The 122682-nt window shown below is 41.1% G+C and overlaps 4 protein-coding genes across 9 annotated transcripts in view; 2 read left to right on the top strand and 2 right to left on the bottom strand.

The window, feature by feature from the left end:
* The first annotated feature begins 17099 nt into the window (after window positions 1-17099).
* On the top strand, window positions 17100-30415 carry PMPCB (peptidase, mitochondrial processing subunit beta). Its single transcript, XM_035020413.1, has 13 exons — window positions 17100-17219; window positions 18227-18364; window positions 19115-19201; window positions 20230-20359; window positions 24037-24235; window positions 24609-24688; window positions 26753-26865; window positions 27648-27791; window positions 28619-28779; window positions 29655-29740; window positions 29821-29909; window positions 30068-30143; window positions 30229-30415. Exons 1-13 carry the CDS (start codon window positions 17124-17126, stop codon window positions 30291-30293), a joined length of 1464 nt encoding a protein of 487 aa, XP_034876304.1. The 5' UTR covers window positions 17100-17123; the 3' UTR covers window positions 30294-30415.
* Window positions 30416-30505: 90 nt separating this feature from the next.
* Window positions 30506-66152, bottom strand: DNAJC2 (DnaJ heat shock protein family (Hsp40) member C2). 2 transcript variants are annotated; one of them, XM_035020411.1, is made up of 17 exons: window positions 65811-66152; window positions 62832-63022; window positions 57772-57847; window positions 44878-44976; window positions 43673-43814; window positions 42251-42331; window positions 41092-41157; window positions 40530-40621; window positions 40330-40451; window positions 39420-39569; window positions 36122-36210; window positions 35979-36048; window positions 34310-34494; window positions 33332-33432; window positions 33115-33222; window positions 30859-31013; window positions 30506-30640 (listed from the first exon to the last, which is right to left on the bottom strand). In XM_035020411.1, exons 1-17 carry the CDS (start codon window positions 65872-65874, stop codon window positions 30566-30568), a joined length of 1866 nt encoding a protein of 621 aa, XP_034876302.1. In that variant the 5' UTR covers window positions 65875-66152; the 3' UTR covers window positions 30506-30565. The 2 variants fall into 2 exon arrangements, with proteins under 2 accessions (XP_034876302.1, XP_034876303.1); XM_035020412.1 differs by having other exon boundaries at window positions 62832-62933; window positions 65811-65895.
* A 1762-nt stretch (window positions 66153-67914) lies between these two features.
* PSMC2 (proteasome 26S subunit, ATPase 2) lies at window positions 67915-81987 on the top strand. Its single transcript, XM_035020410.1, has 12 exons — window positions 67915-68138; window positions 69955-69992; window positions 70566-70647; window positions 71652-71751; window positions 76230-76361; window positions 76749-76821; window positions 77205-77300; window positions 77887-78051; window positions 79091-79178; window positions 81175-81377; window positions 81482-81578; window positions 81664-81987. Exons 1-12 carry the CDS (start codon window positions 68069-68071, stop codon window positions 81819-81821), a joined length of 1302 nt encoding a protein of 433 aa, XP_034876301.1. The 5' UTR covers window positions 67915-68068; the 3' UTR covers window positions 81822-81987.
* A 6383-nt stretch (window positions 81988-88370) lies between these two features.
* Window positions 88371-122682, bottom strand: part of SLC26A5 (solute carrier family 26 member 5) — a 54882-nt gene continuing 20570 nt past the window's right edge. For 2 of the 5 annotated variants that reach the window (XM_035020406.1, XM_035020404.1), the window contains exons 3-20: window positions 118302-118506; window positions 115900-116039; window positions 110618-110728; window positions 109337-109503; window positions 108607-108771; window positions 106267-106419; window positions 104710-104792; window positions 99905-100052; window positions 98568-98681; window positions 97673-97750; window positions 96874-96969; window positions 96548-96654; window positions 95385-95454; window positions 93392-93484; window positions 92400-92507; window positions 91317-91517; window positions 90451-90505; window positions 88371-88852 (exon numbers count right to left, since the gene is read on the bottom strand). In XM_035020406.1, coding sequence (XP_034876297.1) covers window positions 88668-88852; window positions 90451-90505; window positions 91317-91517; window positions 92400-92507; window positions 93392-93484; window positions 95385-95454; window positions 96548-96654; window positions 96874-96969; window positions 97673-97750; window positions 98568-98681; window positions 99905-100052; window positions 104710-104792; window positions 106267-106419; window positions 108607-108771; window positions 109337-109503; window positions 110618-110728; window positions 115900-116039; window positions 118302-118453 — 2226 coding nt within the window. In that variant the 5' untranslated portion in view covers window positions 118454-118506 and the 3' untranslated portion in view covers window positions 88371-88667. Of the gene's footprint in view, window positions 88853-90450; window positions 90506-91316; window positions 91518-92399; window positions 92508-93391; window positions 93485-93754; window positions 93866-95384; window positions 95455-96547; window positions 96655-96873; window positions 96970-97672; window positions 97751-98567; window positions 98682-99904; window positions 100053-104709; window positions 104793-106266; window positions 106420-108606; window positions 108772-109336; window positions 109504-110617; window positions 110729-115899; window positions 116040-118301; window positions 118507-122682 lie in introns of those variants that run through there. The other 3 variants (XM_035020407.1, XM_035020408.1, XM_035020409.1) reach the window with 3 other exon arrangements.

Here is a 122682-nt window from a genome sequence, read left to right as displayed (position 1 = left end):
TCTGTGTGTCTGTGTCTCTGTGTGTCTGTGCCTGTCGGTCAGTCTGTGTGTGTCTCTGTGTGTCTCTGTGATCTGTGCATGTGTGTGCCTGTCAGTGTGCGTGTGCGTCTGTGTGCGTCTCTCTGTGTGTCTCTCTCTGTGTGTCTGTGTCTCTCTGTGTGTTTGTGCCTGTCGGTCAGTCTGTGTATGTGTCTGTGTGTGTCTGTGTCTGTGTCTCTGTGTGTCTCTGTGCATGTGTGTGCCTGTCAGTCTGTGTGTCTGTGCCTCTGTGTATCTCTGTGTGTGTCTCTGTGTGTGTGTCTCTGTGTGTGTTTGCGTGTGTGTCTGTGTGTGCGTGTGTCTGTGTGTGCGTGTGTCTGTGTGTGCGTGTCTGTGTGTGCGTGTGTGCGTGTGTCTGTGTGTGCGTGCATGTGTCTCTGTGTGCATGTGTGTGTGTGTGTCTCTGTGTGTGGGTGTCTCTGTCAATCAGTCTCTCTGTGCGTGTCTGTGTCTTTTCAGCATTATCATTATGGAGCTTAGGGAGTGGATCAGTGATGGTTTGACCACCTGTGTAGCCACACATTTTGTTATATTTCAAAAGCAGTTGGAAAATTCTCCATCAAGGCTTAGAACGGTTGAGTCTCAGGTCCAGAAGGGACTCTATCAGTGAGGGTCCTGGCAGAAAAACCGCATTCCATGCCAAAGATGTACCTGGAGATCATTTAACGCAAAATGATTTATAGGGATGTGGGCAGGGTTAAGAGATCCAGAAAGGGATGAGGAAGCACCCAGGGCTCAGAGCTGTAGTCCCCCCAGCAGAAGACACAACCACTGTTGGAACCATAGTGCCGAGGCAGGGAGGGAGAGGGAAAGGACTGCCATCTTCCCTTTCTTGCACTCTCCAGGGAAAGGACTGCCATCTTCCCTTTCTTGCACTCTCCAGGGAAAGGACTGCCATCTTCCCTTTCTTGCACTTTCCATCGCCTGGCAGTGCCTCCCCCTGGATGACCCCCATGGGAAGCCAAAGGCAGGGATGCTGTTGAGAAGGCTCAGCTCCTGCCTGGGTAAACAGGTCAGGGTAGAGAGGGACAGAGAATGGAAGAGGCGAGGGAGAGAGCAAACAGACTAACCCAACAGACCCTTAGAGGCCTGCATGCCCAGTGGTTCTCAGACTGGTGCAGGTGACAAAGCCCACGGAGACCCGCTTATTCCTTGTAAAATACCTTCGGCGCAATCAACTTGAACTACACGTGCTAGATCCTGCTAAAAGCAGGTAAATTCAGAGATGCTTTATGCATCATTCCCTGTCCCAGAGGAGCCTGTAGCCTAAGCCAGGACAGACTGGTAAGGAGATAAGGTCATGTGGCATAGACCTGTACAAACGGATGCCTACTTGCCATCACCTACGGTAGCGTTGTTTGTAACAGCAAGAAATTAGAAATAAATTTCTGTCCATTGGGGATTAGTTACATAGATGGGACATCGATTCTGTTGAATCCTCTGTAGTTGTATATTTAAAATGAAGATCTCTATATAGTGCTATAGAAAGGGCATGGAGTTCTATTGTTTAAGAAACATGGAGCTGAAGGGGCACCCGGCTGGCTCAGTTGGTAGAGCATGTGACTCTATGATCATCTTCACTTGCTGTTGGTCCATGCATTTTGACAAGTTTCAGAAGGGAGTTTCTGGAGAAAACTGGGAACAGAACATTCTATCAAACAGATTATCAGGGTCAGGGAAGACAAGGGGCAGAGCACCTTGTTCACACAGCACGCCTTTTCTGAGGGGCACGGGGGAGCCCACAGCTCCCATCCAACCCACAGTGCTTGTGCTGCCAAATCGGACCACCTGACCCTAGTGCAAACCTCCCACCCTCCACCCCGTCCACAGAGGAGTCAAGGATCCCTGCATTTAAACTTACAGCTTTAGTTTGTCACACAGTTCTTCCTCACTTGTTCTAGAAACTTGGGCAAGCACTCAGAACTCTGATTTCCACATCTATCAAATGGGGATATTGGGGCGCCTGGGTGGCTCAGTCGATTAAGCGACTGCCTTCGGCTCGGATCATGACCCTGGAGTCCCGGGATCGAGTCCCGCATCGGGGTCCCTGCTCCGCGGGGAGTCTGCTTCTCCCTCTGACCCTCCCCCCTCTCATGTGCTCTCTCTCTCTCATTCTCTCTGTCAAATAATAAATAAAATCTTTATTAAAAAATAATAATAAATAAATAAAGTTTCACTGTGCGCTTGGGTGGCTCAGTCGGTTAAGCAACTGCCTTCGGCTCGGGTCATGATCCTGGAGTCCCGGGATCGAGTCCCTCATTGGGCTCCCTGCTCAGCAGGGAGTCTGCCTCTCCCTCTCCCACTCCCCCCTCTCATGCTCTATCTCATTCTCTCTCTCAAATAAATAAATAAAATCTTTAAAAAATAAAAAATAAAATAAAATAGGGATATTTATTCCTTGCCTAGCTCACTGATACACAGGTATATTACAAGAAGAAACTCAGTGTACGTGAATGGGCTTTAATAAAAATAAATCATGAAAGGAGTTTATTATTAATAGAAGTCCACTGATCACCATCCCAGACACAAAACAGACTTGTCGAGCTCATCAGCCCTGACTCAATGGGCATTCACTAACAACCAAAAACAACAAAACAAAATCTCCAATTCATTTCCCTTTTAGTCATGATGAGATCAATGCTCAAAACAGTCTAGATTTCCAATAAAATAACAGATCAAAGGGTAGTTCACAAGACTAACAGGATTCTGAGTCTTCTATCTAGTTTTGACATTAACTCAAAGAAGTTTACTACAACTTTTTCTTAGATATAGTCCACGATCATTTAATCAGTAGCTTGAAAGGAAATAAGGTAGGTGTTAGAGTCCAAAAGCCCTGGATTCAGTTCACAGTTCAGACTTTCACTTGTTTTGTGTCCAGAGCAAGGGGCCTCATGCCCCCAAATGTCCATTTTCTCAACACTCTCTGGTGAAGAAACAAGCACCACCACTTGACTATACTATTTTCTCCTTTTCTTCCTCCTCATTCCTCACATGAGGCAAAAATCTAAGTTAACGGGAAGACTGGTTTTCTAAATGCTTCCTCTTAAAAACACAGAACTTGCAAGTCATGGTCCAAGACACCATGTAAGCATTACACCCACCACCAATGAAGTTCATCTTGAGGGAAAAACACCAAAGTCACACCTTCGTTCATCCATTCAACAACTTATTAGCTCCCCCATGGTACAGGGCGAGGTTCCCTTGCTGGGGATACAGAGGGGGAGGAAACACACATGGTCCCCACCCTCACAGAGCTCATGGCTAATAGAGAAACAAAATGAATAAACCCACAAATATAAAATTGCTATTTTTATATAGTCCAATGAAGGCAAAGAGTGTAAGTAAGGTGGTCATGGAGAAGGCCATTTCTACTGGGGGGAAAACAGAAGACCAACAGCGCTGGAGAATTGGGAGGGGGGGAAAAATGGATCAAGATTATTTGGAGGAGAGCCTACCTCATTTTGGATTTTGTCCTAAGGACAACAGGAAACTACGGAAGGGTTTTAAGAAGTGAAGGGACAGGGGCGCCTGGATGGCTCAGTCGGTTGAGCGTCTGACTCGTGATTTCAGCTCAGGTCATGATCTCAGGGTCATGAGATTGAGCCCCGAGTCGCTGGCTGAGGGTGGAACCTGCTTGAGATTCTCCCTCCCTCTGTGCCGCCCCCCAACATGTTCTCACTCTCAAAAAAAAAAAAAAAAGTGAAGAACCACAATCCTCCCCCCATGTTTTATTATCACTTTGGACTGGCAGAGAATGTGGCATGAGAGGGGAAGGGAAGATGCTGGGGACCACGCAAGAGGCTGGTTTGTAGTTGGGCTACAATGACGGCAGCTTAGGGGAAGGTGGAATGGGGATGGAAAGACAAAGATGGCTCAGAATAGATTTTGGAGGTAGAATCAACAGAATACGGTAATGAATGGCCTGTGATGAGGAAAGTTTTGTATCTTGATGGGGGGTTAGAGGTAAGAATTTTTACTTACACGATTTCCCCTCTTTTTATCTATTATATGCAAAACACAGGCTTAGGGCCTGGTGTTGAGGGTGTTTTTTTTTCTGTTTTTTCTGTGAAAAAAATGGACCATTGAAGTAAGGTCACAACACAGCCACTCTGAACAGCCAGCCAAGCCTCTGGAGATTAAATGACATACTCGTTTAATATTTCCGCATAACAAAGACACAAACTCAGTGACTTACTTCAAGCTCATACTATCCCAGCTGCCGTGGGTGAGGAGCCTGAGCGTGGCTTACCTGGGTTCTCTACTCCAGGGTCTGACAAGGCTATAACCACAGTGTCAATCAGTGCTGGAGTCTCACATGAGGCTTGGGGTCTTCTTCCAGGTTCACATGGCTGTTGGAAGACTTCACTTCCGTGGGGCTAAAGAACTTTTAGGGGCGTAGCTGCTTCAGGGCCAGCAAGAGAATCTCCGACTTCTAGACCCTTTTAAAGGGCTCACCTGACTAGGTAAAGTCCACCCAGGACTATTTGATTCACTTAAACTCAACTGATTAGGTACTTTAATTCCACGTGAAAGATTCCTTCACCGTGGCCATCTGATAAGACCTAATCACAGGAATGAGATTCCATGGGGAAGGGATTATACCAGGGTATGGGGTCGTTGGGGGTCATCTTAGAATTCCGCCTACCACAAACTGAACCTAAAAAACAATCAATTACAGAAGAACGTTTCATGCCAGCTCATGGATTTGTAGGAATTTTTAAAAATACCTTTATCATTAAATTTCTACTTCAGGATCTCTACCTAAATTTGGCGAAACCAGCCAGGGGTAAGAAGAGGGGGTGCATACAGGAGATTTGGGTAAGTAGGTAATCAAACTGACTTGGCTACCTTGTCTCCCTGGAAATCTGACTTAACTGGCAAATCACCATTCCTACAGCTTCTGAATCTATTCTTTTCTCGGATACCAGAAAAACGAGCAAATGTAAATAGGTCCAATCTACTTTTGCATGAATCTTACACCCAGATCTGAAGAAGAGCATCTTGGGACCCAGGTGCTTTTGATATTTGGTATTCTTGCCAATTTGTTTTGAGATCTTTATTGAAGTTCTTCCCACATTAAGTTAGAATCTAGACTCTGTCTTCCCTTTGTCCTTTTGCCGAACCTCTTGGAGTCTTCTCTCAAAGATTTAGTGAGTTTTTTGTTTTTGTTTTTTTATATTTATTTACTTAGAGCAAGCGAGAGCGTGCATGAGCAGGGGGAGGGACAGAGGGAGGAGAAGCAGACTCCCTGCTGAGCAGGGAGCCTGACATGGGGCTCAATCCCAGGACCCTGAGATCATGACCTGAGCTGAAGGCAGACGCTTAACCGACTGAACCACCCAGGCACCCCGAAGATTTAGTGAGTTTAAGCCTATCCTAAGGGTGCCACTGGAGACATCTAGAGCAAAACATTTGTCTAGAAGGCACTGTCTGTCTCCACTACAGGAAACGCAGCATCTCCGGGAAGGTTTGTAGAATGATTAGAAACCAGGGGCAGAAATGTTCAGTATACATCAATCTGGTGTGAATCAAGAGACAAAATGGATGAACAGAGAGAAAAACAAAATGTGGAGGCAATTCATGATTTTAAGGATTCCAGGAGACCTCTGGGTGTGGAAAAATCCTCATGATTTGGGGTCATCTAGGCCAAGAGGAAATGAAGGTGAGGAAGATAGAAAATCAGATTTTTCGGGGCACCTGGGTGGCTCAGTCGTTAAGCGTCTGCCTTCGGCTCGGGTCATGAGCCCAGGGTCCTGGGATCGAGCCCCACATCGGGCTCCCTGCTCCACGGGCAGCCTGCTTCTCCCTCTTCCACTCCCCCTGCTTGTGTTCCCTCTCTCGCTGTGTCTCTCTCTGTCAAATAAATACATAAAATCTTAAAAAAAAAAAAAAAGAAAATCAGATTTTTCTAGTGTTATAACTTCTGGACTTAGTTCCCGTGGCAGAGATACGGGGGCCTGCGTGGGGGTAAGTGGGGAGTTCAGATTTTTCAGAAACGATTTTTCTTTTCGTATCCTTGGTTCTAATTGATTCCCAGCTAACAAGCACTAACCAGAAGTCTGAAGGAGGTAAAGGTGTTTGTATAAAGTGTATCCGTTTTCTCTGCCTCTGCTCAAGGACTAATCAGCTCACCTTGGGCATCACATGCACAGGCCTACAGACCTACGCTCGCTCACACTCAGAAACCTTCAGAACGCAGGAGAGTGCACAAGCCGGACTTTGACGGTAGACATGTGGGGGCTGTGAGCCACATTCCCAGGGACCTCAGTTCCCATGGTGATTACACATTCAACCCAGGGCCTACTTCCACTCAGTAGAGCCTCATTAAAAGGCAAGAAACAAAAGGAAATAAAGCCGAAACACTTCAATGAGTCCAGCCTGGGCACAAAGGCGGCCAGCCCCACAGCCAGATGCAGGGAGCTTCTCACACTGTCCCATCACACATCTCACGGCACACTCCTCGCTCCCTCATCACGGAGCCGGGGGCCTTGTAGGAAAAGCCAGATCAGGAAAGCTTTGTGAAACATGCAAAGATTTTTTTTTTTTTTTGCTCCAGTTAATTCACAGTTCCTTTTATTACTTAATTAGTTATGGCCAGATGAACAATTCTGAATTTGCCTTCCTGTTTCAATTTGTATAAGAAATTGTGTGGCTGGCATCAAAAGGAATGAAATCTTGCCATTTGCAACGACGTGGATGGAACTGGAGGGTATTATGTTGAGCGAAATAAGTCAAACAGAGAAAGACATGTATCCTATGATCTCACTGATATGAGGACTTCTTAATCGCAGGAAACAAACTGAGGGTTGCTGGAGTGGGGGGTTGGGTGGGAGGGATGGGGTGACTGGGTGATAGACACTGGGGAGGGTATGTGCTCTGGTAAGCGCTGTGAATTGTGCAAGACTGTTGACTCTCAGATCTGTACCTCTGAAACAAATGCAATATATGTTAAGAAAGAAAAAAAGAAGAATGTAGCAGGAGGGGAAGAACGAAGGGGGGGAAATCGGAGCGGTAGACGAACCATGAGAGACGATGGACTCTGAAAAACTAACAGGGTTCTAGAGGGGAGGGGGGTGGGAGCATGGGTTAGCCTGGTGGTGGGTATTGAGGAGGGCACATTCTGCATGGAGCACTGGGTGTTATGCACAAACAATGAATCATGGAACACTTCATCTAAAACTAATGATGTAATGTATGGGGATTAACATAAGAATTAAAAAGAAAAAATAAAAAAAAAGAAACTGTGTGGCTGGTGTGTGTGTGCGTGTGCGTGCAAGCAGGTGACCATGTGACTGATACATGATGACCGATAAATAGAAAGCACTGTTCCTCTCTCATAATAAAAACATTTCTTTTGGAAATGTTACTTCATTTTTCCTTTTAATTCAACTTTTTATTTTGAGGTCATTGTAGATTCACGTGCAGTTGTAAGAAATAATACAGGGATCTCATGTACCCTTCATCTAGTTTGCCCCAATGCTAACATCTTGCCTAACTATAACAAGACCAGGAAAGCGACTTTGCCGTAATTCACTGACCTTCTCACTGGCCAGTTTACATGCATTCATTTGCGTGTATTGAATTCTGTGAAATTTTATCGCATGTGGAGATTCGTGCCACCATCACCATGTTCAAGGTGGAGAGTAATTCCAGCACCTCAAGGATCTCTCCCGCTACCCTTTTTAGCCATGCTCACCTCACTCTTGTCTCTTTGCTCCTCCTCTCCCTACCTCAACCCCTGGCAATCACTAATGTCTTCTCCGTCTCTATAATTTTGTCTGTTCAAGAATGTTATATAAATGGAATCAAATAGTATATAACTTTTAAGATTGGCTTAATTCTTTGGAGGTCTATGAATGTTGTTGCATTTATCAAGAGTTCATTTCTTTTTAATGCTGAGTAATATTCCATAGTCTGGATGTATTTTTTAAAAATCATTTAATTATTTAACCATTTATCTGTTGAAGGATATCTGGGTTCTTTCCAGGTTTTTGGTGATCATGAATCAATCTGTTATTAATAACCATGTAGATGTTGTCATCTCTCTGGGATAAATGCCCAAGACTGCAATTGCTGAGTCGTTGGGTAAGCATATATTTAATTTTTTTTTAAGATTTTTAAAATTTATTTGACAGTGAGAGACACACAGTGAGAGAGGGAACACAAGCAGGGGGAGTGGCAGAGGGAGAAGCAGGCTCCCCGCTGAGCAGGGAGCTGGATGTGGGGCTGGATCCCAGCACCCTGGGCTCATGATCTGAGCCGAAGGCAGACGCTTAACGACTGAGCCACCCAGGCGCCCCAAGCATATATTTACTTTTATTATTTTTTTTAAACTTGGAGCTATTTTCCACAGTGACTGTACCACTCTGGAATTTTACATTTTCACCAGGATTGTAGGAGAAATCTTGTTTCTCTGCATCCTCACCAACAATATGGTGTTAGGGCTATTTTTTACTTGAGCCTTTCTGCTACAGGTGTAGTGATCTCTCATGATTTTAATTCACATTTCTCTAATGGCTAATGATGTTGATCTTTTCATGTGCTTATTTGCCATCTGTATTTCTTCAGTGAAGTATCTGTTCATGTCTCCTGCCCATTTTTTAATTGGGTTGTTTTTCGTTTGGGAGTATTTTTTTTTTTTTTTTTTTTTACTGTTTTGAGACTTATACATTGTAGACACCAGTCGTTCATTGCATGCATGGCTTGCAATTATTTTCTCTGTCTATAGCTTGTCTTTCCATCCTCTAGCAGTGTCTTTTGCAGAGCAAAAGTTTTTAGTTTTGATGAAGTTCAGTTTATCAGGTTTTCCTTTTATGGATTATGCTTTTGGTATCAAGCTTAAAATCTCTTTCTCTAGCCTTCCCTCCCAAAGAGGTTTTATCTTATGTGCTTTTCTAAAAATTTTATAGTTTTATATTTAAGTCTCTGAGTCATTTTGAATTAATTTTTATAGAGCGTGTGAGGCTTAGGTTGATGTTCATTTTTGGAAAGAAGGGGGCCTAGGAATATCCGATTGTTCCAGCACTATCCTTTGACCATCGAATTACTTATGGGTCTTTGCAAAAAATTAGCTGGGCAGATGTGTGTGGGTCTACTTCTGGTTTGAGATAATAAAAAAAAGATAAAGATAAAAAGGCCAAAGCGTCAGGAAATTAGAGAGATGCCAACAAATATGGAAGATGGATAAAGTAATTCAGCATAAGGATAACTGCTACCCCTGAATAAAGAACACCCTGAATGGAATGCCAGATATATTGAAAGAGAATTTTCCTAAAATGAGGGAAGAAGTGGATCTGCAGATTGTAAGAACATATTGTGTTTCTTGGAATTTTGATAAAAATTGCTCAGTACAAAAATTACTCAACACCAAGACATAGACTAGTTCAGCTGTTAAACTTCGGGAATAAAGTAATTTTTTAGGAATTCGAACAGATAAGGCAAGCCATACTTAAGGGTGGGAAAAATTCTGGTTAGCCTCAGGCTTTTCCAAGGCAATATTCCTTCTACTTTAATAATTTATCTGGGCCTGATATTCTTGGGTCACATTTTCATTTTCTCAGAATTATTATTCAAGTATAAAGGCAAAAGCAGACATGTTCAAATGTGAAAGAATGAAAAGAATATGACAAACTTTCAAAACAACAAAAATAGCAACAACTGTTGGACAATGAAATGCAGTCCACTAAAATGTTGATCCCTACAAAGAACTCAGGAATAGAAAAGCCACATAAAGGGATTGGTGATGAACATTGATCTACTTAAATATTATGACCAGTACAAAACAATCATGGGAATGCTGATTACAGAACAGAGTATGAATGGGATACATCTGAGTAATGCAAAAATAGTAATAACACAACAAAAATCAGGAGGTAGAGGAATGAGGTCGGAGGAAATGTATGATTTCAAATGCTTTTCTCTTTCAAAGCTGGGAGTCAAGAGCTACTGTTGCTATTCAAACATGTATTTTTAAATCTTTGGAGAGGATTTTATTTATTTATTTTTAAAGATTTATTTATTTATCTTAGAGAGAAAGAGAGAGTGAGAGAGCATGCGTGCGAGCGGGGAGAGGGGTAGAGGGAGAGGGAGAGAAAGAATCCAAAGCAGAAACTGCGCTGAGCACAGAGACCAATGCAGGGCTTGAACTCACAACCCTGAGATCAAGACCTGAGCTGAGATTGAGAGTTGGAGTCTTAACCAACTGAGCCACCCTGGTGCCCTGTTTTAGAGAGGATTTTAAAACAATACATATTTCAGTTTATTTTGTATTTATTGATTTATTTTTATTTTTAAAGATTTTCTTTTTAAGTAACCTCTATACCCAACGTGGGGCCTGAACTCACAAACCCAAGATCAAGAGTCGCATACTCTACTGACTGAGCCAGCCAGGTGCCCCCGTATTTCAATTTAAACAATAGCTCCTGACCTCTAAAGAAGTAGCTTTTGGGGAATAATATCTCTTGTGGTGAAGAGATCTTTGAAGTTCAACGATTCCTTCACTTTCATTTTAGTTTTTGTTTTCTTCTATTAAATTAAAATTAAATACTGACAAATAATACTATGAAATCAGTTGTCATCCTAATACAATATAATACATACTATACATCTCATTCATATTAATACTGATTAACACAAATTTTAAACTTTCTATCAGTCTAGTTTCCAGCTTATTCAAATGGGGTAATTTGAAGAGAGTTTAATAAGGGGCCTTTTTACAATGGTAGGGACGGGGTTTAGAGAAACCAACAAGGGGAAGTGCGATATTCTAGAACTAGCAATAGCAGAGACCTGCTCTACTTAGCCTCAAAGGTAGAAGAAGGAAAGGCTGCTAGAATGCAGAGGATAGCTGGAGAAGAGGCTGTGTCCTTGGCCTCAGGTCCTGGGGATGAAGCTGAGGGATGAAGGCACCTACCTCACTTCTCCAGGCTTTTGTATCCTGCTGTGATTTTCACTGGCTAAATCCAACTAAAAACCTGATGAATCAAGCAATCTGCAGGTCGGCTCCCTAAAGAATAGAATGGGAAAGGGTGGGGAGTGGGAACGAAAGGCAGATATCCAGATACTGTTAATAAACATAGCATTTGTTCTATTATCCCATTCTTTTAAAGACAACTCATAGAGTTGTGCCATCATCACCACTAATTCCAGGATTTTAAAAAAAGATTTATTTACTTATTCTGAGAGAGAGAGAGAGAGAGAGCATGAGTGGGAGTGGCAGAGAGAGAGAGAGAGAGGGAGAGAGAGTCCCAAGCAGACTCCGTGCCAAACCCAGAGCTGACATGGGGCTCAATCTCATGACCCTGAGATCATGACCTGAGCTGAAACCAAGAGTTGAACACTTAACTGACTGTGCCACCCATGTGCCCCTAATTCCGGGATATTTTAATCACCTCAAAAAAGAAACCCCATACCCATTAACTGCCAACCTCCAATCCTCCCATGAACCCCAACCCTAGATAACTACTAATGTACTCTGTTTCTCTATATAATTTGCCTATTCTAGACATTTCAGGTAGAAGCAATCATAGAATATGTGGTCTTTCATATAATCGTTGAATATACCGGCTTCTTTCACTTAACACAATGCTTTCGAGATTCATCCATGTGGTAGTGTGTGTGAGTCCTTCATTCATTTTACTGTAAATGATATTCTGTTGTATAGATATACCAAATGTTACTTAATAATTCATCAATGGATGGACATGGGGGTTGTTTCCACCTTTCCACCTGCTATAGATATTAGTATAAAAGTGGACATGCTTTCATTTCGCTTGGGTATGTGAACCTTGGAGTAGAATTGCTGGGTTAACTGGGAACTCTATGTTTAATTTTTTGAGAAACCACCAAATTGTTTTCCAAATTAGCTGTACCATTTTTCATTCCCGTTAGCAGTGCATGAGGGTCCCAGTTTCTCCACATCTTCATCAACATTTTTTACTGTCTTTTATTTTAGCCATCCTGGTGGAGGTAAAATGGTATCTCCTTCAGATTTTGATTCTGACTTTGATTTTTGAGGGAGAGTAGGGATAGTGAGGGGAAAATGTACAGCAGAAGTGGCCACTGGAGAGTCTAAGAATATTGGAAGCACCAAGCTCCCAGTGACGGCAGTGCCTTTGATATCCTGGCCTTCTTTGGTTCCTACTCATTTTCAGAGCTTGCTTCTCCAGTCACTTCATTAATTCTGTGAAGCACAAAAGTTTTTAATTTGATGAAGTCCAATTTATGGTTTTTTCTTGGCAGCCTGTGTTTTAGGTGTCATGTCTGAAAAAAACAATATCAAATCTAAGGTTGTTAAGATTTATACTTATGTTTTCCTCTAAGAGTTTTGTAGTTTTGGCTCTTTGATTTACATCTTTGATCTATTTCGAGTTAGTTTTTATATATGGTATGAGGTAGGAGGTCCAACTTTATTCTTCTGCATGTGGGTGTCTAATTGTCTTAGCCCACTCTTTGTTGAAAGGACTATTCTTTCTTCATTGAACTATTTTGGCATCCTTGTCAAAAATAAATTGCCCATAAACATGAGGGTTTATTTCTAGATTCCCAATTCTATTCCATTGATTGTCTATTCTTGGCACAACTCTATGACTGTCTATTCTTACATTCTTACTCTTGCCACACTGCTTGATTACTGTTGCTTTGTAGTACGTTTTGAAACCAGAACATGTGAATCCTTTATTTCAAGATTGTTTTGACTATCCAGGGTCCTTTGAGTTTCCATATGAATTTAAGGGTCAGCTTGTAAAGTTACACTAAGAATCTAGCTGAGATTCTGATAAGGATTGTATTGAATCTGTTGATCCATCTGGGGAATACTGCCATCTTAACAATATTAAGTCTTCCGATACATGAACATAAGGTGTCTTTTCATTTATATAGAACCTCTTTAATTTCTTTAAATAATGTTTTATAACCATTCTCTAACACCATTCACAAAGATAAACTCAAAGTGGATGAAAGACCTCAATGTGAGACAGGAATCCATCAAAATCCTAGAGGAGAACATAGGCAGTAACCTCTTTGACATCGCCCACAGCAACTTCTTTCAAGATACATCTCCAAAGGCTAGTGAAACAAAAGCAAAAATGAACTTTGGGGACTTCATCAAGATAAAAAGCTTCTGCACAGCAAAGGAAACAGTCAACAAAACAAAGAGGCAACCCACAGAATGGGAGAAGATATTTGCAAATGACACTACAGATAAAGGGCTGGTATCCAAAATCTATAAAGAACTTCTCAAACTCAACACCCAAAAAACAAATAATCAAGTCAAAAAGTGGGCAGAAGAGATGAACAGACACTTCTCTGAAGAAGACATACAAATGGCTAACAGACACATGAAAAAATGTTCATCATCATTAGCCATCAGGGAAATCCAAATCAAAACCACACTGAGATACCACCTTACACCGGTTAGAATGGCAAAAATGGACAGGGAAAGAAACAACAAATGTTGGAGAGGTTGTGGAGAAAGGGGAATCCTCTTACACTGTTGGTGGGGATGCAAGTTGGTACAGCCACTTTGGAAAACAGTGTGGAGGTTCCTCTAAAATTTAAAAATAGAGCTACCCTATGACCCAGCAATTGCACTACTGGGTATTTACCCCAAAGACACAGATGTAGTGAAAAGAAGGGCCATATGCACCCCAATGTTCATAGCAGCAATGTCCGCAATAGCCAAACTGTGGAAAGAGCCGAGATGCCCTTCAACAGATGAATGGATAAAGAAGATGTGGTCCATATATACAATGGAATATTACTCAGCCATCAGAAAAGATGAATACCCAACTTTTACATCAACATGGATGGGACTGGAGGAGATTATGCTAAGTGAAATAAATCAGGCAGAGAAAGTCAATTATCATATGGTTTCACTTATTTGTGGAACATAAGGAATAACATGGAGGACATTAGGAGAAGGAAGGGAAAAATGGGGGGGGGGAATTGGAGGGAGAGATGAACCATGAGAGACTATGGACCTGAGAAACAGGGTTTTAGAGGGGAGGGGGGACGGGGGATTGGTTAGCCCGGTGATGGGTATTAAGGAGGGCACGTACTGCATGGAGCACTGGGTGTTATACGAAAACAATGGATCGTGGATCACTACATCAAAAACTAATGATGTATTGTATGGTGACTAACATAATAAAATTAAAAAAATAATAATGTTTTATAGTTTTCAGAGTGTAAGTTTGTACTCCTTTGCTAACTTTTTAAAAAAAGATTTTATTTATTTATCTGTCAGAGAAAGAGAGAGCACGAGCAGGGGGAGCGGCAGGTAGAGGCAGAGGGAGAAGCAGGCTCCCTGCTGAGCAAGGAGCCCTATGCAGGGCTTGATCCCAGGACCCTGGGATCATGACCTGAGCCGAAGGCAGACACCCAACCAACTGAGCCACCCAGGTGTTTCTCCTTTGTTAACTTATTTTCTAAGTATTACATTTCTTGTTGCTATTAAAAATGGAATTGTCTTAATTTTATTTTCAGATTGTTTTCCTCTATTTTTGAAAGATCATTTCATGAGATATAGAATTTTTGGCCTACAGTCTTTTCCTTTCAGCACTTTGAGCATGTTATGTCACTGCCTTCTGGCCTCTGTGGCCTCTGATGGGAAATCAGCTACTAAGCTTATTGAGGATCAAGTATATATGATAAATTGCTTTTGAGATTTTCTTTGTCTTTCTAGGTATGGATCTCTTTGAGTTTATCCTATTTGGAATTTATTGAGCTGTTCGGTGTAATGTAGATTACTGTTTTTCATCAAATTTGGGTGTTTTGGGTCATGATTTCTTCAAAGGTTCTTTGTGCCCTTTTCTGTCCTCTCCTTCTGGGACTCTTGGTATGTGTGTGTTGGTAGACTTGAGGATTATCCCACAGCATTCTGAAACTTTGTTCATTTTGCCTCATTCTTCTTTAATTCTTTAGACTGATAATCTCAGTTGACCTATCCTCAATTTGATTCTTTCTTCCACAGTTCACGCCTGCTCTTGGACCACTCTAGTGAATTTTTCATTTCAGTTACTGTATTTTTCAATTCCAGAACTGTGACTTTTTAAAAATAACAACTCTCTTTATTGATATTTTATATATGGTAAGCCATCATCCTCATACTTCCGTTTAGTTTTTGTTTTTTTAGACATTGTTTCTTTTAGTTCTATGAACATTTTTAAATAGCTTATTTTGTTTTATTTTTTAAAAGATTCTATTTATTTATTTGAGCAAGCAAGCAAGAGCTAGGGAGAGAGAGAGCGAGAGCACACAAGCAGGGGGAGAGGCGGAGGAAGAGGGAGAAGCAGACTCCCTGCTGAGCAAGGAGCCTGACGGGGAGGAGGGCTGGATCTGAAGACTCTCTCGATTGCAGGACCCTGGGATCATGACCTGAGCTGAAGGCAGACCCTTAACTGACTGAGTCACGCAGGCGCCCCAGCTTCTGGTCATTTTTTTTAAACCAGTTTTTTCATTTCTTTTATGAGAAAAAGAACTTTAGGAGGTCTTTATTCTGTCATTTTCTCTGACATTCCAAATTAATTTTGAGTTAAAATGTGCTAAAATTTCCCAGGAGCTTCCTGTGATTATACCTAAATATTTTTGTATATATGTATGCATATTTGTATTTCTTTTTTAACGTTAACACACATTTGTTTTGGAAATATGAAGGAATAACCTTGGCTGTCCTTATTATGTAATTGCGTGTGTGGGCTAAACCTGTGAATCATAGCAGAGAGGGTAGGTGGAGAGACATGAATCCAGAAAGATACGTGGGAGTCAGATCATGAAGGGCCCTATCTCCCATACTAAGGAGCCTTCACTTTATCCTGACCATGGAGTTATTGGAGGATTTTTCATAATGGGACTGTTGTGCTAAAAGTTGCATTCTAAAAAGATCCCATGGACAACAAGGTGGAAAACTGTGACAACTGGAACAGATTCAAGAGGCAGGAGCAGGGTGTATCAATTGGATGTGGAGGGTGGAAAAAAGAGAGGAGATAAGGATGAGATCCAGGTTTTTGGTTTGGATGTCTGGGTGAACAGAAATCTCCTTGGCTGTTTTGCACTGCATATACAGGAAGAGACTTAGGGCCAGACAGTGAATTGCATTTTGGACAAGTTGATACTGAGATGCCAAAAGCATAGTCAGTTGCAGCTTTCTAGTCATTGAAGGTGTAAGTGGGCCTGGAGCTCAGGAAAAAGGCCTTTGGGCAGACAGGGAAGTCTTTATGTGGAAATGGAAACTGTTAGGGAGAGTGCAGTAGAAGAGGCCCAGGTCCCTAACGCTGGGGAACACCAACTTTTAGTGCAAAATGGTACAGTGTTTGCGAGCACAGGCTTTGGATCCACACAGCCTCTTGTTAGCATGGTGACCTCAGGCAATATATTTTACCTCAATTTCTACATCTGTAAAATGAGCCTAAGAATAGCACAGTTAGAACAGTGCTTATATTTTTAGCTTCATTAAGAGATCTGTGAATAAAGAGTTGCCCAATAAAGTAAAGAAGAAGGTACTATAAAAAGGAGGAGGGGCTCTAAGATACAACAAGAAATTTTCAGAGATCTACGATGTCAAATTCTGCCATTAGGACCGTAAGATAACGACCGTGAAGCCTCCGTCTTTAAGCAATTAGTGGCCTCACCAAGAGCAATTTCGATGGAATTAAAGGAACCAGACTGTAAAGGGTGGAAGAGCGACTAGGGGTCAACAATGACACATCCTTCCCTCCTCTCTCCACGCTTGTCTCTCCCAATAGATGCTTCCTGAAGGACAGTGAATTCTGGATCGTATTCTACTTTGTCCAATCAATTCCAGCCACCAATGGGATAACAGGTCGCCCCAGGTTACCCTTAACTCCTCCACATTTGAGCCGTACACGCCACAGGCGATCTAAGTAACTGGTAATACAGGACCTCCTACAGACTCCCTAATTCGTATTATTTGGGACCAACCGCTCCGCACCAAGCCCAAATCCATGCTCTCTGGGACCGCTTCAGAGTGTTATTTCCATCGTGGCCACAAGGTGGAGCCCGCCTCCTTCCGCGGACCCTTGGGTCACGACCCCGGAAGCACATCCTCCTCCCGGTCCCGAGCGGAGATGGCGGCGGCCGCCCGGGGGGTGTTGTTACCCGCGGCGCGACGGCGGCTTTGGGGTTTCGCGGAGAGGCTTCTGGCTGGAGGAGCAGCGGGGAGGGTGAGCGTCTCTCCACTTGTCTGGGTGCCGCCCGAGACCCGGCCGGGGCTTCCCCCCGGACCCCGCGCGGGACGCCTGAGTCATGGGCGCCAGCCCAGCCGTGGAGTCGGCGCCCCGCACCCCCACGGCGGGTCGGCGCCGGCGGCCTGGGAGGGGGATGCTCGGGTCCCGCCGGGGATGAGCTGACCTTGGCCCCCCGCCGCGCGTGACCTGCTAGAAAAGTGTGGGATGACACTGCTTACCGGCCGCTTCCCCCAGTTGCCCAGGGGTCATACTGAGTGCGTGTTGGTTGCTCGAGACGCAGCGGTGGCAAATTGGGGGAAATTAAAAAGGGCGATCAGAGTTCTCTGTCAGCCTAAGACTGAGCTTCCTCCTCAGCTGTGCTTTCTGCGAACCCCGGGGAAGCGAAAAGAAAGTTTTGTCAGGATGTAGGTTTTTCTCATGAGAACCTCAGGAATGTGGGACTTGGGACGTGTCTGAAGGAAAAGAAAAACTGCAGGCAGGCGAGTGGTCCACAGTCAACGATCAGTCAGAGTGTATCTTGGGCATCTGCCCTTCTTCCTCTCTTCTCTTTCTGCCCTTTCCAAAACCTTCTGTTTTCCTTGAACAGTGAGAACCTAAATCTCAGTCCTGTGTTGTGTATAGGGGTCTTTACATTTTTCTCTCCCTTTCTTGTCTCCCCCCGACCCCCCAGCTTGTTGCCTCTGTGATGAGTATTAAACCTGTCTAGGAGAGGTACTGAAATAAAAGCAGTTTCTCTCTGGATAATGGTAATAACTGCTTGTTTTCCCGAAGGGAAGGGCATGTTTGTGGGCATGTTGTTGGCTTTAGGAGTGGTTAAGCAAGGTTCCTAAGCCGGCAAAGGGGTGGGTCCCAGTGGCACAGAAATTGAGGAGGAAAGAGTACTTTACAGAGTCTCTGGGACAGATTTGGTTTTCTGACCAACATTTAATATCAGAATGGTGATGTGTTTTCTTCCTCTCTGCCACCCCTTCACCCCCGACCAGTCGTATTTTGGAGGGAACAGATTGAGAAGTACACGGGCTGCTACACAGGTGGTTCTGAATGTTCCTGAAACACGAGTAACGCGTTTGGACAACGGACTCAGAGTGGCCTCTGAAGACTCTGGCCTCTCAACATGCACGGTAAGTGATTCCAGCAACCACTGTTTAGGTGACCCCCTCATTAGGAGAGAGCGGATTGTTGATTTAAATCTCAGCTTTTTATTGGCCGGTGGTGGTTGAAAAACAGTGACAGTTATTTTGCCTGACAGATGACTCTTACTTGCGAATCTTTCACTTTCATAGCAAGTGCATGTGTACCTTGTTCAGGGTCTGCGTCTGGTTCTTACAGCCTGTTACTGTGTTATTGTTAGTGGTGTTGATAATAGTGAAGTAAGTACTTTCTCTAGGCTACTCTGTGCCGGCTGTTCTTACATATATTGTCTTATTTCATCTTTAAAATAATTCTTTGTAGGAGGCACCATCACACCCAGTTGAGGGGCAAGTTCAGAAAAGTTAAATGGTTTTGTCCAAGGTCACACAGCTAATACGTGACAGAGCCAGGATCTGAACCTAGATTTTCTGATAATCTCTAGTGTTCTTTATACTGTAGTTGTTAGTTGGCTGTACTAACAAGTTGGGCTAAAAATCTCGGTCCTCTGTGAAACTGGCAAGTAGATACTTTACCACCCGGCAATAGCTCGATGACCAAAATTTTTAAGTCTCATAGTTGACAGGTATGTGTTGTCAATTCACTGAAGTCAAGAAAACTTTAGTGTTAGGATTGGAAAGCGTTTGTCAAAAAAAAAGGAAGAAGGTTGCCCCTCTCTCCACTTCCATTCCCCCAAAAGAGAAAATGAGGTTTCATTTAATTTTTCCTTGATTTACATTAAGGTTGGGCTCTGGATTGATGCTGGAAGTCGATATGAAAATGAGAAGAATAACGGCACAGCTCACTTTTTGGAGCATATGGCTTTCAAGGCAAGTTGTAAGACTTTATAAAAATACATTTCCTTTAAATTTCTTTACATCTCACTCTCAGGGCACCTGGGTGGCTCAGTTGGTTAAGCGTCTGCCTTTGGCTCAGGTCATGGTCCCAGGGTCCTGGGATCAAGCTCCACATCAGGCTCCCTGCTCAGCGGGAAGCCTGCTTCTCCCTCGCCCTGCCACCCCCCCCCCCCCCTTCCTCCCCCCCCCCCCCCCCCTGTTGCCAAAAAAAAAAAAAAATTAAAAAAAAAAATCTCAATCTCAGGCAAGGAGAACTATTTCAGTAGTAGGTGTATATATATATTTTAAAGATTTTATTTGAGAGAGAGCATGCACATGTGCATGTGCATGTGGGTTGGGGAGGGGTAGAGGGAAAGGGAGAGAGAATCTCCAGCAGACTCCCCCTGCTGAGTGCAGAGCCCCACTCAGGGCTCGATTCATGACCCTAAGATCATGACCTGAGCTGAAACCAAGTCAGATGCTCAACTGACTGAGCCACCCAAGTGCCCCAGTAGTATAGTCTATTTTATTTATTTAATCTTTTCTTCTTTTCCACGGTAATTATCTGAAATAATTACTGAAAGTTGCTTTTGTAGAGTTGAAACAAGGATTTTCTCTTGGGATGTAAGGGTCATATGTAAGTACACCACTGTTTTTGAGGCCCGATGCACTTTATTTTTAGTTTTTAGCTTTTTTAAAGATTTTGTTTATTTGTTTGACAGAGAGAGCCCAAGCAGGGGGAGTGGCAGGCAGAGGGAGAGGGAGAAGCGGGCTCTCCGTTGAGTAGGGAGCCCAAAATGGGGCTCGATCTCAGGATCCTGGGATCATGACCTGAACTGAAGGCAGATGCTTAATGGACTAAGCCACCCAGGCGCCCCCCCGGATGCACTTTAGAAATCATATTTGGTCCTTGCATGAAACTGACATTGCTTATGTCCTCATATTTGTTGTCTGAAGTGTTTAGAATAGATGAGAGATAAAGGAAGGTACCGTAATTTTCTTTTTCTTCTTTTTTGTTTCAGGGCACCAAAAAGAGATCCCAATTAGATCTGGAACTTGAGATTGAAAACATGGGTGCTCATCTCAATGCCTATACCTCCAGAGAGCAGACTGTATATTATGCCAAAGCATTCTCTAAAGATTTGCCAAGAGGTATTGTTATTATGTATGGTGCAGATAGGTAATTTTCACAAGTTCAAAAATAATCTAATACTGTTTTTGCTATGTCTGTTGTGAAAGAGTAACCCTCAGAAATGTGAAAAAAATGAATCAAACTCTGGGTGAGGGGGCCCCTATTTTTATTTTTTTCTGTAAATATGACAGATGGTATCAAATAGTTGTAAGCTGCAAGACTTGTACAAACCAGGCCCTAACACTTGATTCAAAAATACTTTCTCCAGAGCCATATGTGTAGTAGTGAAACATTTTTAATGCCTTAGCAGTCTGTTGATGATTTCCTTTGCTGTGCAGAAGCTTTTTAGTGTAATGTAGTCCCACTTGTTTTTTATTTTGTTGCTTTTGGTGTCAGTTCAAAGAAAAAATCATCACTTAAGACCTATGTCAAGGTACTTTACTGCCTATGTTTTCTTCTAGGAGTTGCATGGTTTCAGATCTTATGTTCAAGTCTTTAACCCATTTTTAGTTAATTTTTGTATATTGTGTAAGATAGTGGTAGTTTCTCTTCTTTTTTTTTTTAAAGATTTTTAAAATTTATTTGACAGAGCGAGTGAGCACACAAGCAGGGGGAGTAGCAGGCAGAGGGAGAGGGAGAAGCAGGCTCCCCACTGAGCAAGGGGATACGGTATGGGGCTATGGGGCTCAGGGCTCTATCTCAGGACCCTGGGATCATGACCTGAGCTGAAGGCAGAACTTAACCGACTGAGCCACCCAGGTGCCCCAAGATAGTGACAGTTTGATTCTTTTGCATGTGGCTGCCCAGATTTCCCAACAGCATTTATTGAAGAGACTGTCCTTTCCCATTGCATATTCTTGGTTCTTCTGTTGTAAATTAATTGACCATATATGTGTGGGTTTGTTTCTGGGTTCTCTGTTCTGTTATATTCATCTAGTTATCTCTTTTTATGCCAGTACCATACTGTTTTGACTACTGTAGCTTTGTAATACAGTTCGAAGTGAGGGAGTGTGATGTCTCCAGCTTTGTTCTTTCTCAAGATTGCTTTGGCTATTTGGGATTTTTTGTCGTTTCGTACAAATTTTAGGATTCTTTGTTCTAATTCTGTGAAAAATGCCGTTGGAATTTTGATAGGGATTGCATTGAATCTGTAGATTGCTTTGGATAGTAATGGACATTTTAATATTCTTCTAATCCATGAGGATGGAAGAGCTTTCCATTTACTTGTGTCATCTTCAATTTCTTTCCTTAATGTCTTGCAGTTTTCAGAGTTTGTCTTTTAACCTCCTTATAAGTTTAATCCTAGATATTTAATTCTTTTTGATGCAGTTGTAAATGGGATTGTTTTCTTAGTTTCTGCTAGTTCATTATTAGTGTATAGAAATGCAACAGATTTTTGTGTTGATTTTGTATCCTGCAACTTTACTGGATTTATTAATTCTAAAGGTTTTAGATGGAGTCTCTTTAGGGTTTTCTGTGTATAATGTGTTATCTGCAAATAATGACAGTTTGGGTTGTTTCTAAATCGGATACCTTTTATTTCGTTTTCTTGTGTAATTGCTCTGGTTATTAGGAGCAAATTTTTTTTTTTTTTAATTCCCTGTTCTATACAAAAACAACTACCACCTGCAAGTAAATAAAATAAAATTTTATAACATGGTAATCTGACTTGCATTACAACCAATTAAAATGACAACAGTGGGGAGGGTGTGTTGGTTTGAATTGCAAAAAACGTTTGTAAGGTTCTTAATGATTTCCTTGAAACATGTTACCCCAGGACTAGTAACAGAGGGTAGGCCAGGCTACTTTAGAGAGTTGTGCCTTCTAGCTCCTCCCTCTCCTTTTTCTACACAGGAAACAGCAGGGAAAGCAAACAAAGAGGACTAGAGAAAGGACAAGACAAGGTTGAAGACCGTTTTTTCCCTCCTGGCTTTTGGTTGGGAAGGACAGAGGCCCTGCCAGTGGAGGGGAGCCCGGGAGCTCCTTGAGGAATCCACAGTGGAAGTGCTCTCTGAAGCAGCTGTCTTTTGGGGGGTTTGCTTGAGGTTTTTGTCCCCTCAGTTGGGTGAAGTCTGGTGTATGAGGTAATAACGTGATGTTCAGACTAGCAGTCTCCACATGTTTATGATCACCCAGCCTTATTGTACGAGATGTGATTATACATCAGTATGGGTATATTTACAAATTAAATACATGTACTACTACAGAATATTACATATACATTAAAAAGAAAGATTCTGATTTTTTTTTTTTAAGATGTTATTTATTTATTTGACAGACACAGCGAGAGAAGGAACACAAGCAGGGGGAGTAGGAGAGGGAGAAGCAGGCTCTCCGCTGAGCAGGGAGCCCGATGCGGGGCTCTATCCCAGGATCCTGGGATCATGACCTGAGCCGAAGGCAGACGCGTAACAACTGAGCTACCCAGGCGCCCCGAAAGATTCTGATTAAAACATAAATTCCAGGAAGTATGAACTCCCACTTGAGCGAACCCCAGTCTAGACTACCAATCCCATATAAGGAGAGTCTTCACACAGGATTCCTTGTCCTCCCCTGTGTCTTTGGACCCTTCATCAGCCATCATGGCCTCTGGTTCTCGTCTGGACAGATGGTTTTTATTTGGTCTTACAGATAATTTTTTCCCTTTGGTCATGATCTCTGCCCCAGTTTACTTTGGTCTAGCAATCTTTTTCGTCATGTTGGGCAGTCTAGAGGTAACTACAGTTGGAATGTAACATAATTGCTTCTGAGACAATGACTCTTAAAGTGAACCTAAAAGGAGGAACAAGTTTGCAGTAGAGTAAAAAAAAAGAAACTAAAGATTATGTTTCATATTTACTAAAATTTAGATTGTGATTGCAACTATGTACTAATTCTTGAAGAATAGATAAGGTTTTTCCTTTTTGGAGAAGTATATAATTTTTCTGATAAAATTGTTTAACAGCATAGTAGGATATCTTTGAGTTCACTTTTGGTTTTTGCAAATTAGGGTCATTCTTGTCTAAATATTTGAGGGCTTCATCAGTTTTTCCCAAGGGTCACTTTTAATCTTTTGGAATACCTATCCTTTTCTTCATGTTAACTCTCCATCTCTGTTAGATCATCATTTATCAGTGATTTTGCTAATGGTGAGACTATAGCCAACATGGATCCAATGGGTGGACACAGGCACTGGGATTAAGTTAATTGGGGAAGGATATTTGAGAAGACCCTAATTCTGTAAGTGGTTCATTGGGGGCGTATTTTAGATTATGCTGTTTCTTGCCTTCTTTATGGGGCAGCCTCATTGCTGTGGGAACCAGGGTAGCAAATACCTGGGTGCTGTGGATCCTATGTAGGTACCTAGATGTTCTAACGCAGATAATTTTCTACTTTGTAATCTTCCTACAGAACAGTATACACTCGTGTGCAGACTCTGGGGCATGTCTGAAGTGGTGGAGTCATTACAAGTGTTGTGGGGACCTTTGACAAATGTAGGAATTTTCCTCAAGTTCTTCTGTAGCACAGGGTTTATATTTTATGTTTTCAATTTTAATATTGTCCTTTTAGATATATTGACTGTATGGAAAAGACTGTATGGAAAAGCATCATCAAAATTGAATGATGCTCAGGGTCATGGTTTCTGATGCTAGTTTAATAGAGCTTAATACTGACAATTAAGATTCTTAGTGCTTCTTCTTGCTGTATTTTCAATTAGCCGTAGAAATTCTTGCTGATATAATACAAAACAGCACGCTGGGAGAAGCAGAGATCGAACGTGAGCGTGGAGTCATCCTTAGAGAGATGCAGGAAGTTGAAACCAATTTGCAGGAAGTTGTTTTTGATTATCTTCATGCTACAGCTTATCAAAATACTGCACTTGGACGGACAATTTTGGGACCAACTGAAAATATCAAGTAGGTATAATTCGCAAGGTTGTTTTTTTTTTTTTTTGGAGAAAAATTTGGAGTTTTGAAAATGAGCATTCAGAAACATTCAAACAGTGTGTTTCAAAACGTCGTTTTTTCCTGCCGGATGCTCCCCATGAAATTGTGCGCGGCTACGCCTGAGCCCCACCGGACTCCCAGGTGTCTGCACTCGTGGGTATAACAAGTAATGGCATCAGCTCGATAAAAAGAGGTGAAATTGTTCTCATACTTGTTGCCCGTATCCCTTTTCTGACTGCATCTAACTTAGAGCCTTTAAGGTCCAGTTTCATGTCAGGTATAGTATATGAAGATCTGTGCTTTTCAGTTTCCATTTATATTGCTTTTCCTACTCCGTTTACAGATCTATAAACCGTAAGGATTTGGTGGATTATATAACCACACATTATAAGGGGCCAAGAATAGTACTTGCTGCTGCTGGAGGTTAGTCGATTGACATTTCTGTACCTGTTTTAAACACAGTCATAAAGTGTTGTGCTTATTAGTTTGATCCTGTTAGGACATGTCCTGGCATTTATTATTTACTGAGCACATGGTTTCATATGCTGGTTAAGGGGAATGGACAGCCCTGGAAATAGACTTTTCCCGTCTTTAGTAGAGGTTTTTTTAATAGAAGAACTTACATAAGTGTTTACACATAATGGAATTGACTTGCAAGGAAATGGGCAAATGAACAGACTGGGTGATAATGACATTTGGGGGAAAGTACACTAGAGCTTGGGAATCTCTTGAGATTTTAAATTACTTTTTGAGAACCAACTTCATCCTTGGTCAGGCATGAAATGGGTATGTAATGTTGCTCATTTTTTGATTTGTTTATTCATTCAGTAGAGCTAATTACTGGAAGGGGAAGTATATAGGGAACTATTGAGAGTGTTTAATGAGAATCCAGACGTGTAGGTGGCATCAGGACAAGGCTTCCTTGGGGACACACTTGAAGCCAGTGAATGAAAGAAAATTCCCATTAGATACTGCTGGATTTCCTGAATTTAGGCAAACAGTACACTTTACTGGTTTCCAGGTTTGTTTTCTCTTTGACTTTCTAGGGTCAAGCAAAGATAGATGGGTGTTCTTTTGTGTAGATTTATTTTTTCTCTCTCTAGAAATGACAATAAATTAAAATTCTAGTTGCCCTGGATAAGACTTGTGAGCTAATTACTTGGCAATAACGGAGAAAATGAAAATGAGGGTTAAGTCTAACATGTTACTCATTGGCCTCTGAAACTAAATCATGTTACCTTTGTAGAGTGCACTCCGAGATTCTGTTGGGCAACATCGTTTCTAAGATGGCTGGTGCTGACTGGGGGTCCATATTTGAAACTGCCTGGGAAACAGGAAGACCTAGTGAGACAGAGGCCTCAACCACCACGCTGTCTGGGATGTCTCTGCCCTTGGTGGTGGCATATGGACACAGTGGGTTTAATCGTAGTTCATAGGTTCATTTTGACATTGCTGAAGTTGGGATATCTTACAGTTAAGGGCCTCTCCTATATTAGCATTTTGTCTTTTTGAGCCTTATAAACAATGGCTTCTTAAATTCAATGAAAAAGACCAGATCTAGCTTCATAAAAAACATTTTTTTGGCTCCCTGCCTTTTGGATAAGGATATGCAGAGGTTTTGGAGCAGGAACTGAGTATCTGGAATATCCAATCAATTGGAAGGGCTATAGGTGAAGTTAATGAAACACTGGAAGTTGGTGGTGTCAGGTGCTGAGAACTGTGTGCACGTCCATGGTTTTTCACTCTGCTTGTCATTCGTGGAACATCAGGCTCTTCCTGTTGTATCGTCACCCTCTGGATTGATAGCCAAGGCAGCTCTCCTACACGGTGCTTCTGAAAACATGCATTCATACATGGTCTTGTTTTATATCACAGATTGGTTTGGGAAATATGGGTGTAAGTTGTGCTTTTATGTTTTAAAGGAAGGCTTCATATAAAGAACCTTCATGGCAGTATTTTAAAGCACTTGCCACATGCTTAAATTTGTTTTCTAAGTTTGTCTTTGTGTTTATCCTTCACCGAATCTGTTTGGGTCATGAGTTTGAATGGATTTATTCAGAAATTTAGATGACATTATTTTGTTCCTGAATTCTGGTAGCAGAGCTCAGAGAACAAAGCTCATATTCATATTTATATTCTTTTCTACTTAAAATGTACTACTGAAAAGTGATTTTGCTAATTTGCATTCTAGGACTTTTAGTAATGTAACATGATTCTGTATAGAATGTGGTATTTTCAAGCTGTCTTATTATCCTTAGCTGTGAATTTGTTCATGAAAACTGTGCAAGCTGTGAAAGCTGAGACTGAGAAAGCTGTGCACCTCCAAGCTTTTTAAAGCAGGAAGGTGTGTGCTGCGTGAGCTTATTCTCTAAAGGCTTTTACCACATTATACCACCTGGAGTTTATTGTAAAACAAAGTTTGGCAGGTAGTTGTCTGCTTTAGACCGTGCTGCTACTAGATATATGAAATGTTTTCCTTCAATTTAGGAGTTTCCCATGATGAACTGCTTGAGTTAGCAAAGTTTCATTTTGGTGACTCTTTGTCCACACACAAAGGAGAAATACCAGCTCTGCCTCCCTGCAAATTCACGGGAAGTGAGGTAGGGCAAGCCTCCTTAGCTAGTATTTAGCCCTTTGGGTTTCTTGTGTTGTATTTATGAATGAGTGTACAAAATGTGCTTATTTCTAACAGGAGTAAAATGGAAGAAACCAGAGGCTTAAATTGAAAGAAAAAGGGAAGGGGATGGATTTATGCACTTATATTCCATATTACTTAACCACCTCTCTCTTAAGGAAGCAAGGTTTTGAGGGGAATGTCATAATTTGCTCTTTCTGTGTCTTTTCTTTGACACTATGCCCATTTATATATTTTGAGGTATGAAATTATATTTTTAAAACACCCCAAATTTTGACTTTCACGTCCGGTTAAGTTCTGCCCACAGTACATTTCTGGGAGTAGCTGTTAGAGACAGAACTTGCAGAGAACTGGCTCCTTGTCAGCTGTAGCCTTCAGCTCATCAGCAGCCTCCTTTGCCGCATTAGGGATGACGTTCAAGGGACTACCTGGAGAGAGGGGTCTGCTGTCGGCTGACGCAGAACTGTGTTGCATTGGTGGTACAAGAATAAGCCTGTTATGTCAGTATTAGAATACTAGCTGATCTCTACCAGTGAAATAACCTAATCCGCTTTGACCAGGTCATCATCTGGTGGCTATGTCTGCAGTAGTTCAATTGGAGATCTTTTGGTGTTCTTTCCAGAACTCAAGAGATTTTTCCAGATTAGACTGTTCAGTGTAGTGTGGCATGATTAAACCTTCTTTCTTATTAAGCCTGTTACGCGGTGGCAGTCTTAACCAGAGTTGGGTTTCCTTGGTCTTAACTAGATACGAGTGAGGGATGACAAGATGCCTTTGGCGCATCTCGCAGTAGCTGTTGAGGCCGTTGGTTGGGCACATCCAGATACAATCTGTCTCATGGTTGCAAATACACTGATTGGCAATTGGGATCGCTCCTTTGGAGGAGGAATGGTAAGTGATTTTAAAAATAATTTTCCATAATAAATGACAGGGTGGAACTCTGTACTGTGAATTGATAAGATATAAACTGATCCTGGATTGCATCCTGGGCCAGAAAAAAATTTTTTGTGTGGGTGCCATAAAATTTATAAGTTGGATAGGTAGCAAAATTTGAATAAGAATAGAATTCACTGATAGTATCATATCAGTGTTAATCTAGTTTTAATGACTGTATGGAGGTTAATTTCCTGGTTTTTCAGAAGTGTACACAAAGCATTTAATTAAGGGTAAAAAAGCATCAGATCTTTCAGTGTACTCTCAAACAGCTGAAAAATTTTGTTAAAGAGAATGATAAAAGAAACATGGTAAAGTAACGGTTCTTAGGGAATTTGGATAAAGGGAATTCCTTGTACTATTTTTGTAACTTTTCTGTCTGAAATTACTTCAGAATACAAAGTATGTACTCAAAGATTTCAACATAATACACTTCATATAAATATCTTAGGCTGCACGTGCAATAAAATTTCCAATGTTTAAGCATACACAGCCAAGAGCCCTACAGATTGGGCTGATGACAGCAGTGAATTACTCTAGAAGTGCTGTAGCTACTGTGTTAATTACAAGGTTTCATTGCTTTTACATTGTGCGTTTCTCTGGGGATACACTGGGCTGGGGAGAAGTATGGTTCTTAGTCTCGTTGAATTTTAACTTCTTGAGATGTTGCTAGATAGAAACTTCACACGTTGGGGCATTCGCTGTTTGCCACAGAATTAATTTTTCTTTCTGGTAAGTTAGGCACATACACCTGCAGTTCTCTTGGACAGTGTTTTTCCTTACAGAATCTCTCTAGCAAGCTGGCCCAGCTCACCTGTCACGGCAACCTCTGTCATAGCTTCCAGTCCTTCAACACTTCCTACACAGATACGGGATTGTGGGGGATCTACATGGTCTGTGAACTGGCCACCATTGCAGACATGCTGCGTGTTGTTCAAAACGAATGGTGAGAAAGTAAATCTTGCTTAGAATTCACATTTTAAACTAGTTTCCTCCTCACACGTTGGTGATTGGTTTTGATGGGGATGTTAGCATTTAATCAAGAAAACAAGACTGAAGAGTAGCAGTTGTTGCCATGTTTTTAAAGATCACAGAGGTTTCTTCTAAGTCTCATGTGAAGCTGACTTTATCCTGTAGGAAATTCTTAATCTTTATGAAGCGGATTACTTCAGAAAGAAGATCCTAAAAGTTTGCTTGGAAAGTATCTCCACAAGTTACCTGGTTTGGAAAGGTGGTATTATGCCAATGAATCTGAAGTTGCCATTGCTAAAAGAAAAATGTGTCGTTTTACTCCGAACTGGTGCCTTGAGACAGAGGCAGAAAGGCCCATGCTGTTTGGACAACTTTCTTAGCTCTGGTTCCTCTCCTCCACCATTCTTAAATGGCTTATAGGTCTCTAAATCTCGTCAACTGGGGGGGTGTAATTGTTAATTAGTAGGCTTAAGTTAGACTCCGCTGGATTCTTTTGAGAAACCAGTGGTCTCCAGACCTATTCTCTAGCGTATCAGATCCTAACATGGGGACTGGCGAAGTGTTTCTCAAAATGTGGTCAGCCTACTTTCATGTTGGATTGAACCTCTATCTGTAATCATACTACTTTTAAGAAATTAACGATACCAAGAAAATAATCAGTAACATTTTAGCTTTTGTGTAGCTACTGGGATCATGAAAACTTCAGCTTTTCATTAATTTGAAGTCCTAATCACTTGTATGTTGTGGTACAGTTCATAGATTATAGGATCATATCTTTAAGTCACTGACTCAAAAAGCACGTAAGCTTTTCAAACTACTTGACATTTTGATTTTTCCCAATGGTTTTAGGATGCGACTCTGTACAAGTGTAACTGAAAGTGAAGTTGCTCGAGCCAAAAATCTTCTGAAAACAAACATGTTGTTGCAACTTGACGGTAAGAATAAAGACCGACATTCTATTTTCCTAGGTTTGATCTGTATTCCATTACCTAGTTTCTCCTTCTCTTTTAAACAGGTTCTACCCCAATCTGTGAAGATATTGGCAGACAAATGTTATGCTATAACAGAAGGATTCCCATCCCGGAGCTTGAGGCAAGAATTGATGTAAGCTGTCTTTAGACACTATAGGCGCTTGTTAGTTCCTTATTACAAAAGCTGAAAGTATGTATCGTAAATCCCTGCTTTAGTTCTAAAAAGTTCTAGGTGTAGACTCTTGTCTTTCCTACACAAAGCTCCGAATGCTGGGATCTTCTGTCTTTCAGGCTGTAAATGCTGAGACAGTTCAAGAAGTATGCACCAAATATATTTATGATAAGAGCCCAGCTCTCGCTGCTGTCGGTAAGCCCGGCTCCTTTTCTCTCACGCACTAAGTGACTAATACTTGTCCTTTATTCACTTTTAACTGTCTTCTTTGAATCCGTAGGTCCCATTGAACAACTGCCAGAGTTTAACCAGATTCGCAGGAACATGTGCTGGCTTCGTGATTAAAATGCTCCTACTCAGAATATTTTGAACAGATGTATTTATAAGGCTAACAGATCTGCAAGTTTTAAGCTACCAGTCCCTAAAGAAAAAAATAAAAACATGTATACTTAGAAATTTGAATGAAACACTGTGTCCGACTTTGAAAGGATAAGACCACCACAGTGAACGGTAGATCAGCACACTTTCAAATTATCACTGTAATTTTAAGAATGAAAATTTGTACAATATTTTCAGTTTTATTATAAAAATGCACACACAACAAAGATTGTCATAAGTCATTTCTTGGCTCTACTTGCATTCAGCACTTGCTCTTGAGCAGCTTTCTTTGCTTTTACCATCTCGACAAGTTCCTAGGAAGGGAGAAAGGGGTTAGTGAAGACGTTGTTGGAACTGGCATACTTTCCTAGTACCGACTGGCTTTGGTACAAGTGGGGAAATCTGTAATGAAGACACCAGTGACAAGGCTGAGTTGTACTAACTGCCAGAGCTAGAGAGCTGCTAAGGTTTGCCATTTCTTTGTAATATAGTCGAAATGGTAATGGAGTCTAAGTTCTATAACATCGATCACCTTGTATCGCTTCATGCAGTCCTTCTTTGTGCGGCCAGGCACTGCTTCGGCTATTTTTTCCCATCTTTCAGGTGTATTTACTGGGTACGTTTTTAAAGCTTGTTCCAAAAGCTTCTGTTCTTCTGTTGTCCAAGGGGTGAAATCTGTGCACGGACCTATTTAAGAAAAATTCTTATCTGAAAAATCTTATCCCGATAGAAAATTCTGTTGTAGCACCCTCCCAGGTGAGTCTTGGTGCACAGGTATCCTGTAAGTGGCCACTCAAATCTGTGGTAATTCTGAACAGACTTTTAGAGATGAAACACATGAAAACCTCTAAAGTACTAAATGAGAGAAGACACTTTTAAGATCGCTCACAACCCCTAAAATATCGCAGGGTTTTTTTTAATATCTGCCTTATATTGCTGGTCTCCTACAACCTACAACTTACTCACCAGACTGGTTGAAAAAAAACAGTCACAAGTCGTAAGAGAGCTACCTCAAACTTCTAGGTGGATGAGACCCTGAAAAGCATTCTCTTTTTACCCTGGAGGAAAGAGCCTGGCAAAATTAAGCCAAGTGCTCTAGGGGCATTAGATTCTGTGTTGCAGTGTGGCATTTTCAACACATCCACCCACTAAATTCTTGTGGCGCTAATGCTAATAAGAACCTCTATTAAACTAATCCCTTTGTGCTTGACGAGATCTCTCACACACGTTATCAGAAACAAATGTAGGTCTTCCTAAGGATGTTAAGTATTACGCATCACATTTCTGTAGGAAAATGAAAATGATAAATGGTTAAAAAGCTGCAGTCGGCTTTTAAATTCCAGGAAGCTCTTAGGGATTCCTTTCCCTGGTCTCAGGCCCACTTAACACCACAGACTGAATTCATTTCCTCTCTCAGAAAAAAGATGGAGGGCACATGGGATCAGGAAAATAACCCCCTTCAGAAGCGCCCTCCAAGTGTCCTGGAACTTCCCTTTGTTACTTACCTCGAAAGAGCCTAAATGCTGCCCAGCCTACGCCAGACAAAACCAAACCAAAACACCCCACACCCCCAATTTCTGAAGCCACAGTCATGATTTTTCTTTATAAAGCATAAGCCTCTTTAATATTTTCGTACTGAAATTTGGGGATAATAAACCAAATAAAGAATACAAGAAAAGTGGGCCTTCGAGGACAGGGATCGATTATCAGAGTTAGTTAATCCCAAAACATGTATTTGGAACTGTGATTTGGAAGGCATATCCGAAGCTTAGTTTAGGGGAGAACAGACTGGTGGCTCGCAAAGGCATCAAGTGAAACAGAACTTTTCCCGCCTTTTTTGTCAGCCACTCACAGAAAAAAAGTTCACGTCCCAAATGCACATGTATACATGGACGGAAGTTTTACAAATGATACCCACTTACGTAAGAGGTATAATGCTCTCTGATATTTTTTTTTTTAAAGATTTTATTTATTTATTTGAGAGAGAGAGTGAGAGAAAGAGCACAAGAGGGGGGAGGGTCAGAGGGAGAAGAAGGCTCCCCGCCAAGCAGGGACCCCGATGTGGGACTCGATCCCGGGACTCCGGGATCACGACCCGAGCCGAAGGCAGTCGCCCAACCGACTGAGCCACCCAGGCGCCCGCTCTCTGATATTTTCTATTCATGACCCGCCTATGGGTCACAGTTTGCAGTTGGAAACACACTGGTCCAGGGAAGAACACCCAAGACAATGTCAGCACCCTAACGGGTTTTAACTAAATCTTATTTTGACACGAAGACACCTGTACGTGCTCCCCAGAGAGCCCAAATCTGAACATTTTTACCATGCTTGCTTTTTTCTCTCTATAATTACAGACATAATTTATTCTAATTCATGTAAGTTGTAGACATGATGCCCTTTACTCCTTAACTTCATTTTTCCTTAAAAACAAGGACATAATTATAGTGTACTTTTCAAAATCAGGAAATTAACCTTGATAAAATACTATTATCTAGTCTGTAGACCTCATTCAAATTTCAAATGACCAAGTATCTTTTAATATTGATTTGTAAAATCTGGTCAACAAAATGAACCCAGCCCTTCCCGTAATGCATCTGAAATGGAAGAACTGCAGCTCTCAGTGGTGGCAGATGAGGTCAATCTGTGACTGTCCTAGAAATGCTTCCGTTCCATCTTCTAATCGGTGAAATGCTTTATTTTCCAGTTATTCTGAGCATAGACCCTAGGTCTGGTCTATCACAGTGTGAGTACATGGCTAGCATTTTCTAAAGAAAAACGATAGAATTACCTTCAAATCGTTCAGAAGGTGTTGCATTGTCTGCTTGAGGCACCACTCCATGTTCTTTTTTAAATTTATCAAAAGCTTTTTTGTTTATATCATCTTTTTGATGCGGGTCTGAGAAATGAAAAAAATGTATTACAGATCATCTCATTTAGTCTCGTTAAATTGCACAAATTATTTTAAAAATGCGTATTCAAGGTAGCAAAGAAATTGATTTGCTCACCAAGTTTTTGAAGACTCTTTGCTTTGCCAATAACATCTTTGGCAGTTCTCTTGACTCCAGAAGAAGAGTGTATGTTCATGTAATTAGCGATAACTTCCCATCTAGAGACAGCGATAGGATAAATTAAGAGGGTAAAATGCCCAAATAAAAGCTAGAATGACCCTTCCATTTGTAATGCACAGGGGTTAGCTATGATACCTACAGATTTAGCTCTAAATTGGTGTGGTCTCATTACTATTACCTGGACTATAGCTTTTGCTTTTCATATGTTTAAACCAATTGTATAGTCTTGGTTTCAAGTCTATAAAACCCTTACCAACTTCTGTGTACAAACCAAGAGTAGTAAGACCACACATAAAGAGAAATTCTGCAAAGAGCCTTTGTTTCCTCATCTATAGAAAGAGGCTGGATCTTGAAAGCTTCTTCTGAGTTCTAAACTCACACTTTGCAGTAAGTTCTGGTTTGAGGTGGGAAGCAGGAAAGGAGGATTAAGACTGAGAGAAACTTTGGAACCCGCCTAGTCCCCAGGACAAGCCATGATGGAGTAAGCCAGCGTGAAAGTCAAGGTTTATGTGTCATAATCTTTAATTTCCTGAGAAATTAGTAAAGCATCCTCCTGTGTAAACAGCAAAATCCTACAGGTTCCAAATACACTCTGTTTTTCACACTTTCTACTGTGGCACTGAATTCAGTGGAAGAAGTGTGTCTAGACTCAGGCATAACCCTGAAGTTTCTGCTGTAACCAGTGCTATTTGGGTGTTGTCTCCATTTTCCCTAGGCTCTAGTATGTGCTCAAGAGAAGTTCATTAGGGGCGCCTGGGTGGCTCAGGCTCCTGGGATCGAGCCCCACGTCTGTCGGGCTCCCCACTGAGCAGGGAGCCTGCTTCTCCCTCTCTCCCTCTGCCCCTCCCTCTGCTTGTGCTCTCCCCCATGAATAAATAAAACCTTAAAAAAAAAAAGTTTCATTAAAACCAGTACCTTGAATTTGTTCCAGCAGGGAAGAGGTTCACAGCTTTAATTAATAATTGCAGATCATCTTCTGACCAGTTTTTACTGCCATTTCCACTTCCACCAGTTGATTTCTCTGCATTCTTGGATGCTTGGCGCATTCGAGCCTCAGCTTCCTCTTTCTCTTTTCTAATTTGCTCATTTATTTCTTCTATCTACACAAATATCACAGGTAAGTCAGGGACTTAAAACATCTTGCTACACTCCCCCTTTCCAGCTGCGCTCTGTGGTCCGCATTTCTCAGTATCCTCCCGACGATGCCCTACACGCCTCCCAGGCCAACCCTGAAACCAGCCATCAGGTTTTCACTCTGGCTTTGCCTCACTCCGGCCTCCAGGCTGCACAGCTCTGCTTGAGGCACCGAGAACCACTCCCAGCCTGACCTGCCTTGTATTCATGTCCTGTGACTTCTATCTGCCTTGGACACGACTTGTCAAGTCTACACTGGCTTATTCTTCACCCATAAGGGCCATTTCAAACCTCTCTTTAAGCTGATATCCACTCTTTCAGAAGATAACCTCATTTATCCTCTACCAAAAGGTAAAGGCACAGAAAGTGGCCAGTGTTTTATCTTGAAGTTCCACCCTTCACATACTTCCAGTCTACCTTCAAACATGCACGAGCAAAAAAGAAGAAAACCTTTACTTGGCCTTGTTGCTTCTGTCAACAGCTCTCTAGGGGTCATCTGTGACTCATTCCTCCCCCCGGCCATCCCTCAGAACCAGTCACCCAGAGTCAGCGATTCCAGTGACTCCCATCATCCCTCACAGTACAAGTCCTTCCAGTCAGAGTCTTAGAACTAGTCACACTTAAATGGTGCATCCTGCCAGCAAAGGCCAGATTGAAAGTACATGTTAACCCTTTGCTACTCCAACATCTGCAGTAATGGAAAACAGTCGTCATGGTATTAAAAATCTGCTTAATTTGGCTCTACTTTTCCTAACCATCTTCCTCTCCCACTTCTCCCCCTTGCTGCTCCTACCTATATGTTACGGTTCATGCTTTCCTCTGACCTTTATCTTAGCACTGTCCATCCTTCAAGGCTGGCTCACACCCTTCCCTGAGCCTTCCCTGACCGCTGTGCCCTGTACTGGGCACTTCCAGACCCTCCATCTTCTGGTCCTCAGGCCTTTCCTCTTCAGCGTAACTGTTCCTGAACTCCTTTGAGGGAGCAACAGCAGGAGGCATTTCTCCAAACTACCTGGGCATAGTGCTATATGTTGTAGGTACTAATACTTGTTACACTGAACTGAATTTCTGGGCCTGTTTCCTCATCTGTAAAATAAAAGGTGTACACTAGACAGAACCCAGATTTCTTTTGGCCTAAATGTTACTATCCTACAAAGATGCTCAAGGAATAGTCAAAATAATTATTTTTTTCTAACAGTGATTTTGAAAAAACTACAGTGAATGTGCTATAGATACCACAAATCAAACAGTATACATGGTAAGTTTACAGACTAAATGCAATTTAAAGTAACAATAGCACTTACTAGAAGCAAAACATACTGGGGGACGTAGAAAGAAATGAGATTCTTTGCCCTTATTCGTAACTTACATGTTGATGGGGAAATACTAAGGTGAAAGCAACACGATAAGCAGAATTAAATGCTAAATAAAGGTAGAAGTGTTCTGTTACCTGTTTTTCCAGAGCAGCCTTTCCTACTTCTTTTGTAGACGATGTGAGTGTTTCATTCAAGCACTGTAAGCTAAAGGAAAAAAGGGGATGAAACTTCCATCCTAAGCCCAAGACAAGACTCAGTAGCACTCCTAGAGTTATACCTTGCGAGTTCAAGCCGATCACAAAGTTTTTCCACTTCTTCCATCATTTTAACCCGCTCTGCCTCATTGTCAGAGAAGTGATTCCAGGTCTAGAAGCACAAGCACAAACATTTTCATCTTTCACCTACTGACATGGAAGAGTATGTCCATAAACACAAGTGCAAAACATTAAGTTCTCAAGAGATTCCTCAGGTGAATGTATGGCCTTCTGACCATTAACAACCATATTCCCAAGGCTCTCCCTGGCCCACTAGCAATAAAAAGCCATTACCAAGAGGATGGAGGAGTAAAACAGAAAAAAGGTGATGATGTGGAAGATCTCTGGATGTTATAAAAGTCAGAATGATTCCCCAGAGAACCACTTAAGAATCAAGAAATTCTGTATGATAACTCAAAATTCTCTTTGTTGGGCTGCCTATTCTTTCTTTGTTCTTTGTGCTGAACTGTAAAATTTACTAGAAATTTTAAATGTCAAATTAAAGATAAAGTAATGTGTCAAGGAACAGGAGGTATTAGAAAAATTATGATTAACTAAAGATGGTACTCAAGGTCTCCCATTCCTTAATGTCCTTAATGCTCCCTTAATCCACACAGTCTCTCACTAGGGTCCCAATGCTGCTTTTACTGTCCAAAAGCACTATTCCTGTTCTTCCTGCCTGTCTGGGTCACTCCTTCCCAGGCTCCTCTTCCTCTATCAGTGCCTTAACCAGGGTGTGTGCATCCGCCACCCTCCTCCCTCTTAACCCCCTCTCTCTGGGTGATCTACTCACATGGCTCCTAGTGGCACTGAGATAGAGAAGACTTCAGTGCCACTCTTGAACCCCAGACTTGTACAGCCAACCACTCAGAATTTCCAGCTGAGCATCTCAGTGTGCTCAACAAGCCCTAAACTGAAGTCAACTAGAGCAGGTGGAAATGGCAGTAAAATGAACTGAGCATTTCCTTTCAGCTTTTTCCTTCTTTGTTTTCTATTTCACTGAATTACACCATCATCCACGCAGTGCTCCATGCAGGAAACCAGGACACAGGCAAATCCTCCCTTACTAACCACCTCCAGCACACACAGTCAGGGCCGCACAGGCAGCAGCCTACCCTACCTCCCAAATACTGGTTCATTTCCTCCACCTTTTCTATTCCCACCCTCTCTCACCTGGATTATGGCAAAAGACTCCCAACTGTCTCTGCCTCTGGGCTTCTCAGCATTCTGACCGAAACCAACCAACTCAGTAGCAGATACGAACGAGCAAGATATATAACACCCTTCAAGACCCGGCTCCTTATGTCTTCGGCTGCCTCTGGTTCGTTAAACCACGCTTCCTGGATCTCGGCCTTCTTTCCGTGCTCCTTGACCTCTCTCATCTCTGATCTCATGCATACCCTGCTTCGCCTGGTTAAATCCTACCAGATCCAGAAAGCCTTCCTTGACTACCTTTCTGGTACTTTCTCTTCCTAGTACTCATCTTAAAAGTGTTTACTTGTGGGGCGCCTGGGTGGCTCACTTGTTAGGTGTCTGCCTTCGGCTCGGGTCGTGATCCCAGGGTCCTGGGATCGAGCCCCGCATCAGGCTCCCTGCTCAGCGGGAGGCCTGCTTCTCCCTCTCCCACTCCCCCTTCTTGTGTTCCCTCTCTCCCTGTCTCTCTCTCTCTCTGTCAAAAAATAAATTTTAAAAATCTTAAAAAAAAAAAAAGTGTTTACTTGTAATTCTCCACCATTAACCAGATTTCTGGAAGGCAAGGACCATATCATCATTATATCTACATCAATTATAACTGCTTGGCACATAGTAAGTGCTCACTAGGTATCTGATAAATGAACTCACCCTGGAAAAGAGCAATAAAACAGTTACCTAATGCCAGAACGTTTACCCTCATTTATGCTTCATCTCTAAGAATATTCAAGCTTTCTATTTTCTAATTGGCCTTTTAAAGTTTTTTTTTTTTTTTTTAAGATTTTATCTATTTGAGAGAGAGAGAGAGACAGCGAGAGAGGGAACACAAGCAGGGGGAGTGGGAGAGGGTGAGGGAGAAGCAGGCTTCCCGCTGAGCAGGGAGCCCGATGCGGGGCTCGATCCCAGGACCCCGAGATCATGACCTGAGCCGAAGGCAGCCGCCCAACCAACTAAGCCACCCAGGCGCCCCTGGCCTTTTAAAGTTTTTGCGGATTTCTCATTACATGCCAAATGTGCTAAGTACTGCATGTGAATGATCTCATTTAAACTTCATAATTCTACTATTTCAGCTACTGTGTAGGTGCGGAAACTGGGGCACAAAGAGGCTGAAGTAACCTCCTGAGGGCCCATAGACAGTAAGTGTCTAATGGAGAATGACTTCAAACCCAGGCAGCTTGCTCTCAGCCCGAACTCTTCACCACTATGATACAATGCATCCTTCTCAAAACAATTTTTGGGTGAAATCTGAGGAAAACACTTCATTTTTTCCTATTTTATTTCCTCTCGCTGACCAAAAGCCTGAAGTGACTACCTGTGCTTGTATTCTGGTTAAACCTCTTTCAAAGCCTGATGAGGGGGCAAGTTAATTTCAATTACATTATAGTAACTGAAGATTCAGGATGGCATATATGAAAATAAATATCCACTACCCAGGGTCTCTGACAGTGACATGGAAGAGAATGTTTCCGCACACAGAAAGCATTTACATACTTGCTGGATTTAACTCAACGGTATAGTACACAACACTGTATAGCAATCTCTCCCTATAGCTTGGCAGTTCATTAATTTATTCATTCAGTGCTATTTGATAAGGAACAATACTGGTCCCTGACTCTACCAGCTTCAAATGTTAAGAACAGCTCTTGGACAAAACTACATTTGAATACTTCTGGGATTTTTTGGTCAATCTTTTTTGGTGGAAACTATCTGAATGCAAACTACCAGTACTCCCCCAAATGATATCCATTTCGATAAAAATGAAACCTTTCGGATCTTTAAAAAGAACCCAAGTTTAACTTCTAAAAGAACTTCTTCTAAGATAAATGCTGATTTTACACCTAATCTAATATGGACTATTAGAATACTGAGCAACGGTTTTTTTTTTTTTTTAGGTTTGAAAATTACATAATGTTTATGTCAAAAAAACCATTTACTACAGCTGAATACTGAAATATGCACATGTGAAATTTTTAAAAAGTGAATTTAAAAGCATTTAAGATGCTTAAATGAGATAAAATGTATGTAACCGTTTAATTACATTTGCATAGTATAAGAAAGGAAATATTCTTAAGTTTAATCAGCAATTGGATTTGTTACCTAGTGTTGGTTCAATCACACAGTCTGACGTACCTTGCATGAGTTTCGAAGTTTTTGCCTTTCCTTCTTAATGGCTTTTTTCTGGATATCTTTTTCCTTCTTTGCCAATAATGCTTGTTGTCTAACTTCCTCCTCTTCTTTCTCTTTAGCTAACCGAGCAGCTTCTAATTCAGCTTGTCTTTGCTTTAATAATGGAAAATAAAATCATTTTAATAAGAAAATTAGGATTTCTAACTGTCTATAATCTTATTCAAAAAACTCGACTTTTAAATAAATTAGGAAAAAAGGTGACATGTCAACTTATTGAAGACTGAAGGCTGAACTGAGAAAAGCGCTGGTACAGTTCTACATTTATTAGAAATGTAAAATAGGCACATTAGAAATAAGTATAGTTTAAAGGAATATATATGACATGTTTTTGCTTAATAAAAATTTCCTTCAAGGAATATGCCTGTAATTATCAATGGTATCAACTTATCAAGATTTATTCATGTAGCACCTAATTCTCTACTTCAAGATTATAGTTGTTTTGTTTTGTTTATATAAAGTAGGCTCCATGCCCAGCGTAGAGTCCAACACAGGGCGTGAACTCATGACCCTGGGATCAAGATTGGGATGTTTAACCGACTGAGCCACCCAGATGCCCCTCAAAATTATAGCTTTCTAAATATATCTGAGGATTAGGGCGCCTGGGTGGCTCAGTTGGTTAAGCGACTGCCTTCGGCTCAGGTCATGATCCTGGAGTCCCGGGATCGAGTCCCACATCGGGCTCCCTGGTCCGCAGGGAGTCTGCTTCTCCCTCTGACCCTCCTCCCTCTCATGCTCTATCTCATTCTCTCTCTCAAATAAATAAATAAAATCTTTAAAAAAAATAAAAAATAAATAAATATATCTGAGGATTAAAGATTTTATGAACACTTAAAGTCCAGCTTCATCATCTTACTTTTTCTTTAGCTTCTTGCTCCTTCCGTTTTGCTTCTGCTTTTGCTTTCTTTTCTGCTTCTTTCTTGGCTTTTTCTTCTTCCTTAAATTTTTTTATTCTTGGATCACAGCTATATGCATTGTCTATACCAGAAAAAAAAAGTTAACTTTTTCAACTTTCAATATTTAAAGAACCTTTTAAAATATATCAATTAGGCTTACCAACTAATGTTCTTATTCTGTTCATTTCTTCTTTTTTTCTTTGTGCCCTTGTTGCTCTGTTCTGCTTTTCAATCCATCTCCTCTCATCACGACTATAAAACAGAAAATATTGCAAACTATTGATTATAGATGGTATCACTGGAAAATGTATTATGTTTATATATAAATAATGTCTGAGAAGGTTAAAATGCCATGTCACTATTAACATTAGTTAAAGGGTGATTCTACTTAATTTTGGTTGATTTTTTGGGGAATACTCATGTCAAAAGTATTTCCCAACACACGGGGAAAACTAAAACCAGTTAAGCAAACAGAAGAAAAATAATTTGCTGAATTGAGCTTTTGTGACAATTATATTTCTTGGCAATTTCTTAAGCATACCATTAACTGTTGATTTGGCCTCATCTAGTTTAACTTGTGAGATGGGATCTCAAACTACTACTAAAAAACTCAAAAAAGGATACACAAAGAAAACTATTTGAAAAAATATATGTAGTATATATATACATCACAACAAGGAACCAAATAACTATCGTCCTTTATTAGTGACTTACATACATACCATTCTGCTTTTTCTTTTTCTTCTTCGTCTAAGTAAGAAAATTCTCTCCAAGAATCAAAATTATACCTAATATAGATAAAAACAAAGTTAAGCCAAAACAAATGAAAAAAATCTTCCTTTTTTAAGTTAGATGCACATAATTCTAAGAAACATTAATGGCAAGTGGATGAGTTTGTCTTAGTAGATCCCCACACCCCACTGGTGGAACTAACACTATGCTCAAGCCATCTTCTTCTTCCTCTTTTTTAAATGACCCTGTATGTGGTATGAAAATCTAAAAGTACATTCATCACCCCTAAATTAAAATCACACCTCCCTACCATCTCCATTAGCTTTTTCTCTTGCCTGGGACTTGTTAAAGCTCTTCCTACTTTCACCTGTCCTAGTCTGTCAAGTCTAAAGGTATCCCACAAAGGGGTTACTGCATCTCTGATTTGTACCGTCTGAAGGGAAAAGCAACTACAACTGGTAGAGCTAAATTTGGTCATTTTTGTTTCTCATTAATCTTAGGTTTTCATTTACCAGATACTTAATCAGAAAATACAGCACATGTAATTATGAATTGGCCAGGAATATTGTGTTTACTAAACATTAGTGAATCAGAGACAAAGAAGCACTGCCTTCCTCATGTATTCAAGTATTTTCATCAGCAAGACAAATGAAAATGTATTTTTTACTGAAATCAAATGGCTCCTTAATTTTCATTTTTTACCACTACAGTATGCTTGGCATCTCGAGATCTGATTAGAAAACAGATTAAAAAATCATCAAAGCCTAAACATCACATAGGAGATAATACAGCATTATGTGAAAACCTTTATGATTATTTCTGAAAAGAGTGCTTTTTTGTTTGGGAAAGGTTCTGTGATTCTCCTATCCTTCAATTAATTTATGAACGAGCAAGTATTTATTGAATAATTACCTTTTTTTTTAAAGATTTTATTTATTTGACAGAGACAGAGATAGCGAGAGAGGGAACACAAGCAGGGGGAGTGGGAGAGGGAGAAGCTGGCTCCTCGCCGAGCAGGGAGCCCGTGATGTGGGCCTCCATCCCAGGACCCTGAGCCGAAGGCAGACGCTTAATGACTGAGCCACCCAGGCGCCCAATAATTATCCTTTTAAAAAATGACAGCATCATAGAAAGAGTGTAGTCACTTACCAGAAAGAATAAAATGCATCTACATCTTCAAATGACGAATTCATATCACCAAGTTTAGGCACATTTTTTTTATTTGACCATCTGAAATATTAAAAGAAAAATTTAATTCAAAATTTTGTATAAAGGTCAACAAGCTCATTTATTAAAAAAACAATTTTTACTAATCCCCTATAATCTCCCTTTGCTATGACTAAGAGATGGAGCTGGAAGATCAGCAGTGGGGTACTGAAAAATGCAGGTGCCATGAGAGAGGACAAGGGTAGACAGGGTTGGGGAGGAAACAATGAAACAGTGTTCTCATCGCCAGGTTGTCTTCAGCTCCATAAATGAGGAGCTGCCACACTGGCTAGGAAGAACAGGCGCTAGCCCCCTCCCAGGCACACTTCTTCCGGCCTCTAAACAGGTGGTACAGAAGCAACCTGCAGGCCCAGGTTTTTTTAAAATGTTAATACAGAGAGATGATTCCCACCGGCTCAGCACCATGACCATCCCCCGAAGAGTAAGACTTCTCGGTTCAGCACCTCACCCATCATCTCTGCAAGGATCCTGAGCTTGTTACTCACCCATGTTTTCTACTCTATGAAACTTCCACAACAAAAGATATTACACTATTTAGTTTTTACCACCTTCAACACTATTACAAAACAAAACTGAGGAGAGTGGGCGGAGAAAATATTAAGCCGCACTAAACCAAAAAAGTGGGTCTCAAACCCGACTGCACATTAGAATCACCTGGGAGTATTTAAATGCCCGACAGACATTCCAAATGCATTAAATTGAAATCACAATTAAATCACAATCTCTCCAGGTGGAACACAGCCATCAGGAGTTCTGCAAGCTCTCCAGGTGACGCCATGTGCAGCCAAGCTGTGCTCTAACGCAGATGGAACCAACGCAGATGCAACCAAAAAATGCAGAATATTGATATACCCATTTAAAAACTGACTAATGAAATAAACTACGTATACACTAACATTAAAGTTATATCATCCTTTGTCAGAGAACCTTATGATACCGAAATGCTCCAAGAAACAGTTCAGAAAGAACAAAAGCTTTATCAAATGAGAAGGGGCCAAATAGAGTACAAGCACATTAGTAAAGGGGAAGCACAAGAACGGGAAATTACCATCACCTAAATAACAATATCACACTACATAAAGTCAGCTATTGTTCTTTCCCACAAAGGAAATCTAAAAGAAAAACATCCTATGAGGTGTAAAGGAATCTCGCCATGGAAAGGCAGAACTTCTGTGCAGAGAGCAAAATAAATTAAGAGCAGTACGTTCACCAGAGGGGCTCAATGCTGGAGAGGAGGAGGAGGAAGAGAGCAAAAACTCGTATCACAGGAAAGCTGCAGACGCCTGGACGCACATGCAGCAAGCCGACACAGCATTATGATCACAAGGGGATCCTTTAACTCACCTAGAATTCCTTTCAAACACTGGGGAAAACACTTCGAAGAAATAGTCTTTTGCTTCACTTTTAGAAGGAACGGAGTTATCAAAAGTAGGATCTACACTGTTGAATGCCCGTCTTTTCACTGGATCAGATAACATTTCATAAGCTGAGGAAAAAACGGTAAGGTCACATTACCATGACTCTACATTTTCTTCCTGTGAGAAAAAAAATCCCCTTCCTTTAAAAAAAATTATTTTTCATATTTAAAAACTGTGTGCTTATGGGCAGGAAGAGACTGAATCTGGGTAATGACACCTCGAGCACTACTGGGATATAATCTCACCTCACAACTTCCTTCAGAGTCTCTTCTGGAAGGCATATAACAAAACAAAATGGTTAAATACTCAACCCTTGAGAATGCATGACTCCGAGGAAAAAGAAAGAGAAAATTAACCATTACATTCCAAGGCTGTAAAGAATCAAAGAATCTTTACCATCTTGAGCACTGTGTAAGAATGGACCAAAAAGAGTAAGTTTGAAAGGTGTGTACACGATTTTAAAAATTTAGCATCAAAATGCACAATCAGGGGCACCTGGGTGGCTCATTCGGTTGAAGCATCCGACTCTTAGCTCAGCTCAGGTCTTGACCTCAGGGTTGTGCGTTCAAGCCCCGTGTTGGGAGTAGAATCACATTTAAGGACACATTTAGAAATGGCAACAACCTATATTAATTTGCTTAATGAAGACATGGCTATGTAATGAGCAATAAACTGTCTTGGGGTCCATAGCAGGATATAATCAACTTTTGGACTTAAATTAGCAAAACATCTGAGGAACAATTTAGTCCCACGAAGTATCTGAAATGGAGAATTTCGTATCCTCATTAGACGTAACATTTATGATGAATTAACTCTAGGATGAGCTTCTCCTAAGAATCACCTGATGATCTCATTAAGATGCAGATTGTGTCAGTAGATCTGGGGTGGGGCCCAAGCTTCTGCATCCTGATCAGCTGCCAGGTACTGCTGAGGATGCTGGTCGGGAGAACCTCACTTTGTTGTAGTGAGGCTCTGGGGCAGATTATCAGAAACAACCAGATGTAACTGAAAGTGTTTTGAAATATCATGGTATAGTTAAATTAATACAGAATATACACTAGAAATCCAACCCCAGAACTTAATAAATAATCATCACTTTTAGAAATTCCTGACTCTAGAGTATTTTCTTACCTTTAGTTATGCAAGTGAAGTAGTCATTATCTCCTTCTTTTATTGGCTCACCAGCTGCTTTCCGTTTGTCTGGGTGATGTTTTAAAACCATTGCTTTATCTACAAAACAAGCCAGATTTAGACAATTTGTCACTTTATGCATCAAAACTAAAAATAAAAATGAGGAGCTTGGGAAGACGGCGGCGTAGGAGGATCCTGAGCTCCTCTCCTCCCACGAACCCTTCAGGACTGCAACTACATAGAGTGCAACTCACTCTGAAAAGGACCTGAAGACCAACAGAACAGCTTTTCCACAGCTAAAGATGTAAAGAAAAAGCCACACTGACAGGGGAAGAGAGGAAGAGATGTAGTCTGGAACCAGATCCCCAGTGTGGCAACCCACTGGAGTTGAAGGAAGGATATCACAGATGCAGGGGTCCTCCCTGAGGAGTGGGGGATCAAGCCCCTACTGAACACCCTTGCCCTGGAGTTTCACACAGAGAAGAGGAGCCCCCGTAACATCTAGCTTTGAAAACGAGTGGGGCTTCACTCCAGGAGTTGGAAGGCTATACTGAGACTCTGCTAAAATTTTACTTTTTTTTTAAAGATTTAATTTATTTATTTGACAGAGAGAGACACAGCGAGAGAGGGAACACAAGCAGGGGGAGTAGGAGAGGGAGAAGAAGCAGGCTTCCCACTGAGCAGGGAGCCTAATGTGGGGCTCGATCCCAGGACCCTGGGATCATGACCTGAGCGAGGAAGGCAGATGCCTAACGACTGAGCCACCCAGGCGCCCCTCTGCTAAAATTTTAAAGGGCCAGTGCACTGTAGCACTCATTCTGAGACCCAGCACAGAGGGAGCAATTTGAAAAGCATGTGGGTTATATGTGACAGAGATTTACTAATTATAGGACATGTGCCAGAGGGGCAGGGATCTGCAGGAACTTTCTCCAGAAAGGTGCCATTTTCCTTGCCCTCCTTCAGCCTTACTGCCCTGATGCTGGTGGAAGCCAGTCGTGACACTCTCCATCTACCTTGCTAACACTACTTGCCCCGCCCCATGGTCCCCTGTAGAGCTCCCCCCACCCAAAGGTGCCCATCCCAAATGGCTCCCATCCCACCACACCAGTCAGAACCAGGGCCTCTCCAAACCAACTGTGGACAGAGAGGAGGGGGCAGCCCCATCCACCAACACACCTGCAACACTTGTAGCCTGACCTCTGAACCAGCTGTGCTGGCGGCAAGCCAGGCCTACCACTGTACCCATAGTAGTCCTGGACCAGTCTATACCAGGAGAGTGTGCAGCCCCCACACAAAATATTTCTGGAGGGCCTGGGCCTGGTGACCGGTGGGGGGCAATGCACTACTGGGCACCACGGGACACCTTCACATAAGGCCACTACTTTCAAGAACAAGAGAGGTAGCTGACTTACCTAATACACAGACGTACAGTCATGCAAACTGAGGAGACAGGAATATGATCCAAATGAAAGATCGAAACAAAACGCAAGAAAAAAGAGCTTCTAAAGAAAATGGAAATAAGCATTCAACCTGATTAAAGGCCCAAAGTAATGGTCATAAAGATGTTCACTGGACTGGAGAGAAGCGTGGATGATTCAATGAGTACTTCAACAAAGACAGAAAATCTGAAAAACAAACTAGAGGGAATCAAGGCCAGATGAGAGGATGCAGAAGAATGGATCAGCGATGAGGAGGACAGGGTAATGGAAAGCAACCAAGCTGAACAGCAAAAAGAAAAAAAGAATTTAAAAAAAAACGAGGCTCTGTAGGATGCCTAGGTGTCTCAGTCGGTTAAGCTTCTGCCTTTGACTCAGGTCATGATCACAGGGTCCTGGGATCGAGCCCCACGTCGGGCTCCCTGCTTGGTGGGGAGCCTACTTCTCCCTCTGCCTTTGGCTCCCCCTGCTTATACTCTCTCTCTCATTCTGAGAAATAAATATAAATCTTTAAAAAAACCTCTGCAACATCAAGTATAAGAGAACATCTGCATTATAGGGGTCACAGAAGGACAGAGTTAGGGGCAGAAAACTTATTTGAAGAAATAATGGCCGAAAACTTCCTCAACCTGTAATGAAATAGATATCCAGCTTTAGAACACAAAGGGAGCCCCACAAAGGAAGAATGAAACCCAGAACGTCTACCCCAATGCATAATTAAAATGGTAAAAATTAAAGATAAACAGAGAATCTTAAAAACAGCAAGAGATAAAGGAAACAGTTACATAAAAGGGGAACTCGATAAGGACAATTTTTTAGCAGAAACTTTGAGGTCAGAAGGGAGTAGCGTGGGGCGCCTGGGTGGGTCAGTCATTAAGCGTCTGCCTTCGGCTCAGGTCATGATCCCAGGGTCCTGGGATCGAGCCGCGCATCAGGCTCCCTGCTCCGTGGGAAGCCTGCTTCTCCCTCTCCCACTCCCCCTGCTTGTGTTCCCTCTCTTGCTATATCTCTTTGTCAAATAAATAAATAAAAAATCTTTAAAAAATTATTTAAAAAAAGGGAGTAGCATGATATATTCAAAGTGCTGGGAAAAAACCTACAACCAAGAATACTGTACTGAGCAAGGTTATCATTCAGAATGAAAGGAGAGATAAAGAGTTTGCAAGACAAAAGTTGAAGGAGTCCATCACCACTAAACTAGCCTTACAAGAAATGTTAAAAGAGAATTTTTTTTTTTTGAAGATTTTATGTATTTATTTGACAGAGAGAGACACAGCGAGAGAGGGAACACAAACAGGGGGAGTGGGAGAGGGAGAAGCAGGCTTCCCACCAAGCAGGGAGCCCGATGCGGGGCTCGATCCCCCTGAGCCAAAGGCAGACGCTTAACGACTGAGCCACCCAGGCGCCCCTGTTAAAGAGAATTCTTTAAGTGAAAAGAATAGGCATAACTAGAAGAAAATGGTGAAAGGAAAACTTCATTGGTAAAAGCAAACATACAGTGAAGATAGATCACCAATAAAGCCAGTATGAAGGGAAAAAGATGAAAGTAGTAAAATCAATTGTTATCTACAAAAATCAGTCAACAGATACACAAAATAAAAAGATGTAAAATATGACACTATATACATAAAACATGTGGGGGAGTAATATAGTGCTTTTAAAATGTGCTTGACCTTAAGCAACCATCAACTTTAATATAGACTGCTATTATACACGCGGGATGTTATAATATGAACCTCATGGTAACTACAAATAAAAAACCTGTAATAGATACCAAAAATAAATAAATAAAGGAGTCTAAGCCTAACTTTAAAGAAAGTCATATCATGAGGAAAGACATCATGAGAATAAAGAAACAGACAAGAGCTCTAAAATACACAACCCCCCCCAAAAAACCAAAACAACAAAAAAACACCCCAAAACCAAACCAAACCCAGGAAGCAACTGGCAAAATGGCAATAAGTACACATCTATTAATAACTGCTTAAAATGTAAATGGTCTAAATGCTTCAAAAAAGACACACGGTAACTGAATGGATAAAACAAGATCCACTGGGGTGCCTGGGTGGCTCAGTTGGTTAAACATCTGCCATTGGCTCAGGTCATGATCTCGGGGTCCTGGGATCGAGCCCCACATCAGGCTCTTTGCTCAGTGGGGGGAGTCTGTTTCTCCCTCTTCTGTGCTTTCTCTTTCTCTCTCAAATAAATAATCTTTAAAAACAACAAGGCCCATCTATATGCTGCCCACAAGAGACTCACTTCAGCTTAAAGACATATACAGACTGAAAGTGAAGGGATTGAAAAAAATATTCCATGCAAGTGGAAGCAGAAAAAAAAATTGGGGTAGCAATACTATGTCAGACAAAATCAACTTTAAAACAAAAACTGTAGAGACAAAACAAGGCATCACTTAATAAAGAAATCAATCCAACAAGAGGCTATAACAATTGTAAATACCTATACAACCCAACAGAGAAGCACCTAAACATATATAAAAAAAATGGTTATAAAAAGAAATTGACAGTAATACACAATAATCATAGGGGCCTTTAATACCCCACTTACATCAATGGACAAATTATCCAAACAGAAAATTAGTAAGGGGACACTGGCTTTGACAACATATTAGACCAGATATACTTAACAAACAGAACACTCCATCCAACCATGGCAGAATACACATTCTTCTCAAGTGCATATGGAACATTCTCCAGGATAGATCACATGTTAGGTCATAAAACAAGTCTCAGTAAATTTAAGAACACAGAAATTATAGCAAGCATCTATTATACCCACAATGGTATGAAACTAGAAATCATATAGGAAAAACACAGGAAAAAAACAAACCTGTGGAGGCTAAACAACATGCTACTAAACAATCAATGGGTCAAAGAGGAAATCACAGAGGAAATTAAAAAAAAATACTACGATGTAATGTATGGTGATTAACATAATAATAAAAAAATACTTTGACACAAATAAAAATGGAAACATAACGGCCTTTTATTAAAAGGCAACCGACTGAATGGGAGAAGATATTTGCAAATGATACATCTGATAAGGGGTTAATATCCAAAACATAAAGAGCTCCTAGACATGAACACCAAAAAACCCCCAAATAATCCTATTAAAAAAATGGGCAGAGAATCTGACTAGACATTTTTCTAAGAGGACATACAGATGGCCAACAGACACATGAAATGATGCTCAGTATCACTGATCATCAGGGAAAGGCAATTCAAAACCACAACGAGATATCAGAACGGCTATTATCAAAAAGACAAGAACTAAGCTTTGGTGAGAATGCAGAGCAAAGGGAACCTTCATGCACTGTTGAGAGGATTGTAAATTATTTTTTAAGACTTATTTATTTGAGAGAGAAAAAGTACGAGCAGTGGGAGAGAAGCAGGCTCCCTGCTGATCACGGAGTGTGATGTGGGGCTCGATCCCAGGTCTCTGGGATCATGACTTGAGCCAAAGGCAGAGTCACCCAGGCACCCCGGTAGGATTGTAAATTGGTATAACCACTATGAAAACCAGTCCATCAGAAGTAAAAACGACTTTGAAAGATAGGTGAATTTGGTTTAGGTGAATGGAAGACAGGAGGTAAGTCCAAGCAAATGAGTACGAGTTAACGAGGCACAGTGCCAAAATAATTGAGCTAAGGTCCTTGTAGCAAACACTTCAGGCAAGGAAAATTGTTTTTAAAGAATCTTACTGATCACTCTTGAAGCATCCTTCTCTGTATTAGTAACTGAGCACTTTACATTTGCCAAAAAGATTATAAACAGAAGTTACAAGGTTAAGGGAAATGATCACCTGTTTTAAGACATTCTTTTGTTTTACATCACGTACTGCTTAAAACCTTTATCTCATGTAACACTAAGTAATAAATAGCTTGTGATGCTTGTGGGGGATGTACAGAGAGGAAACTTGCCAAAAAAAAAAAAAAAAGAGAGAGAGAGAATGGTTTTTTAAAACATAAGCGTGATGAGGGGCGCCTGGGTGGCTCAGCCGGTTAAATGTCTTGACTCTTGATTTCAGCTCAGGTCATGATCCTGGAGTCTCAGGATCGAGCCCCATAACGGGCTCCCTGCTCAGCGGGGAGTCTGTTCTCTTTCTCTCTCTGCTCTCCCCCTGCTCATGCTCTCCCACTCACTCTCTCAAATAAATTTTTTAAAAAAATCTTAAAAAAAAAAGAATTTTAGAACTAGAAGGGATGTTAGAGATTATCTAGTCACATTTTAAATTTTACAATGAAAAAACTGAGACACCCAAATTCCCTCCTGATCTATTCCTGCTCAGCAAAGCTCAATTTTTTTAATACCTCAGCTTTAATTTAAAAAGTGATTACCTACTGAATTTGTTTCTAAAATGCTTTTTTGATGAATACTGTTGTCATTTTCTTTGTGATACGTATCATACAAATATACATTATACCTATCTACATATATATATTCGTGATATATATATACACAATATTTATATATATATGTAAAACTACTTTTTGAGATGTGAGATTTTCACTGCCAATCAACCTAATGGGAACCCTAAATGATGGGGAAAAATCCTCAAAATAGAAGTTTTACATATATAACATATATGTATATGTCATATATATGTATACTTATAAGCATTTATATATACTATGTCATTTTCATTTATATTTACTGATCATTTCCTTTATAATTTTTTTCAGTACTTATAACTTAATAAGGTACCTTCATCATTCTCAACAATTTTAATATATTTTGTAGTTTCATTATTATTTTCTATGGTTAGAACTGAAAATTGTAAAAAATTCTTTAAATTTTTTTAGAATTTTAACAAATTCAAGTAAATATCTAAACCTTTCATCATTTGAAGTCCTAATAACATCTAATAATCCTTCCCTTCTCCAGTGATGTATGATGCTTCCTTTATTATAGCAAATTAATCAGGGTTTGTTTCTGGTTAACTATTCTTGCCCTGGGATCATCTTTAAAATGATTAGACCCTCCTAATAAATTTGATGGTAACTTCCAAAAACTATTATTTCTGTATATTTCTCCTGCATCTAGCCACTTGACTCAACCCTTTTTTTTGGTTTTCTAGGTAGGGCCTATGTTACCTACAAATAATGTATTTTTCTTCTTTCCAATAGTTCTCTTATTTAATATCTTAGTTCATTAAACTACACTCCTAAAATAGCATAAAAAATAATAAGCAGGCTAGTTTCTCCCATGGATTTTAATGGTAATATCACTAACATCACATGGTTAAGTTTGTTGGCTGTAGCTGTGAAATACTTACCAAAGTAGGAAATTAACTGTATTTTTTTGCAAAGTTCTATTTATCAAAAAGGAATGTCTATTGTGTTTTATACATTTTTCACTATTTAGGAAATCACGTGTTACCTAAATTATAAATAGATTTAGCTATATTAATATACTTCCTAAGTTAGATTCCTGAAAGAAATCCTATCTGTTCGTGGGTATTCTTTTAATGTGCTGTTAAATTAAATTTGCTATTATTATTTTTAAAAGTTTATTTATTTATTTTAGTAATCTCTACACCCATTGTGGAGCTCCAACTCACAACCCCAAGATCAAGAATTGCATGCTCTTCCGACTGAGCCAGCCAGGTGCTCCTAAAAACATTTTTTCAGGAGGTAATTCTTTCATAACTTTTAAAATTTCTTCCTATTTAGGGACACCTGGGTGGCTCAGTCAGTTAAGCATCTGACTCTTGGTTTTGGCTCAAGTCACGATCTCAGGGTCGTGAGATCAAGCTCCGTGTTGGGTTCCATGTTCATTGTAGAGTCTGCTGGAGATTCTCTCCCTCTCTCCCCCCTCTGCCCCCCCACCACTCGTGCACTCTCTCTAATAAAATCTTTGAAACATCTGCCTTTAAAATTTCTTCCTCGGGCGCCTGGGTGGCTCAGATGGTTAAGCGTCTGCCTTCGGCTCAGGTCATGATCCCAGGGTCCTGGGATCGAGTCCCGCATCGGGCTCCCTGCTCCTTGGGAGCCTGCTTCTCCCTCTGCCTCTCTCTCTCTCTCTCTGTCTCTCATGAATAAATAAATAAAATCTTAAAAAAAAAAAAAATTTCTTCCTCAATTTAAAAAATGTTCATTTTTTTAAAAAAGGTTTTATTGGGGCATCTGGGTGGCTCAGTTGTTAGCCCTCTGCCTTCGGCTCGGGTCGTGATCCCAGGGTCCTGGGATCGAGCCCCGCATCAGGCTCCCTGCTCCGTGGGAAGCCTGCTTCTCCCTCTCCCACTCCCCCTGCTTGTGTTCCCTCTCTCGCTGTGTCTGTCAAATAAATAAAATCTTTAAAAAATAAAAATAAAAAAATAAAAAGATTCTATTTGAGAGAGACAGAGAGAGCACAAGCAGGGAGAGGGGCAGAGGGAGAGGGAGAGGGAGAAGCAGACTCCCTGTGGAGCATGGAGCTCAACTCCGGGCTCGATCATGAACCGAGCTGGGTCCTGGGATCATGACCTGAGCTGAAGGCAGACGCCTAACTGACTGAGCCACCAGGTGCCCCTCAAAAAAGTTCATTTAATCAAAATTTTGGAATCTATTACATTTAATAGTGGTCTTCATTAAAAACATCTTCTGTAATGGTTTCTTTCTGTATTTCGCTATTTGTTTTTTCTTTTTATAAATCCACTTTGGGATACCGCTGTTTTATCTCTTCTAATGTTCCATGTTCCTTGGTGCTATTCTTTTAAACATTTGAACTGGATGCCCATTTTATTTTTCCCTCTTTTTAAAAAGTAACAGTTTAAGGCAATGAACTTACTTATGGTGCAGCTCTAATCGCCATCCCTTAAGTTTTGATAGGCAATGATTTTACTTTTACAAAAATAATCTAATACAATTTTTGTATCTTTCTAGGCCCCAAAGAGTATATCTGATTTCCCAAGTGATTGTTTTTTTGATTTGTTTAATCACATCTTTTATTGAATTAAAATAAAATTTACACTGAATTTTGACAATTGTATACACCCCTATATCTACCACCAACGAAAATACAGACCATTTCCATCACCACGTTCCCTTCACTCTTTCCAGTCAACTCCCATGCCCTACCACCTGATTTCCTTCACCATAGACAACTTTTGCATGCTCCTGAACTTCATGTAAATGGAATTATAGTTTGTCGTTGTATCTTTTCTGTTCAACCCAATGTTTTGAGATTCATCACCATTTCTGCATGTCTTAGTTATCTGTTCTTTTTTAGAATATACAGCAGTTTGCTTATCCATGATCCTGCTGGTGGACACTGGGTGGTTTCCAGTTTTTGGATACGGTGAATAAGGCTGCTATAAACGTTTGTGTACAGATCTTTTTATAGGCATAATAAAGTTAGTAATTTCTACACATACTGCAGGGCTTCAAAAACTACAGGTACATTTTTGTTTTTTTGAACTCCAATTTTTTTTTTACAGTCTGGTATATCATCAGCTTCTTCACTAACATTCCAGAAGAAGCATTTTTGTCTTCTAGATGGTTTAAGCAGAAAGGAGCTTATTAAACGTCAATAGGCAGCTCACAGAATCTTTGAAAGAGTCAGACTATAGGGGTTGGAAGCTATGTACCTAGGAACTATCATCAATCATAGCAGATAGTTCAGAGGTGTGACGATCCCAGCACTGTGGGGCGCTAGAGAAACTGAGCACGGGCTGCTTCCACGGCCAGGGCAGAGAGGGAAAGCCATACAAGCTTTGCAGTGCGCCTCCACACCTGCTGGCAAAATGGATTCTGTGCAGCACAGCCTAACTCACACTGCTCTCCTATGAATTTCGAAGGAAGTGTGCTGGGCAGTGAAACCTAAGTCACATGCCCACAAACATTCTTAATTCCAAGATGTATCTTCTTATAAATTGGTAAGTTTCCTTCTTTATTTGCAATTATGGTTTGTGACATTTATTCTGACTTCTTTAGAAATCTGGCATCTCTATTCTTTCTCTCTGAATCTTGGAACACTCCTCAAGGTTGTCCTCTGCTCTACTGTTTTTCTAATCAGTAGGTCAACCTTTGGAATCCTAAATTCTGCTCTCATGTTTTCAGTTTCCACACAATTCTACTTATTTCTCCCTAGTCTCTTTCGCCATGTTTACACCACACCCCCAGAGCAGTGTCTTCATATTTTACTGACCACATAAGGAGAATCTTAAATTTTCTTTGGAAACTTCTAAGTCTAAGAGAGGTGATGTCTCTATTTTTTGTTGGATTGTCTCCTCTTATGCTGCACTGGTTTTTTCTGGAGTTTTCTGCCTAATCTTTATTCATCCATGTGTATTAGGGAGTCCTGAGGCTGTCTTATATTATCTCTTGCGGAGGGGGCAAAAGATATTTCTCAATATTAAAAATAAAGGAGGCCAAAGAACACTGTCTGAAAGAGAAACAAGGGCAATTTGCGAGCAGCGGTTGTTTACTGAAATTTCAAAGATACGCCCATCTCCTCCCACCGAAGACAGTTTCTGGGATGTTTTGAGGGTACATTAGCAAAAAGGCTTTTATTGTACATTCATATTGCTATTTTTATAAAATGTCCCTAAACAGGATTTAAAAAAATTTTTTTTTAAGATTTTACTTATTTATTTGACAGAGAGACACAGCAAGAGAGGGAACACAAGCAGGGGGAGTGGGAGAGGGAGAAGCAGGCTTCCCGCAGAGCAGGGAGCCCGATGCGGGATTCGATCCTAGGACTCTGGGATCGTGACCTGAGCCGAAGGCAGACGCTTAACGACTGAGCCACCCAGGCGCCCCAGGATTTTTAATTTTTAAGAAGCGTAAGGAATAGCTTCAGTTTAAAATGTCAGAATTATTTTGAACTAAAATTATTAAATTTAGAAAATTCAAATCACCAAAGACTTTATTTCAGTGCAAAGAATATCAAACCTACACGCATCATTTGCCAGCGTGGCTGGCAATTTTATTTCAAAACAAAATTATGTAAGCAGCTGAAATCCCACTTTTAGTATTCAAGTACTTTCTCTTAACCCATCATTCAACTTTTCTAGTGACTTATTCTTTTCAGACAATGCAGAGAAGGAAAAAAAAAAGACCACTTATTTTATTCACCTTTCACTGACTTCCTAATTTTCATTATAGCAATTCAAAATACATTAAACAAAAAGAAAAGTCTTTTTATATGTGTGTAACAGGATATAAGAACTTGAAGGCTCTCGGGGCGCCTGGGTGGCTCAGTTGTTAAGCGGCTGCCTTTGGCTCAGGTCATGATCCCAGGGTCCTGGGATCGAGCCCCGCATCGGGCTCCCTGCTCTGTGGGGAGCCTGCTTCTCCCTCTCCCACCCCCACTGCTTGTGTTCCTGCTCTCGCTATTTCTGTCAAATAAATAAATAAAATCTTAAAAAAAAGAACTTGAAGGATCTCAAATGCAGTAAAACTTTTATTTTTATTAGGCTTCTCTGTGCTAATAATTACATATTTGTAAATGTTAAACTTCACATTTTTACTTTTGAACTAAATTTCAGAAAGCAGTAAAGCAAGCAACTGCCTTTTTTTATAATGACAGAGGTAAGAGAACATCAGTTTCCTTTTGAATAAATACTGAGAATATCAACATAGTGGCAGAGAATGAATTATAATTTTACTTAATGTTAATCTGATGCACTGGGGTTGCAAAGCCTCTGGCTATAGAGTATTAAAGGCTATAGAGTATTAAAAAATTAACTTCTACTATGCCAATAAAATGAACGAACTTAGAAACAAAGGAGGGGCGCCTGGGTAGCTCAGTCGTTTTTAAGATTTTACTTACTTATTTGACAGAGAGACAGACAGCAAGAGAGGGAACACAAGCAAGGGGAGTGGGAGAGGGAGAAGCAGGCTTCCTGTGGAGCCTTCTCTGCCTTTGGCTCAGGTCATGATCCCAGAGTTCTGGGATCGAGCCCCACAACGGGCTCCCTGCTCCGAGGGGAGTCTGCTTCTCTCTCTGCCTGCCACTTCCCCTTGCTTGTGTTTCCTCTGTCTCGCTCTCTGTCAAATAAATAAATTCTTTAAAAAAAAAAAAAAAAAAGAAACAAATGAATGTTTCTTTTACAGCTTATTGTACATTTTTTATCTTTAAAGAAAAAAAAAATTCCTTCACCTTAAAACATCAACTGTTTTCATAGTTCTAAATCACTTCCAATTCTTTCACAAATTTATATGTATCAACTCATTCGGTATTTGTATGCTGTTCTTTCATATAGCAAGACTTTGCAAATATTTTTCCACGGCAAATGAATTTCCCTGGCATTTATGTATATTGCAATGACTATTCATATGCATTAACATATGCTTAGTCTAAAACCATGCCAGCTTTTTAAGAAACTGAATAGATCTAAAATCATCTCATAAATTCCTTCACCTTATTAAAAATATTTCCTGTGATTTTCCTAAATACAGGCATTAGTGGAGAAAATTTTGAGTTTATCTACTATACTTAGTCTCAACTAGTATTTTTCAACATGAGATGGGTCTCATTCAGCCACCTTCCTCCAAGTACAACACTTTCTCCTCCTGATTGGCCTTGACTCCCTAACTCCTTTTCCATTTTGGTCACAATCTTACCTCCTCTGACCTCAATATCCATTCTCTAGAGTGGAGGGCAGAACATTCTCCTAAGATAAAACACAGAAAACTAATCACCTTCACCCCTTTGATCAAACTTTATTAACCAGGTGAACCGAATGGTGTGTAGGGCACTAAGGGGATGGTGTTTTATTTTTTATTTTTATTTATTTATTTTTTTTAAAAGATTTTATTTATTTATTTGAGAGAGAGAGAATGAGAGACAGAGAGCATGAGAGGAAGGAGGGTCAGAGGGAGAAGCAGACTCCCTGCCAAGCAGGGAGCCTGATGCGGGACTCGATCCCGGGACTCCAGGATCATGACCTGAGCCGAAGGCAGTCGCTTAACCAACTGAGCCACCCAGGCGCCCGGGGATGGTGTTTTATAAAGCACGTGAAGACCAGGTTCCCAAGAATTCCCCTGAAATTTTTGTCTTTTTAATGAAGAAAGCAGTAAAGCATCAAATAATTCTTTATTGGGCAGAAGACTCAGGGTGGTATCAATAAAAATGTAACCTAAACCACAAAATAACATCAAAAAACCTAAGTAACAAGGCAGCTTCCACTAAATACAGCTGGCCATATTTCTAAAGGGAAATGAAACATTACTTTTTTAAAAGCTTGCCACTGGAAGAATGTTCTTTATCTTGGTCACAAACACACCTACCCACCCATCCTCTGATTTCTTATTCCCAGTGAAAAAGTCCATGCATGAGAATGATTGTTTTCTGGTTCTGAAGGTAAAGGAGACTGTGGTTATGCATTGTTATGACCATGTATCAAATGCTGTTGAATCTAGATTTATGGCTATAGACTATGATCGTGCATATCTTTTCAAAAAGATAACATTTCCTATACCAGATATTGGATTATCTCCAAAGAACTAAGTACTTACGAGCTGCTTTGATCTGTCTCTGTGTAGCTTTATATCTTACATGGCCAAGTCCAAGTACTGCATAGTGATCTTGGTTCTGATAAAGACACAAAAGGGAGTCAAGTGTGAAATGGAGCAATATATCTTATCTCTTATGCTGGTACCCTAAAATAGTGCTTCCCATAATAGGAGTCCAGTGAGACATTGCATATAAAATGGATTCTGTAGTAAGTCTGGGAAATGTGGACTGTGATAACAGACCTTGTGATGCTTTGTATGCACAGAAGCCTAATAAAGGCTCTGAGAAGTCCTGCAATTAAAAAAAAAACATGCAAACAAACCCGTAAAACCCAGCATTTTCCAAACTTACTTGACCATTGAGCCCATTTTTCTCTTAAATGGGAATTTCCAGGTGCCAAGTCCAAGATCACCTACTAATATCTTATGGCCATCCTTAAGTCAGGATATAGCCAGAAGATTTCAGAAGAGAGGGAAGTATTATCACAGTACGGTTGGGCCAGTGCAATGGTTAAGACTAGGAGTCATGTTTAGCAAAGAAGGTAGGTTGGATGGAAATTTTGAGAAACTGAGGGATGAGGCTTCTCCGGAGAGGAAATACCTGCTTTTGTTAACATCCTTGTGATTTTACAAGTTGAAGTAGCAACTGAAATCTCCCTACAGAATTCAAAGAGTGTATCTAGTATTGGAGAAGTGAGTGGGGAGGAAAGGGAATTGAGGGCATTGTAACATGGGAAGAAAAAGTCAAGCAGGGCTCACTGGTTTCCCTTTAAATTCAGGACTGCAAAGTTCATATGGATGGGCTTCTTCATTATACCTGGCAATAATATTTCGTTCCACCTGGTTTACCTTTCCACTCCCTAAGGTTACTATTTCTCTAGTCACTCCTCAAACCTCACAGATCCTTCTCCACCCTCTTATCAACAGCCCTGCCTCCTGCTTAACTAAAAAATGTAAATTATCTTACTCAAATTCCTACCTATCTTTCTACCAGCCTACTGGCATCCATAGATCTTTCCCTTTCCCTCCTTTCACAACTGAAAAAGCCTGTCCTACCAAGAGAAACTACTCCATCCTTCCTCTTCGTTCTCTAAGTCTCCTCAAAATACTAACGTCTTTCAGATATCTCCTAAATTTCAACTGGATTATCTTCATCCTTATAAAAATATGCTTTGTTAGCTCTCAACCTTTTTTTTTTTTTAAAGATTTTATTTATTTATATGACAGCGCATGCGCAAACAGGAGGAGTGGCAGGGAGAGGGAGAAGCAGGCTCCCCACCGAGCAGGGAGCCCGATGTGGGGCTTGATCCCAGGACTCTGGGATCATGACCTGAGCAGAAGGCACATGCTTAATGACTGAGACACCCAGGCGCTCCCCCCGCCTTTTTAAGATTTTATTGATTTATCTGAGAGAGTGCACACATGTGCGCACAAACAGAAGAGAGGGGCAGAGGAAGGAGAAGCAGACTCCCCACTGAGCAGGGAGCCCGACGTGGGGCTCGATCCCAGGACCCTGAGATCATGACCTGAACTGAAGGCAGATGCTTAACTGACTGAGCCACCCAGGCGCCCATTAGCTCTCATCCTAAAAATACTTCCAAGATCCCCTTTCCAGTTACCGCTTTATCTCCATTTCTCTGCTGTTCGTCAACATTAAACTTCTTGAAAAAGCCGTCCACACATTTACCTCCTTTAGCATGCATTTTCAAACCACTCCACTTTGGTGCTGCTCCATCCACTCCCAGCCCAGGTGCAATGAGGCTGCTCTCTTCAGTATGAATTTCCAGGTGCCAAGTCCAAGATCACTCATCTGTTCTCACATGACTTTGGCTCCCAGTGGCAGCACAGCTGACTCCTTCCTTCAAAGACTACCTTCCTTTAATGTTTCTGTGCATGCACTCTTTTCCTCCCACCTTCCAGTACCTTTTTTCAGCTACTTTTACTGGCTTCTCTAGGACCTGCAAAGCTCAGTTCTGGGGTTTCTCTTGTCTCTCTCTCTAATTTGGTCCTGGGTGATGTGAGCCAATGCCAGGGCTAGAAGATAGTTAGTACCCTGTAAATGCTTATGACTCTCCAGTTCACTTGAGCACAGACCTCTCCTCTGAGCCCCAGATGTACGGAGCACCTCCGTCTCTCACTCACTATTCCTGGCCTGTCACTCTACCTTGGTCACTCATTTCCAAATACAAGACTGGTGTTGGCAGTTCACTGCAGACACCAAGCCCTTTCTCCTCACATGCTGTTCTCCCCACCTGGCACATTCCCCCACTCTTCACATGGCTGCCATCTTCTCATCCTTCAGTCTCAGCTTAAATGTTATCACCTTATTTAAAATAGACATTTCTCTGCCCATCTCTGTTCCTTCTTGTTTCCCCTAAACAACTTACAAACTGTCATTGCTTCCAACTCTCCAATGGCCTTCCAGTGACTATTGCTCCTTTACCTCCTCACCACTCCCCCATCCACGCTAATCCACCCATTTGCCTTCATCAGTTCCTGGCACACTTCGAACTTCTTTCTGCCCCCGCACAAGCTCTCTGCCTGGAATGCCATTCTCCCTGATCTTGGCGTGTCATTCAGGTTTTATCTTAAATGTCAACTCCACAGGCCTTCCCCGCCCACTCAACCTAAAGCAGTCATCTGGACACTCTATCACTGCACCCTGTTCAACTTCTTTGCCCAGCACCTGGTGGCCATGTCCTTGATTGTTTACATATTATCTGTCTCCTCACTGGAATAGAAGCTATGTGGGAGCAGTGATACTGTCTTGTTCGGCAGACTCCTCAGCCCCCAGAACAGCATCTGCTACGAAGCAGATGCTTGATCCCTGTTTGTTAAAAGAAACAATTAACTGAACCAATGTATGAATCCTGCTACCTTGTTCTGACATCACCTACTCTTTTCCATACCAAAGACCTCCATCTTTTTCCCTTGTCTCTCTTGTAGATCTCAGTGGTCCCCAATTCTATCTTCTCCTGACCCCGCCTTTCTCTCAAGTTAGTATTTTCTCTACAGTCCAGCTTTGAAAAAGAGTATTTTGCACTGTGGTCTCCATTTCATCACCTCCTAATCACTCAACCCAACTGTACCTGCTTGCCTCCCGAACCATTCACCAAAACTGCTTTCACTGTGGTCACCTACCCTTCGTGTGCCAAACCTGGCGGTTTTTATTATTTTTCATGTTATGTGACTGACCTCTCCAAAGCAGTGACATGGGTGACTGTTTTGTCCTTCTTGAGACTTCCTCCTCTCTTAGTTTCTGGAAGGGTCTAGTGCCTGATGTTTAATAAACCTTAGCTGAACTAACAAATGTCTCTTTCGTTGTTTTCTTTTAACCTCTTTCACCCTTCTTAGTATCTTTTGCTGCTTCTCCTCCTCTGCCCACCCGTTAAATATTCAGGCTCCTCAACGTGCAGTCCTTCTCTTTTAAAACTGATGACAGCATGTGAATCAGCTAACATTTTGAGTGCTTACTTACTTTTCTAAGTGCTTTACACATACACTTTATCTCATTTAACCCTCACAAGCTAGGAGACAGGAACTCATTATCCACTATCTGTTTGGTATTTATCACGTGTCAAGCACTAGGTCAAGTGCTTTATATACATCATTGCATTAATCTTCACTATACTCCTTTGAGCTGTTAGCAATCTCACTGCACGAAACAGACGTGTCAAGTAACTTTCCCAAGGTCCCAGCGCACTAAACGGGCAGAACCAGATTTGAATTCTGGCACTCTAATTCCACAGTATACATAGTTAAGTATTATACTAATGCCTACTTAAGCTTTAGGATACCTATTTGTCTATATTCTTCTCCTTGGCTGATGTCATTTAATTCCCCCAGGCTCAACTACCACCTACAACTTGCCAACAACTTGCAAATGCTTTTGGCTTTATCCTCCTTTCAGAGCCACGGACCAATTTCTAACCATTTACTAGAAGACTTCATCAGTACATTACTAGAACCTCAACTCTGACATAGCCAAACTTGAACACAAACACCACATTCCCCACAAACTTCCTTTTTCCTGAATCCTAATGTTGGTGATTGACATCACACTCCAGCAGGTCATTCAAGCTGGAATGCTCAGAGGTCTTCTAAGTACATCTCCTTCTCTTGTACCACACAGTCAAGGTCACCAAGCTCTATCAAGTCTACCTCCAAAAAAAGCACGTGTTCCCTCTTCCTCAAAACCCGGCCATAAATTTAGCTCAAGTATGCATCTGCAGGCTTGGATTATTGCACTAGCCCCGTAACAGCAAACTACTCACTTCCCCTCCAGCCCCGCCCTCCCTTTTCAAGCAATTTTCTGTACTGCCAGGAGAATTACTTTGCTAAAATTAGCTTAAAACTTTTGATGACTTCCTACTGCCCTGAAAATAAAATCTTAATTCCTGGGGCGCCTGGGTGGCTCAGTCATTAAGTGTCTGCCTTCCGCTCAGGTCATGATCCCAGGGTCCTGGGATCGAGCCCCACATCGGGCTCCCTGCTCTGCGGGAAGCCTGCTTCTCCCTCTCCCACTCCCCCTGCTTGTGTTCCCTCTCTCGCTGTGTCTCTGTCAAATAAATAAAAAATCTTTAAAAAAAAAAATCTTAATTCCTTCCTTAGCATGGCATAAAAAGGACAGTACAACAAAATTTGTTCTAGAGTCTTGTTTCAGGACTAATTTCTCACAACCGCCTTTCAAGTACCCTACCCACTCTACTCTTCACTAATCCCCGAAGAGGTGATATACATTCTTTACTCCTTTGTGTTTTTGCAGATCTATTCCTTCTGCCCAGAACACCTTTTCTCCCTTCTCTGCTTCACGAACTGCCACTCATCCCTTTAAGGCCAGCTCAAACATTATGTTTTCTGTGAACACTTCCTGGATTTTTCCAGCAGAGATGGTATCCTATGACTAGTGCTGTCCCACTCAGAGCTTAACAATAAACAGGTGTTCAGTTATGGTTCTCTTGTTGAAGCATCTTAAAACATGGCTTACTGATGGAAAACTCGTGGGAAAACTGCCTATGCCTCACAAAGCATCTGACTGAATAAAAGATTCAGATATTAAATACCTTCCAGTCTTTGGGATCAAGTGTTTTCAACATGGGAAACTCTTCCAACTGCAATTCTTCATCTTCTGATTCTTCTGATAATTCTTTCTTATCCTCCAGTTCCTGAAAAGAGGCAGAAGCATTTCTGTTTCTCCTCTTAACAAAAGCTTCAAACCATCTTCCCACAGGTTCAACTTGACAGAGTGTTGAGGCTGTGATTGAAAGTGTTAAGAGAGGCTTCAATGTATTGCATGGAAAAAATCTGTTTCAAGGCAACATAAGATCAAAACAGCATCAGAATGTAATTTTAAAACCATCAACTAAAGAAATACAGGGACACCTGGGAGATATTGCAGGTTTGGTTCCAGACCACCACAATAAAGCAAATACTGCAAAAAAGTGAATCAAATATACTTTTTGCTTTCACAGTGCATATAAACGTTATATTTACAGTATGCTGTAGTCTATTAAAATTCCAAGTGTATCATGTCTTTAAAAACCATGTATGTACCTTAATTTTAAAATACTTTATTGCTAAAAAATGGTAACCATCACCTGAGCTATCAGCGAGTCATTATCACATCACAGATCACCATAAGAATGACAAAGTTGGAAATACTGTATTACCAAAATGTGACAGAGACACAGAGTAAGCAAATACTGTTGGAAAAGTTGCTGACAGACCTGCTCAAAACAGCGTTGCCACAAACCTTCAATTGTAAGAAATGCACTATCACCAAAGCACAATAAAGTGAAGTGCCATAAAACAAGGTACGCCTGCATTCCAGTTAACATGAGGGTTGGTAATAATCGTTTCCTAGTACTTGCAGAGTATTCCATCAACCTCTTACAGTTAGATGACAAAACATTCAGCAATGTCAACAATAAATAAAAACTTTTCTAAGAACACGAGAGGAAGGTGAGGAACAGGGAGAAATGTTGCCAACTGCTTTCCTTTTAGACCAATAACTGTAATAAAATAAATGATAAACTGTCATAAAAAACTAACCTCATAAAAAAATTTTTTTTAAAGATTTGATTTATTTGACAGAGAGACACAGCGAGAGAGGGAACACAAGCAGGGGGAGTGGGAGAGGGAGAAGCAGGCTTCGCGCTGAGCAGGGAGCCCGATGCGGGGCTCGATCCCACAACCCTGAGCCGAAGGCCAGGAGCCCCTTATTTAAGATATTTTGACTTGTTTTTAGAAAAAAATTTTTGGGGGCGCCTGGGTGGCTCAGTTGTTAAGCATCTGCCTTCGGCTGATCCCAGGGTTCTGGGATCGAGTCCCGCATCGGGGTCCCTGCTCCGTGGGAAGCCTGCTTCTCCCTCTCCCACTCTCCCTGCTTGTGTTCCCTCTCCCGCTGTGTCTCTCTGTCAAATAAATAAAACATCTTTAAAAAAAAAAAAAAAACAGAATTCACTAGCAATGATTTGTTCTGGAAGACAATTTTCCAAGCAGCTAATGAGGATTTACTGACACAGCTATGCTATAGTGAAACAAGCTCTAGATCTGAAATCAGAAGCTCTGGATTCAGTCTAGGTCTGACAATTAGTGACTATGTGAAATGAGTCAGAGACATCTTCAGCTGTAAAATGGGAACAACATCTATCTTCTATGGTTTCCCTGGAAGACGGAATGACAAACCACATTTTGAAACCACTTTGAAAACCACAAACTGTTGTATCAAAGTAAGGCTTTATCATCATTCCTGAGAAGCAGGGATAAATCACTGTACATCTGTATATTAACAATCCCAGAAAAGTAGTGAGTCAGGAAAAAAACTGAACACTTCAATTTTAATTTCACAGTCCACACGAATGCAAAAAGCTTTACTCTGTCCAGCAATAAGTAACTCAAATAAGTCTCCCCTTGTACCTAATGGCCACAATTTTCTAAAAATAACTGATTTTTCATGCTTTAGTTGGTTTGGGAAATTAAGATCTCCTGTACCATACACAGGAGAGGATTCAAACACTATGTTCAAGAAGGACTAGCTGTGTGGCCGGGATGCAGTTTTTTTTTTTTTTTTCTTTTTTTAAATTTATTTGACACAGAGAGAGACAGCGAGAGAGGGAACACAAGCAGGGGGAGTGGGAGAGGGAGAAGCAGGCTTCCCGCGGAGCGAGGAGCCCGATGCGGGGCTCGATCCCAGGACCCTGAGATCATGACCTGAGCCGAAGGCAGACGCTCAACGACTGAGCCACCCAGGCGCCCCCGGGATGCAGTTTTTAAGATCACCCTTCAAGCCTTTTCCTTTAGGTGTTAAGATTACACAGAGACTTCTGTGAGCAGAACGCAACATGCGCCACGAGAGATGCTCAGAATCACATCCGACAACTGTCTCTATGAGTGGTCCCGGTAATTAACGTGGATCGCTGAAACTGGAGACTAGGTTTACAATACCCACGGCTGTCCTGGGCTATACACTGAAGAAACTACAGCAGCAGGTCAACACTCACTCAATGACTCTTTAAAAAGTCTGTCTACACAAATCTTAGCAGCAGTGCTGGCAACGATCTTTTCATACTAAGTATGAGGAGCAGTGTCTGAGTTCTGACATTTAAAAAACAAAGCCGAAGCAAACGCAAAGCGGGAGAAAGGTGTTCAACAGAGCACCAGCAGCAAGGCTTTGTACGACCCGAGGCACGTGAGAGCTCGCTGGGGCAGCCTCTTGCCCTAGGCAAGGAGATGCTTACAAGAACCTTTTTACGGTACTAGAGGGTTCGGTCCCGAACTGCTCCGCCCGATCCATGAGTCAGCAGCCGGGAGAGAAGAAAGAAACTGCAGGAGCAAAGAGAAGACGCCCCCTCCCTCCTTCCTTTCGGTCTGGGCAACGATAGCTGTATAGCCCGGAGCAAAAAGGCACTGGCGTCACGGCCCCACACGTCCGGGGGCTAGTCGCCAGGGACAAGGGCAGAGCGATTTCGGTGTCGCGCAGGTGGAGGACTGAGGCAAGGGCGACTAAGGCGGGACGGAGCCGGGGTTGAGTGGGCACGTACCAGAGGTCAGAGCGTGGGTGATGGCGGTGCCCTGGCCGTCCGCAGCGCTCGGCAAGAGCAGCATGATGGCGCCGGGACCAGCCCCGCTGGCGCAGCGGTTCGCGTCCCGGGCGGAGGGCGCTCAGCGTCCCCTCCAGCTCTACCTCTCGGTCCGAGCCTCGCGCCTTGGCTCTACGACGCCCAGGAACCGGCGCATGGAGACGACCAATAACTACTTCCGGGATGGATCTTTCGCGGTGCGGAGGCCAATTCCACCCTCACACACCGCGCCAACGTGTGCGGCAGCCTAGTTCCGCTGCTGACTCAGATCCGGTTGGGGACCGACTCTCACAAAAGAAAGGTTCCTAGACTCCTCAGTTCCCCGGCGAAAAGGATTTTTTTTCTCCAACAGGTGCTACTCGTGGAGCATAATTTTCCGAAGCAGCTCTTACAATGTTCTTTTTATTTTTAAATTACTACTAGCCCGAGCCTAACCGCTGATTTTTCCAGTAGCTCTACTAGTACAAATAAAAAAATGAAAATATATGTATGTATTAGTATTGAGAATAATTATTGTAGTCTATGTGTATCTATAATTTTGTACATAGATCTGTAATATATTTGCGTTTACCTAATTAATAATGTCAACTAATATTTGTTGCGATATTATTAATTTACCCGCGTTGTCTCATTTAATCCTCATGACATTTGGAGAAGACCAACTCCTCAGTGTTAAGATTCTATTCCAAGGCCAGCAATCTCTTTACCCTGCTCTAAAAGCATGAACTTGTTTGTTTCGCCCCCAAGATATTACCAATTACAGGATTCTGGAACTTAGTTATTTAATGTATAATAAAATCAATTGTACTCCTACTATGATTCCTCCTAGGATTGAGGTCAAATGCAAAAACTAGCAAAAAGGAAACCAGTGGATAAAGATTCACCCCTCTCTCCCACCCCCTCCAGCCCTGCAGCAGTATCTGGAATAGGTTGAGCAAAATGAAAGACTTGAAGTTAGAGAATTAGTCTCTATGAATTACATTTTCACTGTAAAATAAGTTGAATGGGCCTCCTATCTACCACATGACAAAACTGTCACTTCAAAATTGACATTTCTTATTTTTATTTTTTAAGATTTTTATTTATTTGCGAGAGAGAGAGAATGAGAGACAGAGAGCATGAGAGGGAGGAGGGTCAGAGGGAGAAGCAGATTCCCTGCCGAGCAGGGAGCCCGATGCGGGACCCGATCCCGGGACTCCAGGATCATGACCTGAGCCGAAGGCAGTCGCTTAACCAACTGAGCCACCCAGGCGCCCTCAAGATTTTATTTACTTATTTGAAAGAGCGAGTTGGCAGAGCCTGAAGAGGGGCTCCATGCGGGGCTGGATCTCAGGAGCCTGAGATCGTGACCTGAGCCAAAATCAAGAGTCAGACCTCGGCTCAACCAACTTAGCCACCCAGGCGCCCCCATTGCCCATTTTTTAAAATGGGGCTGTTTTCCTCCAGTCCTAGTTCTTCATATATTCGAGATATTAATCCGTTATCGGATTTATGACATGCAAATACTTTCTCCCACCCTGCAGGTTACGTTTTCACTCTATTCACTGTGTCAGGCTTTTCCTTTCTAAATTTACAGTTGTTTCCTAACTACGCACTTCTGGTCATCACCTAAACTAATTTCTTTCAAAACCTGCTCTTTTCCCCAACTCCGCCGTACCTGAGGATGGTTCCCACCGCTCCTCTTTGCCAGGAGGTTCGAAAATTGAAACTTTATCTCATCTCACGCTGACATCAAATTAATGAACTTCTATTTACCTCCCTCTATTTGTAGATCTAGCTAGTACTTGCTGCTTATTTAATACGCCAAATACTTTGAAAACACTGTTATTTACTGTCTCGACAATGCTATGAGATGAAGCATAAACTAGGGTACAGGAGTTACCCGAGAGTGCACAGGGAAGACATGACTAAATAAGGATTTAAACTCAGCGACGCAGCCAGGGTGGGTCGCGGAATCCGTTGCTCAGGGCAAGTCTCCCTGGTGAGGGGCCAGGGCCGACCCACGTTCGGTTCCCGCCGGGAACTCCTCGCACTCGGCGTAACTGCGAGGAGGACGCCAGCGCGGGGGCCCCAGCCCCCTCTTCCGGTTCTCGTGCGCAGACCAAACGGGTCCGCAGAGCTCGGCTTACTTCCGGCGAGGAAAGGAAAGAGCGGCACCACCGGAAGCGGCCGAGGTGCTGTGTAATCAGTAGGGAGTTGAGGCACTCGGAGCGTCTAAAATGCCGGATTACCTCGGTGCCGATCAGCGGAAAACCAAAGAGGAAGAGAAGGACGACAAGCCCATCCGAGGTCAGTTGACAGAGGCTGGCGGTCCGGGCCGGAGCAGAACCAGGCTTGGCCCGGGAGGGGAGGCTGGATTCCCTGCTCGCCACTCGGCGCTGTGTCCCTTTTGTGCCCCTGATGATATAGTGGGTGGCGGCAGCCGGCTTAGCCTGCCTGCCTGCTCTCTGCCCCTCATGCTGCGCCTAGTTCTGTGTTCATCTCCCGCCGATCGAGGTTTTTGTTCATACTCAGCTGTCAGGTCTTGAGGAGGTCACGCACCCCGCTTGGCCTTGCAGGCCTTGAAAAGTGTCCCCGCCTGGCGGTGCTTGGTCACCTGGATCCTCTCTCCTGTCCCTCCTCCCCTTCTAGTGGGACGGCTTGGTGCTATCCCTGTGTAGCCGGGATCCTGAGACGTAGTTTTCTTTAAAAAAAAAAAAATAAATAATAACAACCTTCCTTTGCTTAATTTATTCATATGGTTCAAAACACTAAAATCATAAAAAAAGATACATTGAAAGGTGTCTCACCCTTGACCCCAGCCATCCATTATCCACCGAGGCAACTCGTTTTGCCATTTCGCCTTATCTTTCTAGACATTTTCTGTGCATAAACAAGCGTTTATTTATCTATTTTTACATAAACGGAGCATATTGTACCTCTTGCTTTTTTCCCATCTTCATGTGTCTTAGGGATAAGTTCATATCGTTATATAAAGGGTCCGTGCTGTCTGCCTGTCTCTGCATCTGCATAGTATCCCACTTTATTGGGGGAGCAGTAATGTATATAATTAATCCTTATTGATGCACATTTAGATTTCTTCCAATCTGACCGCCATTCTAGAGCGACGAATAACCTTGTTCCTATAACTTTTATCCCAGGCGCAAACACAAGCTGTAGGGTGAATTTTAGAAATGGAGTTGTAATTTTGATAATGCGAAATTACTCTCTGTAGAGACTATACCATTTGACACTCTGCCCACAGTGCAGGAGATAATGCACACCCAGTTTACCTTTCTTCCCCTTTTAGTCTCATCCTTATGCTGTTTTCTTCTTTGGTTCCTTACAGACTATTTAAAAAATTTTTGCATTGTTTTTTTTCCTTTCTTTTCTCTTATTCTTCCCTTCCTAAACAACTTCAACCTCTCCTAGCACTGTTTTCTTTTCCATTTCCACCTCCCTGCCAAAGAAAGAAATTTTCTCTCTACTTTGATCCCACACTCTACTCTTTGCCTTGGAAGTATTTTAGGATACAGCTCAGAGCTACTCAGGCACCTGGTGGAAAACTTACAGAGATTTTACATTTCATCCGTGTATTTCTCCGGGTGGGTTATCATTCTGCAAATGTATTATTAAATTTATCCCTTGCATATAGTTAGGACTAATGTGTATAGAATTTTATGTGCTGCTTCATCCATATCTGATTTGGTCTTTGTAGCAACATTGTGAGGGTAAGATGAGTGTTATCTCTGTTTCTGAGATGACAGAACTGATGCTTAGATTAAGTGGTTTTTCCAACATTACTTAGCAAATGCATGACTTGCTGGGACTTTGCTAGTGCCCGGGTTGTTCTGATTCTCAAACTGTTCTTTGGGCTCCCTGTTCTTTTTGTGTCACAGCACTTTGAGACTCTTTGGCATTTATGTTACACAGTTGGTAAACATCTGCCTTCACACAATTAGATAAAAGTTCCTTGAGTCCAGGAACTTTTTGTTGGTTGTATTTATATCATTACATCTTTGCATAATTTTTCTCACTCAATTAATGCAATTTAAATTGAACAGAAAAGAATTGCTAGCTCTAGTTTTCTCTTTTTGAATCTAATATATTATCTTTCTTATTTTAGCTCTGGATGAGGGGGATATTGCCTTGCTGAAAACTTATGTAAGTCTTTTCAGTGTCTACCAAATACAGGTGTTTTATGTTGAAATAAGAACTATTGTTGGTATTATCCTTCCAAAATAATTAAGAAGAGTATGTCTAGCAGTTTATAGTAATCCTCACTGAAAAAAGTTAATGTATCACAGTTTCTCTCTAGATTAGATCAGAGAGTAAATATTCAGCATGTCAAAGCTGGTACATTTTTTTTTATACTATTTGTAATTAAGTGTGGTACTATATTGAAAGATACTTGAAATAATTTACACAAATGTGTATTATATTTAAAATGTATGTAACTGAATTAGAGATGAAAAGTTTTAGTGCATAGAAATGGGCTTGTAGTTTTGGTTAATTTCAGGTATGATTTTCATTGGTTAGCTTCCATAATGATGTGTTGTTTGGGGGAAAATACTGGTTTAGGAATACTTCTGAAATATAACGCTCTCTCTCTACTTCCATTTCACAAGCTTTGGGTCAATAATAGCTATTAAGATTATAACTGTTAAAGTTTCTGTCTGCAGTTTAATGAATTGTTGATGTCTTAATGTTCTAATTAAAGTGATCTTTATCTCCTAGGGTCAAAGCACTTACTCTAGGCAGATAAAGCAGGTTGAAGATGACATTCAGCAACTTCTCAAGAAAATTAATGAGCTCACTGGTATATACTTCTTCATTCTTGTCTCCTCTCTTTAAATGTCATGTGTTAATTATATCAAAAGAATTTAACTACAAGACTTCCTCTTTCATGAATTACAGATTAAAAAAATTATTATCCTCGTATCTGTTAAGAAATTAGATCTCCTTCGCTCTCAAATAAATAAATAGAATCTAGGGGCACCTGGGTGGCTCAGATGGTTAAGCGTCTGCCTTTGGCTCAGGTCATGATCCCAGGGTCCTGGGATCGAGGTTTGTGTCCGGCTCCTGGCTCGGTGGGGAGCCTGCTTCTCCCTCTCCCTCTGCCTCTCCCCCTGCTCATGCTCTCTCTTTCTCTCTGTATCTCTGTGTCTCAAATGAATAAATAAAACCTTAAATAAATAAATAAATAAATAAAATCTAAATTAAAAAAAGAAATTAGATCTCCTTTAATAATCTTTCACTACCTTTTACAACCAAGTCCAGTGCTTAAGCAGTTAAGCAACATCATCCTTTAAGCAAATGTTCTGTTGGTCAGAGCCAAGTTCAATAAACTCTAATAAACAAGTAGAAATTTCTTAGTGAATAAAAATATGGTCTCCCCTGGTATTGCTTGAAGTAAGTGGGCTATTGCCTAGTAGTTGGAAACTTTTCTTCTCAGTAATTTGAGTGGTGACGTTTTACAGTATTTGACCTGCACAAATCTGTGAAATATGGTGTTGAATTTTGGCTTGTGATTACTTCAGGGCAGCGGTTTTCAAATGGGGTGATTCTGCCTCGGTGCCCCCACCGCCCAGAACATTTGGCAGTGATGAGAGATGCTCTTGATGCTTATGACTTGAGGGGGAGGTGGTGCTGGTGGCATCTAGTGGCTAACGGCCAGGAATGCTGCCTACTGCACGAAAATGCACAGGACACCCCCTACAACAAATTATGCCATCCAAAATGTCAGTAGTGCTGAGCTTGAGAACACCCGCTTGCGGTTGATACGTTACATTTCTGTGAATTTTGTTCTCTTTCTTTACGTAGGTATTAAAGAGTCGGATACTGGCCTGGCCCCACCAGCACTCTGGGATTTGGCTGCAGATAAGCAAACACTGCAGAGTGAACAGCCTTTGCAGGTTGCGAGGTATGCATAGAACTCTGGAAATTTATTTTTATCTGTACTTTTAAGCACTTTTTAGAATCTAGGGTATACTCAATAGTTCATAAAAATTTTTTATTCCTAATTCGAAGTAAACAAAGCTTTCTATGGAAGTATCTGGGATTAAATTTTATGACTTCAACAATTATTCAAGAAGTAGGTGAAGACATAATCATATAAAAAAATCAGAAGATCCAAATGTACAAAAAAGATCAGGTGAAGATAGGGAAACCTTCCTTCACATCTTTGCTGTCCCCTTCCTCAGCTGTAACTGAAAATAGTTTGGTCCTCTTAGTCCACCTTTGTATCTTCATATATATATTTGCATGCAAAGAAACATATCCTGAATTTTTTTTTAGTACTTCCTTTTTCTTCTTTTTCTTGCCGTAGATTCTGGTTTATTTACAATTTGGTTACTGTACATGATACTACATTGAATGTTGATGTTATATATTTCTGTGTGTGTGTACATTTCTGTAGTATAGCTTACTAGCAGTGCAATTGGGAGGTCAAAGGCATTTACAGTTCTGAAAATCTGGGAAAAGGCAGTTTGACCGGTTTACACTCCTCAACATGAGGCTTTGAAGCGAATACCTGTTTTCCTGATGAGTATAAGATATGTGATCATCTGTTTTTACACTTTTACCATTTTGGGGGAAAAAAACCCTCACTTTAATTTGCATTATGCTGATTACTAGTATGACAGCTTCTTATACTTACTAAACATTTGTATTTCTGTGTCCATTCATGTTCTGTTCTGTTGGGTTGTTTCTTTGAATTTTTAGGAGCACTTTATATATTATGCCTATTAATCTTTTCTTCAATATGCTACACATATTTTTTCCCATTCTGTCACTTGACTTTTAACTCTTTGGTACCTTTTGTTGTACTGATGTTTAAAATTTTTAGGAGGTTAATAAAATACATAAATGTTTTCACTATACCTTTTGGGTTTGATTGTTGCTCAAGAAGCCTTAGCTCAATCCAAGATTATATTCTCCTGTATTTTATTCTAATAGTTGAAAATTTTGTTTCAATTTTAGCCTCTTTACTCCAGCTTATTTTACTACAGATTATTTTTCCTTTCCTCTTTTCCTTCCTCCCTCACTCCCTTTTTTCAGTCTCTCCTTTCCATTTATTGGTTTATTTTTCAGTTTTATCATGGTTTTTAAAGAGTTAAATAGTTCTAGGACAATAGTTGTCTTTCCCTATTTCTCTTCCCTAGAGACACCTATATTCAAATTTTTTAACTGGTTGTTTGGTTTCTGCCTTCATGATTCTTACGGATGTAATTCTTGTATATTATAGATTGCATCTTCTTGTTTTTTTAGTTTTTAGGTATTATCTGTTGGCTTGAGGATTTTGTTTTGTTTCCTCTGCCTTCATCCCCAAGACATACCTTTCCTATTCCTACATCCTCCTAATGTAATTACATTAAAATTTTGGTTAGATCAGTAGTCATTGTTTTCCTAACTGTGGCTAAGTAGTGCTATTCACAAAGAGGCAAGTAGTAAATGGTGATTACTTTTTCTTTCTCGTACCATTTTTTGTTTTCCTTATCATAATTGTCTTGTTTTCTCATTTGCCCGGTTTTCTCTGTATGTAAAAACTCAACCCTCCAGTTTTTCCTGATTGTGTAAATTGCTCTTCAGATGCATTAGGTCCATCAGGTTTTTTCTCACGCGCACCTCAGGTGCGCTGTGCCCCGGGTGCTCTCGGGTCCATCCTCCTAAAGAAGTCTTTCCCAGCACTTGCCTACCTGCTTCGGTTTGCACCGTGGCCCTTTGCACCTGCTAAATCACAACCATCCTGTGACCTCTGACCCTGCAGGTTCCCTTGGCCTCTCCTGTTGCTTGCGTACCATGAGTTTCTCTTGTTGGGTTACTTACACCCGCATTAGGTGTAAGTATTAGCTCTCTGGTAGCTTCCTGAAAGAAGTGAGTTGGGAGGCAGTATTTTGAGACCACGTGTGTCTGAAAATGTCTCGGTAGAAAGTTCCTTCTTCAGAATTTTGAAGGCAGTGTTCCATGGTCTTCCACCTCCCGGGGTTGTTGGTCCGAAGCTCTTCCGATTCCCAGTCCTGTATCTGTGACCTGTTTTTCATCTGGAAGTTGTAGGGTCTCCTCGTTCTCATGATTTTGAGATTTCATGATGACATGCCTCAGTATTGGGGGATTTTCACCCACGGTGCTGGGCTCTCCTGGCCTTCACTGTGGCAGTTTTTCTTGAAATTATGTGTTAATAATTTCTTTCTATTTTCTTGGTCCTCTTTTCCAGGCTTGTATTACTTGGATCTTGGGCCTCCTGGATATCTCTGCTAATATGCTATTCTTTCCTGTGTGGGGTTTTGTTTTGTTTTGTTTTGGTCTTTTTGCTCTACTTTTTGTGAGATTTTCTTAACTTTAAGTCCTTTTATTGATTTTTGTTCCTTTCTGTGTTTCTCTTCTCAAGCTTTTAATTTCTAAGAGCTCTTTATTCTTTCAACATATGTGTTTTGTTGGTTTTTGGAATGTCCTTTTTTTTTTTTAAGATTTTATTTATTTGACAGAGAGAGAGATAGTGAGAGTAGGAACACAAGCAGGGGGAGTGGGAGAGGGAGAAGCAGGCTTCCCCTGGAGCAGGGAGCCTGATGTGGGGCTTGATCCCAGGACGCTGGGATCATGACCTGAGCTGAAGGCAGACACTTAACGACTGAGCCACCCAGGCACCCTGAATGTGTCCTCTATTTTCGAATCATGGTTGTAATATGTTCTCATCTCTAAGGAAATTAATGATGACTGCAAGGTTTCTACTTCATCCAAGATGCTTTTTTTCCCTTCGCTTGTTTGGTGTCCCATCTTTTGTGCTTGATGTCTGGTAAATCGTACTTTGGTTTTAGTTGGAGACTTAAGAGCTGAGAGAAACTCTGCTTCATTCTGGAAGTTGACATCCTTACATATATATATACTTTTTCAGCTTTAGATTTGAAAGATCTAAACACTGTGCAGACAGTGTTGACATGGTTTGTCAGAGAAAGTAGTAAGAGGTACTTTCTATGTAATCCTCCCTGGTAGACCTTGGCTGGTAACAGAAAACAGTCCTGTCAGTAGCATGGAGGACATTAGGAGAAGGAAGGGAAAAATGCGGCGGCGGGGAATTGGAGGGAGAGTTGAACCATGAGAGACTATGGACTCTGAGAAACAAACAGGGTTTTAGAGGGGAGGGAGGAGGGGGGAATGGTTAGCCTGGTGATGGGTATTAAGGAGGGCATGTACTGCATGGAGCACTGGGTGTTAATGGATTGTGGATCACCACATCGAAAACCAATGATGTTTTGTATGGTGACTAACATAACATAATAAAATTTAAAAAAAAAAAAAGAAAGAAAACGGTCCTGTCACACAGTTATGTTGTGGGGATAAAGCATTCTTTTTTTTTTTTCTTTTAAGATTTTATTTATTTGAGAGAGACACAGAGACAGGAAGAGAGCACGAATAGGGAGAGGGAGAAGCAGGTTCCCCACTGAGCAAGGAGCCTGATAGGGGACTTGATCCCAGGACCCTGGGATCATGACCTGAGCCGAAGGCAGACGCTTAACCAACTGAGCCACCCAGGCACCCTGGGGACAAAGCATTCTTGAGCTTACTTTGGGATCTACCTTTATGTACACTCCAGACTATTTTGTATTTCCCCATATAATTGCTACAGCTTATGACATGGATTTTTTCTTAAGTGAGTTCTCTTCTTTGTTTTCCTTCCATCAAAGAGTAAAGGCAGTGGACTACTTTTTACTGTGATGTACATGGTATTACAAATTTGCCTTCACCATGTTACACATAAAAAGAACACATTTGAGTTAAAAATAGCAACAATGATAAATCATGGATTTGAAGTATAAACTCAGGAAAGAATGTAAACACATTTATTACTTAACTTGATGTAAGACAAGATGATCATCTTCCTAAAGGGAAAATAAAAAGGAGAGTAACTTAAGATATAGAGGAGTATCACTAATGAATGTACTTAAGAAAATCAAGAGATTGGGGCGCCTGGGTGGCTCAGTCGGTTAAGCGTCTGCCTTTGGCTCAGGTCCTGATCCTGGGGTGCTGGGATCGAGCCCTGCATAGCGCTCCCTGCTCAGCCTCTCCTCTCCCTGCTCGTGTTCTTTCTCCCTGTCTCTGTGTCTCAAATAAATAAATAAAATCTTTAAAAAAAAAATTAAGAAATTAGAGAACTTCTTAATGATGAAATATTTGGGTTTAACTTTCTAGGGGAATGTATCTTTTGAAAATTTTACAGCTTAGCTAATTTGAGTGGACCCTTGGGTTTCTATAGTAAAGGATCTTTAGCAGTGACCTAATTTCTGCAGTTCTAGTTTATACCTGCTCGTTAGTATACTGCTTGCCCAGGAGAGAATCTAGTTACTTGAATTCATTATTAGTGGTTTAGGTTCCTTACTCTAATCAAGCCTTTTGCTGTGTTAGGTGTACGAAGATAATCAATGCTGATTCGGAGGACCCAAAGTACATTATCAATGTGAAGCAGTTTGCCAAGTTTGTGGTGGACCTCAGTGATCAGGTAGCACCTACTGACATTGAAGAAGGGATGAGAGTTGGGTAAGACTATTTTACAGTAAATACTCCTCTTTCATTAAAGATACTGTGTCACATTCACATCCTTGGCTTTCTTTGGAATGAATGAACTGGGTGCCGTAGAATAACGAAGAAATGCTCTGTAGTAGAGTAGTACAGTTGAACATCCTTTCTTCTATATCTGCTGCTTTCTCCTACCCCACTAGGGCTTTTTGTGAATGGCTTTACATGTCATACTCAAGTGCAGGATTTGAGAGTTGAGTTTGACGGTCTATTTAAGGTAACATGGTGTGAGTGGAGGAAGCACTTGCTCTAGGATAGTTAGGATTAAGTAAGTTAATGTATATACAATGCATGATAATTAGTACATTTTTTGAATGTGTTGAGTGAGGATCTTTTTTGTCTCCTTAGGGTGGACAGAAATAAGTATCAGATTCACATTCCGCTGCCTCCCAAGATTGACCCAACAGTTACCATGATGCAGGTAAGAAAATATGGGAGGGAAAAGGAGTGGCATGACTTTGAATACAATTGCGTCCATCTCAAAGAATTTTGAAACTTTGACTTGTAAACTATCAATATGTGGGCACATACTGAAGAATTACAAAAATGTTTTAAACAATTTTTCAGATGAGAATGTTTTTATCAGTCTTTTTATTGGTTTGTCTCTTCCACTTAGTGTCATAGCAGGTGGTATTGCGAGTGGTTCTAGGACACTGGACAGTGTATTCCATTTTTATGGAATTCTTATTTGCTGTGAGTCTGATTTTTCTTTTAGGGTATTGGGTGTGCTCTACTGGATAGAACATTTGAACTCGTATTCAAAAGTCTGTGGCTATATGTTACACGTTTTCATTCTTCTTTTAGGTGGAAGAAAAACCTGATGTCACATACAGTGATGTGGGTGGCTGTAAGGAACAGATCGAGAAACTTCGAGAAGTAGTAGAAACGCCATTACTTCATGTAAGTGGCTGAGTCTGTGCGCTAGTTACCTGTCATTAGATAGCTTTAAAAATTTTATATTTTCTTTAGTGAAAACTTTTGAGGTGGTGTGGTGAGTTGGTACGTTCCAGGAGAGAAGAGGAAGCAAAAGGATTGATTGGTCAGACCTATTCAAAAACAGATCTGCTATCTTGAGTGACAGAGGAAGTTGAGATATAACCTTTAGCAATATGTTAAATTTGTTATAAGTTATTGTAGAAGAAACCACGTGTTTTAATGATACCAAGAGGATGTAGGCTTAAATTGAGTCAAATTAAGCTTGGGAGGATAATGGAAAACTAGGATAATACTCTTGTTTTTTAAAACACCTTTTTTTTTAAATCAGTGGGAAAATGTTTTGTTAAGCCTGGGTAAGAGAAACACCTTTGAAAGCCATTCGTTATTACGTGTCTTAGAATAAGCGAAATTCTTATTTAGATCAAGTATATAGGTTGTGCACTTAATAGTTTTGGTTTCAATATCATGATATTTACAGATATGAAACAGAAGTAGTTCTGTGTTTATTGCATGGAAGTGGTAAGTGTAAAAATCATGTCTCCCACCACAGCCAGAGAGGTTTGTTAACCTTGGCATTGAGCCTCCCAAGGGTGTGCTGCTCTTTGGTCCGCCGGGCACAGGCAAGACCCTCTGTGCTCGGGCAGTTGCCAACAGGACTGACGCTTGCTTCATTCGAGTTATTGGATCTGAGCTTGTACAGAAGTACGTCGGTGAGGTAAAGTACACTGATCAGAATCAAATCGTATGTAGCCCTGTGAAAACAGTTCCATATTGAAGGATCGAGACTTGAAATTTCTTGACTGATGGATTGTAATTCGTAGTTCAGAAGCCGCCGGCCTTCCCTTGGTCACTGGAAACAAACAACTGCCTACAACTTTTAATCATTATGCTCCCTCTTCAAAAGGATGAGCTTTTCTACAGATTTGGTTTCTAAGACCCCAGAAATACAGTGAATGCATTCAAAAGGGTACTTTCATTTCAGGGGCAGCGTTTCATCTCCTATTGAGAAAGAGAACATAATCGTCTGTATACGTGCGAGCGTACACACACATGCACGCACGTATACATTTGATGTATTTTCTCATTAGAGTTAAGCCTGGGGCTGTGTATATCACATCTGAAACATTAATGATTAGTATACTTAGAGTAAGACTTAGTAAAGGAGCAGCATGAGTTAAGATATGCTTCTGGTCCTTGATCAAAACTTAAAAAGCAGGGGCGCCTGGGTGGCTCAGTCAGTTAAGCATCTGCCTTCGGTTCAGGTCATGGTCCCAAAGTCCTGGGATTGAGCCCCGCATCGGGCTCCTTGCTCAGTGGGGAGCCTGCTTCTCTCTCTGCTGCTCCCCCTGCTTGTTCTCTCTCTCTGTCCCTCTATCAAATAAATAAAATCTTCAAGAAAAAAAAACTTACAAAGCAAAATCGGTGATCAGAAATGCCAAGTGATAAATCAGATGCTTGCTTTCATTTCCTCAATTTTAACTGATTGAAATGGTGCCTTTATTCAAGTGTTCATTTGATCTCTTCAGGTCTTGAAGTATTGGCTATTTAATAGATATAGAATCGTGAAATTAATACTGTTTTGAGGCTAATGAGATTAATTTGATGGAATAGGTAACAAACTTGTTTTTTTGAAAAAGCTTTAGGTATTATTAATACTTGAGAATACTGTTAGGAATATTGAAAAGTTTGAAGCATAGCTTCTTCTTGTGTTCAAAAAATGTTTTAAACCAACTCTGAATTATTTCTCTCATTAGGGGGCTCGAATGGTTCGTGAGCTCTTTGAAATGGCCAGAACAAAAAAAGCCTGCCTTATCTTCTTTGATGAAATTGATGCTATTGGAGGTATGAGTGGTATTTTAGAGAACTACTTTAGGATTGTTCTTTTTTTTCTTAAGATTTTGAGTTTTAGTTCTCTTCAATTTTTCCATCGTTCAGTGATTTTTTTTAAATTACATTATTATATTATTCTTATTTTTTATTATTGGTTTTCATGAGCCTTCTAAAGTAATATGTGTAGAGTTCTCTTGATATGTTAATCTTGTACAGAATTCTAATTCCAACTCTTCTTTCTGTGAGCTCTGGCATTTCTGAGCTATAGATCCAATAAACAATAGAGATACACTGTAAAGGAAAAAAGAAATATTATAGAGCATTGCTATTTCTCAAAGTCTTTATCTTTGTACTTTCCTAATTTCATTCACATGACACATGTTTTCACACTTTAATAACTCCTAACTTGGGGTATAGCTTCACTTGATGTAATAAGAAAGCATTGGGGCATAATTTAGTTGGTGGGGTTTTTCATAAAGTGTACATAAAATAATGTTATTGTTGGCTTCATAGATTTGATGAAATACAGTATTAGCTGTGCGATCTAGACAGGTTATTCCAACTCTGAGCCTCTGTTCACTTACCTTATAAAGGGAATGATAATTCCTGCCTTGTTTATTTCATGGGTTTTAGAGAGATTTAAAATAAGTCATAAGGGTGTTTGGGTGGCTTAGTTGGTTAAGCATCCAACTCTTGATCTCAGTTCAGGTCTTGATCTCAGGGTTGTGAGTTCAAGCCTCACATTGGGCTCCACGCTGGGGTAGAGCCTACCTAAAAAAAAAGTTAAGTAATAAATGAGACCTTGAAAACTCAACTGTTCCGTAGGTCTGGACTATTGTAACAGTTATGAGAGTAATAATTCATTTATTTTTAGGAGAGGGGAGGGGCAGAGGGAGAGGGAGACCGACACAGGGCTCAGTATCACACCCCTGAGATCATGACCTGAGCCAAAATCAAGAGTTGGACGCTCAACTGACTGAGCCATCCAGGCGCCCCGGGAGTAATAATTCTTAATAGCTCGAGAGATGTCATATGTTCAGTTAATGAACTTAGTGACAAAAATGACTTGAAAACATAGTGCACCCCGTAATGTTCTTTGGGGACTGCAGTTAGGTTACCTAGGGTCTTGCTTTTAGACTGGATGGGTGTTGTTGGGTTTGGACATTCTGTGGTTAATGTCTTGGATGGACATAATGTGTGACCACAGTGTATCGATGTCATGTTGTGACTCTGAAGTTATTTGTATGGTATCTTTGGAATAAGCCTTATGATGACGTCAGGATGCTCTGAAGCTGTGGCTTCCCAAGTACACTGTGTATAAAGTAGTATTAGGGTACGAGAAGACAATCTGGAATTTTTCTTTGTATTTTTAATAGCATTTAAAAATTTTCCAGGTTTTTTTTAATGTACATAATACATTAATATAACCATATGTATTTATACAACTTAAAAATGAAAATAGATGTTTGGAGGCCTTTTTTTTTTTTTTTTTTTTGCTATTTTGGTTGAAATGAGAGATTGACATTAAGCTAGAATATTCTAATACATCTAAACTAGTGTGATAGTAAGCTGTTACAGTTCTACTGTAATTTGGATTTAGCCATACTTTTAAGGAAAGTTTCTGAGAAACTTCGAGGAGTATGACCTTGTCTTACATACAGACACCACTGTAGCACGCAAGTCCGCATCTATTGCTGTTTCCTAGTCCAGATGTATATTGTGCTAAAAATGGAGGTGTTCTTGATTTAAAAAACAAAATTCCTAAAAGAGGTTTAAAAAGAATACTTTAAAAGGAGCCTTTGTTAAATAAATCTAGGAGGAGTCCTTTTGAAAGATTCACTTTCTAATCAGTTTTGTGTAAAGGAGGCTGTTCTTAGAGGATGCGCTTCACAAGGAGATGCCCGCTCGCGCTGGAGCACGTGACTTGAGCGGAGATTGTACTTTCGAGTTACTCATTGCGTGCTCCTGGGTGGACGCGAAGAGCTTATTTTTCCTTTTGTCTTTTCAGGGGCTCGTTTTGATGATGGTGCTGGAGGAGACAACGAAGTGCAGAGAACGATGCTGGAACTGATCAATCAGCTGGATGGTTTTGATCCTCGAGGTAACATTAAAGTGCTGATGGCCACTAACAGACCTGATACTTTGGATCCAGCACTGATGAGGCCAGGGAGATTGGACAGAAAGATTGAATTTAGCTTACCTGATCTGGAGGTGAGAAAATCATTTCATTTTAGAGAGGTCAAGAATTCCTTCGCTTGAAATTTTTTCCTCCCGTGATGTTTTTCCATTTTAATATTTATCAATTCCATTTTTAGGGTCGGACTCACATTTTTAAGATTCACGCTCGTTCAATGAGTGTTGAAAGAGATATCAGATTTGAGTTGTTAGCACGACTGTGTCCAAATAGCACTGGTAGGTTGAAAGGTCTTGTTTATTATGTTTGCTGGTCTGTCTTTTCAGGCTGCTTTAATAAGCCTGTTTTCTTTTTGTTTGAAAGGTGCTGAGATTAGAAGCGTCTGCACAGAAGCTGGTATGTTTGCCATCAGAGCACGGCGAAAAATTGCTACTGAAAAGGATTTCTTGGAGGCTGTAAATAAGGTCATTAAGTCTTACGCCAAATTCAGTGCTACTCCCCGCTATATGACATACAACTGATTCCCCGAAGGCTTTCATGAAAACACCTCTTTTCATTGGCATCCTAACTTTATTAAATAGACTTGTTAATAACCATTACACACACAAAAATAAAGCATTTCAAAATTGTATGTTTTCTTCAGATGTCTATTCTCTGTAGTACAATAAAAGGTGATATCTAATGTCATCAGGCAGATGTGATGTGTATTGTGTTTTGATCACTACTATTTAAGGGTCCCATATCACAAAGTGCTTGCTTAGACCATGTACATTCTAGGCGTATGCTGGCTGGGTGCCGATGGTATCCTCCCATCTGCCCAGTGAGGTGGAGCTAATGCATCTTGATGTAATGCATGCAAAAACTTTCCTACTTCTTATACTTGTAGCAGAGCTGGGATTCAAGTCCAAGTTTGTCAGCTCGGTACCTGTGTTCCTCACCTTCATGCTCTTCTGCCCCTCATCAAAACAGCCCATCTAGGCACAGGACCACGTGTTTTAATGTTTTTATATTTTTTTCCTACCACATTGACTAATAAAACTTTGACCAAACTCTTAAAAGTGGAAGAAGCATCTGATGTATTAGGCTTTGCTTTGTCATTTGAGTTGATTTCAAGTTAATCAAGAAGAATTAGTGACTTTAATGACCAGTGAAGTAGTAAAGCAGAAAGAAAAATATATACATAATATTCTAATTTAGAAAATCCAGAATTGGTTTCATACAGAGAAGTACTTATTTTCATTTTATAAATTAATGGTGTAAAATTTTGATAAAGCTCCTGTTAGACTTCTGGTGAAGCGAGGTATTTCTAAAAATAAAGTTGTATTGGGATCCTCAGCAGATCTCTAAAATTATTTCTTGTGCAGCCATCACCAGATCCCCTCCCACCTTGCACCACCGTTAGCCTCCCCGCCTAAATACTGAGATCCAAGCACAATAATGTTTTTATTGCAGTTCAGTATTCATAAATAAGTAATGCAAAATAGCAAGAACTGGATATGTTTTAATTCGCAGAAAAAAAAGTTGACAGCATAGAAAGTGCTTTAAATGTTGTATTGAAATATTTAACATGAAAGTTTTCAAAGAGAAGAACAAAAGCCCTTTGTTCATAAAATCCAACCAGTATGCTTTTCTTTCTTCATTTTTCTTTTTTGTGAAATGGATCAGAACAATTTTCCTAAGCCTGCCCTGGTCTTTCATGAGTTATGAAACAGAGCGAGCCCTTTCTAGGTGTTAGGCTAATAATAAAATATACTCAAATAAATGAAGATGTGTGTTTTTGTAACGTTTTAATAAACATAAGCATTTACGTCACACTCTTTGAAGTCTTCCCAGGTTTTTCAGAGAGCTACATAGTAGTATCATATGCACCGTGTGGGATTACTCAAACTGGCTCTGTTGAGCTCACTCAGGCCTAACATGGTGCAGGCTCTGGAGAGTCTTAACATCTCAGTTACATGATGAAAATCTAATGTCATACATCAAACTGACAATTATTTGAAGAATTTGGGTGTTTCTGTCCAATAGTATTAACCCTATCTAGATGAGCATCTTCGTACCCTATTTTAAAAGAGAATGAACACACATTCACCGGTAACCCCCTCCACCTAATCTATGCACATGTGTGTCCATATGCATGTGTTTGGACGCACATGTATGTTCTATATATATCAGGGTGCTGATAAGTCAGAATACAAAGAGTTGATGGCTTTAGAAAGATATGTCATGATCTGTAAAAAATACTTTCTATAAATGTTTTAAAAATGCGATTGGATTTATAAAAACTTAGTTTCCACAAAGCTCAGCCTTATCCGTTACATAAAGTGAAATGAAAAGCCTGGTATGCCTTTTTCTCAAAGGCAAGATAGATTTTTGAGATGCTCAAACTTGATTAAATCCAAGTCAGTAAGCCAGCCTACCTGCTACAATGCTAAGCTTTTGAACATTTTATTGTTGGGATTTGAGGGGTTTCAAAGCCCGTCTCATGCATTTTGGTTGGCTATATGGAGAATTAAGGCAGTACTTTTTACCAGTTCGCAAACCAACTCTTATCAACACTCAAACTATATTATCAAAAATCTAAACGTACTGAATCCTAAAAGCATTCCTGAAAGATACACTAAAATGGACCAACAGCATTTTTACACTCAAGGCACACACAGGCTCACACCAAAGACGTTTTATTTGATTTTAAAATTTAAATTGATCTCCTGTCTTTAAAGGGGCAAACATAATAGATAAAGCCTTCCCTACCATATACCCTCCCTTCCCTCTCCCTCAGCCTCTCATGAGGGCATATGCCACCCCACACCCCCCAAAACAAAAACACACCTACCCACTGCAGGGCAGGTTCTGTGTGTCTGTGACCCTCTCCTTCATACACGTGAGGGCAGACTCATTTTCTCAAAATGTCCCTTTGGAGGCAGGCACCTCCTTTCTCTGTTGAACAGTTAAGAACACAGGATCAAACCACATGGAATGGATATTTTAGATGTTACCTGAAAACTATAGAATGAGCTACTCCCAGGGCTTGCAGAGGATTCCTACCCTTTCTTCTCTGAGTCCCACTGCAGAGGAGACTGGCAGTTGGGATCCCACTATAAGCTGCCATACAATTATATAGAGTCAATGTCTGTGACATGAATTAGTTTCCCCGGGCCCTGGTTCGCAATTATTTTCAAACATACTCCGTCTACCCATGAGGCAGAAATCAACCACTGTTATATTGTGTAGGATTTTAGAAAGACAAAGGACTTCTCTATGTGGGACCCTTCCTGAAGACAGGGCTTTCCCATATTGCCTTAAAATAAGACTAGCCAAGTCCCGGTATCTATCATTGTGGATTATGCCCATTTTGACAGGGGCATTAAGACTGAATTTGAACCAGTGCTGAGAAACAGAGGAAGCATATATTAGTAGCTATTAAGGTCCAGAAAGAAGAACAGAGAGACATACTTAAAGTAAAAAAGGTCAGGAAATTTTCCACTATATTAAATAAAGTAAAACATTCCAACATAATTACATATAGATAAAACATTTTGAAATGTACTCTTACTTTCTCAGAGGCATGCTAAAACAAAAACAGATTTCCCTTCAGTAAGACTTAAGCGTTTTTTATGTACATGGTTAACAGAGAAGTTAAATACAGATCTGTTAGATACAGATAAATACTATTTTTGTACACTACTTTCAATCTACCAACAACTAGGGCGTGGATATCTACTATGTGTAAAGCACTTGTGGAAGAGGGGTGCTAAAGTAGATGCAGTGAAGTATTTTATAACATTGTTTAAAATCCTTAAGTTCTGCTTTAGTGGCTGAAATGGTGCAGGCCCTCTTACAAAAGTTTCCACTAAAGCTGAGCTTCTACAGCTAAGTGCTCTTTAAGAAGGCAGGCTGTATCAGGATGCAGATGCATCTGATCTTGTATGTGGTGATTGCAAACGAGGTAACTGGATGCGAATCTGATTGCACTCTAGATCTACATTAAGTACTGATTAGAAAGGAGGGGTCTACTTTGAATTAAATTAGTAAAGTCACTGAGAAACCCAATAGTTAAAGCAAACAAACCATAGGGTTTGGATGGAGTAGACCCATGCTAATGTAGTTCTTTCCTAGGATCTGACCACTTTTCTCCTGGCAGTGTTTTCTTCATGAAAACTAAAACAAGAAGTCAATAGGAAAACATACTTTAAAAACTGACAGTTAGGGGCACCTGGGTGGCTCGGTTAGGCATCTGTCTGCTTTGGCTCAGGTCATGATCCTGGGGTCCTGGGATTGAGCCCCGCATGGGGCTCCCTGCTGCAGTTAGAAACCTGCTTCTCTTTTTCCCTCTGCTCTTCCCCCCAGCTTGTGCTCTCACTCTCTCTCTCAAATAAATAAAATCTTTTTTTAAAAAACCTGATTATTAGGAAATCTCAGCAGAGGAGGCTTTAGGCATACTTGTGCTTTGATTTGGAATAAAGTGGTAGTTGGAACTACAAGAGTAAGACCTTTTGATGACAAATTGGCTTAAAGTTCTCCCCCACTCCTTTGGAACAACTATAAAGTGCTTGAAATAGGCATTTTACTCACGCAGAGGCTTAACTCTGGGTTTGATGAAGAATTAACTGATAACTCTTATGGACTTCCAAGGAAGATACTAAATTATACCTAGGAGTTACCTTTCTTAAATACATGGCCTTTAAGGTTACTTTACTATTAGCAACAACAAAACTTCTGGTCACAGTCGTAACAAACTGAACACCAAAAAGAATAATTATAATGGACTGAAGAACATTAAAACTATAAAAATTCACGAGCCTATAATTACACGAAAAAAAGAGAGATATAAAAGAACCTAATTTGTCATCATCTGTTAAACCAACTTCTTACTTTGAAGTTGATAATTAAATTGAAAAAACATTTAACCTGCCTTTCCAGTAAGAGATGTATTTAAGGATGACAATAGCTCAAGTGGAGGAGGGATAGTTGTAGTTTACAAAGAAACATCAACTAATAAATGCTGAAGAAATGAGAGAAATGGAAAAAAATCACAAATCTTAATAAAATTATTGACTTAGGCAAGGATGTTAAAACCCCTGGGTGAATGGCTAATGGGAAACTGGGCATTCATTCAATGCCAAAGGCATACCATAGAGGTAACTCACTAGTCACAAAGGAGAAAACATAAGTGGGGGATTAGGCTGTCCTGTTAATCCAGTGATCCACTTTAGCATCGTTGTTAATGGTAGGGCAACTAAATATTTGTTTTCTGATGTGATGAGATTTGAAGCATGTGTCTTATCTATGATATATTCTAGCAAAAAAAATGTTTTATTTCAATCCATGAAACTTTTAGATATAACTTCTAGATTACAGGCAGTTCAGGAAATAAAGGGACAAGAGAAATAACACCTTGAAAAAACAAAATGGGATTCTACAGGACAACTGCCCAGTCCCTTTAAATAGTTACTCAGTGTCATAAAAGGGACTGGGCTGGATTAAGATGGACTTAAGGGACTTGAAGAGACATGACCAGTTGTAGCGTTAGGTCACAGAATGGCTACTAGTTTGGACAGACCAACTACAAATTTGAGGACGATGGGAAATTTGAAGTAGGTCTGAGGTGAAAGTATTCTGGAATGAGAAAGCAAGGATTATTGACTGAAAACAATGGATTACAGGACACAATGTTGAATATGATCTTCCTTTGATTAAAAGATGAAAATACATATGAACAGAAAAAGATGTGGAAGGAAGTGCATTAAAGTGTTAGTGATAATCTTTGAGTGGTAGCAAAATAATATGTTTCTTTTCTTCTGTTTCTTCTAATTTTTCGATTGTTCTTTAATAATAAAAGGTTATTTTAAGAGAACTTCTAGAAAATTGTGGGTTTGCTCCTTCTGTTAGATAACTCTGATTACAAAAATCCTGTAAATCAAGTACAAGAACAAGGAGCCACTACCCACCTGGGGACAGCATATCTGATTTGTAGGGAAAGTATTTAAAGGAAATAACTTCTTAAATGCTCAGCTTATAAAGGTAATACTAAAGAGTAACAGAAATGTCACTGCACAAAAAATGAACTATTGGGACTTCATCAAGATAAAAAGCTTCTGCACAGCAAAGGAAATAGTCAACAAAACTAAAAGGCAACCTATGGAATGGGAGAAGATATTTGCAAATGACATAACAGATAAAGGGTTGGTATCTAAGATCAATAAAGAACTTACCAAACTCAACACCCAAAAAACAAATAATCCAGTCAAGAAATGGGCAGAAGACATGAACAGACACTTCTCCAAAGAAGACATACAAATGGCCAACAGACACATGAAAAAATGCTCCACATCACTTGTCATCAGGGAAATACAAATCAAAACCACAATGAGATACCACCTCACACCAGTCAGAATGGCTAAAATGAACAAGACAAGGAACAACAAATGTTGGCGAGGATGTAGAGAAAGGGGAACCCTCCTACACTGTTGGTGGGAATGCAAGCTGGTACAGCCACTCTGGAAAACAGTATGGAGGTTCTTCAAAACGTTAAAAATAGAGCTACCTTATGACCCGGGAATTGCACTACTGGGTATTTATCCCAAAGACACAGATGTAGTAAAAAGAAAGGGCACGTGCACCCAATGTTCATAGCAGCAATGTCCACAATAGCTGAAGGAGCTGAGATGCCCTTCAACAGCTGAATGGATAAAGAAGATGTGGTTCATATATACAGTGGAATATTACTCAGCCATCAGAAAGGATGAATACCCACTATTTACATCGACATGGATGGAACTGGAGGGTATTATGCTAAGTGAAATAAGTCAAGCAGAGAAAGATAATTATCATATGGTTGCACTCATATGTGGAACATAAGAAATAGCGCGGAGGACCACAGGGGAAGGGAGGGAAAACTAAATGGGAAGAAATCAGAGAGGGAGACAAACCACGACAGACTCTTAACTCTGGGGAAACAAGCTGAGGGTTGCAGAAGGTGAGGGGGGGGATGGGGTAACTGGGTGATGGGCATTAAGGAGGGCACGTAATGTGATAAGCACTGTGCGTAATACACAACTAATGAATCATTGAACACTACATCAAAAACGAATGATGTACTATATGTTGGCTAATTGAATTTAAATTTAAAAAAATGTCACTGCACAAGAAATGCAGGCAAGAGGACGACAGTCTATCTTTGAAATATTCAATTAAAAAAAACAACACAAGTAAGATACATCTTGCTATGTGTCATTCACTCTCCAAATCAAGCCTTGACTACTAGTATTGACCCTTAGGGAAAAAAAATCTAGTGTCTAGTACTTAAACTGCGTAACAGTGACTGATTTCACGAGAGGTGCATACCCCATCCCGGCTGAGTTCTTCATCTATGCTTCTGGAGTGGCGTTGGGCTCTGAGTCCTCCTGGGGAGGGAGGGCCGAGGCGTCTTGCCCAGCAAGTGCTTCCCGAAGCTGGCTGCCTAACACTGCGTCGTGAATGCTGTGGAACAGCAGCTCCTTCCAGGCAGGGTTTTCAAAAAATCGATTTTGAGTGAGGTCATTTACAACTTGTGCTACAAAAGAAGAAAGGAAAATCAGTCCACACTCTGGGTATCAGTCTTGAACGTTAGAAAAATTAGCACTCTTATATAGCTTAAATATTATAATGACAGAGTAAAAAGTGTCACTCCAATCCCGTCCCCACAATGTCACACCCCAGTAGTAGCAGGAAACTATTTTCTGTTTTTTTTTTTTTAATTTCAATTTTTAAATTCAAGTTTTTGTTTAAATTCTAGGTCACATATATGGTAAAACTGGTTTCAGGAGTAGAATGTAGTGATTCATCACTTACATAGAACACCCAGTGCTCATCCCAACAAGTGCCCTCCTTAATGCCCATCACCCAATTACCCCATCCCCCCATTAAGAGTCTTATGGTTTGCCTTTCTCCTTTTCTCTTTTTTATTTTTCCTTCTCTTCCCCTATGTTTTATTTCTTAAATTCCACATGAAATCATGTGGTATTTGTCTTTCTCTGACTTATTTCACTCGGCATAATACTCTCTAGTTCCATCCACATCATTGCAGACGGCAAGTTTTCATTCTTTTTGATGGCTGAGTAATATTCCAGTGAGTGTGTGTGTGAGTGTAGTATATATCAGTATCTCTCTCACACACACACACATACACACACACATCACATTTTCTTTATCCAGGAAATTATTTTCTTGCATATTCTTTCAGTATTTCTTTAGGGAAATATAAGTAAATACAAATACATATTCTTATTTTTCCCTTTTTTCTTACCCAAAAGTATCTCTTTAGCACGGTATATATATATATATATATATATATCTGTATTACTCTGGATTTTGTTTGTACTTAATTTTTTTTTTTTTTACCACTACATGATATTCTATTGTGTGGATGTACCCAATTTATTTAACTGGTCCCTTTTCTTTGACATTTTTTCCAGTCTTTTGTTTTATAGACAGTAACCAGTTTCTGCAACTGCTTATAGATGGTTAACCACGTACACGTGTCATTTTGAGTATGTGCAGCACGTTGCTGGACTTGCTGGGTTAAAGGGTAGAGTGCATTTGTAATTGGGAACGATAACGCCGCTCTGCCCTCCACTGAGGCTGTTCCGTTTTGCACTCCCACCCGCAATGTCGGAGAGTCCCTGTGCTCCCACAGTGTGCCTACGGAGCATGCTGTCAGATATTTCTCCTTTTTGCCATCCTGGCAGGTGAAAAGCGATCAGGCACTGTTTCAACCAAAATTTATTATAAAGCAAAAATAGCAGGTGTTGTCATGGAAAAACCTAAATGATTGTATAGAACTATGATTAGGGCTGCCATTAAATAATTACTAAAAAATGTACCAGCTCAGGACAATGGTTTATAAGCTCCTTCCCTCCAAGTCCAGGTCAGGAGGCCTGCCAAAATAGCCCAGGGACAGGGGTGCCTGTGAGTGACTAATTTCAAAGCTAGCTTCAGAGTGATTTTCAGAAGAATAATTTTCATTTTTACCCTTCCCTCCCTGAATAATTTTCCTTGCTGCCAGAAACTAAAATTAAGGGAAAATATTTCCAAACTTTTAAAAAGTTATTAAAAAAGAGAGAAACGAAACCAAAATGTTAAAACTTCTCCCCATTCTAGAAGTGTACTCACCGCTGCATCCTGCTAAATACACATAAATACCGACATCTCCATATTCTTTTACAATCTGTAATAATGTTGAAATAAAGTTTAGTTTCTCTCGACTCTGGGCCCAAAGCAAGTCTCTTTCTACCAGTATATATTTAGTGACACAAGAGGCTAGTGCATTCACCTGAGCTACTTCTCTTCAATAATTACGTATTTTGAGCTAATCGCTTAAAACTAATTTGTATTTCTCTTAATTTTTAATAATTTTTAAAAAGATTTTATTTATTTGAGAGAGAGAATGAGAGAGGGAGAGAGCACATGAGAGGGGGGAGGGTCAGAGGGAGAAGCAGGCTCCTCGCCAAGCAGGGAGCCCAATGCGGGACTCGATCCAGGGACTCCAGGATCATGACCTGAGCTGAAGGCAGTCGCCCAACCAACTGAGCCACCCAGGCGCCCTCTCTTAATTTTTATATGGACAGTGATAATGAGGCCATCAAAGAATTCTTGTTGAATTTTGGGTTATGGTACTGATTGGTAAAAGAATCTTCTCCTTGTAGAGCTATACCCTGAAATATTCACAAAGAGGCAATGGCTGGGGTGTGCTTCCGGGTCAGAGAAGGGGACGGCGGGAAGGGGGGCGGTGGATGACACAGGACTGCCCACAGGCTGATGAGCTGTTGCAGTGGGGCGGTGCTTACACAGGGATTCATTACACTGTGCTCTTTACTCTGGTACGCTTTTGAAATTTTCCACAATCAAAAGTTGAAAAAAAAAACAAAACCCACCAAAAACAAAGAAGAATTTTAAGAGTTGAAAAGGGGACCCTAGTTCAACTCTCTGATTTTACTGATGGCACAGATCTACGAAATGACTCATAAGATGATGCTTACCCCAGCCAGGGTTTTCACGCCAACAGAGTCAATAAAGTTGACTTGCGTAAAATCCAGAATGACGGTGTGGATGTTATCCCCCGGGGGCATAAATCTTTGCAGTTCCTCAGGGAATGTGCTCTTGATGACTATCGGGGGATATTTTACTTCATCATCCTCTTCTTCAGGCTTCGTGGCATCTTCTCCATCTACTTCTGCATCCTGTCAATGGGTAAACCAAACCAGAAGCCTATGAACAGCGCATGTGTTGGTTCTGAGAAAGCTTTCTTTCTTAAAGATTTTATTTATTTATTTGAGAGAGAGTATGAGAGAGAGAGAGAGAGCATGAGCAGGGGGAGGGTCAGAGGGAGCAGCAGGCTCCCTGCTGAGCAGGGAGCCCAACACAGGGCTCAATCCCAGGATCCTGGCATCATGACTTGAGCGGAAGGCAGATGCTTAACCCACTGAGCTACCCAGGCACCCCTGAGAAAGATTTATAAGGGAAAATTAGTTCCCATACTCTCAAATTACTGACTCCACCAGACCTCTTCTAAAATATCTGCCATACCCCACCTTGTAATGTGACAGAAAAAAGATGTGTACATAATACTCAGTTTTAGCTCAGTTTCTTTTCTTCTTCCTCTTGTTTTTGTCTAATAAAATCCACTCTCCTTAGTCATCATATCCAATTTCTCCTCACTTCTAAAACAGTTCTGTTAACTTCAGCACGGCCACAAGTTACCATAAGCTTGAACAGCAAAATCCAGCCTGAGGTTTTTTTGTTTTGTTTTGTTTTTTACTATCAGCTGAATGAATCTATGACAAAGTACCCATGGTACATGGTACAATTTATTAAGGTACGACTGTGTGATCTTTATTTTTTTTTAAACAATGTTTTCTAGGGCTCATATCCCTAATTTTTTCAGAAGCATTCTCATAACTGACCTTATCATGTATCTTTAATATATAAAGGATACTTCGACTGTTTCTAAGCTTTCCTATTTTAGCGGCTTCCTGCTGTGTTAAGACTTCACTCATGAATGAAGGTGGGGGGCGGTGCAGATCAAGTAGAGAAGGGAAAGCTACAGTGAAGAGACCACTCACCACTTTGACAACGGTTGCGTTGGCCACATTTGCATTTCCAACTTCCTTAGCATACTTCTTCATGGCCTTTCTTCTTGCTCCCATTATGAGTGCTGGGTTCACTCCAGTCTTTACAGAAGAGCAATACACGCAAAATCACTTCTTGGCACCCAGAAACCCACCCAAATGCAATAAATCTTCAAATCTCCCCCACTGGACTGTTTTCAATGCCAAGTTATCACCCCACCTCTTGCTCTACCTTTCCCTCAGGCACCCTGAGCTGAGTTACTCCCTCATTAAAGGAACATGAGTAACTCTCCTTATTCTTTTTTTTTTTTTTTTTAAAGATTTTATTTATTTATTTGAGAGAGAGAATGAGATAGAGAGAGCATGAGAGGGGGGAGGGTCAGAGGGAGAAGCAGACTCCCCGCTGAGCAGGGAGCCCGATGCGGGACTCGATCCCGGGACTCCAGGATCATGACCTGAGCCGAAGGCAGTCGCCCAACCAACTGAGCCACCCAGGCGCCCTCTCCTTATTCTTATGGGCATTCAGCAGGATGCAGCAGTGAATACACTAAAGTATCAAAGAGAATTTTTAAAGGAGTATTTTTCAAATGTACTCTCAGATTCTTATATTTAGGAGACTCTGTGGGTTGACTGGCAGGTTTTCTTATAAACTGGGTGGTGTGGGGTCCAGTTTTAATCACGACCAAAGCAACCCACATGATCCGAAGAGTGAGACACCTAAAATTATTTTTTCACTCTTTTTCTTAAAAATTTTTTGAAAAGGTAATATGTGCACGTGATAAAAGAGAACGACTAGTGGTGTTAGTGGTGTTGGTTGCACAACAACGTGAATGTTACTTCATTCCATCTGCTGAATGGTGAATTTTACGTATTTTACCAAGGGGGAGAGGATGAAATAGTATAAAAGGTATATCAAGACATTTAAGTGTCCCTCACATTCCTGTCAATCCACAGGTCCCCTCAAAAATCATTTTCTTGTGACTCACCTTTCTTTTCAAAGCACTGCTGTACAAGTCGCTATTTGCATAATAAATTGGGGCATTTATTTGGAATATTTTTATTCCAGGAATTTCTTTCACCTGAAAAATAAAATGTTAGTGAATTTAACACATGGAAATATTTCAGAGTCGAAACTGCACCCACCTCCCTCCTCAAACCTGAAAATCAATGCATAAGTCACTAAAGGCCCTATTATGGTGTTTAGATAAAATTCTGTCACTCTAGCCTACTGGTGCCCTGGAGGAAGGAGGTCTGAGAAGAAAGCATTTAATATGCACATCTTCACATTTCTTTTAAGAGTCTTTGTTTCATAGTCACCATAAAACACAAAGAAGGAACCGAAAACTTACAAACAGATAAGAAAACGGATAGGGAGGGGAGGCTGCCCCTCAGACCATGAAGAACAGGCAGATGGAGTGAAGAGAGGTTATGTTGGTTGGTTCCTGGAATGCAGGCAGGAGCTGAAACAGACCCAAGTTCCACAGAGTGAATGTTTTACCCAGAAGCCCCAAGGAACTTTAGAATACAGTTTGGAAGTGACAAATCCAGCACATAATTCTTTAGAAGGAGGAAAAATGAACAATCCTAATACCAGTCTCATTTCCCAGTACTTATAGTAAATCTGAGAATTTCTTCCCAAACATAAAGCAAATCAAAGAGACTAAGCTAATTTTTTTTTTTTTTTTTGAGAAAAATTCTTGTGTGTGTGTGTGTGTTCCAATAAAACTTTATTTAGGGGGGCACCCAGGTGGCTCAGTCAGTTAAGTGTCTGACTCCTTTTTTTTTTAATTACCATATAATGTATTATTTGTTTCAGGGGTACAGGTCTGTGATTCATCAGTCTTACAAGACGAAGCTAATTTTTTTTAATTTTTTTATTCTTATGTTAATCCCCATACATTACATCATTAGTTTTAGATGTAGTGTCCATGATTCATTGTGCATAAACCCAGTGCTCCATGCAGAATGTGCCCTCCTCAATACCCATCACCAGGCTAACCCATCCTCCCACCCCCCTCCCCTCTAGAACCCTCAGTTTGTTTTTCAGAGCCCATCGTCTCTCATGGTTCGTCTACCCCTCCGATTTCCCCCGCTTCACTCTTCCCCTCCTGCTACCTTCTTCTTCTTCTTCTTTTTTTTTTTTTCTTAACATATATTGCATTACTTGTTTCAGAGGTACAGATCTGAGATTCAACAGTCTCGCACAATTCACAGCACTCACCAGAGCACATACCCTCCCCAGTGTCTATTACCCAGTCACCCCCTCCCTCCCACCCCACCCCCCGCTCCAGCAACCCTCAGTTTGTTTCCTGCGATTAAGAATTCCTCATATTAGTGAGGTCATATGATACATAAGACAAAGCTAATTTTAAAAGGTTTTGTACACATGGTCCCAGATGCCCCCTCAGGATATTCAAAATCAAGGGAATTTGAAGGCATAAAATCATGCACGTATAAACTATCCTCTCAGTTTCAGTATTTGGTAAATATATACTTTAATTCCAGGAATATCTATTTATCCCTATTGAAGAAAGAGGAAAAATAAATATTAGGAGGTTGAGTGATTAATGTAGAGTATAAACTCTAAAACTGAATCCAGACAGTTAATTCCAGTTCAGGCTTTTCATTCTGACTGCAACACCTCCCTCCTTTTCAGCCCCACTTTTTGTCCTGTGTAAAAAATTTAGTCAGCCTATCCCATGATATGCTTACAACCATTTATTATTTATTTATTTTTAAAAGATTTTATTTGATAGAGACACAGCAAGAGAGGGAACACAAGCAGGGGGAGAGGGAGAAGCAGGCTTCCCGCCCAGCAGGGAGCCTGATGCGGGGCTCCATCCCAGGACCCTGGGACTATGACCTGAGCCGAAGGCAGACGCTTAATGACTGAGCCACCCAGGCACCCCTATTTTTTTATTTTTTAAAAGATTTTATTTATTTGGCTTGCCACCATTTAAAATGAGAAAAAAGTCCTACCTCTTCATACGCGTCTGTATCAATATACACATCTGTGTCGGGAAGCTGCCCAAGGACTTTGTAGCTGGGACTAAAGACAGAGGGACAGGGTGTTAAAATACCATTGTTTTGAGGCCCAGTATGTGATTTAAACAGGAGGTTTTGCGTGTTTACATGTCACGTATGGACTTGCTAGTGAACTCAGGAATACGTGATCCTTATATGGAACATTTGCAGAGGGCTTCACATGGATCACATTCCCAGGGCCATTCCTGGCACGTGCCCACACCCTGTCCCAAACATACACGACACACACATCCACATACTCTTCATGCATGCACACATGCACACACACACACACACACCTCTCTCACACACATGCACACCACACAATCTAGTGAGGACAAAAGACTCAGGCATTTAAAAATAGGGGCAAAAGTGAACGTTGCGGAGTTCAAGCCATGCCAAGGAATGTGTAACTCAAATTCTCATCCACTCAATAGAACTGTCTTCCTACTCTTATTCAAAAGTAGGGGAGGAGATTTTCTTTTGGTTTCTAATAAGAGGCTCTGACTCCTGGGGGTGGTAGTCAGCTGAAGGTGTGGGAAGAAAACAAAAAAAACTCTTATTAGCATAGAAGTTTTCTTAAGTTTGGTTTGAATAGATTTTAAACATTATTTTTGGAGAGCCCGCCTCTTTTTATAGGACAGTCTGGCTCAAACTGAATCCTGTAATGACAGATACTAGTGCTTGAGCACCTCATATTACCTTATTATATCCTACACACGAGGCTTCTTTATGCTGTTGTGTGGATGAGAAATTGAGGCCTAGTGGAGTGAGTTGTTCAATGTCAGAGGGATCAGCAAAGCCAGAATACGGCTCAAGGTCTTTGATTTGACATTCCATGGACTTGCTACAATGCCCTGGTGCTTCCTAGCAGGTATGCACCAGTGCTTTGTGAATTAGAATATATGATATGAACATTAGCTGTTTTTCTGGGTGGACTCCCTCAACAAGCTTTCAGAGAATACACACTATATGCCCGGCGTTGGACTCTGGGAATATCGCCTTCCCAATCAAGATGCTCACAATCCAGTGGTGTCTGTCGACAAATACAATATATTTAAAGTCAACACTGCAATTTCAGGCAGGACAATCACACCCATCCCAATCTGTACACTCACCTCTGTGTTCTGTAAATCACAGTTAGCAGAGCGATGATCACAGCTGTAATCAAACCATAGTCCAATCCCAGGAACAGGGAGGAAACAAAAGTGGTAAGCCAGATGGTCTACAAGAAAGACAGAAAGCTTTACGTAGAATCATGCTAGAAATTTCCTAAGAGTCTGTCTGACACACACACACACACACACACACGGTACCTAACCTTGCCTGACTAGATACTACATATAACAAACGACTGCACTAACTTATCTTTCTCACATTTTTACCAGCACTCATCCATGTGTCGCAATGACATATCAACCTAACAGTCATCTTTGTTACTTACCAGTTCTATTTTGCTTGTTCTCCAGAAAAAGGGGAGATCCGAGAACTGCATAAACATTCCTTTCAGGTTGACGATCACAATGGCCGACAGCACAGCCTGAAACAGAGCACATCACGCATGCGTCTCCTCTTGTGGACAGAGAGCCCCCTTTGCTGGCTCCTCACTGTCCTCTGCTGCGCTCCCCACGTCCTCTCCCCACTCACTTCCCACGCAGCCGTGATGGTGCATGTGGAGCCATGTTCATGTTTATGAACACCTGGATTTTCAGGACTCGGTTAGCTAAAATGGGCCTTGGAAAACCAGGCTTATACCCTAGCAGCAAACCTGCATGGTGGTCAAGAGGTTCAGAATTAAACTTGGTACTCAAGGAATTATTTCACCCATGGTCTTCCTACACTATGATTTCCCCTCCTCTATACTGTCCCTGATCTCTACTACATTAAATAGATGGGCAAACATATGTCTTCGGAGTGAAGGCCATCTCAGATTTTTAATGGAAGTACAAGGTCATAGAAGATCAAAGAGAGAAGGGACCTTGGAGATTAATCAGTCCAAACCCCCACTTTGCAGATAAGGAAACAGAGACCCAGAGATGTTGAGATGGCTTTCCCAAGGTCCCAGATTGTGGGGCAGGACTGTAGATTGTCGAGTGGGATCTTGGTCCCAGCCTTGGCCCTTTCCTATACTGCTCTGATAGCGTTACAGTAAAAACCCATGAGATGGCCACAAAAATATAAACAAACAAAAGAGCAAAATCTCTACACATGGAAGCACCTCACACCAAGTCCAAACTACACACCTGGGGTAATGATTCAAAGAGGAATCCGGTGGCTAATATGACCAGCAGAATCATTAGCGAGGCCAAACAACCTGCAAGCTGAATGAGAGACGACACACAGAAGGGGCTTTTAGAAGACACGAGTAAGAGGCGGAGCAGAGGGTGATCTTAGTCTTTTGTTAATTACTGCGGAAAGGTCAAGAAAATAGGGATTCAAACAAGTCATCAATACCATTACATAAACCTATAACTCCTTCCCATTCCCCTTTCTGAAGTTTTGGTTTCTCTTATAGCTTTTAAATAGAGGCTGAAATGATGAAAAACTCTGACCGAAATGCCCTTGTCAGGGGTGAGGGAAAGGAGATAATGACCCAAGACCCACAAGGGCCAGCAGAGTCAAATGAGACTCTGTTGTCCAATGCAGTGGCCCTAGCCACATGCAGCTATTAAATTTTTAAAATTAAAATTAAATACAACTAAAAATTCAGGTCTTGGTTGCATTTCCCACATTTCAAGTGCTCAAGGGCCACATGTGTCTAATGATTGTCATACTGGATGATGCAAAATAGTGAACATTTCCAACACTGCAGAAAGTTCTACTGGATGGTGCTGGCATCCGGACCATCCATACCCAGCCTTAGGCTTTCATGGCAACATCCTATGTCTGAACTCTGAGGTTTACTGGTAGCAGGGAGTGTTGTGTTATTTTCTATTTAACTGGAGAATATGCCTCTTTCCTATAGATTCAGTTCCTGTGAATCGCTTCAACCATTCATACCTTTCTCTGATTCACTACACATCTCCCTGGAGCATCAATCTTCAGACAGAGCAGCTTTGTTTGGGTTCAGAATAGAATCAGGGGATTAAAATTTACTACCCCAAATCACCGGTCCTCAGAGGCCAGTTGTATACACACCTGTGTCTTCCCTCCAGTTCCCTCCTGAACAAGGCTTCGAGACAAGGAGCATGAGATGGAGAAAGTCTGGAAGAGTGAGCCAATGGAATTGCACAGTCCCAGGGCAATGAGCTCCTTTTCCATGTGGACACAAAGCACACGAGAAGTCAGTCATTCTTCAGGAAATAAGGCACGATGGCCCATTTAAGATACATTTTCAGCAGGACAGGCTGTCTCTTCATTCTCTTTCCAGATACAAGAGTTTGTTTAGCATGAGTTTAAAATAGGGATTCTTGAATAAGATGGGAGAAAAACACTTAGAGCTTTTGTTCTCTCAGAGATAAAAGCTGCACTCACTACCTAGGCCCCACTTTCCCAAACCCACTCTTTTACACAAATGTTTTTTTTTTTTTTTAAAGAAAACTGCAGCAAAAAGGGACAAAATATTTATGTTATGAGTAAGTTATTGGTGTATAGAACTGTTGGCATCTTCTAAATGCCTGGACTGTTGCTCTTCAGTGAGTGCATGCCAGTGTCCTCCTGGGACCAGTGAGTGAGTGAGTCCTGCTCTCAGGGCTACTTCCGGTCTTCCTGGTTGGATCACTGTCTTGTGGGAATGTGGAGCATTTAATCTTCTCTTAGAAATACACAGTGTTTTAAAGTAGACATTGTCATGCCAAAATTATGACTCATTATATTCAGATTAAATAACTTATCTATAGATAGGTTATAAAAGGAGGTGGTGGGGCACCTAGGGGGGCTCAGTCAGTTATGCAGCTGACTCTTGATTTTGGCTCAGGTCATCTTGATCTCCGGGTTGTGATATTGAGCCCCACGTTGGGCTCCATGCTGGGCGTGGAGCCTGCTTAAAAGTCTCTCTCTCCCTCTCCTTTTGCCCCTCCCCCCATCCTTTTCAAAAAATTTTTAAAAAGTGGTGGCAAAGAATATAATGTGGAGTTTGAGTGATGAATCACATGTCCAAGTTTAATGAGCAAAGAAAAGTCTTCACAGAAATGGTTCTAGAAAAACATTTGCTTCTCAGGCTGTGAGCCTAAAAAATAGGGATAACATCTGTTGGAGTATAGCAAACTGAAAGCCTCACATCCAAGGTTACCTCTTCCTAGCAGGAACCCCACCCATGACATGAGGTAGAACTGTATCTCAGTGCTCTGATGATCTAATGCACATAAATAATGAAAAAATTGTAGTGTTGAATAAATACATGTTTCCAGTACCCCCAATATCAAAATAGAAGTTTTTCTAACGAGATAGAGAAATCTAAATCATTTGCCTTCCATAGCACAGCAGGATGATTATACCATAATGAAATATCTGCAGGGAATGAATGGTTTTTTTACCTGATTACCATCAACCTGGTAGCCATGTTTATTTGCCAAGGTCTTGGCCATTGAGATGGTCACTGAAAATCCAACAATGGCTATGGCGATGGCATCCACGTACACAAGGTGGAAGAGGCTGGTGTCCGGGTTGGCTGGAGGCAGCAGCCTGAAAAGTCAAGCTGACTTTAACCCAAGTGTTGTGGCCACTGGGAAAAAACATGCAACTAGACAGGGGCATTTCAGAAGAGCATCACCTGCAAATGAGGTGATCAATGCTTGGATACTTATTTACTCTGGTTTGGCAAAAAGGACTGAATACCTTCTTTGACACAGAGAGATTCTTTTTAGGGCCCAACCCTAGAGTACTGGCTTTCTACCCAAATGGGTTATCAGCAGATATCAGATGCCATTTTATTTAGAAAAGGAGTAACCTCATACCTCATGACACCCTGTATGGCATGTGTAAGTAAGACACAGAACAGGAAGAAGAGAGGGTCAGCAAAGTGCTCAGATGGCACAAGACATTTGAACCAAAGTCTGAGGGCAAGGAGGGTGTTAACAAGGGCTGTCTTAGAGGAGAACTACTGTCCAGACTACTCCCCTTTGTTATTTCAAGTAAGGTCTCTGCTTCCCAGGACCCCTTTAGGTGAGTTTCTAACATGGGGAAGGAGCAACAGAAAATTATACTCTTTGGGTCTTACCTGGTAGCCCTGGGAATCTGAAGGGACCAATGGGGAACCCAGTTTTTGTGGTCCATTCTTATAGTTTGGAACCCTTGTCCTAAAGGAACAGAATAGGGATTCCCTAGAATGGTACGGGGTAAGGGGCACTAGAGGTTTTCAAAGGCACCTGATTCAATTCAAGGCATTGGGCTAAATAATAACAACAATCAACTTACATACCATATTATTCTTTTTTACAATAACAACCATTTATTAGGTGCTTCCTCTGTGCCAGGTTCTGTGCTTATTTATCTCTGACAGCCCTGGGAGCTGGGTACCACTATATGCCCCAGTTTACAGATGAGGAAAATGAGGGATAGTGAGACTAAGCAACTTGTCCAAGGTCCGATGGCTCATGTACAAATGGCCACCAGTACAACAAAAACCATGAAGAACCTGCCTCCCTGTGCCTATTTCTCTGACTGTGTCATATCACAGTGACAAAGGGGATGTTTCAAGTTCAGGGGTAAGGGAAAGAGAAGGGGAGAAGGAAAAAAAATCCAAACATTAAGCCTACATTTCGTGCCATATGCTTGCCATACATCATCTCATCTGTCCTCACAGCAATCCTCTTAGCTAGGTGCTATTATTATCTTAATTTATAGGTGAAAAAACGTATCCTTGAAGATGTTACGTTATTTGCCCAAGATGGAGCAAGGAGTCAAGCCCAAGAGGTCTGCCTGCAAAACTTACGGTCTTTCCCTTGCACTTTGCTGCAGAAGCATTAGCCAGGAGGGAAGCCCGAGCAACAGATTTGGGAGCGCAGAAGAATAGGAGAAAAGAATGTATTTTGGAATGAGTTAAGGAAAGTAGACCAAGAAACAGCATATACTGCCATGACTGGGACCTTTAAGAGTCAACACACGGTCCTGTGTGTGTATTTGTGTGTGTGGATAGGTAAGTGCGGTAGTTTGCGTTCAAATATGGCCGCCAACAGTTCCTCCCATCCTTATCTGGGCTGCTCCTCCCATGTAGCGGGGGGGCGGGGGGGGGGGATCTGTGTCTCCTCCGGTGAATCTGGGCTGGTCTTGTGATTTGCTTTAGCCAACTGAATGCGGGGCGGGTGATGCTGGATGAGCCCTTTTGGCAGCCCGGCACTTCCTGCTTTTCTGTCTTGTTTCCCTGAGCCACCACATAAAAGGGTCTGGCTATCCTGCTGGAGTCACCCTGCGGGAGAAGATGCTTGCCAGCCCTCCTCCTTCCAGCCCTCCACCTGACAGATCGGACAGGGGAGTGAAGCTCACCAGGCACACCTTCAGACATCGGCAGCTGCCTGAGAGACCCCAAGTGACAGCAGGAGACCACCCAGCTCCCTACCTAGATTGTGCATTGTGAGCAAACAAACTGATTATGTTTTAAGACATTGTTTTGGAGCTGTTATTCAGCAGCAAGACTCATAGATAAATAGTATGATTATATATAGGTAGGGTAGTTTTATTTAAGCATTATTAAAGCATTATTTCTTTCCTGCTTGGTTTGGGGCAGAGTTCCAGAAAGGGTAGTCAAGTTATAGAAAGGTAAAACTTTTTTAAAAAAAATTTTTATTGTTATGTTAATCACCATACATTACATCATTAGTTTTTGATGTAGTGTTCCATGATTCATTGTTAGTGAAAAAAAAAATTTTTTTTTTAAAGTATGACTCTCATACATGGAGGAAAAGCAACATATTTGGGTACAATGCAATAGGGAAAGGGAGGTATTGGGTAGAAACTGTGGTGAATTGTATGTGAATTTTTAAAAAGGAGAAATCTAAGCATAAGAATTCACATTTAATCAAATTATTTGTGATTATTGACTAGAACTGTATATTGGATCTAGTCAAAGACGAAGGCTTAGCACATGACTAATTGTTAGAGACCCACGTGTGAGGTAACGGAAACGGCTAACAACTGAGCATTGGAAGACTGTATTCTGGGTCCAGGCTGGGATTCACTGGTGAGCCACTAAACCTCATCCACGTCTCTCCAATGTCGCCTTCTCTGATAGCCTACCTAACACAGCAATCCCAGCCCCTCCCTATCCCTTACCTGGCCTCCCTCTTCTTCATAGCACTTCTCACTGTTCATTCTCCCCGGTCCCTTCCCCCCACTGGAGAACATAAGCTTCGTGAGGGCACTTTTGTGCTTGCATGGCTGCTTTTGTTTTTAACTGCTGTGTCCCTGGCACTTAACAGGCACTTAATAAACATATGCTTAAATAAATGAACTTATCGTGTCAAATGGGGAGAGCATATATGTCAATAGTGTGATTGTGAGCACCAACGGAGATGGTGGGTATAAAAGTATTTTATAAATTATAAGTCCAAATAGAAAAGCAAGTGTTACTACCGGGTTATTCCTTAACATGGAATCATAAGTAACATGTTCATGATGGCAATCCATTGCTTCCGCCTTCAACACCTGCCCTGGGGTGGGGGGTGGACGCTAGCTTCAAGAGCAACTCCTGCCCCTGTCCTTCCCCGGGAGATTCTTAGATGGGACCAGAGACAAGGCCTGATGCAGTATGCCAGGTTCATCAAGGCCCAACATCTGGGCAAACATCTGATTCTGCTCATCTGGAAAGAGAGAAGAGGATGGCAAGAGGAAGAGACAGTACAAGAGACAGAAAGACAGAGACACACAGAGAGATGCAGAGACGGCCAGAGCATGTCGGAGAGGAACAGAATGAGGTAAGAAGAGAGGCTCACAGTTATTCTAGCTCCTTCAAACATAAGGAGAATAGTAAAAAATTTTAAATGTGGGCACCTGGGTGGCTCAGTTGGTTAAGCGACTGCCTTCGGCTCAGGTCATGATCCTGGAGTCCCTGGATCGAGTCCCGCATCGGGCTCCCTGCTCGGCGGGGAGCCTGCTTCTCCCTCTAACCCTCCCCCCTCTCATGCTCTCTCTCTCTCATTCTCTCTGTCTCAAATAAATAAATAAAATCTTAAAAAAAATTTTTTTTTAAATGTAGAGTTAGGTAAAAGGGGATTGATGAAGCAAAGAAGAGATGACTCGAAACTAGAAAATCTGTTGAAATAATGAACTGTAGAACTTCCAATTCCCATGTCTTAAATGCTTCCAGGTGCACACATGAGCTCCTGTAGCTTCACAGCTGCCCTGGAGACAGGAGTCGATGATGGTACTAACCTGACAGGGGTGGAGACTGGGGCTTTAAGAGGATAAGTGACTTGCCCGAGGTCACACAGCTAGTAAGTGTCAGGCTAGATTTAGGTTATTTTGGCTCTTAATTCCTATGCACCCGAAGAGAGATTCTAAAAACCAGCAACAGGAAACAAAAGAAAACACTACATACCACCATTGGTGGGATTGTAAAATGGTGTACTCACTATGGAATATAGTATGGAAGTTCCTCAAAAAGTTAAAAATCGAACTAGCCTATGATCCAGCAATCTCACTTTTGGGTATGTATCCAAAAGAACTGCAGGCAGGGTCCTGAGGACATATTTGCACACCATGTTCATAGCAATAATATTCACAATAGCTAAGAGGTGGAAGCACCCCAAAGTTCCATTGTTGGGTGAATGGATAAACAAAATGTGGTGATATATATGTGTGTGTGTGTGTGTGTGTGTGTGTGTCTCCAGTGAAATTTCATTCAACTTTAAAAAGGAAGCACATTCTGTCACTTGCTACAACACAGATGAATTCTAAGGATATTATGCTAAATGAAATAAGCCAGTCGCAAAAAGACAAATAGAATTCCACTTATATAAGGTACCAAGAGTAGTTAAATTCATACAGAGAAAAAGAGTGGTGGTTGCCAGGGGTTGGGGGAGGGGAGCTAGAGTAGAGAATTCTTGTTTAATGGGTACAGAGTTTCAGATTTGCAAGATGAGAAAGTTCTGGGGATCTATTTCACAACAATGTGAATATACTTAACATACTGAATTGTACACTTCAAAATGGTAAATTTTCTGTTATGTGTTTTTTTACAATTTAAAAAAACCTGCTAAAACCCAAAAAAACGCAAAGCCTCAGCTATTTGATATGTAGGGGGAAAAAAAGAGATTTTGATTGTAAGAATACTAAAGCAGGAGTTACAAACAATAATAGATCTATTGATTATTGATGTTACTTAAAATAAAAACGGTTTTCCTACCCCAGAGGAAGTGTCCCGACGACATCCACATTGTAGGATTCTTGCAGGTTAAACCCAGCTGAAATGCCAGTCCCCATCACCACCTAGAACAGACCCAAATCCAAATGTGCCTTCATAGATGAAAATTCAAACGTGAGCTGCGAACGATTTGTTAGCCAAGCCACAATCTAGTCTTTCAACTTCCAGTTTTAAGAAACAGAATTATAGGGGCGCCTGGGTGGCTCAGTTGGTTAAGCAACTGCCTTCGGCTCAGGTCATGATCCTGGAGTCCCAGGATCGAGTCCCGCATCGGGCTCCCTGCTCAGCAGGGAGTCTGCTTCTCCCTCTGACCCTCATGATCTCTCTCTCTATCTCATTCTCTCTCTCAAATAATAAAAAAAAAAAAAAGAAACAGAATTATAGTTAGCCGCTAGCATTTCTAACTTCTCCTGATGGCTCTTTCCCCACAAAATTGCCTCGTGGCCTGGCGTTCTTTCCTCTTTATTTTGTTCTGTTCCCTGATGGAGGTGTTTGGCCAGCTGACTGCAAACAGGAAGAGCCCTAAGACCTTCCAGGAGAGGCCTCTGCCCTTCTCACCACGATGGCATGAACAAGGGACGCTGGAGAGGGCACTGTGAGGGTGGTGCATTGACAGTGTCATTAGAAAATGTACGTTTGGTCCCCCAGTCTTTCTGCTGACCCCTGTCCGCGTCAGCAGCACTAGCTGTGGTTAGAGGCCTCCACCGGCCCCACAGCGGTCTCCCCGCTCAGCTACACTCGGGGTCACCGAATCTGTGCGTGAGCCTCCCTGGATGGTCAGGGCACAGATTCAGCAGGTGTGTAAAGTACAGCCCTTACTGACGAGCAATGGAAAAAATAACAGAAGGAGAAGCAAGTTTCTTCATCTTGCTATCGAACTTTCTGAGTGGGTCATACCAGGGGAGAAGGAGGGCTGGCCAGGGCAGGGAGCCAGTCCTCATTGTAATGGCGGCTGCAGGAAACCAATAATAAGGTACTGTTGTTAATAAACCGTTGTGGTCATTTAAGAACGTAATAGAATATATAGTAGTTCATTGCATGTGCATTATTTTTACAATAGTTCCTAAGTTGTGAGATGTAAATACGTAGTAAGTTGTAAATATGTATTAACTACTTAATACTCTTAGGTAGTTCTTTTGGCTTAGGAGCTCCAGGAACCAAGAAAGTCTGGGAACTTTGTCTCTTGCTCTTTTCAAAATGGAAACAGCTTAATTTTTTCAGGTTATTAAAGTTGTAGGTGTTCATTATAAAACAATTAGTCAATACAAATTTTGAGGAAGAAAAATCTTCCGTAATCTCATCACTCAGAGATGATTGATATTACAATTTTTACGGATGGCCTTCACCTCGACTTTGAAAATCATCCCCGTCTACACTCTCATAGATTTCCTTTCTTTTAGCATATTTGTGAAAGTTCCCCTTAACATATTCTACTCTTCTCTTGGCAGAACTGGGAGAAAAAAGGTAGAACTCCCTGTTCCTCCCCTGTCTAAATCCCTCACCAAAATAGCCAGGCATCTGTGGCCAAAGTTGACTTACCGCAAAGAACTCTAAAGGAATGGGTGCAGGTAATTTCTCCTTAAATCTCTCATTAAACTCCTTGCCACCCAACAGCAAACCGAAAACCATCAGCCCGACGCCTAGAGAACACACGTTGAGGTTTCTAACATTCTGCAACACCGCAACTGTACTCTGTAACACAAGGAACACTGGATGTTACATCAAGCAGCGGCCCCTGGATAGACAGACACACTAGGGTGCTAATACACACCAGCCGTCCCATCGCTGCGCATTCCGAGTTAAAAGTTCTCAGACTGAACTCTCTCCCACTAATTAGGAGGCATTTTTACCCCGTCACATAACTTTATAGTTTTAATTATTATTATTATTTTTTTTAGAGAGAGCGAGCATGAATGAGTGAGCAGGGGAAGGGGAGAGGGAGAGAGAGAGAATCCCAAGCAGACTCCGCACTGCATTCGATCTCATGACGCTGAGAGCATGACCTGACCTGAAATTAGGAGTTAGACGTTTAACAGACTGAGCCACACAGGCACCCCTGTAGTGGTAATTGTTACCCAACAGTCTTATATTACAGTGTTCTTTGATTGGGTAATGGCTCAGTGTAGTATTATCCTATTCAGAAAAGTACCCCTTAAGCTGAGTTCTGAGCATGACGAAAGATTAGGGGTTGATATCAGCAAAATAATGCAAAGGTAAATACACAGAAAAGTTTTTTATGGAGGCGAAAGGGGGAGAAAGAAGTCATAGTTAGCAGATGAAAAAGGGACCAGGTACACTTCAAAGGCAAGAGAGTGCTGAAGTTTGGACAAAGCCCAGGAGAGTTAGAAAAGAAAGTCTCCAGGGCACCTGGGTGGCTCAGCCGGTTAAGCATCTGCCTTCGGCTCAGGTCATGATCTCAGGGTCCTGGGATCGAGCCCTGCATCCGGCTCCCTGCTCAGGGGGGAGTTTTTCTCCCTCTGCCCCTCCCCCGTTCGTGTTCTCACACTCGCTCGATCTCTCTCTCTCTCTCCCTCTCGCAAAAATAAATAAAATCTTTAAAAAAGAAAAAGAAAAGAAAGTCTCCTACTTTTATCCTAGGGTTGCAGCCTCAGCACCCCAAATATGGTCAGTACTCATCTGGCCCCTGGGAGAGTGGGCTACACTGAGCCCAGGCTACACACCTTGCCTGTTGATGCCTAGAGCATACTCAGGTGCTTATCTGTTCTGTTTCCTTTGTGACAAGGCACTGAGAGAAATCTCAGTGTAGGAAGCAGGTCATCGGCTACTATGGGAAACGAAGAATTTAGTTATTTAGGACATGTTCCTACAGTTTGATCCCATTCTAATCCATTGAGGACTCAATTTAAATGTCACTTCCCTATAGTGACTTTCTTAGACCCCTAATTGAAAGGTCTCCCTAGTCACCTTTCATAGCCGCCTGTACTTTCCTCCATAGCACGCAATACAGTTTGCAATTAATTATATATTTACGCAATTAATGGTTTACTGTCTTCCCACAGGACTTGGGCTCCAAGAGGCAAGGGCCGTATCTGCTCACTCACTGCTGTGCCCAGCATGTGAAATGCATACAAACACCTGCAAAGACCATCAGTCCTTCTTTCCAGGACTAGCTTTAGCAGCATCTCAGAACTTTGGATATGAAGAATTGAACTGTCATTTGATTTTAGTTATTTCATAACTTCCTCTTTATCCATGGAATATTAAGAAGTAGGTTTTTTGTTTTCCAAATGTATGGGGGTTTTAAAGCTATATTTAGTTATCGATTGCTAATTATACTGCACTGTGTGAGAAAATACTGAATTTTCAGAATCTGTGATCAGTTTCAAAACGATCAGTTCCAACACGATCAGTTCTTACCATTGTTCCCTATGTGCTTGCAAATAATTTACATTTTCTCTGAGTTGGGTGCAACGGTCGACATAGATTTTATTAGATTTGATGGGTAATCGTGTTGGTTAAATCTTTTATAGATTTACTTATTTTTTTTTTTTGCCCGCTTGAGTAAGCAGTTTTAGAGAGAGATGTGTTCTCCCGTGATACCTTTAAATTATGTTAGTTCCCAAAGAGAACACAATTTGGTCTTAAGGAAAAGCATTCTTTTCAGCCAGTTGGGGTGAAGGGGCAGTCACCAAATAAAGGCCTAATCAAAAATTCCTTGTGAGGTATCACCTATTAATAAAATGAGACTTTAAGGTTTAATTCTCTGTGTAGGGTTCTCAGAAAAGTCTTAGAATAATGAGATCTTTTCCATTTTATTTTAATTCTTGGAAAAGTGAGCCTTGAAGGTGACAGAGATACAGAAGAGAAGAGAGGAAAATAAGAAGGAAAAACCAGTAAGTCGGGAAGTAGCTTACTTACATACACCACTGAAAAGATCCCACTGTACCGCTTTGTTTTCACTCCAAACAGGTATTTCAACATAGAGGTGAAGACGTGCACAGCTGCCGCGGTGGTAAACCCCCGGACCAGGGGCTCTGTGAGATATATGGCCACAAATCCAAACCTACAGACACCTAGGCAAAACTAATTTTTTTTAACGACAAAGAAACAAAGAAGTCATGTGATAGACCAGGAAGTGAAAACCAACAGAAAACATACAAAAGTTCTTTCTGGACCACTTTCTAACACTACAGTCTTGCCTCTGCAGCAGTTAAGTAGCTCCCAAGTGAAACACCTGTTATACAGAAGCAGTGGAAGGTTTGGAGTGGCCTGGAGCACCCCCCCCCCACCGGCACTGGGCACACTTATACTTTCCCTGGTCCTCAGAACTGGGGGCATGTTGAGTCAATGTCACCTCCTGTTCCTTCCAAGCAGATAAGAGAGGCCTTCTTTCCATTACTAATCAACCCTGCTTTAAACTCTTCTTGCTTTTGGAATCTCTAAAGGACCCAACTGAAGCTTGCTAGCTCCTAATAAATACCAACTTAAGGGAAGTGTGCAGTGGGACTGGTGTTCTGAGTGCTTTGAGCCCCGAGCTCTGGACCTCTGCTGGCTGGACCCTGCCCACCATGTAGACCAGCCCCGAAGGCTCAATAGATACTTATTAAATGAACAAATGAGAGCCCATTTCTCCACCTGTGACTATTACCTGGATGATTCCTGAAAGTAAGGTCACAGACATGGCAACTTTCACCCTCAAGGCATCTCTCACTTCTGTCCCATTGGTTGCATTCACTCCTCCTGGAATGACTATATCATCTGGTACTAATCGAACAGCCACACCGCCAATCATCAGGCTAATCACAGCAAATGGACCTGAAATAGTGAAGCATTAATTGAGGCAGTCATTTTCTGTGTATCTCCCTGGTTGTTGCCGGGTCTCAAGGAGACCCGGGTGAGGTTGATACAGCATCACTGACATGAAACTGCACTGCTCTTCAGCCTGGCGCCCCTGGGTTCCATGTAAGCTGTGTACATACAGATCGTATTCCCTAAAAATGACCACGATGATATCTTCCATCCCATGGACTCTTCTAGAACCTGCCCATTAAGAGGTAGTCTAATTCCACTCTCCTTGAATCTGGGTGGGCTTGTGACATGCTAGTCGCCAAAACAATGCAGCGAAAGTGATGCTGTGAGGCTTCTGAAGCTCCGTAACAGAAGCTGATGCCACTGCCATCTCAGATGGAACGCTTGTTTGCGCTGGGTGTGAGCAAGCTCAATGAGGACCCCGTGGAGAGAAGGATGGAGGGAGGGGGAGAGAGAGAGAGTAGCTGCTTCAGCTCCTCCTTCGACTCTCAACTGCATGACAGACCCTGAGGCAGAACTGCCCAAGATGAGCGCTTCCCAAATCCTGACCCACAGGAACTGGGCAAGATAATCAAGTAAATATTTTAAGCCGCTACATTTGGGCATATTTGTTACCCAGCACCGGACATCGGAAACATTGTGTGTGTGTTTGCTGGTGGTAGCCTCATGCAGCACCAACGCTGTTATGAAGTCCATGTAAGTCTTATCCTAAATACACTGGGAAAAGTCATGTATAGTTCAGAGCCTCAAATAGGATGAAAATGTGATACATGCATAGTAATTAGGAACATGCAGTAACACTAATAAAATAAAAAGAAAAACCAGATCCAAGCAAATTGTATTATGAACTAAAGTACTTATTCCCCAGATTTCAACAATTGCTCTTTACATGAGAAAATGTTTTTTTTTTTTTTTTTTCCCGTTATGCCAAGATTATAAGAAAGCTATTCGTTCTGGAAATCTGGGGGGAGTCTATTTTTATAAAGCACCTAGAGGGTATGCAGTAACAAAATTACTATGAAACGGATGTTCTGATAACAAACAGGCTAGTTCTTTGGCACACTGCAAAGCTGGGAAATCCAAACAGAACGGCACTAAAATATCAACTCTAAGCTTTTACCTATGGATATGTGTCTGGAGGTTCCAAAAAAACAATACATGATAACAGGGTAAAACGAAGAGTACAGGCCAAACACTGGAGGTACGGCAGCGAGCATTGCAAAGGCTAACCCTGTGGGATTGAAACCGAACAGGAGAACAGAGGGTTATATATACTCATCTCTTGGCACTTTAGGATGAAGCAGTGAAAGCCACATTAATTTAAGCAGCTGGGTCTTAACCTGCCCACCCTTGCATCCCAATCCTACACCCAGGCTGAGACCCTTTTCCCTGTCATCCCCTCTTTGCCAAGGGGTGGACATTTTTCTGTTTTATTCTTTCCCAACCTAAATAAGGGCAGAAAGTCTTACTTGACTGGTGTAGCTATAATCCGTGTTGATGGCCAAATGCTGGCTGTTTCTGTACCAGGGTGTTTCTATGGGTCTGTTGGGGATCCCTTTTCAATAAGGAACTCCCAGTTCCCAGTTCTTACACCTCTTCCAAGTTCTCTCTGCGGGCATATGTTCCTCCCTAGGCAGTCTTCTTGGGCAGGTACCTTTCAAATGAGCCAAGCCTCATTACCTTCCAGAGCACCCACTTACCCAACGGGAAAGCTTGGCACCTTTACAAGAAGCTTTGGAAGTGCAGGCCACGCCCACTGGAGGGCTTTCCATTCTGCCTACATGGGCAGTTTACACCCTTTTACCTGTAGATTTTTTTTTCTTGCAAGAATTAGGCAACAATCCCCCCAAAACTCCAGAGGACATGTGTTCAGTGCTCTTGAGTGGTTCTCTTGCAGTCACTCCTACCTTGACTTTAGGTGGAGGGGAAATGTATAGTGCTCACCTCTCTCTAGAAAATTCTCACTCCAAATTTACTATTATATCCCTGGTCCCCAAATATATCCTGTTGAAGTAATGCACTAAAGAGACGGTTTGGTGTCATTCACTCATAGTTTTGCATAGATGGTCTGGCATCCTCTTCAGAATGTGGAGACAATAAACACCCCTTGTTCTCAGCTCAGAGGGCTCAGCCAAATGTCTGGGACAACTACAAAATTCACTTAATGCATTGTCATGTCATGAAGAAAAAAATTTTAGCCAAAGAAGAGCTGGGGAAGCATCCCTATTCCATATATAATAGTATGGTCATTTTAATGTTGTCTTTTTTTTAAAAAACAAATTTCTATTTTTTATTTTTATTGCAAAGGAACGCATGCCTATAGTTTAAAAAGCCAAGCAGTACTAAAAGGCTCTGAAGAAAAGCGGGCTCTCTTCTGCCTTACCTCCAGGTTCTGCTCCCCAGAGGCACTCACTTCCAACTAGTTCAGCTGTTTTTCTACCATTTATCTCATTTATCTAAATCAACAGTTTTCAACTAAGAGGCTTTTGCTCCCCCCCCGCCCCCCTCGCCCCAGGGACATCTGGCAATGTCAGGAGACATTTTTTGTTATCATGACTGACTGAGGATGGGGGCTGTTCCTGGTATGGTGCAGGGCTGAGAGACCTTGCTCTAAAGAATGTGTTGACATTATTATTCTCAGTTTATCATTTCAGATGTTAACTACTGACTTCCTATTTTTTCAACTTCCACTTAGTTATAATATGTGATTTTTTTTCCTTTCTAAGAAGTTTTGAGATCTTCTCTTTAACCCTGGTATTCGGATATTTATTATGGTGTGCCTCGTTTTATTTTTTATTTCTTCTGCTGGGTACCTGGTGGTTTCTCGCAGTCTGAAAACTCACGTATTTCAATTCTGAAAATATTCTTTGATAGTCTCTTTTCTGTTTAACCTCTTCTTTTTGGAACTGCCAGTAGATATATGACGGAACACCAGGACTGATCCTCTCGTGTTCTCCTCTTGCCTTTCTTATTGTGCACGTATTCATCTTTTTCTTCTACTTCCAGATTTCCTCTATCTTCCAACCCATTTGACTGAATGTTTTATTCCAGCTATCATATTTTTAATTTCTATGAGCTCTTTCTTGTTCTCTGAAGGCTCCTTTTAAAAATCACATCCCAGGACACCTGGGTGGCGCAGTCGATTAAGCACCCGACTCGATTTCGGCTCAGGTCATGATCTCAGGGTCATGAGATGGAGCCCTGCGTGGGGCTCTGTGCTGTGTGAGACTGCTTGAGATTCTCCTCTGTGTCTGCCCCTTCCCCTGCTCAAGCTCTCTCTTGAAATAAATAAAATCTTTAAAATCACATCCTGTTCTTATCTCATGGGTTCAATATGTTTTCATGACTTGCTGAGAATATTACAGGGCAAATATGTTTTATTTTGCCCTCTCCATTATTTATATGCCCAATGAGGTCCTTCTTTCTTTTTGGTTTGTTTTCATCCCTGAAGCTTCATGTGCACTGGCCCCCTTTATTTACTGATGAGCTTTACTGTATGGCAATTGGGGGACCAGCCAGCATCTTGGTTGGGGAACCCCCAGTTGTCACTATCGCTTTTTTTCTCTGGGGGTGGGTCATCGTGTGCCTTGGGCTGAAGGTCTCACAGGCTCTTTGGAGCTGCACAGGGCAAAGAAGAGCCTTTGTTAGTGCAGAGGTCAATGTGTAGACTTCATTCCTCCTGCCACCTTTCAGTGCTTTCACCTGCCATCCACTGAGTGGTGTTGGTGGGGACCTGGGTGTCCATGTACTTGCTATTTATTATACAGACTTTCAACCAATCCTCTCGCTTCTAGCCATCTGCCTGACTCTTACCTTTGACAATCCTTGGGCTGCCAATTTCCCAATGTTCTGCAGGGCAGACACCCAAATACCAGCTTCCTCCACTCTGATAATTCAGTTGTCACTCGTCTATCACTTGCCATTTTTCTTCCTGCTCCATGGTGCCTGCTCTCCCATTTTCTTTGTCCTTGCTAGTTTATACCATTTCCCTCTGCTTTACCATCATTTTAGAGGGATTTTAAATTTAGAGAAAGAAGCATGTATTCAATTAAGTTCAGGAATGCATTAATTCAATGCTTAACAAAGTCTTTTTACTAATAATTTACCAACCACAAGAAATCAACTTACTATCTCTTGGATCTCTGTCTTTGCTACATTTTGGTTTTCCTATTTATCTATCTTCATTGACTAGTGATGGGCAGAAAAATACATTTTCCATACAAATTTGATTGTGCGATGACTTACATCCCTTAATGTTCAACCTACTGGATCATTCCTTCTTCCTTCCTGTAACACCACAGTTTCCTGGTTCTCCTTCCCCCTTTCCAGATGCTTCTTTTTCAGTCTCTTCTGCTGGTTCCTCCTTCTTTATTTGGTCTTCAATGTTGGACAAAGCTTGATCCTGGCTCTCTTCTCTTTCACTCCACATTCTTTTCTTGGGTGGCCCTCCATGGCTTATGTATGTCAAAGACCCCCAAACTGACATCTCTAGCCCACAGCTCTCTTTTTAGCCCATATTTTAAATATAAACATGCAATGTCTGTTTGTCTATCTCACAAGCATTTCAAATTTAACATGTTCAAATTTACCCTTCAAATTCCTCCCTCCTGCAGTCTTTATTACATCTGCAATGGGCACCTCCAACCCTCAGATGTTAGAACCAGAAATCTGAGAGTCATTCTTGACCATCTTTCTTCCTCAATGTCCCCACATCCCACTCATCAGCCCAGAAACCTTAAAGTAATTCTTGACATGCCTTTCTTCCCCATTCTCCCCTCAATCAATCCAACAGCCAATCTGGCTGACCATAAAATACAGCATGTATCTTTATAACTCTTCATTTTTATCACCACCACCCTAGTTCAAGATGGAAGATGGCTAACAGGTCAAAAATAAATCTGTGGAATGGCATTTTAACCCAATTAGGCACAATCCTGAGGATTTCGCTGAAGTATTAGTTTACACGATTTCACTGCAGTACTCCTGTAGCTTTTTTTGTCCCACTTGATTCAATGTCAGTTTCACTTGTTTCCCATTTCAGATGCTGAGCCTCTGTGGGCTCCCCTCCCTGCCCCCACCCCCATCTTTGAACCTGTCTCCTTCTCTGCCCTTGGGGTGTTGGTGCCAAAATGGATGTGAAAAACCATCCTATACCTGGTACAAGGCTTATGTTTAACAGATTTGGTAAATCAGTCACTTGGAAAATTAAAAATGCAACTAATTGATCATTAGGGGAAGTGGGCTTTTTTTCTTGACAAGTTGATCATTTGGTAATTAATTTTGGGGAAACTGGAGAAGGGAATAGATTCTTGGCCAACGGACCTAGAGGCTGTTCAAGCCATTATCACCTTTTCCCTATACTGAGTCCTATCACCTCTAATTGGTCTCCCCACTTTCATTCTGGTACCCCTCCCACCAACCAAATCCACTTCACCCCAACAGCAGTCCTAGTGACCCCTCAGAAAGAAACCCCAAGTGAAAGCACGGTGATGGCTTTCAGTGCACTCAGAGTGGAATCCAAAAAGTGGCCAACAAGGCTCTGCAGATCTATCACTGCCCACCTTGCTGGCCACCGGCCCCTCCTCCCCTACACCCCTAGCAAGCTGCTTTTCTAGTAATTCTTCAAACCAAGTCTTCAAATACTCAATTCTTTTCCTGCTAAGTGTCTTCACACATGCTATCCTTCTGCCTCAAATGCATTTCCTCTCATTCCTTACCTGTCTCCCGCTCATCCTTCAGGGCTCAACTCAAATCTCTCTTAAAGAAGTTTCTGTGACTTACCTACTTAAGTTAGGTTTCCCTATTATTATCTTCTGGTACCCTGAATTTTCCTTCATTGTGTTTAACATCATTTGTAGTTAAAAATGTATATATGCTTCTATTTGCTTCATGATTTTCTGCCTAATTGTTAGATTCATAAGGACAAGGGGAGCTGGGTAAATGCTTGATAAACATGTACGAATAGATGAATAAATCAATGAGCATTTTCTTCAATTCTTATATCACACATAAAAATCACAGAAATGTACAGGAATTCAGCATATCCTGGTCCCTTGTAATTAGAATATGGACTTAAAAGTCAAGAACCTTAACAAGGAGAACTCCGACAACACATTCGTTGAGTGACTGGCTAACTTAGGAAGACGTAAGGCCCTGCCCAGCCAGTTCCTAGAAATATACTGATCTGCGAACTAGTATCATCATATTCTACACCTACTGTCTCTGGGCTTTTTAAGGGTTAAATATTTCTGAAGAATTCCTTTAGACAGGTAAAGGTTACTAGAATATGATAAAGACTATGAATTCACAATCATGATGAAAGTAAACAGAAAAAAGGGCAACAATTGTTTGAAGAGATGGTGGCAAGGGAAACGACACAAAGAAATAAATATACCTACTAACCTTGAGGAAGCTGAAGGACCCCTGTGCTTATACCTGAGACCAAGTCACCCAACACATACTCTTTGAACTTGTATGCTGGTAACCACTTTGTTATGGGCAGGAACATATAAATGATATTTCGTATCTTCTTAGGAGTACATCTGGGAGGACAAAAACAAAACAAAACAAAACAAAAAAACCCAGAGATAAAACGAGGAATACTTCTAAAGAATTCACACCAAGGCATTTTCCCTTCCCCATATCCTGGAGCAATAAGGGAAAATTCACATTCTGTGCTAAGGATGACCTTTCCACTCTGCAGAGATCAGAAACAAGAAGATCTGGGCGCCTGGGTGGCTCAGTTGGTTAAGCGACTGCCTTCCGCTCAGGTCATGATCCTGGAGTCCCGGGCTCGGGTCCCGCATCGGGCTCCCTGCTCGGCGGGGAGTCTGCTTCTCCCTCTGACCCTCCCCCCTCTCGTGTGCTCTCTCTCTCTCTCTCTCATTCTCTCTCTGTCAAATAATAAATAAAATCTTTATAAAAAAATAATAAATAAACAAGGTTTCATTGGGCGCCTGGGTGGCTCAGTTGGTTAAGCGACTGCCTTCGGCTCAGGTCATGATCCTGGAGTCCCGGGATCGGGTCCCACATCGGGTCCCGCATCGGGCTCCCTGCTCGGCGGGGAGGCTGCTTCTCCCTCTGACCCTCCCCCCTCTCATGTACTCGCTCTCTCTCATTCTCTCTCAAATAAATAAATAAAATCTTTAAAAAAAAAAAAAAAGAAACAAGAAGATCTGCTTGTAAACTTTTTTTTTTTTTAAGGGAAACATCTGAATTGGCTCCATAATAATGCTCTACAATTTACCATGAAAAATAAGAAAAATTTAGCTTCAAAATAATTGAGATACCTTGGAAGCTATTATTTTAGCAGATGAAATCCTAATGTACTTTCTGTGTTGGTGTAAAAACCAAATGGGGGAATTATTTACTGATTGAGCAAATTTTTGAATGTGGAACCACTGACTGGCAGGCCCATTTAGTTTCCCCTGTCCTTATGAAATGAAGGAAATTTATACAAGTACTATGAGCTTTATGGATATGTAGTCAATGCTTTAGGGTCTTTGATTAGGTAAACTCAAAACACCATTTGTCACTCATGTGTTACAGCGGATTCCGTGTCTGGTTGTCTTGATTAGGTAGAACATCATGCTGATAAAACCCAGGCCTTGCATTTAATCCCTATAGAGTTCAGTTGATTTTGATACATAGACTATGTTCTGGGCCCTGGCCAGTCCTTTTGCCAGTCCATGCCAATCATCAGAGACATCACTAAATAAAAGCTGGACAGATGGGTTCCATCACCACCACGACAGCCCCAAGTTCTCCGGGTAACATGGAAGCAAGGAAGGAGTTTATTCCATTCAAAAGACAATGCATTCTTGCAGCATGCGTGGTACTTTATATCATGTCTTTAGTGGCCAAAAGTATCTGATCATCAGGTGAAGGAAGATATTAGAAGGAGATTTGGGGCAACTGTGGCAAGAGCCATGAATTTCAGTGAAACAAACTAGATTAGATGCCCATCTCCTTGTTTAGAAAATTAAGACATTAATAATAGCTACACTAATGTGGTACTTACCATGTGCCTTGGACTTTGCATATATTGACAGATTTTAACCCCCAGGAACTCTATGATGTAAGTACTATTATTACCCCCATTTTGTAGAGCAGGAAATGCAAGCACACAGTTGGTAGGTGATTGGGACTAGGCTTAAAACTCAGACAGTCTGACTCCAGTGAATACATTTTAAAACTCTCCTGGTGATCATACCTAGAGCGGAGGGTCCCTGTGAAATTTGCACGAACACAGAACATGGACGTGTCTTCCCAAGGGTCCAGAAGGGAGCAATCAAACCTAGGGAGCTCTCCAGAGACACACATGTCAGGCAACACTGATTATCAGTCCCAGGCCTGCAACATGTGTGTAAGCGTCTCCAAAGTGAGGAGTCCTAGGACACTGAGTGTCCTTGACAGCCTGGGTTGGGACTTAAATTCAGGATGTTGCCAAATGGGTAGAAGTCGGGGTGGAAAAAAAAGATAGAGTGGTTGGAACATTCCTGAGAGACGAAGAGAAGAGGTGGATATTTCAAAGGTGGTGGAGTATGGGAAAGTAGGGTATTTAGATAAACTGTTAAACGGATGCAAGTATAATCAGAATTTAATAAATAGGGTGAAATATATAATGAAGCCTGGGTTCAATCAGATACCTATCCCTGAGTGAACCGTGTGGACAGTTTGCAAATCCTAAGTGCTCACCATTTGTTTTATTTTCCCCACTGCACCAGATTTTCTTGATACATTTGACCTCGCTTCTGTCATAACTGAATGACAGGATAAAGGAAATAGGTTAAAACACAACATACGTGAATGCCTGTTTCAGCTTATCCCCAATGGAATCCGAAATTTTGTCCTTCTTGTGCAGTCTTTCCTGGAGGACCAGGTGACTAAAGATAGGCCTTTCCACATAGTACCTCTGGCTTGCTGCGAGGATTTCATTTTCTTCAGCATGATCCATAGTACTCTCAGATTATGCATCAACAGCAGGAGACAAGCATTTCCTGAGTGTCACTAAAGGAGAAAATAAAGAGCCTATTTCAGATGCCAAAATCTGACAGATGACTCTTCCTAAGCATCTCTTCCTTGCAGGATTGTGAGTTCACTGGAGGACTTCTTCATCTTTGGACATCCCAGAGCACCTACCATATAGTTCAGTATCTAGCAACCACTAATAAATCAAATGAAGTTAAAATTAAAAAAAAAACCCACATGTGACTTATTTCCTCCCAGGGCAATAAGTAGTAATGTGTATGCTTTTAACAACAGCTCGTATTAAATTCAGTGACTAAATTCTGCAGTCAGCTGACTTTCAGTCCATATGAGGGGAATAGTGACTCAGGCTGACTCTGACCATTTACATGTCAAGGAACCAGGAAAAGGGCAAGATCAGTCCTTAAATTGACCCCAAGTTTCTTGAAGGTATATTATCCTCCTCTCCAATTCTGTACTCATATTTGATTATTCCTTAAATTATTCCACGGTTCAGAACTAAGGTTTATATATCTCCATGAGGGAAATTCCTGGTGACTAGTGAGAGGTTACAAGTTGAAAACATCAGTGCAATTTTATTTTATTATTATTTTTTAAAGATTTTATTTATTTATTTGACAGAGAGAGACACAGTGAGAGAGGAAACACAAGCAGGGGGAGTGGGAGAAGGAGAAGCAGGCTTCCCGCTGAGCAGGGAGCCCAATGTGGGGCTCGATCCCAGGACCCTGGGATCATGACCTGAGCCGAAGGCAGACGCTTAACGACTGAGCCACCCAGGCGCCCCTCAGTGCAATTTTATAATACTGTTTTAAAGGTGATGATGATGTCATGTTTGAGACAATTAGGATGGCTGGTTTATAGACATATGTATATGTCTATAAATCATATATATGTATATAAATGCTACATAGTGAATATTACTAATATGAGTAAAAGAAGTGATTAAGGAATAAAATCCCAGTATATCTGTGCACATGAAAATGTGTACAAGGATGTTAACTATGGCTTTATTATATTGAAAAATTGGAAAAGAACCTCAAATGTCTACCTGTACACAATAAAAAGTAAATTTCAGTAGAGCGATATATTATGTTATAAAGTAGTCTTAAAAAGCAAACTAAATCTATTTGTGTCATCATCAATAAATCCCAAAAACTTAATTTTCAACAAAAATGCAAGGTACAGATAGATACTTCAAGGATGCAATAATTTATACAAAGTTTAAAAATGTATAAAGCAATACTGTATGTTGTTTATGAACACATAAATGTAGTGAATGTATAAAACCATGAATGATAAGAGAGAAGGGGAATTAGACTCAGGGGAGATAGAGCTTTAACTTACTGTATCTACAATGTTTTAGTTTATAAAAACAATTGGTGCAAATAGAGCAAAATGTTTAGATCTGATTAAGCCCTGCAGTAAGTGAATGGGTGTTTATTACATGATTCTTTGTATTTGTCTGTATATTTGAACTATATACCTTATAATAAAAATTAAGTACACAAAACTAAAGCCAGTGTTCCCACCTGAAGGAAGGTAACAGCAGAAGAGATGGGGGTTAGCCTGAGCTAACAGGTGTCTATGTGGTGACCTTAGGGATGTGGGGGATTACTGACATTGCCCGATACAATTCCTGCGGGATGAAAAGTTAGATTCTTATCAAACTGAAATTACATTCACACTGAACTCAGGCTCATGTGATCAACCACAAACATCATGCAAAAATAAATGCCTATGTCCAAGGAGGTTAAAAATTCCAGAGTCTAGAATAAAAAGGAAGTCTAACAGTGAAAGCATGGCAAGTACCAATAAGGAGGACATGAGCAGATTAGTCTGGAGAAAGAGGATTTTGCTGCAGAATCTGACAAATAGGGATCATACGTCTTTTGTTTTAGGCTAGCAAGGCTTGTTGGCCATCTCTTGGCTAACTTTTTATGGACACTCTAGGAACTCATCATAATACCCAAGAACAATGGGCTGATGTATGTAAGTGGAGTCTGACATACGGCAAGGCAACCCCTCTGCCTTCTTCCTACCCCAAGTCCTCCAGAACATTACATAACAGTCTTATAGAACCATCCACAATTCAGGCAATGTACCATGCATGCTGCTTTAAGCCCATGCCTACAGTTCTATTCACTCTGATAAGAAATGCTGTTTCCCCCCCCTCACTCTCCTTCCATTCTCCCTACACCCTGATCATTGTATCTTTCAAAAGCCTGGTTTTGTCTTCTGCTTCTCTGAAGTTTTCCCTTACCACTAATCCCCTGCATACTGGGTCTATATTTACTACTTACGTAGTTTCCCATTTTTCTTCCCACTGGTTATAATTATCGGTCTCTTCTAGACTGTGATTCCTGAGGCCATACCATACCCTGAGCTCCAAGGGCCTAGCTCAGTCCCTGTCTCTTAGCCGGCACTCAGTATTTGACGCATGAACGATATCTTTGGATTGGTGCTCATGACTGTTGATTATGTAGGTCATACTTCCTCTCTGCTATTTCGTATTACAGGAGATTAAGCCTTCTTTATTAAAATTTATTATTCATTTTTCTGTATACCTCCTTGGTCTTCTAATGTCCTATTTCAGAAAGGTTATATCTTCCTTCAGAGTCACTCAAAGAGAAAAAGACAAGGTAGATCTGAGGGAGGTCTAATAAGAGTCAGACTTTCTTTTTCTCCCTGTTGCAAAAACCCAGTTTTACCATTGACTTTATGTTCCCCAACATCAATTTGCCCAGATGTCAATGGGATGGATTGTGATGAACATCGTCTAAAGATGTTGTAACATCTACAATCAGTGGGACCAAACCTGGCCACTTGCCACAATGGTCTGGGGAAGGTTTAAGGTACTGATATCAGGGCCTCACTTTGAACCTCCTGAAATAGGATTTCCAGGGGTGGGGCCTGGACAATGGACATTCACTCTGTGTGGGTGTGGGCATGCGCTGCTGTACCCATGTGTGATGGCCTTCTCTAAAGATTTCAGAGCAACAGAATAGGTGTTTACATTGAAACATAGCAGAAGAAACAAAATTTTTTTTTAGATTTTATTTATTTGAGAGAGAGAGAACGTGCAGGATCGGGGAGGGGCAGGAGAGGGGGAGGGGCAGAAGGAGAGGGAGAAGCAGACTCCCAGCTGAGTGTGGAGCCCAATGTAGGGCTTGATCCCAGGACCCCGAGATCATGACCTGAACAGAAGTCAGATGCTTAACCAACTGAGCCACCCAGGTGTCGTGGGAATAAAATATTTCCAAAATATTAGACATTCTTACCCTTATTCTCAAAAGTCCTTTCGCTATCCTCAACAGGATTCCTCATTTATACCCATTACTCTGAAGGTCATTTGCCAACACCCATTTCTCCTCCTCCTAGAACTTCAAAATTCCTTCTACTTTATCAAGCAGGGCAATTACATGTGTTTTAAAAGTTACCTAGGAGACACTGGCTCTTTTTTTTTTAAAGATTTTATTTTATTTATTTATTCATGAGAGACAGAGAGAGAGAGAGAGGCAGAGGGAGAAGCAGGCTCCCCGCTGAGCAGGGAGCCCGATGCGGGACTCGATGCCAGGACCCTGGGATCATGACCTGAGCCGAAGGCAGACGTTTAACCATCTGAGCTACCCAGGCGCCCGAGACACTGGCTCTTATGTACAAGCAGGACCTGACCTTGAGGAGGACAAGGAGAGCTCCTCCCTGTCCACAGCGGGAAGGCAGAGTATGTGGATACAAATGCACTTAGGCTGGTAGATGTGGTGCTGGAAAGATGAGCTGTTTCTCTTTTGTGAATTGTATTGAAAGTGAGAAGGAGGGGTGCCTGGGTGGCTCAATCGGTTAAGCATCAAACTCTTGATTTTGGCTCAGGTCATGGTCTCGGGGCGTTCGGCGTGGAGTCTGCTTGAGATTCTCTCTCCCTTTGCCCCTCCCCACTGCTCTCTCTCTCTCTCAAATAAATAAATAAATAAATAAATCTTAATAGAAAAAAAGAAAGAAAGAAAGTGAGAAGGAGAGACTGTTGGAGGTCTGAGGAAAGAGAAATTAGACCAGAGACTGACAAGGTATTGCCAGGCAGTACGGTGTCTACTTGATGTCTATGACCTTACTTGTAAGTAGAAATGAATAAATACATAAATGTGTTTTCTTCCATAAATAAATAAATAAATAAATAAATAAATAAATAAATAAATAAATAAA

This window comes from Mirounga leonina, unplaced genomic scaffold (genome assembly GCF_011800145.1).
Source record: "Mirounga leonina isolate KUSES-001 unplaced genomic scaffold, KU_Mleo_1.0 Mir_174, whole genome shotgun sequence".
NCBI lineage: Eukaryota > Metazoa > Chordata > Mammalia > Carnivora > Phocidae > Mirounga > Mirounga leonina.
This window is presented reverse-complemented; position numbering and strand designations above follow the sequence as displayed.

What these genes read in the sequence shown, in the direction of transcription:
- PSMC2 (XM_035020410.1), top strand. Translation starts at nt 68,069, where the DNA reads ATGCCGGATTACCTCGGTGCCGATCAGCGGAAAACCAAAGAGGAAGAG. An exon ending in CAACAGTTACCATGATGCAG is followed by an intron (nt 76,822 to 77,204) that starts GTAAGAAAATAT and finishes TTCTTCTTTTAG; the next exon opens with GTGGAAGAAAAACCTGATGT. An exon ending in TTAGCTTACCTGATCTGGAG is followed by an intron (nt 81,378 to 81,481) that starts GTGAGAAAATCA and finishes TTCCATTTTTAG; the next exon opens with GGTCGGACTCACATTTTTAA.
- PMPCB (XM_035020413.1), top strand. Translation starts at nt 17,124, where the DNA reads ATGGCGGCGGCCGCCCGGGGGGTGTTGTTACCCGCGGCGCGACGGCGG. An exon ending in CTCTAAAGATTTGCCAAGAG is followed by an intron (nt 20,360 to 24,036) that starts GTATTGTTATTA and finishes ATTTTCAATTAG; the next exon opens with CCGTAGAAATTCTTGCTGAT. An exon ending in GGACCAACTGAAAATATCAA is followed by an intron (nt 24,236 to 24,608) that starts GTAGGTATAATT and finishes CTCCGTTTACAG; the next exon opens with ATCTATAAACCGTAAGGATT.
- DNAJC2 (XM_035020411.1), bottom strand. Translation starts at nt 65,874, where the DNA reads ATGCTGCTCTTGCCGAGCGCTGCGGACGGCCAGGGCACCGCCATCACC. An exon ending in TTGATCCCAAAGACTGGAAG is followed by an intron (nt 57,848 to 62,831) that starts GTATTTAATATC and finishes TGTCTTTATCAG; the next exon opens with AACCAAGATCACTATGCAGT. An exon ending in ACCTTCTGAACGATTTGAAG is followed by an intron (nt 31,014 to 33,114) that starts GTAATTCTATCG and finishes TTTCTTAAATAG; the next exon opens with GTCCGTGCACAGATTTCACC.